Source organism: Pollicipes pollicipes, unplaced genomic scaffold (genome assembly GCF_011947565.3).
Source record: "Pollicipes pollicipes isolate AB1234 unplaced genomic scaffold, Ppol_2.1 Scaffold_4002;HRSCAF=4701_pilon_pilon_pilon, whole genome shotgun sequence".
NCBI classification, from domain to species: domain Eukaryota; kingdom Metazoa; phylum Arthropoda; class Thecostraca; order Pollicipedomorpha; family Pollicipedidae; genus Pollicipes; species Pollicipes pollicipes.
In genome coordinates this window covers 39,689,367-39,829,381 of record NW_023596420.1, presented here as the reverse complement: position 1 = coordinate 39,829,381, position 140,015 = coordinate 39,689,367, and the positions used below count along the sequence as shown (strand labels likewise).

Genomic DNA, 140,015 nt, shown 5'->3' with positions numbered 1-140,015 from the left:
GCCTGATGGAGCGGAGCTTTTTGTGGAGAATGCGGACCCTACTCAGTGGTTTGTGCGCTTACAACACAGGCGTTGCTGTTCACCTGTTGGCCGGTGCCATGCTGCAACAGCCGCTCTAATAAACCGCATGGAAAGTTCGCTGACGTGGACAATTAGGGGCGATTGACAGAAATTACACGAACAGCCATTTCAGAGATAGCTACGCATTGTAACACTACTTGATTATATCTGAACGTTCGTCTGTTGACTGGCATTGCCGGCAATCTCAGGGTGATCAGAACGTTGAAAGAAAATAGTTCGGTTTTTGCTTTGCATCAGCTCCCTTTAGACGCGCGTTCCTGAAGTTGCAAAACTGTGGCCGGCGTGATCATCAGCCTGTCTGCGTACTTGTCGGCACTCAAGGTTTGGTCACCTCCTTCGGCACAGCGGGAGATGTGGGCCACTTGTGGTCATTCCATGCCAGATGTGTTGGCGCAAAGCAAACGAGTCAGGCGGTGGCGCGGTGTGCCATCCGCAATCTTCGCCCTCGTCATTTAGATTGTTCGTAATGGGTAGGCTGTCAGGCCGGATGAAATCAGTTCATGTCTTATTTACGTACACGCGGCGCATCCATCATCTACCTGACGGGATGAAAAGATGACAAGGTAGGAGCGCCGAAGAGATTCCATGACGTTACAAGATCTTGGCCTAGGATTAGCTCGCACAAGCGACCTTCAATTACAACAATGTTCTTTGCTGGTCTATGGTGGAATAACATCATACAAATGCTAAATGCCAGCTGAGTGAATCCACCCATTCCTTGAAGCAGCAATCGGGGGAAAATAGGGGCAACTAATCCTTGATCAGATGTGTGTTTCAGTGATAGGTAAGATCGGTGGTACTAAGTTGGGTCCGCAACATATCCTTGATGGCACGCATTAGTTGCCCATGTTATTTCTTCACAGAAGGACATTTTCTCAGCTTACATCGTACATGCTTGCACTGATATTATTGCCCCCGTACTTCAGTTGCGAGCGTAGCGTAGTCCAGCGCTGTACGACGCTTGGGCTAACACGTTGCAGTCAGGTGATATTGTTTATCCGCGGTAAGCACGGAAGAGCTGGTTCCGTGGGGAGTCGACTGCAATGACGGTGAGAGCCCTTGCAATTTAATCTTTTGAAACCCGACGCGTGCGTGCTCCACTGCGGGTAGGGGTGATGTTCATTGGAGATATGTTTGTAAATGAAGAGTTGGATGCTTGCCACTGAGAGTGCACACGAGTGCAATTGTTTATCTTCGTTCTCCAGCGGGGAAGCTTCAAACGCTACCCTCTTACTTGCTTCTTGCAGCCCTTGCAACTTGTATGCAGATGATGTTGCCGTAGCGTTGTGAGCTTACGATGGCATGTTTCGGTGATCATCTTTTAAGAGGCGTGGTATGGACACAACTACAAATGCGGTTAGTATTTTGCGTGCCTCCGCTTATCCACACAGGTGTGTGGATGCGTCCTCACTCAAAAAGCCTCCTAAACGACAACACAGTGAGGGCAAAAACGAAGTCATGAAACTATTCGTCTATGTATAGTAACAGTATGTCGGGCAGGGAGTGAGCCGGTCCACTTTTTGCCTTCGGAGCTTTCACCGGCGAAACCGAAATGTTAAAAGCCAATAAATACCATCTTACCGCTATGTAGGACGCGCTAGGCGACAAATTAGTCCTAACGATAGATCTATGGTCTCTCTATCTCCCTCTCTCTCTCTCTCTCTCTCTCTCTCCTTCTCTCTCTCTCTCTCTCTCTCTCTCTCTCTCTCTCTCTCTCCTCTCTCTCTCTCTCTCCTCTCTCTCCCTCTCTCTCTCTCTCTCTCTCTCTCTCTCTCCTCTCTCTCCTCTCTCCTCTCTCTCTCCTCTCCTTCTCTCTCTCTCTCTCCTCTCTCCTCTCTCTCTATTTCGCGCGCTCCCTCCCTTCCCACAGCACAGCAATCATTCCTCTTTATCAACGATAGAAAATTAGATCGGCGGGCACCAAGCGGAATGCAGCGCCAGGGTTGAACATCCCGCGGCAAGGTCGGGTCGAGTTCCGCCGACCTGGCTTCCTGTCGGGGACGAGACCACGGGTGCCAACCGGCTCGAGCGCTCTCCGCTGACTGGCTGAACGCACGCCAACCGACGGTCGGTCTCGTGCAGATCGGTGACCCGACTTCCGGACCGAGAGGACCTTGGGGCTAGGAGGTCATGGGTCAGCTGACATTATGGTGCTCAGTGCCGGTGCAGGTCCCGAACTACGAGACCGGGGCACTGCGCACGCTGTTGTGACTGGTCCCCAGTCGGAATACAGCGTGTCCTTAAGGCACATCCCGACAGTTAAGGCCGCTGGACCCAGCCCGGCCAATCAGCTGCTGTTCGCAGACCACTGGTCTGTCTGTGCTGGACACAGCCCAGCCAATCGGCTGCTGCTCGGAGACAGCTAACCTGTCTATATTGGACACAGCCCAGCTAATCAGCTGCTGTTCGGAGACCACTGGTCTGTCCGTGCTGCTGGATACAGCCCGGCCAATCAGCTGCTGCTCGGAGACCGCTGGCCTGTCTGTGCTATTCGGAGACCGCCGGTTTGGCTGCGCTGGACCCAGCCCCTGCCCGTAGGCTGCTACTCGGAGGGCGCTGATCTGTCTACAGAGCGGGCAGTCGTCCCTGGACCCGGCCCATTTTGCTGCCTCTGCCCGGCAATGACCGGATAATTCGCGCTCGCCGGCGCATGCCTGCCACGCACCGCGCGCAGCCGCCAAGGTCGATGTGTTGAAGCGCTCCAGCGGCCTGGGAACGCGACTGACACTGATCGACGAGTTCATGGGACAATCCCACCGGGCGCTGCGCCACGGTACGCTGTTGACCACCGCCCGCTTGCCACGGGAGGGGGCTCTGGAGGCAAGGGTCAGCTCGTTTAACATCGGTTAACGTTTCGTCGGTTTACGTTTAACATTGATTAGGTGGAGATGCTTGGCAAGAATGGAGACAAAATAAACAAACTCGTGAGCCCGAGCTTCCAGCCCTTTAGAAGCGCCACTATTACCTTTTTCCCACGTTTCGGTGGGTAGGCGGACGAAGTGCTGCACCGGATGCAGGCTGCTTACAAACCATGAAATCCGGGAAGTTCGTGGTAGGAGAATAACTGTTGATAAGTGTGCGCCATTTTTTATGGGCAATATTCTCATTCAATTTGGAGACAAACTCCTGCGCTTGCCACCGTGAAATAGATAAGCACACCAGAGGCGTTTCGTTTGCGGCGATATGGTTACCCCATCGCCGATTTTCAGGGCGAGATTGTCGTACCTGACGACCGCCGCCTCTATTGTGGTGTTCACCGACCCATTCACCACGCTCACCTGCCATCGCTGCACGTAAACGCCACCGAGCCGTGCAAATCCGCCACAGATCCCCACGCTGCGCGCGCAGCGTACCGTGTCGGGGCTCTCGCGTGCCTGCCACCGCCGCCGGGCGGATGTGCGGCGTGCGCGGCGCCATCCCCCCCCCCCCCGTCCCGGCCCGGCGACCGGGCAGGATCACGCATCACGCGTCACGCCACGGCACGTCTGCTGACTCGCCACGTCTCCCTCCGCAGAGCCTGCTGACCCTGCTGTTGGCGCTGGCGGCGGCGCGCGCCAAGTCGCTGAACCTGATGGAGTGCCTGGTGGCGCGTCCGCTGCAGGACATCGAGGGGAACGCGCTGAGCGCCGACGCCCTGCAGCTGCACCAGATCAGCGCGCCGCAGACGTGCGTCGGCATCCTGTGCACGGCAGACGTGATGACCGTGCATGGCGCCGGCGGCGTGACCTACGCCTCGGTCAGCGTCGACGAGCGCACGGCCGAGGGCGCGCGCTGCCTCGATGACGTGCGCAAGTCACGCGACGCCTATCGCAAATCCAACTTCCCGGTGACGTTCTACGCGGCCGGCGACCTGCACCTGGTGTTCTACGACTCGTCGTGCTCGGCCGGTCGGCTGGCCAAGCAGCGACTGCTGCTGCTGTCGGCGCTCAAGGGCAGCTCGATCCAGCCGCTCGAGGCGTTCATCCTGTGCGACTCGGACCTGCAGGTGACGCGGCCGGCCATGCACGTGCAGCCGCACAGCCAGCGCGGCGCCGCTAAGCGCAGCGCCGTCACACACGTCACCATGTACTCGGGCCCGCAGGCACGCTCGGCCGCCGCCGGCTTCGTGCCGCAGTACGCGCGCCTCGAGCTGGCCAGAGACCTGGTTGTGTCCGTGCTGAGTTCGTGCGTCGGCGACCCGGCCAAGATGGAGCTGATCAACAAGCTGGGCGCCACCTGGCTGGGCGAGATGGACTCGTGCATGCGTCTCATCTGCCACTCCAACATGGAGGAGCTGGCGCTCGGGTACTACAACTACATCCTCTACGACGACGAGAAGATGGAGGGCGAGGCCTGCTTCAAGGCGCTGCAGAGTAACGACATCGGCACGACGGTCGACACGCCGCTGACGCAGGTGCGCGTCGTCAGCGCCGACGACGACTCCTGCACCGGCACCAAGATCATGGTGCTCAACCCCACCTACTCGGGCACCTCGAAGAAGTTGCAGCGTTTCCTTTTCTACCAGGCGTACAAGATCCACTCGTTCGACTGTCCGGAGCTGGCCGAGACGTGCCTGCGGCAGAAGCTGGCGCAGCTCGGCCAGGACGGCGGCGCGGTGCCCGCCAAGTCCGAGTTCTCCTACCAGTGCGCCAACCTGTTGTGCGACTCGCGCGTCGGCCTCACGCCATCCGCCTTCAAGAAGAACGCCTACAAGGTGACCGTCGACACGGAGAAAATGCGGCCGCTCAACAACGTCTGCTTCAAGTCGCTGGGCAGGGAGAAGGCGGCGCGCGGCGCTGATGCCGCCAGCTCGCTCGAGGTCGACGTCGCCTCGCTGGGCGTGTCGCTGCAATTCAGCCTGTTGTAGGCGCGCGCGCGTCCGCCAGCGAGCTCCGAGGCGCTCTGACGCGTCGGCGGCGACAGTGATATGCCATGAGACTGTGTTAGCGTGCCCGTGTATATATGCGGCCAGTTGCGGCGACTGAGCACCGGTGTCCGCGGAGGAGGTGGCTCCCGAGTAGCGGGGCCCGACCCCGCGGGAGACGTGCGCGGCGATTACGTAGTGGCGCCTCCGCACTCGCCGCAGTTCGCCCGCCGCGCTTCCGGCGTGGCGCCCAGCCGAACCGTGAACAATCTCCATTGTCATCCCTCATAGCGGCTTGGTTACATTGAATACACACCTCCTGTGATGTTGACCTTTGTTTGGTCACGGCACGCTGCGCAGCCAGATTGGGTTGGCCGGGCGCGCGGCCGAAGGACGACCCCATCACCGGTGGGTAATGATCATAGGCTGGACGCCGCTGGACACCGCGAGGTCACCAGGACACTGACCCGACCCGGTGGCGGCTGAGGCTCGTTTGTCAAACTGACGCTAGCGTCATGGGGATGGCCGCTAGTTCAACGCGCCACGTTCGTCGGCCGTCAGCTCAACGCGCCACGTTCGTCAGTGGCTCGAGGACCGCGCCACGTCCGTCGGCGGCTCGCGGAACCGACACTTCCGTCGGCGGCTCGCGGAACGCGCCACCTTTGTCGGCGGCTCGGGACCGCAGTCTTGCGCTGCGCTGGACGTTGCACTACGGCACAAGACGTCCGGGTCTGTTTGCACACGCAAACCTCGTAAACAGCACTAGAAACCACCAGAAATCTTGTGAAGCCAGCGCTTTTAGTAGCTGTCGTCAAGTAGCGAGATACGCTCATGATTCATATCTTCCAGATGCAGAGACTTATGCTCCAAGTCATCATTATTTGCGTCCGAAAGGGAAGAGGTGAAAGGCACGAAAAGGTAAGCTTTTAATCATATGATGATTATTACACCATGGCAAACGAATAAAGTAATGTAGAAAACATTAGCTTGGATCCACAGACTCGCAACCAGTAGATGAGCAAAGGTCCAGACCACGAATACAAGCGTTCGGAAAGAAGCGCCATGCACTCTCACGCACACACCTCACACTGCTATTTAACGTTGTGATTCGCTGAAAGCAGAATGCACTTGTGCTTGGGATTTCGCACAACAAACAACAAGAGACTGATATGATATTAACAGATGGGTGGCCGCTTTGTGCGTGGAGAAGAAACTGTGGAATTCTTTCTATGTCATTCCGCGGTGCTGTAGGACACAACAGCCACGATAGCGTTACAGGTCATGTTTTGCAAGTCTCTTTTTACGCCTGAGGACGGTAATAAAAATACCGAGCGAATCCGAAGTGAATTGTCCCAGATTGATAAACGATGCCCGGGTGGCATTCCAAGGGCTTGCCATCTGAACATGAATGTAAATTAGGATCAGCGTTCCATCTAGCGTTTTACATCGCGAGCCCGTTGGCCTGCCATGTCGGTGTCAGTTGTGCTTTGGATGGGGAGCGTCGAACTCCGGCTGCCCTGCCATATGGGCTGAGGCCGATAATTCACAGCCATGTGGATAAGACGTGAATGGAGAGGTTGAAAAAGCCGCCCGCTGAGCGTGGGGGAATAAAATCTGGTAGAAGTGAGCTTGTTGAATACGGACATAAATTCAGCGGTTTTTTATCGTCGCGATTAGGCACCGTATGAAGGTCATGCGAGCTCTATACACAATGGCAACGGCTCATGCAGCTTAAATGTAGCTCTTAAGGGAAAATGTTCCTACCAGTTCCAGTCGCCTTACACTGATTTAATGTAAAAATGTGTCCACAAAAAGCGGAAAGTCGGCCATCCACCATACACCCACACGGGCGATGTCAACTCGGGTGGCATCCGTAGAAGAGGTTGGGGGCCGATGAGTCTCCAAGCTTCATGATTCGTAGAAGATTACGATTTTGGTCATTTCAAAACGTCTATTTGTTACAACTAACAGATGCCGAGCATTGGAGACGCATCCATCGCTGCGCAATTTGTGCTTCCGTTTGCCGTCTATACACCATGACATGCACTGATCATGTAAACAGGATGCACGCAGAGGCACTAAATACCAGCCTGCCAAAGGACCCCTATCAACAGCCGAACTGTGTAGAAATACGGTATGATACAAATGAAATGAATGAAATTTCATTTGTATCATATGAAATGATATGATACAAATGAAAGACGCCACGCAAACCAGCAAAACTGTTAAAAACTTTATGCACATCAGTATGAGCCACATTTTTTGCAGGTTCAACTATTTAACGTTATTAGCAACACACAGATAACACGGTAGTAATAGTCTTATTCCTCGGAGAAAAAAACAAGGGATGGGGATGGGATGGGACGGATGGATGGGAAGGGATGCGTTGATATTTCGGCAAAATGCCTTTATCGAATCGAATAGCAGAAGTGCATGGTAATAAGTACTGCCAAAAGGACCATTTCAACACCCAAGTCATGCAAAAATGCTGTGGGACAAAAATGACATTGTTTCACTGAGCGCACCGTTGCCAAAACTAAATGAGTAAATATGTGGCAGGCAGTACAACAATTAAACTACGAAATTCCACCACGACTTAAGGCTGCGTATAAAGGGCATGCCAAGGTAAAAACTAGTTAGACAATTAGCTAACGCACCTTATGTCATTACATCTATCTATTCACTTTTACTATCGGCTTCGATGAAGGCATGTTGCCAAAATATCAGCACATCTATATCTTTATTATCCTAGTTTTTCTCCGAGGAATGAGGTAATTACTTCTGTCTAATCTATGTGCATAATGTTCATGCCAAATGCATTTAGCACCTTACGTAATTATAGCAAGACGAAAAGGTACAATCAAACATTGCAAGTTTAATTGATTTCAGAAACAACGTGGCGTAGCTGCGCCAAATTTTTCATAGTTTAGACAATGAGATAGCGGATATTTTGGTATCAAAAATTTTGATGTACTCTGCCATGTCGCTGACCTACAGTAGGTCAAAGTCAAGCGATGGATCCAGTGAAGATAATTTCTAGGGAATCGTTCAATCTGATGCAACAACGGAGTGTTAGACAAAATAATGCATCTCTGAAATAGTCCCTTAGGCATACAACAATTGAACTACCAAAGTTCATTAAACCCTAGCCCACGTGTGAAGGTGAGGCCAAGGTAAAAACTAATCGGTTTTTTACTCTAGAGCTTGCCGTGTGCAACAGCTTCTGGCGCTCATTTGTGAATTTATTGATAATATGAACCGCATCATACATATTCTATGGACTTGTTAAAGGTAAAAATAAGCCATTGACCGAAAACGACCCAAGTCAACATTTTATGCTTTTAAGAACATACCGCATAGTGTAATCATGACGCTTACTCAAATGACAAAATCACAGCAGTTTTTGAAGTATTTTGTCCACCATGACATTCTTTAAGTCACACAGGCCCCAGTAACTTTTGCTTGGAACGGATATTTAGGCTCACGGTAGTTGTGTGAGAAAGTCTGGGGTGCTTCGGACACCAAACCGGAATGACTTTTTTGCTCTAATTGAGCCGAAGATCATGACCTAGGAACCCTAAATTTTGACATAATTGTCTTCACATACAGATCAGCAGATCCTATGAATTTGGTGTCTATAGAAACTATATACTATATATATAGTTTCTGAGACCTCAAGCTGTCAAATTTACCCCCACCCGAGCGAAGTGTATTCAGTCGGCCACCCCGGCGCGTGTTCAATGCTTGCCAAGTGCAAACAAGTAATTCCATCTATCTGAACTGCTGCACTAAATGAACCCGCCAGTACTGATAATTGCCCACAGCACGGCAGTTGGGTCGCTCTAACGATTAGGGTTTTAGGGCGCGGCGACGCACTCCGTGACCATTAATTACGGCAGGAATCTAGGGCCGGCTTTCGTTCGAAGCGGGCGATCAGGCCGGCCCTGCCCGACGTGGGATCCAGGTCGGATTTCGCGGCCGCCGGGACCCCGGGACCCCATCACGTTAGTTCGAGCACCGCGAACGGCGACATCGGGCCTCATCGGCCGTCTGGAGCGGCCATTTGTACGGCGGACGTGTGGGAGGGCACCTGTCGGCGTGACAAACGTGGCGCATTGAGCATCGAGACGAGGACGGGCGCGCCGCAGCCTCACAACATCAGGCGCCGTTCTGGCTGACGAATATCAGCTGTCTCCCAGTCTACTTGATCAGCTGTTCTGCCTGCCCGCCTGATCAGCTGTTCTCCCATCGCTCTAGATCAGCTGTTCCTTCTGCTCACGAGATTAGCTGTTTGTCTGCTTCCTGATCAGCTGTCCTCCCAGCGCAGTCAGCTGTTCTCCGTAGCTGCACAAGGTCAGTCGTCTGCTAGCTGAACAGATCAGGCTGTCTTTCCCTGCTCACCAGACCACCTGGTCTCCCTCTTCACCAGATCAGTGATCTCCCTGCTTGCCAGACCAGCTGTTCTCCCTCCTCACCAGACCAGCGAATCTCCCCACCAAGCACATCAGCTGCCCTCCTCACCAGACCACCTGCTCTCCCTACTCACCAGATCACCTGTCCTCCCCCCGCTCACCAGATCACCTGTCCTCCCTGCTCACCTGATCAGTTTCTCGATGCTCACCAGATCAGTATTCTCCCTGCTCACCGGAACAGGTCCCCTCCCGAACCCAGCGGATCGGATGTCGACCTGAATGTCGGCAGACGACTTGGGACAGACGCTGTTTTGCCACAGCAGCGGACCGCTGTGCCAAACAGGAAACATTATCCCTGGACCGGTACACGTGGATTAGCTTTTGAGCTCGGTACACAGCACTTATGGGTTGGAAGGGCTTTGGTGTTTACCGGCAAGTACCGTATGGGTGGCTGGCTGATCCGCTTATGCTGATGCCTAACGCCCAGCCGCAGCTGGGAGACCGCTACGGTACACGGCCGAAAACCTGCGCGTGAGCACTGATTTGCTCAGTTCTGGCCGTATTTCTTTATTGGAATCATTCCTTCGTCAGCAGGAATAATGTGCAACTGCGTTGGAAAAGGCCTCACGCTGTAAATCAGCGGCGTTCTTCCTCGCACCCCCTCGCTTAAACGCCTCAGCGGTGGTCTATAATGAACATTAGAATGAAACGATGAGGTGGGATTGTGGTGCAATGGATAAAGGGACTGCTCGTATACATGAAAGTAGTGTGAGAATAGTAATCGCAGGTGCATTTAGATATCCAGATAACGCTTCGCGAGTCAACCGGAGTGAAACACTAGTCAGCTTAGTTGCGAGGTCATAATTCATTTCGCTGTCCGAAAGCTGAATTTGTTTGATTACTGATAAGTCTGATTTGAGGTCATTTGTTCTCCGCCCTGACATTCTGGTGCGCACCGGTGAAGCGATTTACCTACGGTGCGTTCTATGATAAAATGCGTTTTTGAAACGAAATGCGAAAAGGAAGGAAGGAATTGAGTTGAACTATATAAATTCCCATGAATTGACTACATAAGATCATTGTGTGTGACTTATGAAACCCAGCGGTCTCACGAGATCCGGTATCTGCTACGGGAAGCATCCGTTCGAATGGCAGCTGTTCACCTGCAGACGCAGTGTTGGTCACCCTAGGTCCGCGCCGGGAGCGGGTGAAAAACGTCGATTGCGGCCAGAACTAGGTGTCGCACCAGCACTCACCCTAAAACCCACCACGTGGACACATACCAGCCGTCCTTTTATGTTTATGCTCAACGACGTGAAAAGATGCTGCGATAACGACGCTGGATGGCCTAAGTTTGTGTCGTCTCCAGCATTTTTGATTGCATCGGTTGAAGGTGTCATGTAATGCATACTTGAGTGCCTGTGTGTCTCCATCCTTAACTCCATTTCATAAACACGACGTTACATCGTGCGACGAGTTCCAGGTTAATGTTTTAAGTCACTTTACTAAGTTAGCAGGCATGTTGGAGAGTTTCAACCATGCTAGGGCCAAATATTGCTGTTTTTCACGAGTCCACATGAAATCACAGTGTTAGGCCGGCGGAACCAGAGGCGAGGCAGCCCTCTCCAACTCCTTCGAGTACTGACGTTCAGGTCGACACCAGGTCAGTGACTGACCAGCTCAAGACACAACATGCACGCTTTGCAGCTGTCGGCGATGTGCGTACGGGTGGGCTAGACTCTGAAGTCGTGATAGTTATAGTCGTTGTTGTACTCGTATCAGCTGCCAAACTTTTTACTTGGCCTTTACGCGCAACGCAATGGACAAGAACACTTTTCTTCCCCTTCCGCGAGCTGGACCGGAGGGTGAGGTCGCCGACCAGGCGTGACTACCGCCGGGCGGACATCGAGGAGAGGCTGTGTGAGCAGGGGGGCAGTTCTCCGTACCGCATTATCCGCCCGCTGTTGGCGGGGAAAAATAGCAGTGTTCGCAACCTCCTATCCGCGACCCCGCACGAGATGAAGGGTTATTTTGGCAATGTCGGTCTCCGTGTTGCAGCCAGCCCGGCTAGCTTCGGACAGCCACCTGACGTCCCATGCCGCCTGCCCAGGGTGGGCGCTTGTGGTTTCCGGGTCACTGGCACGACCCTTGGCGGGAAGTCCGACGATCCGTCCCTGGTCTCCAGTTACCGGCCTGTTTCTATCGCTCCTGCCACGGCCAAAATGGTCGAGCGTGTGGTGCAGCGCCGGTTGTTTGCTACGTGTCCGGCAATCATCCTCCGTGCACATGGCAACTTGGTTGCCGTCCCCGCCATTCCACTGAGACTACTCTGCTCACCGTGACTTTTCCAACACGGATCGTGGTCATCTTTCACTCTTGTGCCTCTTGGATCTCAGAAAATGTTTCGACGTCATTCGTTATGCTCAATTGCTTTCCAAGCTCCAGCTCCATAACATTGACCTGGCTTGGTTCTCCTCCCATCTTTCTGATCAGTCCTAGTCAGCCTACATCTCTTCTTCTTCTGGTGACGGAATGATCTAAAACCCCTCCCCAACACCATGGGAGTCTTCCAGGGATCAGCCCTTGGTCCTCTTTCATTCATAATCTTCGTCAACGACATCAGCCTGCACGCGCCGGACGCTCATGTGACCCAGTACGCTGACGGCACCAAAACTCTCATATCTGATGCTAAACCCATGGAAACCACTGCATGGAAACCACCCTATCCAACGCATGGAAACCACCCTGTCCTCCCCAGCATCGTGGTTTCATGCCCACGATCTCAAGCTCGACACATCCAAAACCGAACTCCTTCTTAGCGTCCGACAGAACACCCGCGGTCTTCCCTGTCAGCGTATGGGTCGGTGGGGAAACCTTTCGGGAGAAACTGACCGTAAAAACTTGGCTCTCCTATTTGACCGCCACTTGAACTTGGACACACACGCCAGTGGTGTAGTAAAAAAGTGCGTCGGCATCCTAACCGGTCTCCGCCACCTGAGACATTTCCTCCGCATCGAGTGCTCCTGAACACAGTGCAGGGTGCCGTTATCATGCGCGTCGTGAGGTATCGCATTTCGGTTACGGCCAGAAGTCAGCTGTTAACGAGACCCGACTGCTTAAAGAAGTTAACTTCGCTACCGAGTAGTCACTGACCTCCGAAAGTATGACCACGTGTCTCGCGCGCGGGATGACCTTCGCTTTGCCACGCCTCGCCAAATGTGCGAAGTACAAACTGTTATCGCTGCGCACAAAGCCCGTGAGCGAGATGAACCTGAAGGTCTTGCCTGTTTGCTTTAAACATACGCTGACGCGCGGACCAGTGACCGCACTACCCGCATGGACCATAACCTGCGCCTCCCCCCCCCCCCCCCTCGTCGGCGCGCAAGGCGGTAGGACAGCGGTCCTTTGCATAACAAGCGGCGTCTATCATTAATAAGGTGCCCGGGGATGTTTGACGACTGAAGTCAACAAGTTTTAAGCGCGCTGCCAGGTCCCTTTTGTGCGACAAGGCTGTCTCATACTGTGTGCGTGCATGCGGTTATGTGTATTTTATCCCTTATCACTTTCCGTTCTTTTTTTGACACATTGCTAAATCTCTCAGACTAATGACACGTAACAGCCACACATCTGTATGGAGTGTCAGCTGATGCCAAATGTAAACACCGTCATACCGAAGCAATACTAACGCTTTCTCCCTCCAAAACGCCAGCATCAGGGTCAAATCTTTGCAAATTTTGATAGCGTGAGAAGAAAATGACAATTCAAAAATCAAGATGCCAGCCAAATCTGATAGGAATGATGGCACAGTGTTTTTTCCCGGCCCCAGTGCCCCACCCCGTCGTTTCATGTAGAAACCGATTATATGCCGACATAGCCGGGTGGTTCTTAGGGCTGACAGAAATAACGTCTCTGCATTTTTTCGGCTCACACACTGAGGGAGGTTTAGGGTTATGATATCTTTTGTGCACAGTTTTACACAGCAGTCTGCATCCACAGCTGGTACGGGTCTATGAGTGTACGGTGACCTTGTTTGACATTGTTTGACCACCGACTCTAGCCTGTAACCGCATTTACAGTCTGGACAGCATTCCGTAACCGTAGTTACATACTGAACAGCATCCTGTAACCGCAGTTACAGACTGAATAGCATACTGGAGCCGCAGTTACGCACTGAACAGCATCTTGTTACCGCAGTTACATACTGAACGACATCCTGTAACCGCAGTTACAGACTGAATAGCATACCGGAGCCGCAGTTGCAGACTGAACAGCATACTGTAGCTGCAGTTACAGACTGAACAGCATCCAGCGATCAAATCTCCATCCATTCTGAAAGAGGCCACGCCTCACGCTTCAAATTACAAATCTGACCATCTCACTCCCCTGACAAGGTCAGTGTGCAATATCTGACACACTGGATCTGGATTTCAGCATACACAAATGAGCTTAAGCATGAAAGGTATCAAGCCACACCACGAACTATTGTGTTGTATTATATCTGAGAAGCTCGAGTGCTGGCAATTACGAAGCATAATTACGCCTCTATCATTCAATTGGTGCGGTTACTTTGCGACGAGTTGTTATGCCATATCATTCCGCAAAGTTATAAATGAACTACGGACACCACCGGAATGTGAACACCGTCGGATGGGGCCTTCGTATGCCAGTGTTTTAGTTCACAGCACTATGGCTTAAGACCAAGTGAAAAGGTACAAGATTTCAGATGCTCAATGTCCGTCAGGATTCTAAAAATGTGCGCTGGCATTAGAGTGCGGTACTGGTTATTTGAGAAAAAAACAATTCGTGAACTGTTGGGACAAGCCCAATCACTTTTAGATATAAAAAGCGTTTCTAAGAGCGTTTCATGTACATACCTGCGGTAAAGCCAATAAGTATATGTGCCACCAATTAACAAATGTGTGACATTAATATTTTAATAGCCTTCCAGCATGTTCTGCTGCTACTAACACTGCAAACAGCACGATGCAGGTCGGTGCCATCGTTTCATTACTTTACAGACATTCTCCAATTGCCATCCTTTTCAACAGAAAGTCATGGCGTGAACAAAGAATGCATTATGTACTCATGCACCACCTGCGACGCAACAACCTCTCTAAGTATCTGGTTTCATCATTCCCGGCTCTTGCGAACCACATCTATGAACAATGCGGATACAGCGGCCACCCTTCTGGTCGTCACCGCATCAGATCGTCACAGGTCACGTCATTCAAACAAGCAGACGTCTGGCGGTATGTCGGCAATCAGATACCCACAGCCCAGTCTGCGCTGGCTGGCGATGTCCGCTGGCCCGTTCCAGGAACCGGGCACGGCCAGGTGCCAGCACAGGTGGCGGCTGCCTCGGCGCTGCCTGCCGCCGGCTCCACGTTCACGTCCACGTCCACGTCCACGTCCAGTCCCCTGACGTCATGTTCATGCTCTCGATGTCCCAGTGACTCAGCGCCAGTCGGCCTCCGGGCTGATGCACTCTCGGTTCGACCTGACCTTCTGGGCTGGTGCACCCCTCCGGTCCGACCTGACCTTCTGGGCTGGTGCACCCCTCCGGACCGACGTGACCTTCCGGGCTGATGCACCCCTCTGATCCGACATGACCTTCGGCGCCGCACCGACCGTCCCACGCCGCCGCCGGTGAGCGACACACACCAGCACCGCGCAACGGACGGCGGCGGTACTAGCGTCTGCGGGCGGCGCGCTGGTCGCGCTCGACCCGCCCGAGAACATATATGCGTTGGATCTAGTTACGCGCCATGACTGGCCTGGACCGCTGGATGAGTCTGCAGTGCGGACACACCACAGCGCCACACTTCGCTGATTCCACACCGCTTCACCGGAGAGGATTTTGCCTTCTGTCTGCAGCAGACTTGTGCTCCGCATCAGAGACAAAGCAGACTCTGGGGTCACCTGTCACTCTGAGTCAGTCACTCTGTCAGGAGTCACTCTGTAGTCAGTCATCTGGCTGTGTCGAGCCTCAACTGACCCTGTGCAAAACCGTTTGAAAATGGTTGAGTTGCGACCGCAAGACTAATCGGTATTGGGATTACCGATCGATCGATCAAATAAGGTATGGCGAGGAACAGGTCTTTCGCGGTATGGGACGAGCGAGGTGACAATGCAGATATCATCATGACGTTAGCGATGCCAAATCTGAGAGGATGGAAAAAGTCGCCTTTGGAAATCTATACCATTTGAAAATCACACGTTTGGAAACCCAAATAAGCATCATTGATTACCTGGGATGGAGTGCTATTTCAGTGATATCTTCTATAGGGTAGTCCACCGTTGATAGTGTGCATGCGAAAGGTCTCTTAAAGGCCGTGCTTACAAACTGGCTAGCTATGTGCCTGGCCAGGCCCGAAGATTCTACCGAACAAGTCAATTAATTGCAATAATTCACATTTGCCGTGACTGGGTCGAACAGTCGTGAAACACATCAAGTTCCAGGTGTTCGTGGGCCCCAATGAGCTTGTTTCAACGCTTGTGCACCTTTCAATACCACTGAGCTGGTGGCATCAAACACGCACGGCTTTACTCTTTGTGCTTCTTTCCAGAATAAGTTAAAAACGCCGTCGTGGTTTCGTCGTCACGTGCAGAGTGGCTGCCGCCTTTCAATAACACCCCGCGGGGTATTGTCAACGTCCTGCACAGAAAAGCGGCCGGACCAGATATTTGGGCACCATATGGTAGCCCCGAGCCAGCGTTGCCAAACGAGCACAGTCCTTCCCTGCGTGTTCGATTATATTTCAGGTTTATCAAGTCTATTACGTACATTGCTGACTAATTTTAGAAGAAGCAAAACGAAGCATCGGGCCCGGCAGCACCTACGTCCATTCGTTTCATTTGCCCACATGGTGAAAATGCGGCAGCATTTTAGAAATGTTCATGATTAAGCGCAGACAGTGGAGCCAAGCGCGTTACGAGGCACCATTTCAAGGCTATCGAACGACACTCACCATCGAGTGCGGCGGACAGCGCATGTTGGACTGATATGACCCCCGCACGGCATAATATGGAAAGGCAGGCAGGAACTCTGGGAATGGATCAGAAATGACGTCAACCTTTTAAAAAATATATTTTAAGGGCAAATGTATTGGATGTAAGTCACTGCCACTGAACAATGACTGTCAAACGCGAGTGGTTTTGATCTCCGTGCTTAGGTTATAAACATTTTGAAAGCGTTGCTGCAGCTCCTTTGCCAGGCGCAGAGCGGTCACCCGCATTCTAAATACGTTGCGGAGGGGCATCCCGAACAAATAGACGCCCTGCCACAGGACACAGAAGTGTGGGTGTCGTTTTATAACTCCTAACGAGTGTCATCAAACCCACCCGGATCATACGCTCCGGTCTCAATTATGAATATTTTTGAAACCCTGGGGTATATTCTTCTCCACGTTAAGAGTGGCTTCACATCCTTACATCATAAGCCGGTGCGCATTGGTTCCCATAAAACAAATGGTGCCGGTGGTTAAGCGCAATACTTCGGTGGCATTTGTTAGCCCTGAACCATCGGTATTCAAAGCGTGAGACTACAGCTTCCCCGCTCGATAATAAATGCTCTTGAAACGCTTACGTAGGTACTTTTCCAATGCAAGTGTGGCCTGTTCACTTTAAACTTTACGCCTTGCGTGGATCATGTGAGAACCATGACACAAAAACATACAAACACAAGATAAGATATAAACAAGGACCGGCGTCTGAGCCCTATGTTTAGGGGTCGTTCGGTAACTTAACACAAACGCTATCAAGCACACCTTGTCCCATTCCCTGCGTTCGAATGCAAACATTTTCGAAAATTTCATATGATTTCTTCTCCACTCTTACAACGCAGGCAGCCGCCTTTCAATAATAGGCCGTAGAAGGTCGTGTCAGACAAACAGGCGCCGACAGCTGAAACATATATTTTGGTGTCGTTCGCTATGCACTCTCGAAGCTCAAAATACGGGCATTTCTTTAAATGCTGGCGTAGCTGCCCCTCCGCGCGCTCCAGATTATGATACGCCGACGCCAGTTTGCGCACAATGCAAATATCCGTCAGGGAGCAAACGTAATGTTTGTTCATCCGATAATCATCGAAATTCGCGGCTATCAATATACTTACGCACTCGCTTTGAAACGCGCGCGGCCCCAATCCTGTGCTCGATATATAATTTAAGTTTTAAAACGCTGTCTTATTTGTTTGTGGTCAACGTGTAGGGCACGCATCCACCTTTCAATAATACGTCCTATTGAACAAACGGGCTCCGGCAGCCGGCCCTATGGCTGACTTTGAATAGCTTGATCCAATGTTATCAAATGGGCTTTCCCGCTTTCTGCATCTGATAATACACATTTTAAAACTCTCCTGTATTTTTTATCGTCACGCAGATTGGCCTGTGGCCTTTCCCCCCCCCCCCAAACATTGCATGTGAGTGACATAAAACGAAAAAGAGCCGGTGACCGGGTGCGAAGCTTGTGCGCCATTCAACGGTGACGAATACTATCAAACGCATATGGTTCTCTTTTTCGCGCTAGTAATTTGCCATTTCTTTCACGCAAAGAATTGTCGATCATCTTAAATTAATGCAATGCGCATGGGTTGCATGGACCAAAGATCCGCCAGCAGCCAGGTGTAATGCTTGGTGTCTCTTAAATAGTTTATACCATTGTTATGAATCGCCCACGACCACAGTCCATGCGCTTGGGCATCAATGATTTTATGACTCCATCGTAGTTGTGGTCGTTGCAGTAGGACCAGTAGGATCGTAGTAGTATCAGTAGGGCCAACGTATGCCTTCAATATTTTGATTTGGTTTCGACGCCTGCTCTCTTAACTATTTCGGAACGTGATCGTGTCACCGTTTTTATGTTATCCGAATGAGGGAGGCAAAATCGAGGTGATGTTAAAATATGCCTGGAAGACACCGCGTGATCAAACAGCCCGCATGCAAATGGCCCACGATTCATATAGTCTTCAAATAATTGCGCTTCTTGTCACTGAGAACAGCATGAGCCTGAGATAAATAGCTTCAGAACTAGCGGACCTTTCGGATGAACAGCTCGAGCTAAAGATTGTGCCATAGTTCGACTTAAGCTTACGCAGCCCTCGGCCCTTCTGGTAACAAAAAGTTGAAAATCCAACTCGACACTTTATTCGTTGTATATAAGTCGGGTAACAACAACTGACGCAGGTTCGCTGCACTGTTATAGAAATAAGTACTCATGGGTTGTTTGCTTGACGATGCTTTGCCTACGATCGTGAAAGCTTTTAAAGCAGACGATACAGTCAGCATACCCCAGTGCTACAAGCATGGTCTCTTTGAGCCAGTGACATTAACATCTCTCAGCTGACAATATCCAGAGCAGACTCCGTGTACAAATCTCCAACAATGCAGACACAGGCTCAAGTACACCGAAGAAGAACACCGACATTCACTGCAACAAATACCACATGCAAACGCGGCCTGCTGGCTTCCACATGAAAATAGCACACGCGTTACAGTCAAAGAAATGAAAACCCACCGGGTTTCTAACACGCACAGGTCAGCCGAAGTCGCTGCAGCTGATGCCTTGACCTAGCAACACTCTTCGACTGATCGCACCGGCATCACCAGTCAAGACATAGAAAAGCGTGCCAATGCACCTCTCACACCGACACCAGTCACCGCCGCGCCGCGTCCCGTCACACGGAGTCACGTGCGGTCCGCTGAGGTACACACCGGTACACGCTGGCGTACCGCGCCGGTACCGCGGCCGGGCGGCCGCTCACGTATCACTCTCCGGCAGTGGAGTCTGGCCTCACCGCGTCGTCTTTGTTTGGCACTGAGCGCGCGCCCTCCAGAGATCAGCCGCGCCCGCCCGCCCGCTCGTCCGCCCGCTCGGCCGAGCCGCCAGCCGGAGTCGGAGTCGGAGTCGGAGTCGCAGCGGGACGGGCGGGGCCCGGCTCGCGTGGCGCGCCATGGCCGGCGCGCGGGCGGGCGCGCCGCCTACGCGAACCGGTCGTTTCCGTTGGCGCCGTTCACGTCCAGCTCGGAGTTCTGCAGACAGGGGCGGCGGTCAGGGACGGCGGTCAGGGACGGCGATCAGGGACGGCGATCAGGGACGGCGGTCGGGGACGGCGGTCAGCGGGCTCGGCACTGCTGCTTCCGCCTGGGTGCCCGGCCTTCTGTGGCGCGCGGCAGCATTGAGGCCTTTGATCGCGATCGTCGTGGGTGAGAAAACGAGGAAGTGGTGTCAAAGTAAATGCGAATTCAGTGGCACGGCCTCTTCGAATGACATGAATCACTGGCATGAAAATGTGTTGAATCACGGCCTGTAAGCGGTGTCAAATCAAGTTCACGCTCCGTTACAACCGTTTACCACATTCCAGCCACGCAAGCCTGCATCCGAAAATTGCGAGCCGGGTAAGAAAAATAGGCAGTTCATTCCCAAGTTCGCAACACATTATTTGCCACGCTAGAGGACAAGGATAGCGCGCTGTCCAGCATATGTTTTGTAACACAGAAAGCCCAATCATTATCTCCACTTGATTAATGACATAAAATATTTCTTAGAATGCCGTGCATGATTGCAAAATACGTGACTTTCGATATCACCAATTTAGATGCGCTCATATTTGTGTAGTCTCAATAGTATCTCAACATCACCAAATAAGCGGCTGCTGGAAGCAGAGACAAGTTAGCGACATTCTCGCACCCGACATGTACAAACTCCAGCGTATACACACATATGCCTGCAAACCGTCGTGTGCAATGTCTCGTCATGCATCCGCCCGTCCTCAGCCGGTCCCTTGTCCATGTCTGCCGCGCGCCATGCACTGTTAGCCCCGGCGGACCGCAACGTCCCTGGCGACCGCTCCATGCACGCTCCGAGGCTACGTAAAGGACTCGGCCCGCGGCCACGTTCGCCTACCGCCTACAGTCGCCTCCGCGGGCGGCTCCTACGTCGCTACGGTTCGAGCGCCTCCTCTCGCGAGACCGTGTCGAGTGTCTCGGGCGGCTGCGACCGGGCACGAGATGACGTCAGAGGGCGGTCACGTGATCGGCAGCGGGATCGCCGCGACGCGAGGACATCGAGACGGGGAAGAACGGCCTCAGCATGGTGCCACGCCGGGAGGGGTGGCATGACTGGCGAGGGACACTGGCTGAAGCCACTGCGGGCGAAAGGCTCACGAGGGCTGGAACAAAACTGCCGGCCTAATAAATAACACCGTGACCTAAATGAACTACATCATCTGTTAAGGCAACAACCGCCGTCATGACGAACCTGAGCTGTCCCTACAAATCTGGCGTCTGCCCGTCAACATTACAAACTGCGAGGCACACTAGCCACTCAGGCGCTAAGACGTCGCAGCTTCACTCTCCATCGCCAACACAAACACACAGAGGCGCAGCAACACTTCTGTTCCGTCCAAACAAGTCACGCGCACGTCAATCGTCTCTCAAGAACACATGCTGAAAACGTAAGTCTGCTCCAGTCATATCTCATGTTCCTGACCGCACACAGACGCGGGCGAATTTCTTACCAGACCGTGGAGGACCAATGCCGCCATGAACCCCCTGCCCACCCCCTCGTCACTTTTGCCCGCTGACCTTGAAGGCGGGGTTGTCGTAACTGGGGCCGTTCTTCCTGGCGGCGGCCGGCTCCACGGCGGCACGGCTGGCCCTCCGCACGAGCAGGAACGCCAGGAAGAGGCACAGCAGGATGGCCATGGTGGCAATAATGGCCGCCGCAACCATGCCGCTGTAGTAGTTGTTGGGAGGGTCCCTGGTGCCCAACGCATCACCTGCCGCGAGAGGAACACGGGTAGCGTCAGTTGCGAAGACGGTTGAACAAGGGACAAAACGAGGCAAAAGCTTGCGATGAAAAGGCGTTGGCAGTATCCAAGCGTGCAGTCCTTATTCTCAACAAACGAACTCAACGTCACGACACGTCTTCCGCGATCAAACGGCCTCGCGCCGACCACTGTGGGAGCAGGAGCGGGGGAGGGGGGGGGGGGAGGCAGCAGAGGACTGAACGACGGTGCATGACGGGACGTCGGGAGCTGTTGGGAGCGGGGGGAGGGGGGGGGGGGGGGCAGCAGAGGACTGAGCGACGGTACATAACGGGACGCCGGGGGCTGGTGAGAGCGGGGGGGGGGGGGGGGGCAGCAGAGGATTGAACGACGCTGCATAACGGACGTCGGGAGCTGTGGCCATCCCGACTGCCGCTGCCCCGCTGCAGACCGACCTGCGCTCTCGTCTCGAATCTCCTCGGGCTTGCCCAGCTGGCCGGGCTTGGTGTCGAACTCCCGGACCTCCGACACGCGCTTCTTGCCGTTCTTCAGGTACGCCTCCAGCCACACCTGGTACCTGTGGCAGGTGGGAAGGTGAGGGTCACAAGGGGAGCCCGACCCTGCGGCTACTGCTACTCGAGGGGTAGCTGCGTACGAATCTGGCACAGCGGACTGAACGCTTGGCTCTCTCTCGCTCCTTGTGGCCATGGTCAAGGGTAAACACTGACAATGTTGATTGTAAAAGACAGGCTGTCACTAATCTGTAAGGATGCTTCTAAACCGTAAGGGAATTGCATTGTTTTCGACTCCTTGGGACGAGGCATCACCGCACCACCAAACCATGGGCATATAACATACAGGTGAAATGGCCATCGCATTGCTGAGCTTAGAGGGGTGTTACAAATCTGAAGCATGTTTTATGCCGCTGTAAGGCATGCACGAGTCTATTTGCATTTTGCGCAATGCAACTGTGCCATGACAATCACTGACGCGAGTCATTCTCACCGTTCAGCTTCGCCTGACGTTTGGAGCAAATACACCCACATTTGGCATCGTGATTGGCTTGTGTGATTCAGGGCATGATTCATATTCAGTTATACGCAATGCTTCCCATCAGGTATCTCAGAGCAATCAAAAAGCAACGTAGTGCGCAGAACTGTGAAGCGAGGCCATAGCAAGGGCATGATCAAATCTAATTTATGTACCGTAACTCAACGCGTGCGTTATTTCCCGAATCAACGACCAAAGCTGATTCAGCCCTGCTATGACTGCCGTTTCCCACATGTTCCACATGGATAAGACAACACTCCCAGCACTGGATGAAATCGATATGTAGCCAAAACTGAATCGCTTACAGAAAAGTTGCTGCTGTTTTCTAAGACACCGCTATATCAACCGTTGAGTAAAGGCGACGCAATCTCAATTTTTGCGCCGACCAACAAATATTTTCCTTTTGAGCACAATGCAGCGCAATTGGTATTAAACACAGCTCCTGAACTAAAACGCCGAGATCAGTACAAAAAGGAGACATGACCATCACGCACTTGCTGCTGGGCTTGAGGCCCTTGATGAGGATGGACGGCTCGTCGGACGTCTTGGCCAGCTTAAAGGTGTGCTTCTCCTCGCGCTCCTTCTCGTAAATGTACACGATGCGGTAGACGTTGACGAACTGATACTGCGGCTGCGGGATGCCCGTCCAGCTCACTCGTACGGAGTTCGGCCCCGGCTCCACCTTGCCCAGTGTGATGTTGAAGTCGTAGCGGTCTGCGGAGGGTGCTGCCGGTCATGAAGGGCAACGAGGGGAAGAGGTAGGGAGTGTGTGTGTGGGGGGGGGGGGGGGGCAGGGGGGGGGGGCGCTGATCCTTCTATCCAAGACAATCGTCTGAACAAATCAGGCTCACACAGCCGGTGGCGGGACCAGCCGGACGTTGGATAAAGAGGATGAAAGTACAGACTCCGAAGCACGAAATGTGCCTCCCAATATTTTGCCTATCAGAAGTGAAAATGTTGTCATGGTGCCCGACGGACAGACGTATCAAGAAATCAAAGAAACTATGGGAAATTCCGCCGGAAAAACAGCGCAGCTTATGCCGTCCGTAGATTCAAAGCGATAGCCAATCAAAGGGGGAATGTATGCCAGAAGCCCGAACCATTTGTTCCTGTTGAGATACGGTCGGCAAGATGTGGACAACATTATCCCATGGCTGACACGTGAGGAAACTGTGTTCAATAGGGCAGGAGCTTAACTAGTCGGTCATGGGCTCGCTGTGAGAATGGGCCAAGACACTAAGTCAGCAGCCCGCTACATGACATCATCTCATCTGCAGGGTGTAGACTGTTACGAGAATGTGCATCATAAGCGAAAACGCGAGTCATAAAGATGGGTTTCGCGGCAAAATACTTAAACATCAAAGCTTTGGCGTCGGTGTGCTTTAATTGCACCCAAGTAGTGCTTAATGCACATTCCTGTCGATAAAACAATGCTGGCTATTTTTACCTTTCTAGGCGCAAGACAAAATGCGACGTTGAGACGAGCAATTGCGGCGCACTTATCAGACGGCGCGGAAGCCAGCCCGCCAATCATGCGTGGTTCTCAAACCGCAGGAGGTGCACGGATGTTATGCCGCTCAACACACGCACTTCTCCCAATTTGACAACCACGCACGACTCATGCGCTCACTTCCTCGCTGCCTGACCATGCACACCTGGCGACCTCCAGACCCCAAACCCACACCAACGCGCCCCGCCTCGCGCTCGCCACCTCCAAAAAGACCGCCGCCACCTACGCCACGCGCAGCTGGCGGTCGAGCCCCGGCCCAGATCAGGCGCCATGAGTCTCAGCGCTCCACTGACCGAAGACGGGCAGCGTGCTGATCCGCAGCGGGTGCGAGGAGACCATCTCGGTGCGCTGCGTCTGGAAGGGCATCAGCACGATGTCCACCTCGTAAGTCGTGTCCGGCTTCAACTCCGTCAGCTTGTAGGTGGTCAGCTCGCGGTGGATGAACGGCGTCATGGTCCACACCTGGTGGATCGCGGAAGGAAGGGGGAGGGAGGGGCGGTCGTGTGAGCTGTCGTGCCACGTGGCGTGTCACGACACGTGCAGGGGCATCGCAGTAACTTTTGGTTTCTGCCTAGGGTCGTGGCGTTAAATGGTGTTGGGTTGGTGAGACGTCAACTTCATAGCAGAATTGCCTCAGAAATATGAAGACCGGTGGGGTCATATATGATGCCTAAATATGATACATGATAAGCATGATATACGCGCGTATATGCGCCGCGTGTCGCCAGCTGAGTGTATGATAGCGGCCAGCAGCGGTGGCCAGCTCTTGGCAATAGACAGCACTCCACGGCCGCGGCAGAGCCCGCCAGCGACCCCCAGTTCAGTAGTGGACGTCGACATCGACGTCCCCCAGCGATTCCTCAGTACAGTACCTGGGCGTCGACGTCGACGTCTCTGTAGCGCAGCTGGATGCCGTCGATGTAGCGTAGCTCCTCCTCGGTCAGCCGGCGCCACTGGATCAGCGCCGAGGTCGTGTCCACGTCCGAGGCCTGCAGTTCAGCATCGACCTCCACCTTGGGCGGCAGCGTCGGGGCCGCTGGAACGGGGCGGACACGTCAGCAACACGCTATGGGTGCGGTCCGGACGGGAGGGGGCGACAGTGTAGAGGTGCGTTTGGTGCATGGATTAACAGATAGTGGGACTTTGACAACTACCGTAGCATGGATGCAATTGTGGACCTGGTGCAGCGCAAGAGCATAGTCCGCGGAGCGCTGGGTAACGTCTCCCTTTCGTGGATGTCAAACGACTTTATGATAATGGACTATACATAAGAGATGAAACATACCAACTGGCACATCACAAAGCTGACACTCAAAAGATCAACAACGTTCTTGCGACACGTAATCCATACCGCTACACAAACCAGCCTCAAAAGCTTCTTTCCACGCACCTTCGGGCGCATCGCGTGTCTGGAATTCAACGACGTTGCTCTGCAGGATGGTGGAGGACTGGTCGAACAACACCTTGACCTGCATGACGTATGGTGTGGCGGGCCGGAGGTCGCCCAGCACCCAGGAGAGGTCTGTGCGGTCCAGCAGGCCCGACGGAGTCTGGAAGACGCGCCGGTCCCAGGACGACGCCTCGTCGTTCAGGCTGAGAGAGGGCACGTTTAGTAGGTCATCCTCAGCCCAGAGGAGGGAGCAGGGAGCTAAGGGAGGGCACGCGTGGCAGGTCATCTTCAGACCAGAGGGACCAGGGAGCTGAGGGAGGGCACGCGTGGCAGGTCATCTTCAGACCAGAGGGAGCAGGGAGCTGAGGGAGGGCACATTTAGCAGATCATCTTCAGACCAGAGGGACCAGGGAGCTGAGGGAGGGCACGCGTGGCAGGTCATCTTCAGGCCAGAGGAGGGAGCAGGGAGCTGAGGGAGGGCACATTTAGCAGATCATCTTCAGGCCAGAGGAGGGAGCAGGGAGCTGAGGGAGGGCACATTTAGCAGATCATCTTCAGGCCAGAGGAGGGAGCAGGGAGCTGAGGGAGGGCACGCGTGGCAGGTCATCTTCAGGCCAGTGGAGGAGACAGAGATCCAGCGGCGCAAGGATCCAACGGCATCGTTTCATCGTGGTAAGTTGGTTAGAACAAACGGGCATGGTAAGATACGATTGGTTGGTGAGAACAGCCAGCTTCAAGTGGTTACCATGTGCTCTTTTGCAACATAATTATACTGGAATATGGGTGCACAAGATGGAGCAATGTCGCCAATAGTTGCAGCCGCGCACGTAAGTGGCATTCTCAGGAGGGATCGCCACGCTACCGTCCGTAGCGATCCAAGCGTGTCGTTAGCAGCTGACAGGTGGCGGCCACTGACCCCGGGCTATCGGTGTAGAGGACCTCTGTCTTGCCGGGCAGGCCGACCAGGGCCGGCGGGATACTGAAGCTGAACTTGACAGACTCTGCGTCCACATCCCGCACGTCCAGGTCAGAGATTTCGTTTCCTGGGAACAAGCACGCGCCGGGTTTGACAACAGCGGCTGTGTTAGGGTAATCGTTGCAGAGACGATTGCACGGCCTGCTGCGGCCGTGCTACGCACCACCAACTCAAAGAAGCTTTGTGGTCAAAATAGCTGAATACCACTGCAGCACTTTCTTCTTTTCTATTTATCCTTGCCTCGCATTGCCACGGGCCAGCTGTTACATAATTTTGTCACGGAAAACGGGTGAACCCACCCTTGTCCTCAAAAGCGCAGACATGGTGCGTATGGGTTTGGCTCAGACTAGCGGGGAAACGGAAGGGGGACAACAGTGCGACTCGATTTCTTACGCACCTAGCACACAGCATTTCTCCAGCTTCTGGGCAATTCGTATATGGATATCAAAAAGCCGTTCTAGCTTCCGTGAGTTCACATTACTGATCGATTATGAAATATGTGCAGCGCACACGCGGATTGACTACCGCACACGAGAAGTAGAACGGATGTACGTGTATGTGTCATTACCAGCTGTCTTACCTATGCCCAGCCCCTCGGCGTGGATGTTGGGCGGCACAGAATGTCGCGATGTAACTGCAAATAGAGCGCGGCCGTCATTTCTGCGTTTACTGAACCCATCACGCAACACCTATGAAACTGTCATCGGCCGTAACGCCAAACTAATGGAATATATTGCAGCTGATGATTGATCACAGAATGTCGAAGTGATCACGCTGTACCCCTTAAGCTACCCCATATAAAAAGCAACACAACACCCGGGAGCTCGAGTGGGAGCCGGAACTTACCACAGGTATTGCTGAATCCCGCAACATAAAGGCACAAGATTAAGGTCAAGATTCGCGGCAACCGCGCAAACGAAACCAGCGTTCTGATGCCAATTTTCTGACAAACAGCAGAGCGCAGTAAAGCATGGAAAGCATCCCAAACACGCCAAAGGAAAACAGCGGCCCTTGTATGGTGCGCGTTTCATTCATCAGCCACTCCATGTCCATACAGCTGCTCCCCAGCTACCACCAGAGGTTAGTCACTACGGCAGATACCAGTGTATCACCCTGGGTTTTCACCTGGCTCCCGCTCACAAACAAAACTCATGCATTCATCTGCGGCCAGCGCAACTGGCGGAAATAGGATTCAAACGGTGTTTGTTACATATCTTATCCGTAGAGACAGGTCTCTTGAAAATAGCACGGTGTTTAAGGCTTCCAAACGTACGTAAATATCGGCAGATCATGTACAAAGCTCTGGAAGAGGATTTAGGATGACGCCATGTCCTTGAGTCCGCGCCCAAAAAGCTCGGGAAAAGCTCCTCTGTACACCCTACCGGCCTCCACGACCCCACGTCAGCATGCGTGGAGGTTTGTTGCTGACATTTCAGCTTTTCCAGTGGGGCTGTCACCAAGCTGTCAGTGTCCTGTCACCCAGTCGTCCCAGCTGACCTGTCGCCCAGTCATAACCCCACCAAGCCGTCACAGTGCCCTGTCACCAAGCCGCTACAGTCCAACCGTCACCCAGCTGGGCCGAGCCATCCCGGCCGGCGGTCCGTCCGACGCCGGCCGGCGGCCACTGACCTGGGTCTGCGCCGGCGCCGGCGCCCGGCGGCGGGGAGCGGGACGGGTGGGGGGTGGAGGTGGCCAGGTGCTGCAGCAGCAGCGTCGCGTCGTCCGGCTCCTGCGCGCCGTGCGGCGGCGGCGGCCCGCCTGGCCGCACGGGGAACAGCATCGTGCGCCCGTCGTCGTCGGTCAGCGGCCGTCCGTCGGCGCCGATGACGATGTCGAAGACAGGCGTGCGCACGGGACCGCCGGGGCCGAGGGGGATCGGCCGACCGCGGCCGTCAATCGGAATCCGGTCGCCCGGTCGGAAAGTGCCGAGCGCGCCGTCGCGCGTCGGCGGCCGCGGCCGCTGCGTCTGCCGCCCTCCGCCGCCGCCGCCGCCGCCGCCGCCCGCAGAGGCAGGCACCGGGATCGGACGACCGTCTGGGCCGAGCAGCGGCCGGCCGTCGGGACCGAGCGCGATCAGCTGCCGCTGCGTCGACGGCGGCGGCGACGTGAGCAGCCGCGTTGTGCCGTCGGGGAACACCTGCATGCGGCGGCCATCCGGCAGCACCAGCACCTCAGGGCTCTCCTGCGGGCGCGGCACGAAGACGGGGCGCCGCCCGGTGCCGGGCGGCCGGCGGCCGGTGCCGGGCGGCCGCAGCGGCCGGCCATCGGGTCCAATGGGGATCCTCTGTCCGTCGGGCCCGACGAGCACCGGCCTGACGCCGGGCCGCGGCCGGCCGATCGGCGGCCGCGCCCCGGGCCGCCGGCCGCCGAAGGCGGGCACGGGCGGCAGCGGGAACAGCTTGCCGTCGCTCTCGAGGAAGCGCTGGCCGTCGATCTCCACGACGGAGCTGCCGTCGCCGGCGCCGGCCGGCGCGTTGCCAACTGAAGGAGCCGAAGGGATGCGATCCCCGCCCTGCAGCCCGGACACGGGCGGCAGCGGGGACAGCTTGCCGTTGCTCTCGAGGAAGCGTTGGCCATCGATAACCACGATCGAGTTGCCCCCTGGAGGTGCCGGCGGCTGGCCAACAGGCACGCCATTGTCCTCATGCGGACCGCGGTTACCCGTCGGCTCCGGAGACGGCTGCTGCCCGGCAGGCGGGCCGCCGGCCACCGCCGGTCTACGGCCGTCTGGCTGGACAAAGCTCGGTACAGGCGGTAGCGGGAAGAGCTTGCCGTTCGATTCCAGGTAGCGCTGCCCGTCTATCACCACCACCTGGCTGGCTCCGGGCTCGGTAGATTCCTGCGCGCCGTCGTGCTCATCTGCTGGTGGCTCCGACGCTGTAGCGATGCTTTCCTCCGTGACGTTAACCGCTTGAGCTACAGCAGCGTCTTCCGTCACCGCAGATGACTCAGTAGGGGATTGGGCAGGAGACGGTTCCGTTGCCTTTCCTTCCTCGACTGACTCCGTAGCCGGACCAGATCCTTCCAGCTCTGGCTCTAAACCCTCCGTTGTTTCTCCCGTCGCCTGTGTTGAAGCAGGGCTCTCCACGCCGGCGGCCGTTTCAGGGACGACCGTCGTCGGCTCCGGCTCCGGAGTCGGCTCTTCTGCCTCAGCGGGGCTGCCGTCCGTGGACTCTCCTTCCGCCGCCGACGGCGCAGGCTCAGTGGGTTGGGGGAGGTCAGGAGAAGAGGCGGCGCCGAGGGCAACGAGCGTCGTTGGGTCAAGTTCTGTCTGGTCTCGTCCACCAGTCGTGTTAGGGGCTCCTGGAAGTAGATCGGGGTGACATGCAACGTGCAGCGTGGTGCCAGACAGCGTGATATTATAACACATAGCCGCAGTCATCCTCCACATGACGCAAAGCCGAACAGATATGTCAGGTTACTGCATCACGGGTCTGGTCGAGCTCAGTAACGTTGTCGGTCGAGATCCTTCCGGCAGGCAAAGTTGCCAATACATCGGCCTAGAACCAGTCGAGGAAATTGCTCGTGCAGATACCGAGCGTTGTCATGAAGGAGCGGGCTTCAGTGCTGGTGGTGGGAGGTGAGCAGTCCGTTGAGGTTGCGACCAGTCAAAGTGCATGTGCTTGCATGCGCGCGGAAGCGAAATGGCAAGCCCGGCACGCAGTCGTGTATAAATTACGAGAGAACGACGTGAGAACATAATATAGCGGGATCACGGATCATAATATAGCGGGATCATAATATAGCGGGATGTACAAATATATCGGCGGAGGCGGAGGACTCCCCCGCGGCGAAGAGCTGACGGGTTCACGCACAAGGCGAGGGGGGAGGAGAAGGAGAGGGAGATTGGGGTGCCTCCGTCGGAGCGACGCAGTGTCACCGCTGCAGCAGCTGATGAAGGCAGGTGCGAGCGTTGAGACACCGTCGGGACTCCCAGGTGATCGAGCGGTGCCCCCTCCCCATCCTCCCTCCGTTCTGTCCCCGTTCGGTCACCGCAGCGACAGCGCCGCGGACTCACCTCCGTCGGAGCACTGCCACAGCTTGCAGCAGCCGTTGGCGCCGGGCCCGAGCGTGACGCGGTCCGGCGGACAGGGGAGCGTGCGCGGCGGCGTCGCCGGCACCGGGTCGCACGCCGACTGACAGGTCACGTTGCCGAACTCGCAGTAGCAGCGCTGCTCGCAGCCGGTCAGCTTCTCCGGGAGCGGATGCCCGTTGCGGAACTTCTCGCCCTCGAAGGTGCAGCTGCCGTCGTCGACGCAGGTCACCTCAGGGCAGCACTCGGGCGGCGTGGGCGTGAAGTCGTCCGGCTGGCTCCACTGCATACAGTCCGGGTTGATGAGCTTGAGGCCGAAGTGATGCGGGCACTCGATGGCCGCGCAGCTGACCCCCGTCTCGGTGCACTGGCAGAACTGGCGACAGCCGTCGTGGAACTCCTCGCCCAGCTTGTACGAGGCGCCGTCGAAGTCGCAGGAGGTGCCGTCGGAGGTCGGAGCAGCATCGACGACGGAGGCGTCAGAGGTCGTCTCCTCAGGGGCTGCCGTAGTAGTCGGCAGCGGGTCCGTAGCCACGATTACTGCAATGGCGAGTCGCGTGCATTGGATGAAATGGTTCTGCGTGGCTGCGTCCTCACCAGGCGTGAGCTGTGCTGAAGTAAATTTATCTCGATGGTGCGCGTTCCAATGTACGCAATAAATGCTCAAGCGAGTGGACTTCATCATCTCACTCAAGGGAATATTCCTGTTGCTTCTACTGTTATCTACGCATCATTTTTGGGGGCGCGAGCTTTCGCCGTCTCTAATGAACTGCTCACAGCTACAACTGAGCCTGCCGAACCAGCAACACAATCGTTCAGCCACATATTTAGCACATGCACACTAGACGCAACAAAATTCCAACAGCCCCACGCTCGCCCCACATCCAACACACCTCCCTCCTGCTGCACCGCCGGCGCTGTCTCATCACCGCCGCCCATGAGCTCGGCGCCGAGGACGGGTGCGCTGGTCTCGCCGTCGTACGTGACGCGCACGGTCGCCTCGCGCGGCGCCGCCAGGCCGGGCACGAGCGCGAGCAGGCGGCCACGCCGCAGCAGCACGCTGTCGTGCGGCACGGAGCGCTCCTGCCAGGCGGCGGCGCCGTAGCGCCACTCCACCAGCAGCGGCTCGTCGCGGAGCGTCGTGAAGAAGCGCTCGGCCACGGCCGGCGGCACGCCGACCTCCACCTGCGTCGAGCTGGAGTCGACCGCCTGCAAGCCGAGGAGGCGCAGCTCGCTGGCGGCGGGCTCGAGGCGGCCGGCGCCCAGCCGAGTGCGCGCCTCGATCGCCTCCTCCGCTGCCGTGCTCGGCTCGGTGGTGGCGTCACCGTCGGCGGCGTCGGGCTCGGCGGTGGTGGCGGCGTCCGCGTCGCTGGTGTTCGCCGGCGCGACAGAGTCACAGACAGAGATGCTGCAGCAGGCGTCGGCCGGGTCGGGCCGGACCGAGCAGGACGGGTCGTCGGACGGCTGCTGTGGCGGACACCTGGCGGCCGGGTGGCGCGTGAGATCGGCGGCGGCCGGGTGGCGCGTGAGGTCGGCGGCGGCCAGGCGGCCCGCGGCCCATGGTGGGGCTGTACAGTCCGTTACTGGGACTGTGCGCTATGGCGACGCTCGCAACAATCCAGAGGTAGTTTATAAGTGCTCTGAATAACGCAACGCGATAATAAGGGTGAGATGCCGTTTCCACTGAAACCAGACTGGAGGCGAATATAACGTAATCATACTCAGTGGTTGCTAGGGGGATAACTTCGCAATGATGCTATCCTTTCCGCATTGATACTAGATAAACATTGCTTTTTAGTGTGGAAAACAAGACAATGTAAACAACATTTCAACACGCCACCATGAAACTACTACTCCTGCTTACCTGGGCTGGCATGAGACATCACCAAAGCCCATGCACTTGCACCTGCTTTTGCAGCCTTGGTAGAAAACTTCATCGATGTCGTACCTGTCTTCACCGAACACACAGCCGGCAAACGTAGGGTCTGGCACTGCCACTCCTGCAACAGTCACAATGTGTACCATCGTGTTGAAGTGTAAACTACTTGCTCTCTTTCAGATGACATATTTATAACCTTACTTGTTTCACGGACTTGAATTTTGGGTCCTTGTAGGCTTAGCCTGCACACAGCTTTGCTGCTTCCTTAGCGACGAAGGAAAAGTGCAACTGAGTAGCAACCATTATTAATAAAGTGAGCTATCTGTAAATGACGCGCATCAAAAACTGCCACGAATTTGCGGGAAAACCTTGTCGACGCTCATATGAGTTCACGTCTCACGTTTCCCACGATGAGACTGAGCTGGAGACTGAGCTCAGCGGGGCGGAATAATACACACCAACTCACACGGTCAACTCCAACGCCAACACACGCCAACTCATATTTCACACGGCCAACTCCAACATGAGCCGCCTCGCTATCCCATCTACATACCGCGTATAAGCCATCTGATCAGGGATCGCTGGTCTATTGATGGCATCCACAGGCAAACGTTAAGCAGGTTACTATAGGAAGGGGTCGCATCTGACCTGCCGTCGTGTTCTTGCACTCCAATTTCATGCAACAGAGGTGATTGGGCTCCGGTTCCTGCACCCGCACACAGCCAGGCGGCAGGTCCTGGATTGTTGACTGGTCCACCTGACATCGAGGCTGCCGGGACAGTCGTGGTGTCACGGGAGGGCGTGCATGACGGCACGAGTGCGCGCGCTACGTCATACGAACTTCAACGCCTCGAGCGTGCGTGTGACGTCTGTGAACATGTAACGCCGCATAAGTGCGTGGCGTTACGGGGGCTGGGGAGGAGCGTGATTGGCCCTGGCAGGCTGGCTCCATCGCGTTAGAAGAGGAAGTGGCAAGAATCTTCAGGTAGGGCAGAACCGGAGGAGGTCGGGGGCAGCAAGGGCATGATACACCTAACATGCACCCTAACACTCCCCACATATGCGCGGCAAGCGTCCTAGGTTGTGAAAGGAATGCAGAAGAGGTCGGGTTTTCTCCGCCTCCTGAGAGAACCCGCCGTAACTGAACAGGCGCCCATTGCGAAGACTCAAAGTATGAATGGGCAATGAAACATTCTTCAAGGATGATAAGCCAGACAGCTGAAACAACTGGACGGAGTGACCGGTCCTGGCGCCGATACCGATCATGCAAGATGTGGAGATAAACGCCGTGCAAAGCAGCGCCTGACAGGATACCGATAAAAATAAACCAAGCAATAACCGTGGACATCTCGCAGAATTTGATCAAGTTGCTTGCAACAGCCCAAGCAGAGACGAAAACTCGCGCAACCGGCATGCAGTAGGATTACTGATCGATCAGGCACCAACGATGTGTTGTTCATGCTGAGGGAATGCCAACACACATTCAGCACGCAGCGGCATACCAATAGAAGGGCGTACCTTGCACTCGATTTGTTCGCTCGCTGTGCAAACGCATCGGAGTTCACAACTCTTGAAGAACTCCTCGCCGGGCGCGTAGGTGGTCTCCTCGTGCTCACAGCCGGTGGCGTTCAGTATCACCGTGCCTGGGTCAGCGTCTGCCAGAAAGATCAGGGAGTGGCCAGATGATCAGCGACGTCAGTGCGTTGAAGTCACGCTAGCCACGCCAGCGCGCGCAAATGACCACGCACTGGCGGGATATCGTGCATGTGGGTCATGCTAAGATCAGCCGAGCACCGGCAGACCTGCGAATCACGTGCTCACCATACAATACCAGGAAAGTGTCGGAGCGAGCGACGGCGGCCAGCACCGGCAGTGACGCCGTAAAACCGTCGTTCAAGGACCCGACGGAGCATTGACGGCATTCGAATGTGGGACACGGACTTACGCTGATGACTCACAGATTCGGATTCACGCACAGCGTTGACGACAGCATGACACGGAAGTTCTCGTTTCAGCGACTTGGTTTTTTTGGGGGGGGGGGGGGGGGGCACCGCCCTCTGCATCAGCCGACCGATCAGCGCCCAGCGAGCAGCCCCTCGAGCCTCGGCCTAGCCCTCACCGGCTCGGCACTCGGTCAGCCCGCCGTCCTCCACCTCGTTGAAGCCGGGCAGGCAGACACACTTGGCGTCGGCGGCGCCCGGCTCCGTCCGGCCGGCCGCCGGGGGCGCCATCTGGCAGCGCGAGTTGGGCCCGCAGTGGACGAACTCGCAGGGGTCCATGCCGCTGGCGCCTGCGCAGAGGCGGCGACCGTCACCGTGCGGCCGGCACGCATGGGTCAGGGGCTGCACGCAAGCCGAGCGTGAAGCATTTCACCTCCCCGGTCTGTTTCTTGCATCGAGGAAAATTGGCCGCTGTGTTTTGATATCGTTTAGTTCGATCTCAAATCATCCACAGGAAGGGAACGTGCGAAGCTTGTACAACTATCACAAGAATATTGCTTTGATCCAACCATCATGATGTATAAAACTGACCTTGCTGCTCCCATCACGACCCCAATCTTGCATCCCATTTGCACATTCCTGTTGGCTTCGTAGGTATTTCGTACCTGTGACCCAATCATCTGCCGCTATCTGGGCTCCCAGATGCCATACCGTGATCCTGGGTCTCCTAGCCTGACCCTGACGCCGACTTCAATCGACCCTGTCGCACCCCGATCCCCCTCCCCACCCAAATGACCCCCACTGACCCTGATGCGCCTCGTCGTCGACGGGCGCCGTATCGCAGACTGCCGTCACGCAACATTCGTCCAGCGCCGTCTCGTGACACAGCGGATCGTCACGGAAGTGGCCCGCCTGGAACAGCGGCGGCGGACAGCGCGGCTCGCAGCGCGCGCGCCCACTCAGCTCGCAGACGCAGGTCTCGTTGCAGCCGCGGCTGAACTTCTCGCCCACGGCGAACACGGCCTCGTCGTCCTCACACCCGTCTGCGGCGGCAGGGGAGGTGGTCAGGCTCCACCGCAGACGCTTGTGGTGGCGTCAGGCGCCTTGGCCGAGATCAGATACTCCGGCAAAATAAGGATCATCTCCTGGCAGACGCTCGATTGCAAATATTTCTTTTGGCGTCTGTTGGGCTTTGCAAGCGATGGCAGCATGTTGCGGTTTTACAGCGACGCAAGGAATCCGTGAAAAGCCTGCGATCTGGGATTTCCCGCACAGCGAGAATAGCCGGTGCACTTCGGGTCGCCCGCCGAAGGTTTTATGTCTTCCTGTTAACCTTCACACGCAGTGCAAGTGCGTCGCGACTTTTTCCGACGCAACGGCAGGCATGCGTGCAAAAGACCAGCTGGCGCAGGCGATTGCCGCGTCACGTGATTAATCACCGCGGAGATTTGCTCGACGAGCAGGGCATATTTGGAGCGACTGTGAGAACAGAGCTATTCCAGCAGACCTACGGAAGAAATTCAAAAATGTACAGAGAATAGAGTTATCGCCCTGTGATAACACGCTGCCGTCACGGTGTTCGATAAGGAACCATCCCGCGGCTCCGGCTCGGTGCCGCATACGGCTGCGATCCTCGCCCGCGGCTGCCACTAAGCCCCACGTCACGCACCATACCGGATCTTAATATGGGATGGAACGACGCCGCCGCCAAAACTGCCATCATTTGCCGCTGGTGATCGGAGAGCTTAAGGGAAACAATGGGTTTCGAGGCGGTGCAAGACACCGGCGCCGCGCGCGCGCTAGTTAAAGGCGAGTCATCATTTGTACGGGCAAGGCCAGGCAGATAGGACGGTCGCAGCCTGGCAGGCAATACGATTCGTCTTCCGGTTCACAATATGGGATCAGTCTCCCAGCTCCGCCCGGAGCAGTCGCTGTGAAGACGGGGATGGGAGCGTCAGGTCTGTGTCGGCATGACGGTATGAGATGGGAACCAATTTTGCTGCCCGTGCTGTTTTCAAGAATAAACAAAATGTCTGTGAACGGTGATGGAAAGTCGTGTATGTTGTGACTAGGTCCATAGCTAAACGAGGCAAGTTTCGAGATGGGGGATTCTATAGTTTAGATTATGTGTGGGAGGAGGGGGGGGGGGGAGTACAGAAGCACCTTTACTAGCGGCGGCCGCAAAATTTTGGATATCTGTGAGCAAATCGGCTAGAAAATATAAAAAATAACCGGCTCTCACACATCACCAGGCCAGCCATCCTGATCAAAACCAAAATCATCGAGCACCAAACATGACCTTTAAGAAGATTTGTACAGAGCATATCCTGACGAGCCCCTTCACCTCCCGGTGCCCCCTCGGCTTCCTCGGCCACCTACCGTTGGTTTCGAACCGGATGGTCTCCGTCGCGTCTCCGAGCGTGTCCTGCTCCGAACCCTCGAAGATGGCCACCCTTGCCTCATACTCCGTCGCCGGCCGCAGCCCGTCGATCGTCACCAGCGGCACGCTCTTGCCCGGCTGCGGCGCCAGCACCTGGCGGCGCCACTCCTCGTCGCCGACGCGTCGGAACTGCGCCACGTAGCCGCGCGCGTACGCCGGCGGCTTGAAGTCGTCCCAGGCCAGCGTGACGGAGCTGTGCGACTTGGTGGTGACGATGAGCGTCGGACGGGGCAGGCCGCCGGCGTCGGTCAGGGCACCCCCGGCCACCGCACCCGGCTCGGAGTCGGCGCCCGGGCTGGTCTGCGGCGGCGGGGTGGTGCTGGCCTCCTCGGCGGCGTCGGTGGGGCTGACGGTGGTGGTGGGGACGGCGGTGGTGGCAGGCGGCGCGGTAGTCGTTTCCGGTTCGCGTGTTGTCTCCGGGACTATTTGACCTGAAACCATACGTCAACGTCAAATGACTGTGGAGTGAATCACTACCTAACCTCAAAAAGTTGAGAGTTGTTGAAAAAAATTGGCTTAGAAGACTCGGATTCTGAAGTGGCAGAATCAGCGGAATTCTGCTCCTGAGCTGTAACAAGGTACTTAGCTTGAGCTCTTATGAAACCACAACTTACGCCCGGTGGCGTACGGATGGCTGGAAAGCTGTCGAGACAAAACTTGACACTTTCCGTACGTGTAAACGCTGCAGAACAATCAAAAGTTGATATCATGTCAACAAATTCACCGATGTAAGTTTCCCGGACTCCCATGAAACCCAAAATTGCTTGCACCAACTTCCTGACCTCTGCCCACAGCCACCAGGTGGACTGACCTCTGGTACTGCTGACGACGCACACCAGCCGGACTGACCTCCGATACTGCTGACGATGCACACCAGCTGGACTGACCTCTGGGTACTGGGTGCGGTACTGCTGACGGTACACACCAGCTGGACTGACCTCCGGTTTGCTGACGACGCACACCTACTTGACTGACCTCCAGTACTGCTGACGGCGCACACCAGCTGGACTGGTGTTGCTGACGGCGCTCACCAGGTGGACTGACCTCCGGTACTGCCGACGACGCACACCAGCTGGACTGACCGCTGGTACTGCTGACGACGCACACCAGCTGGACTGACCTCCGGTGCTGCTGACGGCGCACACCAGCTGGACTGACCTCCGGTACTGCTGACGACGCACACCAGCTGGACTGACCTCCGGTGCTGCTGACGGCGCACACCAGCTGGACGCAGCACTCGGGGTCGTCGATGTCGGGCCGCTCCGAGCAGGCCTTGTCGGTGACCGTGCCGCGCGTGAACGAGCACCGAGGCCGGCACGAGGGCTGGTTGGGGCCGCCACACACACACGTCGACTGGCAGCCCATGTGGTACGTCTCACCGATCGCGTGTGAACTTGTGTTGGTCACGCAGCCGGCTGCGGGAGGGAGGGGGGGGGGGGGGCGTTAGCAGGTCAGGTGGTCCGGACAGGGAAGTCAGAAGGTCAGGTGGACAGTGTAAGGTCATCAGCAGGACATCTGTCTGGGAGAAACTGGGGAAGAGGACGTCAGCAGGTTGGATACCCGCTTAAGGAGTGGGTTCTGCAGGGTTGAACAGTTGGTATCACACAACTCGCTGCATATCAAGTGCTTGCTTTAATCGACCCTGACAATCGTTAAAACATGAGTACGCTGCAAACACAGAATGTTTGCACGAGCAACGAAGCAAAGCCGGCTCGCCCACACCAACGAAGTGGCTGTCATGAGAGCAGCAAACTTGCAGCACAGCAGATATTGGAGGCAATGCACTAATCTAGCATTGTTCCCGGTTTCTGTGAAGCATGGACACGTAAAAACGTCACCGCCAGAGTGGGAATTTCCTTGTGCTCATTGAGGCAGCACTGCGGCACAGGCAAATTGTGGCTGTTACACTTCGAGTTTTGTCGGACGGACACGACCCAAATGCATCTTTGAACGACGACTAGTATGCATGGTGCTATCGGTGCATGGTGCATGGCGCAAGACGCGACTCAGCGATTGTTCAGAATTGACAATTAAGAAAGCAAACCGAAACGATAAAGACGCGAAGAGTCACCAGCCTACCCCAGCAATATCCAACTTTGAGATCACAGTACTGACACGACAACATGGATGTGTCGCTTTTTACAGTGATCGCTTGCTGCTGTAGAGATACCGTTCCTCAGTGGTAACGATGGAACAGTTTGATAAAGACCAGTCGGGTGGGTCTGTTTCAGTGGGTCATGCCCCTGCTTCCTGCTGCTTATTAGATGCAGCTATTTCCGGGCTCACAACAGCCAGACCGCGAGCCGCTATCACACCGACCGATCGCATGCTCACGGGGCGTGGACGCAAGCCATCGCACCAGCAGACGGATGCTACGAGTTGTTCAAATCCAGCACGACGTCGGCATCCACGGAAGACCACACCAGACATGCCCCCACCATCGACCATGAGCCATCCCCGCCTCACAGCGAGCAGGCGCCGAGAACGAGTCGGCCCCACTCACGCCTGGTGTCCACGCGCAGACTGCGCGAGCCGTCGCGCCCCGTCCAGGTGAACCGGTAGCCGGTGCCGGGCTGGAGGCCGGTGACGGTCAGCTCCCGGCCGTCCTCGGCGCCGGCGACGACCACCGGCGGCCGGCCGTCGGTGCGGTACTCCAGCCGGCCGCCGCCGCCCGGCAGCTGCAGCCGCGTGCTGTTGTGCGTGATCGCCAGCGGCAGCAGGTCGCGCGGCGCTCCGTTGTCGTCGACGGCCCCCGCGTCGGCGCCGACGGTCGTCGCCGGCGGCGCGGCGGTGGTGCTCGGCTCGGCACCCGCCTCTGGAACAGCCGCGGCCGTCAAACGTTAGCCGCTGTCGGTGCCGCGGCTCACAGGCGGCGGCAGTGCGGGAGATGGGCGCAGGCCGAGCGCAACTCAGTCATTGACAGCAAACAAGGCAGTAGATAACGCCTTCTCTCGGAGCGGGAGAGATGCGGCCGATAGCGTTCGAGCCGTGCTCATGGTAATACAGAACCGAGGCGAGAAGGGGATGAGGGCGGTGTGAGCCGCGGACAAAGCCCAGAATGGAGATCGGATCAAGGAGGGCGTAAATCTTCTCAGAAACAAAGGGTGATCACAAGCATTAGCGGGAAGAGACCTAACAAGCGTGCAAGGATGTTTATCGTATCACGGTGGCTACGAGAATATAATGTTCGTGTCCAGATCAGTCATACAATACCTAACAATTAGCAGTTTCCAAAAATGCGTAATTAAAATGTCTAAGTTAGCAGGGACAAGTGATAACTATTCCCATAAAGCTCATAACCATATTAATTATCTGTGAAGGATATTATATGAATTTCGCTCAAGGACAGCTTGTGAGTAGCTGGTAGCAGAGTAACGGCCTTTGAGATGGCAAAGAGTGATACTTCCAACACTTGCTTGGCAGTATGTTTATAGGCTATAATAAATATGTTAGGTCGCTTGTTCGATAGAGAGCGGTTGAAACTCGTTGTTGCATTCCATCCTGCCGCGACACCGCTGCTGAGTGACGTCACGGTGAGCTGACGCGACACAAGCTGGCGGTGAGACGCCGGAGCAGTCGGAAGTCCAAACCGTGAGGGTGGGACAATGGAACGGCGCGGCAGCGCGACGAAGGAACCGTCGGGCGGTGGCGCGGCGGACCGGTGGCCGGCGGTGAGGCGGTACCACCGGTGCTGGTGGGTCGGTGCGGCGGCGGACGGTGGTCGGCGGTGAGGCGGTACCACCGGTGCCGGTGGGTCGGTGCGGCGGTGGACGGTGGTCGGCGGTGAGGCGGTACCACCGGTGCCGGTGGGTCGGTGCGGCGGTGGACGGCGGCGGGGCGGTGGGACGGCACTACCGGTGTCGGTGGGTCGGTGCGGCGAGGGACGGCGGCGCGGCGGACCGGTGGCCGGCGGTGAGGCGGTACCACCGGTGCTGGTGGGTCGGTGCGGCGGCGGACGGTGGTCGGCGGTGAGGCGGCACCACCGGTGCCGGTGGGTCGGTGCGGCGGCGGACGGTGGTCGGCGGTGAGGCGGCACCACCGGTGCCGGTGGGTCGGTGCGGCGAGGGACGGCGGCGCGGCGGACGGTGGCCGGCGGTGAGGCGGCACCACCGGTGCCGGTGGGTCAGTGCGGCGGTGGACGGCGGCGGGGCAGCCCCTGACCGCCTTGATCGAATGATTATGCGCCGCGCCGCCGCCGAAAAAGCCACCGGCCGCGCCGCGCCGGCAGGCGGCCAGCGGAGCGAAAATGGGGGCAGTGCCGGAGGTTTTTATCGCGGCACCGTCTCTTGGCGGGAGGCGGTGGAGGTTTTTGTCGTCCTGGGCGGTGGTTTCAGGGGTGCTCCGGTACTGCCAGGGCCGCGGACGACCGGGAGGAGTCGAGCGGAGTGGACAGTGGAAGGCTCCTTCTGGCCTGTGACGGGTCAGGGCAGCCCTGCCGGCGTTGCGCCCGCCGGGTTTGTGGAATCGGTGGTCTAGGCGACCTGTTTATCAGCTTTGCTTAGATGTACGTGAGTTCAGCTGTTACTGGGGGCCACACCTAGTGGCTAACGACCAACAGATTAAATAAGACTGAGCTAAACTATCATTGTACTGAAGAAATTACAACGTGTTCCACATGGCTGTTGAAATGGCTGTCATTCGCGGCTGTTGAAAAATCAGTAGTATGAATCACAACCTTTGCCAATCATCGCTACGCTGAAGAACCTCGTCGCAGCGCATGCCCACCAATGCTGTGTTTCCTCATGATACCCCGGACAGTTAATTGATCCCTGCCGTGTAGTTTCTCCTCGGCGCACTGACACTGTGCCAACAAAAGCCGCATTTTACATCGTCGGCTGCGAGCTGTACAGCTTGCTGATGGTCTGCCGGTCCGTCAGCTGGCGGATTGCCATCACCTCGGCCACTTGTCACGCCGCTGAAGCGATGACCACCTGGTGCTGGGAGCCCTCGAGCGGCACTGACGCCGGCCGAGGGGCCTCTCGGTCCGCGCGGCGCACAGCAGCTCTGAATCTTTTCTACCTACTCACGAGAGTAGCGAGGTCACGAGAGGAGCAGCTCGTTTTTTGCTACCACAGGGTGGGAGAGCCAAGCGCGAGGAGCCGAGCAGAGTCGAACTGCATGCAAGACGTCGACAACACTGCATTGGAAGCCGCGCTTGAGAGCGCCAACTAGACAGTATGCGCTGCGCCAACAGCATTTACACTTGATGACAAGGTTTCATCTGTGACATCCCCTCATCCATTCAGTACGCTGTACCAGCCATGGTGTTTGTGCGGGGAGAACTCGATGTAATCTAGATCTTGGGCGTAGTATCGCCAAGTAAACATCATGTATCAAAGTAGGATGTGATTGATGCTGTAATCCTCAGCAGAGTCCAAAGAGCTTGGCACAGTTGGCTCAGACTGGAGTGGATGTACGGATCGGCCGGGATCAAGTGGATCAGGATCAGGTAGATTGGCCAGAATCAGGTGGATCAGGATCAGGTTGGTTGGCCGTGATCAGGTGGATCAGGATCAGGTGGATTGGCCGGGATCAGGTGGATCAGGATCACATGGATTGGCCAAGGTCAAGTGGATCAGGATCAGGTGGATTGACCGGGATCAGGTGGATCAGGATTAGGTGGGTTGGTCAGGATCAGGTGTATCAGGCTCAGGTGGATCGGCCGGGATCAGGTGGATCAAGATCAGGTAGGTTAGCCAGGATCAGGCCAGTTTGCCGGGATCAGATGCATCGGGCGAAATGGATTGGTCTGAATCAGACGCATCAGGTAAAATGGATCGGGCAGGATCAAACTAAACGCTCATTGCGAAAGTTACTGGCGAGAACCGGGCAAGCATGAAACGCCAGCGACATGTTAACGATGAAACATTTTAAAGAAAATGTCACGTTTAATTCCGTAAAACATCTATAGAAAACGAGAGAAATATTTGACCAGTGACGGCAGAACAGATCACACCACGGCTGCAATATCCATTTTCTTGGGTAAGGACGGGTTTTGCTAGCTGGACTAGCTGGATAGCTAGCTTTTGCTAGCCAGCCTGAGAATCAGATTCGTCTATCTCCGAGAACGAATAGGGCACATGAAATGAAGGGTCACACGCCTTCCACGGAGCGCTGCAGTAAAACCCGACGCAATCGGTCATTGATTTTGCACCGTCCAGAAGCCACCTAAATTTTCCGCCTCTTATAACAGCATGAATAACCTTGCGTGCTGACACGGCTAACCGCGGAATTGTGGAAAGACGGTTTGCCATTCTCCCCTCCCTCTGGAATCCACGCAATGATGCTTCATTAACGTGGGCTGCAGCGAATCCACAAACAATGAGGCAAGATTCAACGGTAAGGATTGTTCCAGCTGTGCAAAAACTCATTGTATACGCTCACACGTTTTCCGGGACGTTGCAACATTTAAACTACCGTCTGTGGTCTGTGCTCTTAAACAAAGGTGAAAGGCGGGGCAATATGCCAGATGCAGCTCAAACACTATCTGCAGGCTCAACAAACCACTCCGACCTTTTGCGTGCATTTGTTCTCTTCCTAGGATGTGTGGTCTATTGCATGCTAGCAAGATACGAGAGACTTTCGGTCGGTTAGAGGGTTCCTAGTTTCCTCTCAATGTAATGCATTTAAAGGTGTGTATCTACTCTGAACGTGTTTTCTAGGCGTGTAGCAAGCTTGAAAACTCCATTTAGCCGTTTTTCACATATTTTCCCCAAATATCGTACGTCTAAAGGTTTTATTTAAGTCATAACCGCGAAAAACAATGCTGGCAAAGTTCATCATAAACGGCAAAGGTGAGCAGAGAGGCGTTAGATGTATATCCCTTGGCAAACACTGAGGGAAAGCAATTTGAGCAGCAGTTGAGCGCTAAGGGTAACGTTCTCTTCTTTAATAACACAACCGACGGCACCCATTCACTCATGATTTCCAGGCAAACAGCACACCACACGACAAACGAAGACTAAAACCTTTCTCGTCAAACGTTAAGTCTTAAGATCGCCTTCATCATCGTAAATTGGTGACCATGTTGGCTATTGACATGTGAGATGAATAATTTATGAGGTCAGAGCTGCCTGCAGACTTTTCATAACAAACCCCAAGCGCAGCACGTTCGAGACGTTCCGGCGTTCGCACGTCATCGCCAGCTCACCCGTCGTCGTCGACGCTGCCTTGGCAGAACCGGCGCCAGCCGGTGGCGACGCGGCGTCGGTGCAGACGACGTTGACGCAGCAGGCGTTGCCGGCGGCGCTACTCAGCTCCACGCAGGACGGGTCGTCGCTGAACGAGCCAGATGTGTAGGAGCCTGCGCAGTACGAAGACTGCAGCGTGACACAAGGGACGAGCCCAGACGGAGACGGCGACGCTCAGGTGGGGGCGAGCACCGGCAGGGAGCGGACGTGCAGGAAGCTGCTGCTTTTCAGGTTTTTTCCTCCTCCAATGCATGCTGATAAATGCAAACATTTAACTTCACGCTCAGGTTTTGGGGAGCTTTGCGACGTAAACGGCGCTGGGAATTTGCCGCTGGAATTTGGTAACACGCAATGACCGGTGGGCAGCGGTTGTGTCACGATATTTTCGAAGCCGGTGAGAAAGGCAGGGTGCTGAACGCGTGCTGCTGCCACAGGAGACCACACAGAGAAGTGAGTGATGCGTATCAAGAAAGGCACCAGATGAGCTCTAAACGCTGACCGGAATCCCAGTCGCGGTCGCGGACGCTCGTTGGGATACGGATTGGTGGCGCTTTAATCATCTGCCAACTGCCATTTGCATATGCTCAGAATATCGATGCATTTATTCATGGCGCCATGCGAGAAAGAACGAGGGTAACGAATGCATCTACACGCGGGTAGACCAGCAATTCCCCGTGGAGATAAAGCACAAACACAACGCATGAGCGTGCTTTAACTCATTCAGAATATCAAGATAATATTTTCCAGAATCATTCATCGTCCTACATTTTAAGATTAAGTTGACAGCGTGACGTCAGTTATTTTTGACTGACACTTGAGCACGTCAGTTAATTTCGATACACCATAACGGGTCTAACTTGACATACACCCACCATGCAAAGGCAAGAGAAGCCCCACAGGTGGGAAAGGGTAATACAACGGAGATAGGAACTGTTTCGCAACGCGCTGCAAGACAGAAGCACCATGAGCACGGTTCAGTTGCAATAGCCTAAGCTCGGCACGTACCCGGCGGACATTCTGTCTTGGTGCAGTTGAACTTGCCGGACGGTTGGCACGTGCAGGTCTCCTGGCAGTCCTTCCTGGACACCTGCTGACCAACGGCCACTCGCTGGCCGTCCAGGTCCTTGCACCCACCTGCAGACGGGGCGGTGGAGTGAAGGTCAAAATCACATGACGTGAGTGGGATGCTGTGTGTTAGGTGGTTGTTTTGCTGGGGTGTGAAGTGATATCCGGATAGCTGAAGATTTGCCTGATACCTAAATATGCCGATTTGTAAGGTGTATAACAAAGCGTTTTGTTTTAACGCTTTGTTTAGAGAAAATGTGACCAGTTTATGCTGAGTAGACTTTTTTCCATAGCAAATTTTCCATTTGCATCCAGTTATTTTCCATACATTTTAAGTCGGTCAAACTTTGTCGTGTTTGGTGACAAACATCACAAGTCTAATTTTACGACAGAAATCAGCTGATTCCATCAACACATGTCCATTGTTCCGTGAAAAAGGCCGATATCATCATGCAACCAGACCCATGCCCCGATTCGTGCAACATCGAACACACTGACCGCAGAGAATCTGTCGCCCCGCCTCCTGCGACCCCGTGCGCGGCTACAGCCACCGCCGCGGCCCGGCGCGGCACGCTCGGCGCCTCCCCTGGCACGCGACACCGGCCCGGCTTTCCTCGGGGTCACGTTGTTGCCCGGCCGGCAGGCGGCTGGCCGGCCAACAGCACGGGTGAAAACCAGTCCCACCGCCGCCGCTGCCGCCGCCGCCGCCGCCGCCACCGCCGCTGTCGCCGCCGCCGTCGCCGCCGCCGTGGCCCGTGCAGCGCGCGGCGAGCCTGCTGGGCTGTGATCGGGGTCGCGCGAAAGCCATCCGACCGGTTGCAGCCTTCCGGTCGGCCACTGCCACGGGGCAAGGCGACCGCCTGTGCCAGAAAGGAGTGGTTGGGCCGGGCCCGGTTGCGGCCTGACCCAGTAATAGGTCATGGGGCCGATGGTGGGCATGGATACGACAAGCTTGGCTTTCGGAAGATTGTATGGGAAGGGAAGTGAGCGGGACGTTTCATCGTCACGCGAGAGCGAGGTTTTACAAAATGTCAGCGATTACGAAACGCTCGGAGTTTTTGCTTGTTTCCACACGGGGAGCTGCCCTTTCGAACGAGCGGACTTCAGGACTTCGGGCGCAGCTCTGGGTTACCGCACGGAGACAAAGTATGTGACGTGGTTCGTCCAGGATTACAGTACGAGGCGAGGTGTCAGACATGCTTTGTTCCGTCTGCTGCGCGAAGATATGGTGTTTGGCTGGTTTCGTCACCTGTTCTTAACGTTAAACCGCTTAACGTCCAAAATGGGGCGTCTGTTCTACTAGGCCTTCTTGCTCCCCCTCCCCCCCCCCCCCTCAGACATCAGCCTCTCACCTATGGTCGAGCAGTTCCATCTTTGGGTGAAATTGTCTGAGCGTGGGCTAGCACGAACATATATGAAATATCTCAGTAATAACGTCACCATCCAAGGGGTTGATATGTGCCCCGGTCACACCGGTTTCCCCGGCATGTGGGTGTGCCTTCGGCAAGGTTAAAGGAAAGTTGCTTTCAATCGGGTACAATCTTATCTGATCATGAATGTTGACGTTTCCTCAAATATCCTTCCAGATCATGCCGAAAATATCCATGGCCGCACTGAGTCGAATTGCGGATAAATGAGGCACGACAGCGTGATGCGGTAATCTCTCACCTACTTCAGTGTGCTATACCATACAAGTATAACGAATGTTCTTGGCCCTAAACACATCAACCATTCCTTCACAGTGAGTAGCAAATGCTCCTCTACGGCCTTGGCTTTAAAGGAAGCGTTTCATGCACCTCATGGGCTGCCACCTGTCATTAGATCACTCTCACGCCGCGATCAAAGGTCAACAGACGATGGCGTGTAATGACAAGGACATTTGGGCAAGCATTGGCAATGGAAGCGTTCACATGTGACATGGTCCCACCCATCACATCAAGCTGATGGATTCGGTGATCAACCGTCCCTATGCAAAGCCGGCCATGAGTGCAGTTAGGTCAGTCGTTGTTACAATACAGTACAATTGTTACAATACAAAGGAGTAGACAGCTAGTAAGCGTGTGTTGAAAACGTTTGTGAGACGATGTGTTCACGACATTCCAGATAAGTTGATCAGACTACGTACGCATGACCAAGAACTGTCTTGGTCCAATTCTAGACGTGCGTGCATGATGCCTCACATGCGTGCAACAGCCCAATAGGTACCAACATATAAAGCAGTACGTCATGCACAGAGCACAAGCAGCTTGTTTCGCCCTGCATGCGAACAACCATCGCACTCTACAACATAGTGAGACTGTTTTGGCACAACTGCTCTGTTGGATCACTGTGACTCCAAAGACCATGGCTTACAGCGCCTGAAACAGAACACCAGCTTAAACCGGCACAAATGATCTGAACAAATAGCCGGCCCTTCATGTGGAATGCGGAGATGTTATGCCCCGAGCCTAATATATGGCTGGCCACTCCGCCTGCAAAGTGTTTATAAAGACCTCAAAGCCTGCACCATGCTGTCGAAAACTATAACAAAGGGAACGCTATTGAGCCGGGAATCTCGGCATAATTCATTAAAGGCGTTAGACTGACGGGAAGCCATTTTTGTACTTGTCAGCACCCCAAAATCAACTCCCGTCACCCGTACCTGAATGCTTTCGGGTGCGAGCAAGAACACACGAGGACCGCGGGCCGGGAGCACGTATTTCCCCCCGGAACCGCATTACTTCCGATGGACGCATTTTCCCACGATGACTGTGTAGCGTGACGGCATTGACGGCCTTCCCATCAGCACCAAGAACAGAAGCCGTCATTTCTACACTCCTCGGCGTCGCTTAGTGGGTTGGAGGCGACCCGGGACGGTGATGGAGCAGCTGCCTGTGCCACAGGTGTGGTGCGTCGCCACGTCACGAAGCAGCAAGAAAATTTCGATGAGATCAAACATCCTGATATTCTCAAGCACATATGTTAAAGCGCTGTCATCTCTAAGGACGGCGACATGTTTGTAAGTTTTCCGACCCCACAACGAGGTCAGATGTACTGTGGGAAGACCGTATGCAATCGTGACCGCCCATCGCGACTGGCAGATCGCAGACGTGAGACGTAAACGAGGCGTCCTTGAGAAGACGGATATCATCATTTATCTCACGTGATGAGCAGGAAATACATTTTTAACGCTGCACACTTCGTCGACCTCCCAGATTTTGCCTCAGTTTATTGCGTGCCAGTGGTGGTGGTTCCAGCAAGGCGCAAATAACCTCTGCATTTGACGCGCCTCTACAACCCGATTGCTAGCGTGGTGATTTCAAGAAGATGAAAGGCAACGGCCAAAGACCACTTTAAGAAAGGACCCGCCATCTTGCCATTTGCCCCTTTGTTACGCAGATGATGACGTCACCACGTTGCAAATGTGTCATGCGCCACCGCAAGCTGTGTAAGAAGCAAGAAACTATATAATGCTATCCAGGGGGCTTAGTGCAGCAGCGTCATTTTAATCCAGCACGTGGTCGTCCTTGGGCGGTGTGTGATAACAAACCGCTCGATTCGCTTGTTGTTGGTCTGAGACTGATCTCCTTCCCCTCCCCCTCCCCCTCCCCCTCCCCCTCCCCTGCCACCGGTCGTTTGGGTGCCCGAGCAGGGCAGAAATCTGGACACCATTGCTGTTCGACGAGACGGCGGCCCCACTGTCAAAGCTGGAGGCCCGGTTGCGCGGAGCATGTATCAATGCTCCTTGTTCAGCATGAAGCCATGGGTAATACAGGGGTTCATGTCGGCGTCGCCTCATCGAAGCAACAGTCATTCTGACAAAATATGGCGTGGGTTCGAACCCCACCGTATTCTTCCTTTTCCGGAACTACCAGTCTTCCGCAGATAGCGCTGTCATGCCTCGGGCGGCTCGCTTGTAGCCTGCAACTCCCTAAAACTCGCTCAGCGCCTATGGAGCAAATACCCGGCATTGATGGACATTACACTTGGGCGGTGAGGTCACCACAAAGCCCAGCCCACCAAGAGGTGCGCTGGGCTTTGCATGGAGGCTAAACCGAACCAACGTTCCCTACAAATATATGAAAGTAATGAGGGTACAGCACAACTTGAACAAGGTGCAAGGACATACTACAATATCGTTACATCAAGTCACGAATTATACATATGTCACGATGGGGTATGACTGCCAGCACACGACGGCTAAAGAAAGTAAATTATTCCCGTTATAGTTAATCGATTGGAAAATGACAACTCAACACTAATATTTTTTCGTCAAGTACATGTCCGAGGCAAAACGCAAAAACCATTAAATCCAATCGGAAGCACTCTCCAGCTTACGCTCGCAAAAGACAGAAGGAAGTCGCTCGTCGAAATAGTTTACTTTAACACCGACACCGACCCACTTACCCCAGGGATTCGGAAGCAAGGAGATCTAGGAGAGCCAGGAGATCTAGCAGGCCTACTCTGACCGAACTCGAGAGCAAAGTGCCGAGATGAAGCTATCGGGGTTACAGAGTGTAATTTACATTACCTCAAAGGTTGTAGGGTTCTTCTTAATAAAAGTCAGCCTTGAGGCCATGTGCATAATTCAGACGTATGGACATACATCGTACGACAACCACTTGTCCAAAGGCACAATCCATGAATTCTGATATCGATATGAGATATTCTGATAAGAGGCTTGTTTGCTCGGATTTATGCGAGACACATGTCAGAAGGGCTTCCGAGAACCGTAAATGGCCAGCGAATGTCGTCTCATTGTTTGAAAGACTGGCAGACGCTGAACGTGCTGCGATCCAAATCAATGAAACTCACAGATTATTGCTGTTGCATGTCACGACATTAAGCCGGTTACGTCATCCCGTCATCATCCGGCACGATCCAGATTTAGAGAGGAGACAAGCATAGCTGCTCTCGACATCAAGTGAAATCGGTTTGTCTGATTGTCCGCTTTGGCAGTCACTTGCCAAGTAAGGACATCTGACCGACGCCAAAGTCGATCTCATGACACGTGTAACAGATCACCGGTAGCCCAGCCTCGTCACCTGCCTGCAGCCGGCGACCGTGCGGCCGTCCAGCCGCCGACGGGACTAGCTCCGCGTGGGACAGCCCCCGCCATCGATCTCGCCGCCTCGTCGCCAGATCTCCGCCGGGCGAAACGGCCGCCCGCCAGTGGGGTAATCGGCCGCCGACTGCAGCCAATCGGAGAGTCGAGACGAGAAAGCTGCGCTTCCTGTATGCAGCAGGCGGCGTGCATTGGGCGGGAGAGAGGAAGCATAACCTCGGGCCCGATAGATGGCCGGGAGCCAACAGAGGCCCGGGAGCCGACAGAGGCCCGGGAGCCGACAGAGGCCTGGAAGCCGGCAGAGGTCCGGGAGCCGACAGAGGCCCGGGAGCCGACAGAGGCCTGGAAGCCGACGGAGGCACGGGAGCTGACGGAGTCTCGGGGACGGCAAGGGCACGGAAGGGGACAGAGGCTTGGGAGGCGACAGGGACTTGGGAGGCGACAGAGACTCAGGAGGTGACAGGGGCTTGGGAGGTGACAGAGGCTCTGGAGGTGACGGAGGCTGGGGAGGCGTCAGAGGCTCGGGAGGAGACGGAGGCTTGGGGGACTACAGAGGCCTGGGAGGCGACAGAGGCTCGGGAGGTGACAGGGGCTTACAGATAACTGGGAGCTGATAGAGACTCAGATGTCGACAGAGGCTCGGGGGCCACGGGTGGTCAGAGAGCCGGAACCATCCTGGAGCCATCATCACCCCAGAACCAACGGAGGCATTCCAGAGGCCACGGGGGCTCAGGATGCGCAGCCCTTTGTGTGGACTTCGCTCTTAATGGCGCAGCCCAGTCCGCTTATGGATGCCGCCTGCCGGCTCTTCGGTGAGATATCGCCTCCCCCCCCCCCCCCCCTGATCGCCAGCACGGCTCTGTGGTCCAGCCCACCGGCCGATCGTGAGCGGGAGGCCTGGGCGCGAGCACTGCGCGGCTCGTCCGCCTATGGGACGCCCCATCCACCACACCCGCGAATCTGTCACGGACCAAGGTCGGCCGCGCTGCGCCGCCCGCCGAGATAGGGAGGCCGCCGGCCGCCGTGGACACTCGTTAATATCCCGCCTGACCGGTGGGCAGCTGGAACGGGCAGCCGCCCGGGCTGGACAGGCGCACCGCCGGCGCTCGCCGCCGCCCACCGCGGGCCCACGCGCCGCCGCGGCGCGGAGCTCGGCTGAGCCGGCCGGCCGGACGCGCGCCGCCGTCTGCCGGTGCGGAGCGTGCGCCGCCCGTGCACGCGCCGGGAGAAAGCGGCCGGCACCTGCACGACTCGGCGCAACAGCAGGAGGTCGGGCCGCGCACGAGGGGGATGCGAGGCGCCCCGCCCCTCTCGCGCCAAAACGTCCCGCTCAGAGAAGTCCCAGTCATTCCAGTTGCGTTTGATCTCGGCCCCGAGCCAGAGCCGGCCGGCGGCCGTTGGGGTCTGCACGCGGTCCGCCCCGGCCGTTGGGACCTGCTCGCGGCCCGTGCGGCCGCGGTAGCCGGCCGGCGCTGCCTGGCGGCGAGCCTTGAACTTGTCCGCGCCGCCGCCGCCGCCTGGCACAGCGGGGGCGCGCGCCGACGTCCGGGTGGCGGGAACGCGGCGCGCGCGGGTCTGGCGCGCCAACGTGCGTTTCAAGCTCATTGGCTGGCAGCTGGGGTATTCTGAGAACTGGCTCTGGGATCGGAGAGGACGTGGGCTGTTCGAAAAAAGTTGCACGTTACTAGAAGAAGCTTAACTGACAATGAGCACGATTTAGTCACGGCATTCTAGGCGAAAAACATACTGCCGGGGCTGAACGGCTGTCGGCTGGGATATGTCCGCTTCTAGTAACCACAACCACACAACACTGTTCTTACAGTACCTGAACAAGGCCGGCTTGACAGACGTGGGAGGTTGGAAGGTATTCCTCCCCGCTTCCAAGCGCGGCGCACCTCCCACCCTGTAATTCATTTAATGCCGAGGGCCTCCAGATGCAAGGCAAGCACGGCACTGTAATGTCGACAACGGCGTATGCCGTTCATCTCCTTTCACAAGTGCCAGGGTCTTTGTCCTACTCACACTGGACCGACGTGCATCCTTTGTTCAGCGCTTCAACACGAAGCGGACCATCAGTGGACGCACGATGCGAGATGAATGGCCGGAGCCCACAAGCTCGTTCAGTGCAGCCCGCACTATCCCCACCTCACGGCGGTTGACGTGATGGCGCTGCACAACCAGCGCCGGCTTCAGTAAAGCCGACCCCAGAGCTGAACCAACTCGCGAGCGCAGGGTTGTGAATGGGTTGCCCGATGGGTTGCCAGGGCGCGCAGGGCTGCCCGCTGTGAAGACCTCGCGCGGCACGCTATCTTAGACGGATTGCGCGGTTTTCCTTCATGGAGTGAAATGCGGTCTTATGCGTTTATTTCGGCTGCAAATGCGTCAGAGCACGTAAAATCTACGTCACTCCTAACAAAATCTGTTATCTTGATAGGTATTTATCTCAAAACATAGGCAGTTGACAAACCTTGTTCTTGACTTGACTGGAATCGTTCGTTGGCGCACGCCAAGGAGGAATATAACTTCACGCCAGTGCTATAATTCATATTCATGTTTCATGCGGACATGGCTTTGCTATGGATGAATCCGAAGCATTTACGCCATTATTGACCTATCCACCTAAACCCACGCATGCTGTAAGGAAACTTACGCTCCATGTAAGGTGTGTTTGCGAAGGAACGGACGAAAAACCAAACCCGTAATACCTGCTGATCGGCGTGAAGGCTCGCGTTTGACTCCGAAAGGAGGCCGTCAGTCAAATTAGCATTGAGTCAAAGTGGAATCAATTTATTTCTTGATATGTGTTAGAGGAAATACGACGCAAGTCTTGCGTATGAAACAATGATCGGTTACCCGAACAAAATACGCATGGAGGAAATGTGTGATCGTCTCATTCTGATAGCTCTTGTATACACAGCAGCGTTAGGCATATGTTATCTTCCTAACGAGAATGCGTCTTACAAGATTTGTATGTAACTCATGAAACAATTGGTCTTATAAACAAATGACAACGGAATTGGATCCGCTGAAACTGAATCCTGAATGGAGCCTACCTCTTTGAGTCGGAATCGGGGTCGACCCAGAATCGTGTTATGCCATTAGGAGCCAGAACCGGAATTAGTAAACTCCCTGGAATTTTGCTATTCCACGACATGCTGAAGTGTCAAGCGCAGCAAGTCTAATTTTGTGTAGTACATGGGTAAATAATGGTAAGAAAATCTTCCTAGTGGCAAATCGTCACGGATCAGGTGATTCCCCTACGTAATACGACCAACTGGACACCGCACGACAGGTGGACCCACAAGCTGGTGCAAGGCTTGTTCCTGGGCGCTAAGGACCTGTTCTAGAGCGCAGCAATCGAGTTGGTTTCATGATGAAGTATCCATTCAAAAATTATTTTAGGGTAGACCAAATTCTACTTTAATTTAGAAATGCATACTTAGGTGGATGTTTGGCGGGTGAAGCATGCGCAAACGCTAACCTGCATTGAGGGTTGGGAAAATATCGGTTTAAGGGGAGAAGTCAACGTCGAAGGCTAGCGCAGGGAATGCCATGTTTTTGCTATGAGTGCAAATACTCCAGTTACAGTGCCGGGCCTCGCGCGAGCGATTTGGCCGAGTACACGGTTACAAGAAAGTGGACTTTTCTGTGGAGCGTCACCAAGTATCTCGTATTCCCTGCCCCCCTCCCCCCCCGCCCATTTTAGTGTTCTTGTACCTCGGCACAATTTCTTTTGCAACATCGACCCTTGCCACTCCGACACACCAGCGATGTGCAAGAATTGCACAGATTGCATCGACATCCCATCAGGGCGAGGTTTGACTTAGCCTTAAATTGACAATGAGTTCTTTTGGGAAAAAAGTTATGTTTTTCAAACATTGGCTGCCGATCTCGGTATCTGAGTACCCGCCGAGCCCAAATACTCATTCAAACGCATGAGCGTCCCGCATTCTAATGTCCAGCTCTAACCCGGCTCACCAGTGACGAGGCGCCTGAGTCATTGCCGGAAACACCGGCCGAACAATGAGACTCACGCCGCTGGCAGGTGTTGGGGTACCACGCTTGAAACGTTCACTCCTGCTGCCGAGCGAGTACTAATGTGTTGCAGCCCGCCCCAGTAGGTACTGCCGAGCGCAAATTCGTGCTAATACAGTGAGAGCTCCCTCTTGATGCGGGCAGCGTCTAACGCTGAAACGGACGCAGGCAACATCACTGCACAGGGTTTAATTATGGGAAATGGTAAATCGCTTATTTCGACGGTATCGAAGCCCTCAAAAGATAGCTCTGACTTGTACCTTTTGAAATTTTGAGTCACGTGCCAGATTGTTCTTCTGATGGAGGTCATATTCCATAGGCAAGGCTGGACCACAAAAAAGAGCAGAGTGCAAAGCACGTAGCTGTGGCTGGCATCGTAACAACACGGGATGCCACAAACTCACCGAAAGACATCTGGGCAACCTTCAAGATTTGTTGCAATTCAGAAGGCTTTTTGCCGTTCAAAAGCAGTGGCCGGTTCCTGGAGCCGCGCTACAATGACAAGCTCGCTCTGATTCCCATTCCCAGCAGATGCTGCAATTTGATATCCCAATCGCCTACCCATCCCAGGAGGCTGTGGGGAGGCAGATCACCGGCGCTGATCCCATCGCGCTGGCGCTTGCAGCTGGTGCTCGATGCCTCTTTCCATTGCAATCGTTGCTCGCCAGTGGCGTCAGCTCAAGTGACCTGCCTGCCTTAGGATTACCTCAAGGCTGTGGCTCTTTGCGGAAAAACCGAACTCATTGTGCTGGGATTGCACCAATTACATACATCGTCGGCTACATTAACGTGAACATGCCACCGGAATTTGCGCCGGTCATCTAACCCCAAAGGTTATGTCATTCACCTTGAACGAAGACATTACTCCAGGCTATCGACCCACCCATCTAGGTCATATTACTAACCTCTGACCTAGACATCTCCTTGGACTCCCGACCCTCCCCAGTCAGGTCACGAATCCCCTAACCCAGACCTCAACCTGGGCCCGGACCGGGCCCAGACCACATGACCGACCTCCGACGTGGGTCACCCCAAACGCCGGCCTGCGCCGCGCCACCCTCCTACACAGCCCACACAGACCTCCGACGGCGCTGGCCCGCGCCTCCGGCCGCACGCCCCGCGCCGTCGCCGGCTGCGCCGCTCACCTGGGGTGCAGGTCTTGCTCTGGGCGTCGAGTATGGCGCCCGGCGGGCACGTGCAGACGGGCCGGTGGCTGCGCACTTGGCACGCGCCGCCCTTCAGCAGGCCGCTGCAGTGGTCCAGGCTGCTGCACGGGTCCGAGCACAAGCCGCCCAGGCAGAACCGGTTGGACGCGCAGTCGCCATCCTTCTCGCACTTCTGCTGTTCTGCGGACGGCGGGGGGAGAGGGGCGTCAGACAGCGGCTGGGGCTGGCTGGGTCCGGTATGGAGTCCGGGGCGAGCTGGGGGTAACAGGCGGAGTTTGGGTTCAAAATGGGACGTTATGCCTAACATGGCTTACAAGTAGAAAAAGGTTGCCAAGCAACACGTACTCTCGTAAGTGTGCCACAACCTTGCTTTACGCCATATACGAAGGCTTGTGTTCGATTCTGCTTAATGGAAGCGATTTCATTTCAGACGCACAGCAGAGTGAGACGTTCCGGCTATCATCGATTCCGATTCAGACATGAGGCGATGCGGCTCGTTTTCAGGATTAACTGGGATGGGGCTGATTCCAACAAACAGCGTTTAGGAGTTGAGCCTGCCTACGGCGTATATCTGATTATAAGAGTGCCGTTTAAGATACCTAGCGTGTCATTTGTCGTACGTAAAGCGGCTATCAGAATGTTGTTGCTCGTGTTTTAACTTGAAGTGATGCATCAGCGATTGAAAAATGATTGTGATTGATTGATTGATTGATTGTGGTTGACCAAATTCCGACTCAGAGCAACGCCTGTCTTGAAAGACATCGATTCTACTTTGGCCCATCACAAATTTGGATGATTCCGGAGTCGACTCTGACTTCGCCCGTCGTGAAGCATAACACTTCGCATACGCGATATATGCTGTTTGTTATAGCGTCCATTTAACGCGGAAAATGAGCGCGAGGACATGTTCGTCAACGGCACTCCACCCTGCTAAGCAGCAGAGCAGCCCACTCCACTAACGAGGGCAACCAGTCGTCTGTTAAATATATCTTAGCAGGGTGCAAACAGCATTCTCATGAAGGCTGCAAACAACAAGAAGAGGCCGTTGCACCGTACTTGATCTGAGATGATCAGTAAAATAGTATAGGTCGCTCGAACCACACCGGCACATCAGCTGGGCGAGGTCTCGACGAGTCACAGCCGCGGCTGAAACCACAATCTTTTCAATGAGGAAAGAGGCAAGCGAAAATAATGACCCTGAAGTAGGCCATCGTTAAAAGTCTGTGCCGTCAGCTGGATAAATATGCGTGGTGACGTGTGCCTCAGCACACCTTAGCCCTACTGGCTGCGCACCTGCAGCTTTCTTCCGCCGGCATCGGCAAATGCCTCTTGCTCACTGCCATTTCGACCAACATCAGCCCCTCCCCAAACACACTCTCCCCGAACACCCCTCCCAAACACACTCTCCCCGAACACCCCTCCCCAAACACACTCTCCCCGAACACCCCTCCCCAAACACCCATTTCTCCCACATATTTCAACAGCCCCATCCCGACGCGTGCCAGGTCGCTGCCGTGCCTCTCGCCACACTGCCAGCGCCACCAGCACGCGAGGCGGGCTGGAGCGCGCTCTTCCGGCCGCCTCCCGCAGCCCCGTTCCCACCGTGAGCGGGCGCAGTACGCGGCCAAACGGCCGTCCGGCAGCGCGCGGTGGTGAGCGCGGGTCACGGGTCACGCCGCCCGCGGCGGTACACGGCACGGGTGCTCCGCGGTCATCACGGCACGGGAGCTGAGGTCATCGGGGAAGATGGGGTGGGGTCACCAGCGTTTGACCTGGTTGAGAGGTCGCGAGGTATCAAGTCATGTGGAGTGTGACGGGAGGTGACGTTCGTTTGGTCGAGTTTTGACAGCTGGGGAGGTTTGTGCTCGCAGGCTACGGAGCTTGCTGGTGTCAGACGGTGCATGCTCCGCCGCGTCATGGGGACCAGGAGCTCAAGTCATCGGGACGCGGGGTGCGGGGTGACACACCCTTGACGAGATCATCAGATCCGGGAGCCCGCGGGTCACGAGCCTGTGCATCGTGAGGTCACCGGGACTCGCCAGGTCACAAGGTGAAACCGAATACCGGTGTCGGACACAGACGAACATCCTTCCTGCCCACACAGACACGCGTGGCCCAGTGCGAGCCGGAGAGGGGGGGGGGGAGGGGGGCGCCATGATGCGGCTAAGACTGCCAGGAGCAGCGGAGCGGCCGGCGACGTTTACGCCAGCCGTGACCGGCGTGACCCCGGACATCGGGGCCAGCGCGGTCGGTCGTGCTGCTGCGGCATCCCGCGCACCGCGGGAGCCGTCAGACGCAAGCGATCGGTTCTCAGATCGTGCGCGGGGAACCGCGTGTCAAGGCCAGCACAGACGGAAGCGCATGCTCTAGAGACATAGCAAAACAACTGCGGCGTTCGTGAGGCTTTCTAATTACTGACACCCCCTGTGGGAAGGCTGTTTCCAGAGCAATTATACGGCGGCGTTTAACACCGGCGGGCGGTTGCACGCCCTTTGAAAAACACTTGACGGTGACCATCGTTGTATCGTGTGGCTGATTGGCACGTCGGCACTGGCTGGCTTCGCCAAGGCAGCTGATCAGCAAGACAGCTCGCACGCCGCGTCTGAAGGCTGGTACACTGAACACCTGACAGTGCTACGGTAAACAATTTTGTCTACATGGAAACACAGCTGTAGCCAGAAATCCCGACAAGAGAGAAAATCACGCTGAATATAACTGCGGTCAATGGGTATTTGTGCCTTAAAATGATTGCACAGGCGACATTAGAATTGCAAGGCCATGGTTTCGTCGTTCTCGACAACAGCTTCGTGGCACGTTTACCATATTGTCCAGAGACCTCTCGAGTGGAATATTTTTCCGGCGAATAGGCGAAAATTTCACCACTTGCCGCCTCGCCATGTCCTTACATAACACGTTAAAAACATCAATGCCTACTTTTTGGCGAGCAAGAAGGGGGACAGCTATCTCACTGTTGATCCAGGTGGAGCACGCAGAAAGGAATACAGTTTTATATGTTGTTCTGGTAGGGGTCACAGAGACAGAAAGCTAGTCAAATTTTATTAAAGGGAGTGTTCCACATTTATGTGGGGTTTTGAACTGATATAGCCATCGTGAAGACCTTTCAGCCCTGTTCACAATCCCGCGCTTCTTGAAACCTGAGTCCCTCTAAGTTTCTGAGCTATACGCCCGTGAAGATTGGGAAAGGTGTATAAGGGAAAGTATTTCAAAGACACCTTAACATTAATGTCATAATAACGTCATTGAAATCCTACTATTCCATAAGCCATGCGGCAGTCAACGTCAAGAAAAATATAATTGTCGAGACGTTCATTTCTGGCGTTCGTAGGCGAGATTTCCAGGTACAACGGCGGTCAATTGGCTCTCATCATCTCATCTCACCACCAATATTGTGCAAGGCGCAATAACGTAATCAAATCATGCCGCATCGAACAGCATATTCACTAAACAGAGAATTGTGCTGTTTAGAACAGTATTTTCCACTTAAAAAGCACACCAATAGTCAGAAGTGGGCTTATTTCATAATATCTGAGCTGGCATCAATAGCTTCAGATGTGAGACGTTCCCCTTAAGGTCCGGTTTACGTCTGCCGAGGTGGGAAACACCATTTTAATTGCATCAATTGCACCCCAAAGCTGGCTGTGTCGGCTCCACCTCACAGCACCTCAAACACCAAACTAAATGCGTTAATTTGATGCGGAATGACGTTAGATGCGGATGTGCTGCCGAGCTCAACACCAGGTGTGAATGGGGCATGTCTCCGAATTACTCATTTCAATAGCAGCCGCGTTAAACTCGTCCTGAATGTGAACGTGAGCGTTTGTCCTAAATGTCTGCTGCGAAAATGGTCGTGATATTTGTTCAATCTCTCAAGCAGGCACATGCAAAATGTCTCATAGGGCTTGCTCCATTCAAACCTGGAAAATACAGCGTCGTAGTAAGTATATCTGTGGGCGTTGGACCCCACGCTACAACGTACATACTTGAAAGAATGGTCCGCTCAAAACAAGCTGGCTTATGCGTGGCACAGGTGCCAGGCTTTAAAACAAGTCCAGCTGTGTCCCCTGGTGAGCGGACAGCCGCCTGGCCTCAACTGGCAAGCCCATTCTGCTAGCTTCAGTCTCATAGCAATGCGCTGACCTTAACAACCACACAGATAAGCCAACAGCTGCGCGGTCCTCGGTCCGAGCGGGCACCCCTTCCTGGCGCCGCCCCGCGCGCCATGCCGGCACCGGCTCTGCGCCGTCCTCGGTCCGAGCCGGCACCCCTTCCTGGCGCCTCCCCGCGCGCCATTTCGGCACCGACTCTGCGCCGTCCTCGGTCCGAGCGGGCACCCCTTCCTGGCGCCGCCCCCGCACACCATGCCGGGACCGACTCCACGGCCTCCGCCGCACAGGGCGGCCCGTTTGCATACGTGCACGGCTATCAGTGTTCGCCGGCGCTGGCGGTCACCCTCAGCCTTGGAGCCGCCCCGAGGAGAAGCGGCGCGTCTACCCCACACCTGGTCTGACTGCCCCCGCGGTGGTGGGGTGCGGGGGGGGGGGGGGAGAGTGGCAGCATTGAGCGACGCTTGGCAGCAGGCTGGGCGCCCGTGTATGATGAGTGCCTGCAGCGTAGGGGCACGGAACTTGTCGTGGCGAGTTACGGGGTCCGTGCAGCTGCTTTGTTGTGGATGCCAAAGGAGGTCATGGTAATGTGCGACAGTATATGGTTCTGATGCATCATGCATGTATGCTTGGAGGAAGCTCATGATGATAGCGGATCTAAATCGAAAACATTTCTTTAAATTGACGAGGTAAGCATTCGCCAAGCAGTACTTTGAAATTCTCGCATCCCAACGTTTTTTAAAGACCTCTACCAAAAACGAAACATTTCAGGGACGAACTGCAGCTAATGCATCTATCTCCAAGAGCAACAATGGCATCTCCAATGCGGCCGCCAGGTACGGCAGCTTAGCCCACTTTCCTCGGGCAGGCTCATCAAGAATACGCCAGTCATCCGTGCGACAAAAGGCCTACGTATCTCTGAATAAAAACAACACAGCCAGACTCGACCAGAACATGCTGAAAGACAACGCGCCCGCGAGGCCCATCTCGGAGCACGCTCCACCTTCCACTTCGCAAGCCCTTCAATCTCGCTAGCTTCCTCGGCACACATCGTTCCGCTGGTCAAAACGGTCCGCGACCAGCAACCAGAGCGTGACAACGGTTACAAGCCTCTGACCTGCTGGCAGGCCGGCCGGGGCCGATCGGAGGGTCAAAGCCCGCCCCGCCACCTCGCCAGCCCGCTATGTTTGTCATTCACAAGAGCGCGCCGAGTGGGAAGCGGAGACCGCCGGGGACCGAGCGGCATGCGCCGGACAGCTCACGTCCGCCGGCGCGGCGGCGTCACCGTATCTGGCCCGGCGTCAACACGCCATCCGCCGCCGCACGGAAATGACGGTTTCCGGGACAGGAGTCGCCGCGGATCGCGACGACAGCAAACCGAGGGCCGGGCGGCGTCTGGTCCGTGTTGCCGGACGCTCGGGGTCGAGTGGCGCTGTGGATTGAGGGCTGAGCTTCCCGGCCGGAGGTGCCCGCCCGCCCTACGTCGCGTGTTGGAATTTGACGTGGGCGAGCATTTCGCCGATTCGAGTCGTAACTCCACTGGGCGCGGGTGGCGGCCATTCAATGTAGCTGCACGCTCGTAACTCAGAAGTCATTCGTATAGCGCAGCAATGATGTCACCAGCTCAAAGTTGTCGCGAAGCCCAGCTAGGTCGAAAACAAATTGCATGCCACTGAGTCCTACGTAAACTGGGCTAACTGATGGACGCCGGCAATTGAATGACGCCAAACATGGCGACGAGAGGAAACCGTGCCTGTGGATCGGTGGTGTCATCATATTTAGAGGACTTCTCACTAAATCAGCCGCAATGTTTTGTATTATTTTCCCTGCCCCTCCTGGCGCCTTGCTATGACACCTTCAATGCACTTCGGCACCCATCTATGTTCGCGACGCTCAAGATCTAAGTGTGTCGTGGCGGCGCTGACGTCCTTCGTATCCGTCGGAAAAGTTGCGCCCGCCATCAGCTCAGCCGTCTGCACCGCCAGGCGTTTATCCCGAGCCTAACTCCCCACGTACCGGACACGGCTCCCCAGCCGTGCGCCGCGTGCGGGGTCGACGTAACAACAGAGATTACATGAACGGTAATTGAAGGGTAAATCACTGCCATGCCAACATCAGGCTATTCGGTCCGGAGCAGCTTCCCACTATTAGGCGTCGGCGCTTCAGCAGGCAGCGCGTTATGGCACCTTTCCCATGCCGGTGCCTGCAGGAGGCGGAAGCAAACATTCCTGAGTCGAACTTACGGGAAGGAGGGCCCCCATTAACTCCCATCCCATCCTGCGCACGCTGGTCATTGGGAACTAATGACAGGGAACTTAAAAAACGGCATGCAAGATCATCGTTTCCTCGTGAAAAATTGTTATCAGATGCTAAGCCCTCACCAGTTTTTATGCTTCACGCAGTTTAATCGTTGCGTTCCATTGAAAGATCTCGCAGAGAAACATTAATGACTTAAGATAAAATTGGCTTGCCAACAATGTAACATGCAGAGGTACATGTTTCATGAAGACGAATGCGCTGGTCGGCAGCGGTGCTCCCAACTGTCGTCTGCATTCGTCCGCAGGATGCAACCACCGTGTGCAGCGAAACTCTTGGTTGTCAAACTTGGGAAACATGGAATGTATCATGCGGCCGGAGCCATCGGCTGGCACCGGATTCGAGAACACACGCGTCATGAGATGTTCCATAAATTGTCATTAGTCACGCATATGTAGGCACCACATGAATGCATCATCAACGAAGTGGGAGAACAACGGTGTGCAATACATGCTTTCAAATGTGAAATATCACGCATAATGTGCACATCACGGGTGTTCCACATTGCTTTTTAACTATGTTCTGACTTGCAATGCATTCTACCATCCATTCTAACAGACCAGTGAGGACTCTTCCCATCCAGCTCGTCTAATCAAGCTATTTATCCTCCTCAGCCTATGATCTTTTCCAGTCCTATTTATAAGCGGACAGGCTCGGAAAAACTTCTCCACAGCCTTTTTCTGGCTCGACCTTGAGTCAACACCGCTCCGCCACCGCCGGAGGGTTTGTGATGTCACCGCTGGGCGACACCGCCCCCAACTGTCCGCCTCCCGGGTCACGAGGGTCACGGTCAGATCACCGCAAATGAGCAGGGACGGACCGTCGGCGCATGATGGGGCTCAGGAGCGCGCCTGGTCATCACCATGCTTGGGGGGGGGGGGGGGTAGCGAAGGGAGGGGGAAGGAGTTGTTTCCCTGAGCGTACGATCAGCTTTGGGTTCGTATTTCATGTTCGGAATGTCGGGAACTGATCGCAAGACGCGGCATGGGTTTGTGCTCGAAGTCGGGGACCAAAACGACATTACATTCGATAGACGCCTCTGCGGATGAGGCAGCGCCATCAAATCTACTAGACGCCAGCGTGCAACGAGGCTGAGTGGCATAACGCGTACTGCTATCGATTTATTCGGCGTCCCATCGCTATAAGGAACCAAGCTGCCCGCGCTGTTGCAATAACTGCGCTGCGCAGTTATTGCCATTGCAGGTCTGCTTACACTGCGATTCTGCACGACATCCGCGAGCAGACTTACCACAGTGAATCTTACACCCAGCCCCCAACGGCCCGCAGCGTGGTCTGCATCCCACGCCAAGTGACCAAGTGGCGAGTGAAACCCACGTTGTGCCTTGAGCGATGTTTTTTGCGTGCCGTCTCAGGTCTCTGACCATCCCCGACGTCTCTGTGTGAGACACTGCTCCGCTCTGACGGGACCGCACCGTTGGCCACTCTCTCGCGCAGCCTCCACGTCCGCGCGGCCAGAAGTGGGGCGCAGTCGAGCTCTCCCGCCCTCAGATCGTCCTCTTTTCCGGGCTCGCGAGCCACATCGCTCTTTTGAATAGCACCGGGCGGACAGCTGGATGGAATGCGTTGTGCGCGCCACCCGGCCGTGAAAGATGCCCACGTGTGTAATTTTTCACGACGGAGACAGAGTGATTTTTCGTTTGGGTTTGGTTCTCTGCATGTAAGACGGTGGAGGTTTGCGGTTTTTATTCGGTATGTTTGTTGTGGATTAGTGAATTTGTATTGTAGTTCTGTTCTGGTCCATAGCGACCATTTATTCGTGAAAGGAGACGGCTCCGTTGCCCTTGCACAGTTCACATGAAGAGATCCGCGCGCTCCTCACGACGCCCCTCTAGTGGCCCTGATGGGAAGCGCCCCCTGAGGATGCGAATGGAAAGTCCCCAGTGTACTGGAGGAACAGCACGCTCCGATCACCCCTCTTTGCCCTCGTGGTGTACGTGACACCGACTGCGCCGCACCAAGCGCCGACCGTTCCCTCACGCGAGACTTCTCCCGAGACTCGCCTCCACCCATGCAGGGCCCCGCGGATCACGATGTTCGCTCTATCCATCACCGGCGGGACAGCGAGCAGGGCCGAAAAACGGCCGCGCACGCGTCCAGCTGGCCGCCCGCCCGCGCCCCGGCACGTGACGGGGCGGCTAAGACGGCCATCACTGTCGGTCCGAATCAGGCGCTGTTACTGGCCGGGCGGACGAGCGGGACGCCGTCTCAATTCGGTTCAATCGGGCGGCTGCCGGCCAACAAACCGTCTCTGGACGCCGTAAAGGAGCCGCTGCACCGGCCCGGCCGACGCCGGCAGCGTCCGTGCTGCTGGAGCACGCGGTGTCTTCGGCCCGCGGCAGGGACGGCCCGCGGCAGCTGCAGTCCACTGAGGGTACGGCAGGTATGGCCTGCTGCAGTTTCATGCAGCGTGCGGTTGTAGCCTGGATTGGAGTGAGTAAGCTGTGGGGCTTATCGGTCACATCTGCATGCGTGTGGCTGGGCTGGGCTGGGCTGCAGTGCAGACTCTGGCCTTGGTCATGCGCAGCAAGCCGTGCTGTGCACGCGGAGAGCACGGCACGGCACGGCACGGCACGGCCAGCTCGGCAACGAAGGTCTTACGGGGCTTCCGCCGAGGGCGCAGAGATTTGTAAGCAGGCAACGTTTGGGAGGGGAGACATGTAACGCGACCGGTTATTTCGAAAGCTGAGGTGGTTAAAACCTTCACCGCGTGCGATTTCGCCATGTTCCTCTCCCAGAAATGTTTACCGTGTCAGCGGTCAGTGAATATTCCGGGCAACACTTCATCCTCCGATCAATTTCGTCTTTCATCCTTGTGGACGAAGTCACGGTGAAACAGTTCGTATTTCTCTGAAGGCAAATGCTTCTCCTGAACGCCCGGCCACGTCAAACTATAGGGAGCTCTTAAGGACAAAGCAACTTATAAAAAGTCACCATGAATCGCGGGAGTGGTAAAACAACTGCGGAATAAAACAAGTTATGATAGCTCACACAGCCGATTGTCTCCAAACACGCAACACTTGTTGACTTTTTCCGCAACTGCCCACGCCACACGGTTACACGGCACCCATTCCTGTAGAATTATACGCCAACACGGCACTTAACATTTCCGATCTCCAGTAGCGGCGGCAACATGTCACAACTTCCCTGAACTCTAGCTCCTCATTCACTTTCCCAGAACGGAGTACGCGGTTTCATAACGGCTCCAATGACCCACATATCTGGAGGCCGTCTCCGCTGTGGTAACCGGAAACGTTGGGAGACGGCGCCGCATCCGGCCAGACCTTGGCCCGCCCCCGACACGACAACCCATCTGCGCACCCGATGACTCGCCGACGCTCGAGACGGACCCGAGCCCGTGTCACGTGACTCCCGGCGGAATCAAGGTCACCATGCCCAAATATGGAGCGGCGCCCGACGCGGCGTGGGGCCGGCGGCGGTGGCCGCAGCGGGGAGAGACAGCTCCAGCTGGCGAGAGGACCCGAGCTCCAAGGGGAGTCTGAAGAGTTTGAGCTAAGTCTGTGGGCGGACGATAATCGTCCACCGTCCCGCCGCCGGCGGATGATTGTCAAGCGCGGGTCGGTGGCAGCACATTGGTCCAACCCGAGGGATTTGCGACGTCATCCAAGGCCAACTGAGTAGTGCCATTCAGGACGAGAGATACCCATTGTCGAGTGAAACGCCTTCCAACGACAGCGGGACCTCGACGTCCACGAAGGCTCGCGCGGACGCGGCTGCCTGGAAAGGCCTCTGGTCTCGCAGGGAAACACTGAGAGTGCGGTTTCGCCCCGCTGGATCTCAGACAAGACTGCCGTAAATGGTAGGATTTATTGATACTGAACAGTGGCCACTCAGCGTCAAAGGATTCTAGGAATGGTTGTTGCGGGCAGGGAACGTTTCGATCCGGTTTTCCACATTGGAGAGCATGCATGTCAGCATCTTCGTAAAGGCAAATTCACGACCAAGCAAGTGAATGAAGTCATCGTTTCTTAATGCAGAAGACTCACTGGTTCAACTTGGATTCGTTCATATGTAGCTGCCCTAGGGGCGGTTCTCCTTCAGCTGCGATCCCGCAAGCGACGGGGTAGCCACATACAAGCCGTGCCCCATAGTCACCTGACAATGGGGCCGATATTTCCGGCAGGGAGTGCGGTGAGGCCCCGTTCCCGAGCACAACCAAAAATACTGAAATATGACGCATAACTTAAGGAAACAGCCAAGACACAGATAACATGTGGCGGATTTTCCACAAGCGGCGAACATTTACTTCCAACCATAGCAGGCAACAGAGCGACCATCCCCAACGAAGCACAGCGGACCACACTGCCGTCTCAACGAGGTCTGTCGTCTGCATACAGCGGCCGCGTGACACGCTGCTGACCCGCCGCCAGGTGGCAGCAGTGAGCCCCGCCGGCGCGGCGCGGCCGGCGCAAAACCGGGACGGGTGACCCGGCCGGGCCAAGTTGCCGCGCGGGAGCCCGTCTCGGCCGGCCCCCGCCGACCTTTGACACATTTACCGCGCCGACCGGGCGCGCGTGCCGCCGACCGGAGGAGGTCGCCCTGGCCGGCTCCGGTCGGCTGCGGGGCAAGCTGTTGGGGATTCAGGCTCAGCACGGCGACGCGGCGTCATGCCAGCAGATACAGGGGGTGGGGGACTTATGCACAGCACGAGCTAGGCTGCGGGGTCCGACACCAGGAACATGTATCATGAGTTTGTCAAGTGCGTGTGACAGCAGCAACACCGTTGGTCGCCACCCATGCACCCTCACAGACGGATATGACCGCCGGCAACCGCTATGCCAGATCTTCAGTCGTTCGGTTCGCTGTTCCACCCGGACACCCAAATGTGACACGTGCAGATGCGCGGTGGGATACCACGAAGGGCTACAATACGAGTGTAATTGACGCATATCCAAACCTCCTGCGTAGTCCTCGTATCCACATACAGCTGCTGAGCAATGCCTCCTTTCAAAGTACGACTCAAGTGGCTGCCAATCGCTCCCGTAACCGGCCTTTACCGGGCGGCCATGACTCGTCAGAGGATGGCCACCCAGAGGTCGTGCGGAGGTTACCAGCTGGCCCGTGTCGGGACGCGTTGCCATAAAACCTCGCCTATGACTCAGGCGAGCCCGTGGGCGCGGCTGAGGACTCGACGCCGCGGCGGTACGCCGACCAAGCGGAGGAGTCCAGGAACGGCCGATGACTAGGCAAGAGCGGCCTCGGCCAGGGCGTGGGAGTCAGCAGACAGATTCATACGGAGTCCGTGCGGGCGAGGCTGGGTCGGCCCACACAGGGGCGTACGCAAGCTCAAATGAGAGGTGATTCTGAACCCAGCGTCAATAAGAGGTCCCTACCCACGCCGATCTCAAGGACAGTTTCAAAATGACGGGCATCCGTGGATTTTAACGCTGGGCACGCACACATACGTTGTCTCTTATTCCAAACACGATAGAATCACCGCATTAAGCAGTTCTCCCATTCGGCCGATGGACGTGATGATTCCGGGTTTTCTGGCCAATCAACTGCGCCCTGCCATGCAGCGCCCATCTCCCGCAGGTGGTCAGCACATTCTCCAAAACATATCGATGAGCACCAGCCACCACGCCTGAAGAGCACACAGTGAAGCTGCACACAGTCAACACTCACACGCCCATGGTCTTCGCTGGGGCCGAGAAGGCGAGTCACAGCACGACCCCTCCTCTCCACCCGTGACAGGCGGAACACGACCCAATCGGCAGCTAATCTGGCGATTGTTCTGCCCCGAGCCGCCACGGATGAATATTGATGGGCTGGTCACCCACGAACGGTCCTGGCCGGGGCCACCCGGTAAGTGTCGCTCTTTAGTTCCGATCTGATGATCGGCTCGGGGGCAATGATAGTTTCGTAAGGGCATGCGTAATGCGCTTCGAAGTGGTGGTCGCGGATCAGAGAGCCCATGCCTGCAGATATGTAGTATAAGGGCGCTTCGATTATTTTCAGGGTTAGGACAGTAATAATCGATGGTTTCGCATTCTTGGCACAGCGACGGAGTTTGATTCTGTGCCATTTGACTTTGGTCGACTGATTGCTACCACAAGTGTCCGAAAAGGCGGCCAGGTCGCGACTAAGAAGAACGGGGGGGGGGGGGGTCTCGGTGTTCAAGCGTGCGTAGGTCACGGCTGACTTGGTTCCGAGGCTACCATTTGAGTCGGCATCATAGTTAGCATGACATACTTCTCCATGTGTTCGTGTTTGACACCAGTGTCGTGTTTGTCCGCGGTCACCCATCATCAAGGTCATACACCATCACTGCCTCGGCCGCCGGCCCGCCGGACCAGATGGTCGGCCCCCCCCCCCCCCCCGACCAGTGCCGAGAGTTTGCACTGCCACCGGCCCTGACAGCCGAGCGCCTGATCATGTTCGACTGAGACATGACTTCGTCAGTGGTGCAGGACGTAACATCGAGCATCTGGGCGAGCATACTACGCCCCTACGAGCATGTAATGGGTCGAAGTTACGGCCGCGCGCGTGCGCGGCCACTCGCGCCGTAAACGGACGGCCTTGGCTGTCATGTGGCTGCGGCGTTCCAATCAGTCGCATTAACCAAGTGACAGACCGCGAACTCAGCCCGCGCGCTGTCTCGTAAACCGGTTAAAAAGGCGACTAAGTACTGAAGCAAGCCGACGTATGCTCAGCACTGTGGACAGCGCACCTGAGTGCTCGTGCGCGTTAGGACAATAGCTTTGGTTAGGTGATCCACGAGCTGCGCAGTAGCCAGCTGCGAGTCTCAGGGGCCGTGCGTCAGAGCTCACCCGTGTCTCTGACCTCCCGTCCCTGGTACCAGCCACCGCCAAGTCGGCCTAGCGGGCGGGACAGGGCTGAGGGGAGACTCTATTGTGAGAGTTGTTCGCCCGTCTCATCCCCCGTCGCGCCGGCGGTTTCTATGACGTCAGCCGAGTCTTGACGGACTCTGTGACGTCAGCCGAGTCTTGACGGGAGCAAAGGCGTAGTCGACATTCCAGCACGTCGCGCCCCGCACCGACGGCGTGACGTCAATCCTCTCGGACTCACTTCACGGCCGAACTGCAGCTGCCATTTACGTGGCGGCCGCCCGGGCGGCCCCACGGCGGCCGAGCTCGTTTGCTGGAGACGGCGGTTAGGGCTGTGGGGGATGAGCTGGGACTGCGACCGAGGGGCTCCGAACGGGCGCCGTGTCGGAGCTTGGGGTAGTGCAAACTGCAGGCTAATAGCCAACTTACGGTGAAAAAGCCTGACTTCCGAAGCTCCCCTGTCTTCTGTCAAACACCAAGAGGCTGCATGGGCGCGAAATACAATTTATAAGGCGGTTAACTAATGTCCTACTCTTATCCACCCCTGCTATTCAGGATTTTTTTAAAAAAGAGAGGGAGGCCCGGCGAAGCTCGGTGAATACGCTTCACGCCAATTTTTAGCTTTCTGTCGGGAGTTATTTATCGCAAAAATACGGGTCTAGGGGGAGGGGAGGGGCAAGAACGGGCCCGGAATCCCTCGACGACGCCCCTGCTGCTTCCTCAGGAACACGGTAGAAGCACCAGGTCAGGGGAGTGACAGGACGCCTCCAGTACGCCGTGTCAGCCGGGTGCTCACCTATGCAGACACCGGCGATGCCGCAGTCCAGCGTCTCGGCGCACGGCCGGTCGCCGTCGTTGCACGGCTCGCCCAGCTGCCGGCCGCAGGCAAGGCAACACTTGCAGTCGGGCCTCGCCCGAAGCAGCGCCCCCTCCGCGCACTCGGTCTGGGTAGCGTTCCTCTCGCAGCACTCGCAGGCGAGGGTCGCGGGCAGCACGGCGGCCAGCGCGGCCAGCAGCGCCCACCACCGCATCGTGTCACAGGCTCAGGTCACGGGTGCGCACACACGGTCAGCGGCCTCACCGCATCGCAGAGCGCGCTCGCCAAGACTGAGCGCCGCGAGCAGGCCGGACTGCGACGGCCGCACAAGCGGCTAGCCCTATTGACCGGCGCGGCCGCGCGGTGGCAGCACCGGGCGCCGGTGGGGCATCGTAAGTACCAAAATAAAAGTGAAAACGGCGGCGAGTGACCTCTATCGACTGAAATAGAAGAGCGCTGCTCACCTGGGGCCGTTAGAGTCGAAACTTCGCTGTGATCATGGCTTTATATAGCCCCAGAGCAGGATGCAGAGTCCTTCGCACGGAATATACTGCAGATCGGAATGTGCGAGCATAATAGGCCCTCGTGCGCCCCGTGCAGTCGTTAACGGGCATTCAGGCATGCGCAGATGGGCTCAAAGCTGCGATGGAGGCGTTATGGAGTCTAATATACAGAAGACCTACCCTTTACGTCAGAACATCCTGGACATCCGCCCAACTGCACTCTTTCTCGCTTCATGCTGCATGCTTGCGACGCCCCGTATGTCCAAGACAGGCTGCATGTGCCGGCTGCGAGCGTGCCCAAGTACCCCCTGGTGGGGGCCTCGTCCGAGCACCGAGCGCAAACCTCGAACAGGGGTCCCTCTGTGGGTTAACACGTGCTCGGGTGGGGTGGTGGGTCAAATTGACCCCCCCCCCCCCCACCCGAGCGAAGGGCACCTAGTCGGCCACCCGTGCGCGTGTTAAGCCTCGACGAATGGACCTCAGTTGCGTGACATTATGCCCACCATTATCCATTCCCCTCATCCCATAACCATGAAATGGTCATGACTGGCTGAAAGGGTTCTAATCCAAGCATCGAAATAACCCAAACAACTTGGAACTTCAGCTTCTGACAGACTTTGACTGAGTGCTGTAGGCAACACCCAACCTCAACCGGCATTTGAGCACCGCGCTGTGGTTATGTTGTCAAACCGACCCTCTTGCTTTTCATCTGTCCTTCTTTTCTCGTTTACCGTTTCATTCCGAATCCTCGCAGCATCCCGTTTCTCCGAGATGAGCTGCGTACATCAGCCGTGAACGGGCTGAAGAGCCCCACGAGGAGAGCCTCGCTGGAGCGCCCGTGCAAACCCCCAAAACAACTTCCCGATGGCCAGTCTTACCCATTCACTCACCTCTCTCCCTCCCCCATACCTCAGTCCTGAAATGGTCATTGTTTGTCGAAGAAACTCTGATCCTAGCCAAACCAAACCAGCGAGGCCTGCTGGGTGGGCGCGCTGCGCTCGTCGTCAGCTATAAAGTGGCCTTCAACTGCCCTGACGGGAATCACGCCCCAACACCAACACCAACCACGAAGTCGGGTCTCTGCGGCTGGTGGGATTCGGTAGCAGACAACCAACAATGACTGATATTTCTTCCTCGCACTTACTTTTCTCCGCAGTCCCGTGCATCCAGAATGGTTAGTACTGACGGAAATCCTCTAACCTAACAAAGCCAAAAGGCCTCTCCGATGCACTGACCCTCCTGTATCCCGCATCCCATCGCCCTGCCGGAATATGAAGCGACCTTCAGTAACGAGTCGACGTAGATGTCGCCCCCGGGCTAGGATTAATCAAACGATTCCCGATTCCTTGGCCAGCGCAAGCTAACCTTTTGTTCTTCGATCAGATTTGGGTACGCAGCAAAAGTGCTTTCAGTTATACGGTAAAGTTAGCGGACAAAACTGTCGTTTTTGGTCCAGCGATGCTCCTGGTGTGATCCGCGAAGCAACACTGTACAGTGAGAAGTGCGCCATCTGATGCGCCCTCAACAGTCGAGGCGTCAATGTTCCCGCCTGGTCTCAGAACATCCGACGGGCTGCAGTGACGTTAACGGCTGGCCGGTGCAAGGCGGCCCCAAAACCACCATGAACCTAGCAAAACAGCACAATTATGGCTGCAAAAGCCTTGAACTCAGAGACACGCCGCGTCGTCACTTCAGCAGGGAAGGATCATGCGGTACAGTGCCTGGAGCGAGATGAGGCCACATGAAGCACGTGCCGCTCTGTTCAAGCTAGGAGGGTACTGCGATCCAAGCGGCCAGACACAAAATAGCATCGAATGCTCTTTTTGATTGATGTACCATTCACGTTGCAATGGAAATAATTGTCTGAAATCTGAATCATTTACACCCGTCCACTTTTCCTGGAACGCCGTCTTTTCCAGGAAAGAGTCGTCTGCATGCGTCCTCGTAGAATGTTAGACAGTCTATGTGTTCAAGTCAGTCGGAGCGAGGACTGTCGGAGCAGAGAAAAACATGGTCTAACTTTCCTCGTAAAAGATTCTTGGAAACTGAAGGTCGTACCGTACCCGTCTGGGAGCCAAAACGGGAGTTTCGGAGCGTTCCACGAGATCATGATGTGAGAAAGAAGGCGCCAGACCAGACAACGTATGATTCAGCGGTCAGATAAGTAATGTGTGCTGGGCTTGATTAACGCACACCATATGGGAATCAGCCGCATCCGACCAGGCCTCCCTGCAGCGCTCTAAAACAGATGGCATGCTGACGAGATGAATCGCCACAAGCGTCCACAATACGAGATAGACTGGCCACGGCTGACTTGAAAGGACCTCGGCGGGACAAATGCTCGTATAGCGAGGCAACAAGTGATGCTCAGCAAGTGATGTGCAAATGCGGGTTTTGGACCGGGGTCACAATCAAATCGCTTGTTTTCTGGACGCTTGCTGGTGGAGATAATTTTACATGATCCGGACGGACGTGTACCCGAGAGTCATAGAGAGCAAGTTGTACTTCATTATGTTGAAAGCCATTTCCTATCGGGTGGACCACACCATAGGCAAAGGAACATTTTAAAAAGTAGGGGTAAACTCTGAGTATACTTTAGAAGCTTTTTCTGGGGAGCGCAAGCCCTCCCCCCAAAAAAAGACCCAGGAGGGGAATAGAGATGGAGGTTATTATCCACCATTAACTCACAGAAAATATTTGAAAATAGCTAAATGTCATGGCTGCTATGCTGGATACACATTTACAACTACTTCTCACTAGTGCTCCGTCTTGACTCTTTGACTCTATGCCATTTGGCAGGTAAGGCTATCCAGCTTCCCAGGATCATTAGACCATTGCAACATTGCTTTCCCAAGGGAAGCGAAATTTCGCGATCGGGTAGGTATCTTGGGCCATGGACGAGGCATCTGCCTCCACAGAGTAGGTGCCAAAATACGACCTGGACATAGGCTGGTCAGATTATTGAATGCGAACCGATGAACCATAGTGTGCCCATAGTAAGTTTCCATACGCCTAAATCTCACGAGCTACTTTTGTAGAGATAAGATTTGTTGCAGCATTTTAGGCGGAAAAAAATCGAGAATCTTCAAATACTAACTGCCAAAAACAACGTGGCAAAGAGTCATAAAACTGGAGCTTTTCCTGTAAAAACCAAGCTACAGAATGAAGGCTCTTGTCTGAGCCCTGAATACCGTGTCTGAGCCCTGCTCCCGTCCGTCGTCGGAAGCCACTGCCTTGGCCCGGCCGTCACGAGCTACTTTTGTAGAGATAAGATTTGTTGCAGGATTTTAGGCGGAAACAAATTGAGAATCTTCAAATACTAACTGCCAAAAACAACGTGGCAAAGAGTCATAAAACTAGAGCTTTTCCTGTAAAAACCAAGCTACAGAATGAAAGCTCCTGTCTGAGCCCTGAATACCGTGTCTGATCCCTGCTCCCATCCGTCGTCGGAAGCCACTGCCTTGGCCCGGCCGTCTCCCCCTCCCCCCCCCCCCCCCCCCCCCAGGACACACCAAACTGGTCGTATGGCTACTTTGCTGCATATTTATGGGTCAGCACCACTACTAATTGGTATGTAAGGTATATATTTGACACCTGTACCAGTACCCTTTTCCGAAGTATGTTCACTCACACACCGACGCAGAAAGAAAATCGGGAAACAGCTTTCATTTGACGCGAATTGGTCCAACCGACATTCAATTGTTCTTCATTTAACTCAGCCGATTGATATGCTTTTACATGTACGCGGTGGCGAAGCCAGAGCCTTGCCAACGGCGGGGGCATAGGGCTGACGAAAGCCGGTCTGACAGTGCCCCCCCCCCCCGCCGCTCAAAGCAAAAGTCACCGGATATAGTTTACTTGTTAACAGGAACACAGTTTTCTTTGTTTATCGTAGTCAATACCTTGTTCCCAGAGCAGAAACAGAAACCGGAAGCTACCGCGAGATCAATCCTGTTTGTATTTTGAGGTCAATAAACTGCAGACATCAAGCGTTGAACGACCGCATAGAACAAACCACCGGCCCTCTCAATTTACAATTTTTCAGTGAACTCTTTCGGAACCGATGAAATTTAGAAGCTTTGTCAGAATTTATCTCGATTTCACAGACATATTAGGGACGCCGCGAATATGGAGTGCAGATCAAAATAAGTAAACAATGTGTATTAACATGGCCAAAACATGTTTGGCTGAGTTTGTTTAACATTCAGGCAGAGACGATTAGCCATACAAGTCATGCAACGCAGTTTTAAACTTGCGCGCTCGCAAATCTTAACAAAAAACCTCGACGACAGGTGCTGCAGTCTCCATAGGCCACGCAGTTTCGAGCCAGCGGCTAACACTAGGCCGTGACCAACGGGTGGACAAAAATATTGACGCTTCTGAAGGAAGTACCTTGGAGCACTCCAATCGATCAGTGATACAAATAATGTAACATATTTTTGAAGACGCGCGCTCGCAAATCTATGTAACAAAAATTTCGACGCCAGACGTTGCAGTCTCCAGAGACAGCACAGTTTCGGTCCAGCGCTTAACACCGAGCCGTGGCCAACAAGTGGACGAAAATGATGTCGCTTCTGGAAGAAATGCCTTTGAACGCTTTAGGACATGGAATCTTACATTCAGAAGGAAGTCTAGGCGTAGATTTCACCCGTGCGATTTTTAGATTGATGCTAAGAAATGAGTGCCCTTACAGCACTGCGAAGTGGTGCTGGAATGTGGTGGAGGAATTGGAAGTCTAAGGTTAGAATCACCATTTTTCTTGTTGCTGTAACTGCGGATTTGTCCTCTGAACAGATTGACATGGCGCCCGCCGCCTGGTATCACTCGCATTGGCCAACGCCATTCGGTTTTACGGAAGCTGGAACCCATGCCATCGCTGTCATTGCTCTCGATATTGCGGGCGCGCAAGCTTAAATATTTTTTACGTAAGTTGTTTCACTAGTCGGCTCTGCAAAATAATTGACGTTCTCAGGCAAACTTGGGATGGCCTGGCTCGTTTCTTTAACTTACTTCGACCCACTCTTTTTGACAATGATGAGACCCTATTTCCCTTCGGGCAAGGGGCCCCTTACGTGGAACACCAGAGACCTCAGCTCCCGGTGGAGGGCTAAAGGGCCATTCGGTCGCATCGCAAGGTGTTTCACGCCTGCTATTCTGGTAACACGGGACAGGATCCTCCGGTGGATCCGGAGGCCCTTAGAGGGATACATCATGTCACATATTGTTTCCCTCTCTGATGCGGGAGGCTTTCTGACCCACGCAGCTGGCCCCGGATCAATGCAGGACCTCTCATTGGAGCAGCGACATCCCTGATCGCCGCATATCGTTCAATAACTGTCACATATATTCCAGCTTCAGGTGCATTTTTGTCTTCTTAAGAGGTATTGGGGACCCCCTGAACGTAGATTGTAGATCTAAATGGAATCCCAAATTTGTATTGACATGACAAACCTATGCTCGTCTTAAGCCGTTACGCATTTAGCCTCAATTGATTAATGAGAACAATTATGTAACATCGTTTTGAGCATACACGCTCACAAATCTTGGAAAAAACAGACTCGACTCCCAGCGTTGCAGTTTCCAAAGGTCCCACGGCGTCGGTCACACGGCTGTGACATCAAACGACGACCAATGGGCAAACGAAAAAGATGACGCATCTTGAGGAAGATGGCTGGTGAACTAAGTCATTCGGCATGTAAGTTTGTGGTAGTAGAAAAATAAACTAAACGCAATTTAAATCTGGAAAAGTGGGGGAAGTTAACATTGCAGCCCCGCACCTTTCAGAGTGGGGGGGGGGGGGGCATGGTCCCCGGGCTCCCCTGTTTCTACACCCATGGATCATGCAGTTACGTAACCAAAGTACTTTGTGTACATGCGTGGTATGACGAATGTATAAATTTTGTTTTTGTATTCTATGCACAATATTTTACGGGCGAATGTTTGTGCTTACCCAACTTTCAATGTAATGTGTGAATTTTTTTTATCTGGACAAAGCTGAGACCAGTGCACATTCTTGCAAAATGCAGCATAGTGTTTCAAAGTGGAAGAAATGCTAGGATGGTGTTGACTGCTTTTTGTACTGAAAATGTGACCGTTGCAACGCAGGGGTCAGTTTCGTCTTACACCATGTTTCGCTAGACAATATGAGAGATAGTGCATGCAGGCTATCACTAGCGATGGTACACAGAGGTCGCCAATCACCATGCCTTCGATTGGTATATAAGCCGAGAACCCGGAGCGCATTAGGCTTTTCTTTAAGAGAATGTTTCACATCTGAAGATATTGAAGCAAGCACCAGATATGATGAAGCAGGCTCACTGATGGCTATCGATGGAAAAAACTTGTGTTTTTCAGCGGGAAAAGACTGTTCTACACAAAACAAGTTGCTTCTTGGTAAATGGTAGGCTTATTATCCGTTAATTATATTGTTACGAATTTTATTACTTACATAAAAGTCAATTATCATCAATCTTAAAAATGGTGTTTTAATCTTGCTAAATCAAGCTACAACACGTCATGGCTTGATTACGTCATCGTACCTTACATAATTTTAATTGAGAGCCAATTGACAGTCGTTATATCTGAAAATCGCGTTCATGAACACCACATATGAGCACATCGACAATTATATTGTTCTTTGCCTTGATCACCACACAGGTTACGGAATGACAAGATTTGTATGACGTTATTATCACGTCATGCAGACCAAGGTGACATGGATATACTCTTCCCTACATAGATTTTCCTATTTTCCCGGACGTGTGGCTCAGAAATTAGATAGGCTTAGGCCTTAAGTAGGGCAGGATCGTGAACAGCACCGAAAGGTCTCCAAAATGTTTTTCAGTTTGAACTCCCATATAAATGTGGAACACTCCCTTAACACGCGCCGGGTAGCCGGTACGATGCCCTTCGCTCGGCCTCGGGGTCAATTCAGCTCCCCTTGAGATCTCAGGAACTAAGAGAGCTGGGAACACCAAATTTACAGGGTATATTGACCTGAACCCGAGCTCACTTAGGGCAAAGTTTGAGGTTCCTAGATCATGACCTTCGGTTCAAATAAGGTAAAACAAGGTCAATCTCCAGGTTGGTGTCCAAAGTGCCCCCCCCGAACCCAGATGCTAGGTCACATGATCATTTAAAATCAGTGACCTTGTTTGACCTTTCAAAGGTCATGGTGACCAAAATCATGCAAGACTGCTTTGAGTTTTGTGTTTGAATAAGCGACAACGATTACGCTTGGCAGTATGTTCCTAAAAAAAATATTGACCTGGGTTATTTTAAGCCAGTGACCTATTCTGACTTTTGAAAAAAGCATAGAAGATGTATCATGCGGTGCCTGCCTTCAATAAATTCGAAATGAGCACCAAAAACTAGCCAAAAAAGTAAACACTACAGCAATAAAACAGATTGACTTTGACGTTGGTCTAACCTTTAAAACTGACGTTAGGTCAGTTTTAGGAATTTGTTCATTCAATTATTGCATTGCCTAAAAAAGTATCTCAGAGATGTATGGTCTGATCTAGCACTCCGCCGTTGCATCAGGTTAAACGATTCCCTAGATATTGACTTCACAGAATCCATGGCCTTACTTTGACCTGTCGTAGGTCAGTTAACTTACAAGGTTGATCTAAATTTTTAATGCCAAACAATCTGCTATTCAACTGTATACAGATAAGCAAAATTCAGCGAGGCTGTGCCGCGCAGTTCAAAAACTTTTCTGTAAAACCTTTGGGAGAAGGGTCAATTTGACCCCCATCCAAGCGCGTGTTAAGATATGTGAGTTAGTACATTCTATCCCGATTTTCCTCAATTAGACCCAGAACAAAGTCTGTCTTCCTTCTTTGCCTCAATATCCCTGGATCCCTGCTTAAAGAGCGTAAAGAATTATAACCATAACCTTCGTCCGAGACTGAATACATCAACGTAATCGCGGGACCCGGTTTAGGCAACATTGCATAAGTCACGCACGACTAGAAATGGCTAGATATCCGTTACGATGAACGGCGATGCATACTTGCAATTTTTATTCATCTGATGCTAAGTGCGAGTCATGAAAATGGTTTGGCTTAGTAGCCTTTATTTCAGGTATCCCTTAGCAATGTGGTGTACTGGGTGCTAGGACGTGAAAACCTGAATTCCCAGAACGTTCGTGGGCTTCGGGCAATTCTCGTGATGTCTGATGATTATGGCATGTAGTTTTCTAGCTCAACGCTCGGCATGATTTATCGTGAGCTTCCAACTTAATCGCTCGTTTTTCGCGCAGCCCTTAGCGTAGAACTGTGTGTGGGGTGTTGGGACGTGGGAACTTGGATGACGTGTGATTTTGGGCATCTTTTGGCATAGTGTCTACGCATATTTGGGTCATTGTCTGAATTCACGTATCTTGGTTTCTAAGAGTCAAACTGTTTGCTTAAATTTGCTCAACCTTTTTCGCTCGAGATGATAACTGCAGATTGAAACGTCAATTACTGCCCATATGCCCAATGCTTGTTCTGTAACGTCATTTAACCAGTATCTTCTGGTATATTAAAGGTAAAAAACTCAGCAAAAGAACTTGAGTTCGTAATGCCGAAAAACCAGAGATCGTAGGCGTTTCTTGCTAATATACTTTTGTTTTACAACGTGCGCAACACTGTCTTTCAATCCCAATGGTCAGGAAAATCACTGTCTCATCACAAAACATTCTAAAGCTATGAAACCCCAAAGTTTGCCCAGATTTGTAATCACCTGTTTCAGTATCCGCCACTTAAATAGTCTTGAGATGGAAACGCCAAACAATGCAGGAAAATAAAAAGCCGTTTTAAAATGAAGAAGCCAGCTCCAATGTACTGCGCACTGTTGGGCCCGTACGGGCGCCACTGATGTTTGCCATGTTTTTTCAGTCAAAAAGGTAGCTCTGACTGCAGCCCCCGTGTAGGACCAACTTCGTGCAAGCCAGTATAAACGATTTCCTCATCGCAGGAGCCGATTCCAACTGCACACCCAAGACTTGATATGTAATTCACATCGATTTCCCCAATGTGCATTATCGAAATAAATTCTGGAGAACAGTAATAGCTTCTGCATAATACTATTACGCATACTGAACTGAAAAGACATTACTTCTAGTTTAATATATTGACAGCAGTGTACAAATTAAGCTCGCTGACATAAGTGTCACTGTTTCGCTGCAAACTGTGATGCATCATGCCGTGTCAATATCGCTTAATGTACGCGTCAGATGCTTGAAGTTCTCGGCAAATCTACCCTAAATCGAGCCTGCCTCTAAAACGACGTCTAACAACGTCCACGATGAAAGTGCCACATGTATATACGTTCTCGCTGCCCAGCAGTGCTTAGCGTCTACTGGCCCTTCTTGCGCCACTGGGCTAGCCGAGGAACGGCGTGGTAATTACATTAGAAAGCGCTACTATGTTAGAAACACACAGGGGAATCAGTGGAAATAGGGCGTATACAATTACCAGCAACTAAGGAAATACTGCTATAACAATGTATTATTCTTTGCTCTTTGAATATTGTTACCAATCACCAAAATGCATATACGGGGTAACAGACGGGTACGAAAAATCATCGCTTTTGTTTGCTAGTAATGTTTCGACATTACTAGGGCGTAATGTCGAAACGCATCACTTTTCATACGCAACAGGAACAGATTAAACGGCGTCTTCCTCGACTTCTTCTTTCAGCTGAGACTTGACAGGGTCGTTCGGCTGCGTCTTGGCAAACGGCTGGATGTCCGACTTCCAGAACAAGCTCAGGTAGATGCTGCTGAAGAGGTGGAGCGCCACAGATATGGATACGAACCGCAACCATTCGTTGCGAGTGTCCTGTAAAAGGTAGTGTCTGTGATGACGGGAGGCGTACTCATGTGGTGTTCAAAATCGGTGTCAATTTATGATGGTAGCGGAGATGTTCCTGTGTATCTAAGCTTGGCCTTGTGCATAACTGGACGAATGAGGTGATAATTGAGGTTTTCTTGAATGTCTGCTTAGTCTTGAGCAATAGGCAATTCACACTGCACGATGCTAACGTGCCGGTTGCAATTCTTACTTAATGTTATGTTTGGATCCGGAATACATTTGTGAGACAAAAACTATATCGCAGTTCAATTCCAAGATGTTTTCGTTTTTGCAATCTTAATCTAAATTGCAACCATTTATCACAGCTAGTTTTTTTATTCATATTGGAAATTTTTAACCTCGAAACCATTGGTTAAGCATGCATTGTGCTACTGGCTCGATTTCTCGACCAGATGTTTAATCCTTCTTGTCATTCTGAGAACACACAACTGCTTGATTGCTGCGTTTCCGGTTTCCGGTTCCGGTAGCAAGGGCCTCCAATTAAAATGCATTCTTTTTCCATCTGGACACCCGACAAAGGAAAAATCACTCGATCGATTTTCGGTCCCGTTTTGAAATTCATCGAATACCAAAGAGTATATTTGATTTCGGTAGTAAGGACTTGGAGCACATGGAAGTTCTGAAACGGGCCAAGAAGAACAACACCCCAAGCTTGAAAGGCTCGCCCACCATAAGTGTGTACCGGCAGGTGGAGGTAGGGCTCACGGGGCTGAGAAACCGCTCTCACAACTACGCTTTTTGTGAGAACAGAAAAGACCATATGAGCACCAGGAATCAGTCGCAACATCTGTCAGATGTGACCAAGGGAACACAGCTGAGTCAACTTATTCAACAAGTTACGCTTCGTCGCTTTTAGAAATGATTGTGTGCAGAACATTTCACAACGTAGTAAAGCATCGCAAAAAGAATGGATAACTGGACAGCAAGTTTCTTTTTCAATCCCGTTGCTGGCCATCAAGTGATTTGTCATGCAGCCTCTCACGAAGCCAAACTGATTTTCGGCGTCAATTTAAAGCGGCGGTGATCGTCACATAACCAGTAACAATCCAGGAATAGATATCCCCAAGTATTCTGCTAGTTATTTTGAAAGCGCGTTTTAACCAATTTCACCCTTACGGCTTCTTCATTATGTCACAATCTGGCTTTAAGTTTAACAATATAATGAGGCTTTTCATTGTTTCCTTTTAGAATCTTACCTTATTAAAAAAACATTTTGGGGGGAGTTTCACGAGGTGGTCTACCACGTGCCAAATTATACAACCTTTGGAAGGACATAAAGTGCTAGAACGTGCGCACAGGACACCGGCACACCCACGCACATCGTCATCAAATACGCACATAACAGTTCTGAGTTTCGCTCCATGCTACACAGGGCATGCCATCCATTGACGCAAGGCGGGTGAGAGAAGTAATGACTTTCTAGCTATTTCTTTTTATGGAGTGCAGCACGTGCGTTTTAACTTACGCGAAGGACGGGGGGGGGGGGGGCAGTTGCCCCTCCGTCTGACATAGTGACGGAGCCCGCGCTCGCACCGTGGTTTCCACCGCTCGTGACGCGACAAATCACATGAGCGATGGGCGACGACAGCTCACAGAACTATCACAGGACGTGATGAGCACCGCCGGGCAAACGGGGCGGCAGCAGAATCACACCTGGCAGGCTTACCTCTGGCGTCATGGCGGCCAGCAACGGCGGGATGGCGAAGCCGGGCACGTTGCCGACGCAGGCCGCCATGGAGAAGATGGTGCCCGTGTACTGGGGCCCGATGTCGGCAGCCCCACTGAACGGTCCTGGCGGCGGAGGGCGCAGTGGCGTGACGCCGGAGGGCGCAGTGACGTGACGCTGGAGGGTGCACCGTGACGTGACGCTGGAGGGCACACCGTCACGTGACGCTGGAGGCGCGGTGCGGCGACGCGCGCCATGCCGAAACGTGGGCGCAACCACACGCCAGCTGCTACTGGGGCCTCAAACGAAATCCACTGAAACACGAGGGTCTTCAAAGCTATTTTGAATGGGAAAACAGCGACGGCATGAACCTCGCCATACGTGGCTGGGTTAGGGAGGTCGCGCGTAACCTTGTGGTAGTTACACCCATGCGCAGATGGGATAACCTGGGGGTCGCATCTGAATTGAAACTGGGTGTTTATCTGTGACATCTCCGAAGCCTCCATCCACCTGAAGTTTCAACACGTAGCGTTCGTGACTTTTGTTAACCGTTAAATTGATCTTTGACATGCTATGCAGTTGGAGCGCTGCGAGCAGAAGAACACTTGTTACACAGTCGTCACGTCACGGTCACGGTAACCAGCTGGTTCCCGCCATGTGAGAATGCGAGGTGAGTGAATGGAGAGGAGTCAGAATGAGAAGTTATCGTTACCGCGACTTGCTGACGACCGGCACGCGTTGTGACGGTCTGCCATAGTTTTTTTTTTTTGCTGACCAGTTTTTCAACGACGGCATAGAAATCTATGGATATAGTGAGAACAAAACAAACGCACCATCAAACCGGCTGGGCAAGCGTGCGACTACGTGCATCATTTATGCTGCGGCACCTCCCATGTCAAAGGTCACGGGCGAACGTGAAAGGCAAGCTCGAACGCATTGGCCCCAGCCTCGAGTCGTTGAAAACATGCATTGATATCTCTCAGAGCTCCGGCCCGTCGACCTCAGGGGTCAAGGTCGGCAGGCGCGGGGCGATCGGTCCCAATCAATTTCACGGAGGGCCTCTCATCCTCTCGCGCCCGAATCTCCCTGTTCACAGATGGCGCTAGGCGTCGGTCGCTGCCTCGGCCGACAGGTGTCGCTGCGAGCGGGTCGGGCGTGTGGTCGGCGTTACCTCCCGTGAAGACGCAGGCGGTGAGGCCGATGCCGAGCACCAGACACACGACGGCGGCCGTCCGCTGCTCGAACGGGATCAGTACCGACGCCAGCAGCAGGAACGCCGGCACGAAATTACCTGGAGAGAGGCCAGGACGGGCCGTCGGGGTCCGTTGCTCGGCGGGAACACAACTTGTCACATCCTTAATGTGAAAAGAGCTTGCACCGCTTTCCAACGGCTTTGTAAGCAGCAATTCATCAGTGCACTTTTTTATCTATATCACCTAAGGGAAATGTCAATTTGTGTTCTCGCTGATGCGTCGGTTATCGTGTATTAACGTTTACCAATCACCTATTTACACAGCTGTGCTGTCCGGTCAAAACCGGGTCACTAACGGTAAAACCACATGGAATGCATTAGCGATACACGATCTTCCATCCTTACAGTGCAAATTGAACTTGATGCTCGTGCGATATATTATCGTTTGTGGCAATTAACTGAAAAACACGTACTGAAGAAGTTAAACGATTTCCGCAGGCGTGTTTTGGATATTTTCTTCTCTACATGGAGGAAGGTGAAGAGTCTGCCGGTGAAGATGGACAGAGCAGCCAGCAGAAGGGAGGGAGCGGCTGATATAGCCCCATTCTGAAAAAAACGATTGTCTCATGCTCCACATTCCACTGACAGAATAACAGTCAACACGAATATTGCATGCATATAGAGCAACATGCATTTCCGGTGAGAAAAACCCCACGTAACTACACGACCTTCGCTCCAGCTTGAAGTCGGCATAAAACTGACGCCGTGTTAAACCCGTTAAGGGACACTGAAATTTTATGTCATTTTCAATGCTTGTTTACATATTCAAGTTTGTATTTAACAGGGATCAACATTTTGTGGACACTTACATATTGCGACAATCAAAGGTACCTTTTACAAAAAGAACAAGCAAACAGCATGCGAGATGGCTATGCCGAATACACAAAGGCGCTATATATATATATATATATATATATATATATATATATATATATATATATATACATATATATATATACATATATGCATATGTATAATGATATTGAAGTTGGCGGCTCATTCGCAAGGGTAGCATACATACAGCGCAGATACGTATATTTTGGGAGCATAGATATATCACAAAAAATGTGCACAGACGATTGGTGGACTGAGTGCTGTAAAACGGCATGTCTTACGCTGGAGAGGTCAAATTTCATGAAGGTCTCCATGAAGCGAGGGCATGGCGATTGTCGAGGCATAGTAGTTCCACAAGCCGATAAAGAACGCTATGGCCACATTCCACACTTGGAAGTTTGTGAAGATCTTGACAAACGGGACGGCGGTGACCTGGAAAAATGAACATCAGCGGTTATTCAGTCCCCAAGAGTGGCTTGCCTCATTTTAACTGTGCTCTTCGATGAAAACATCTGCGTATCAGTTTCTGGCATCTTGCAAAGCTAACTGACCCGACATTGCAAAATGGATCGAAGAGGCTGCGACACCCATGGCCACCAAGCGCTGAAGAAAAATAAAGCCGATCATTACAAAACTGTTCATCACAAAAGTTCTAACTGGGCCATTTCATGCGCTTCCAGGAGGAATGATGTGCCAGCATTACCCACTCCACCCATTTACAATAAGGTCACTATGAGACAATCGTTTGAATCGTTGATGTGAAAGTCCCGGGCACGCACGAGTAGCAAACGCGCTCGTGCTATTTTTGCATTGCATACCCTAACGGACGTGTAAAGTTAGCTGCTTAACTGTTACATCATCCAGGTTTCCACGAGATGCTTCTTTGCTTTGTAAGGCATTGCGAGCCCATCATGGTCGTCATTCACAACCCATCGCAACTTTGAGATGATCATTAACATTTCATTAATGCAGCCATGATCACTGCATTCAAAAGAACATGCCCATGCTCATGAGAAATGACACACCTCATCGACCGTGAACAAAACGTGGTCGTAACCAACTTTCGCTCCCACCCGTGAAGATGGCGAGCATCCAGAGTGAGCTACTTTACCTTTTTGGTCTCCCCTGCGGCTGCCTGACAGCGCTGGAAGCTCTCCTTCTCCTCTCCGCGGAGCCACCGCTCTTCCAGGGGATCGTTTTGATCAGGAACGCCGATAACACCATCCACGCCATTGATATGATGCCTGTGGGATGCATGATTGGAACAGTGGAAAATCTGTTCGACGTACTATGCTGGCCCAGTGTCTCTCACTGTGCAGCATTTGAGATGTCGGTGGAAAAATGCAACATGAGGATGTGTACGAATACCGACAAAAATATCCTAAAGACGCACGGGGAATAATCGCTGACCTACGTAGACGACGTAGACGTACGTGTTAATAATAGCCCTCTTGAAGATCAAGATCATGGAACTGAGGATTGAGGGCGTGGAACCTGATTCGAGATAAAACTATGAATAGTTTCTGACACATGACTAGCACATGATATGCAGATTCGCGCTGTCTCCATGCGCGTCTGGCCTGATGCGTGAAAAAAAAAACGTTATCTGGTTCCTAATTGTGGTGTCGCTTTTCGCGTCTGGGTCGCTGGGAGGCTGCTTCGATCAGCGGGAATCGCCCGTATGGTTGAGGCCCTCCTTAAACGGCGGGCGGCTGGGCAACGGAAGTCACGTGATCCCGAAGTGGGGTCGGCTGAAGGTTCCAGAATAATAGGTCACGTCGGGGTCGGGCAACTACCACGCGGTCATTCTGACCTGGGGGCGGGGCGGGTGGTTGGTGCCTGTGTGGCTGGTGCCTGTGTGGCTAAAGCCCGTGTGGCTGGTGCCTGTGTGGCTAAAGCCTGTGGTGCCTGTGTGGCTAAAGCCTGTGTGGCTGGTGCCTGTGCGGCGTTTAACTTGCATTGATAGACTCAGGCGGGGACGATTATTTGGAGACTATACTTTAATACAGGTATTGAGCAGACGAAACTGCAGCTGAACTATAGAAGACGCCACACTGACGAGCTGGATTACCCTTTCTTTATGTGGGGGCGTGGATTTGCCTTCCAAACCGCGAGAGCTGGCCCTATGGAACTTAACGAGGATTCCTAGAAATGACTTCACATAACCTGCCGGGTTTTCAGCTCCTTGTGCTGTCCAGAGGCGACTGCACAAACGATTTTGAAGGCATGTCGGGAGTTGCACCGGGTGAGGATGCGACTTTTGGCAGATATATCGGGAGAACTGAACAAGCATTGGTTTTGTGCTTGGTTGCTAAGGAAATATGATTTCAGTGTGCATATATATATATATATATATATATATATATATATATATATATATACACAAACATATATATATATATATATGTATATATATATATGCATATGTATTTACATATATACACATCTAAATGTATACATACATATATATATATATATATATATATATATATATATATATATATATATATATATACATATATATATATATATATATATATATATAGATCTCACGCGAGGGTTTGATCCGATCCCATGTTCTACCTCGATCATCAATGCTCTTCAAAAATGACACCGGGGCCGACTTAGCTTCATAATGGCCATGTGAGCCCAGGATATTTTGAAAAATCAGAGGGCTTTACTGACCCCGCATATAATTCAAGCCGATTTTACCGCATGACAACGCATACATTCATCCATGGCCCATAAACCAAGCTGTCCACCGGGTGGAGACCTGTCTGCGCCCGGTACCTGGAAAAGTTGCATACAGCGCCACTGTGACACCTGAAATTCTTAACTCAAGGCCTCGGGCATTGCGTTCATTTGTCACCAGTCTGTGCCCTCTCTAACCTGACACTGATCATCTAACCTGACACTGACCATGCTCTGAGACGCCTGTAACATTACCATGGCGCCGGCCGTCTGACCTGACACGTAGAAGACGCCGGGCCAGCTCCAGCTGGACTGGCAGAGGGCGCTGCCCAGTGGGAAGCTGACCGCCGTGCCGAGGTAGAAGCCGGACCACGCGATGGCGAACACGCTGGTGTACTCGCCGGGCAGCGACCAGAGCCGTGACAGCGCCGGCACCGACGGGATGATCAGACACTGGCGGGGAGGCGGCCGGCCGGCGGAGCAACGGGCGGGTCAAGCTCACGGAGAGATCAGTGGGGAGGGGTAGAGCGCAAGGCGTGCGGGCAAGAGAGCTGGTCCTGACCCCAGCAGGACTCTGACTCGGGCTTTCACGTTTAAGTACTCACACTCGGATCAAGCGATGCATGCAGCAGATTAATCTTGCAACGGTAGTGTGAGGGCCCAGTGCATCGATTCTAACAACTTCGCACGCATTCAACAAAACGGTAAACTCAACTTCGGATTTTAAGTGGAAGCGCCAGGACTCGGGCTCGAGCCCTAACCAAAACGTTTCAGGAGCCCGCGATTCAGACTAGGTTGAGAAGCTCATTTCGATGTCAACTGTAATGGAATGATGCCTTTTAACGGAAAGAACGGGATACAAGTAAGTTCGGCACCGAGGATACCGTGGGCCATACGCGCAGCCAATAGGCTGCGCTGGTTTGTGCTAGCCAGGGTTAATAAGGTTAGTTTCAGTTGGGTTTGGTTAGGTTTGCCTGAAATGAGCCACTTTTGGGTCAAGTGGCGCGACGCTTCAGGTGGGTTGAGCCCATCAAAGATATTTGTTGAGTAAAACTTGAAGAAAGCTGGTGCATCCTCTTCGCGTCTTTGTTTTAGCAATGGTTAAGGACATTTTTTAGCAAAAGGTGCAGAAAGCTAATTCGCCCTTTTCGCATCCTTGTTTTCAGAAATGGGCTTTCATTGTATCATTTAGTACTTATGCACGTCACTGGAACTCCCATCCGGAATAGAAGCGAGCACCAAGTGATACCTCCATGTTAGGAGCATTTCGATATGGTTATGCCTAAAACGCCATCGTAGCAGACAAAACAGAACCAAGCTTTTTGGCATCCCGTTGACATGGACCGCTAAGTTTTAAAAAGTCTATGGGTATCACCTACAATTTGATAACTTCGGGTTCGGTTACGGTAAAGTTCAAGTGAAGTTAGGTCACATGTACATTCACAATGTCAAATCGTTCAAGCTTGGTGGTCTCCACGAAGGCTATAAAAACACGAAGGTAGAACCAAGGTTACAGAAACAATATATATATATATATATATATATATATATCCAGCCATATAGTTTCTGTAGCCATATATATGGTATACGAAGAACGCTCCTGCCTCCACAAATGTAGAGACCATGGTTTTGGGAGCAGCCGCGAATTCGGGCATTATAGGCGTGCTGAAAATAGTCAGAAGTCATGCCGGCACAAAATTAAACCCAGTTCAAATGGCAGTGCACCCCAGAATATACATCGTAGTAGTGTGATGTCGGCTCTGGTCTGTGTTGCGCCATATTCTACAATCCTAAAATGCAAAAGAGATAATTGTAAGCGTGTTCACGCGTACATTTTGGGAGGCCGTATCGGCAAGCACATTTTACGCATAAATGTTGCTATCCAAAACGAATGGTTTTCATGTAATGGCTCATCATTTGTTTACAGCCAATGTGATGTGCGGCAATGCAAATTACCGTTTTGTCAACAAGATCTGCACATGGGGAAAAGGAGCGTGGCATGAAGAATATTCAGGAAACAAGAATGCAGGAATGCGCATGCTTCCAGTGTCGGTCAACCTGTGCTGATGCATGTTGCAAATAAAGCGCCGAGGCGAACAAAAATTAGGAGTTGCAATATCGACGCCAAGTGCGTGGGCTCAGAACGGGAGGGTGGGCGTGTAATTGCACGACATGTCGGCATATAAATCCAATCAAGCTCGTATGTACGTTCACAAAGTTGCTGGTGCACGCAAACCGTAACAAATTTCCAATGCTGCATTTAGCATGCCAAGTGGTCTCTTGAAATACAGCTGAAGTAAGAGCATTCAGTGTCTGAAAAAATAATCGCCACACATGTAGGTGAAATATAGCACGATCTGTTCATCTTCTCTTGGCGTCGTTCTTTTGCCAGCGGTGTGCCGATTTTCTCTTCCAAATTTTGAAAGCTTCTAGCGCATGCGGACTGTTAAAGGCGGAAATCTACCTAATGCTGTGCTAGCATTACGATGTTTTCACAATGTTCCAGCGCAAGACAAATCGGAACAGTTGTATTGTTTGGAATGCTGGTGATTTTTTAGGGTAAATCATTTATCTTTTAAATCAGCACCCACGAGCAAGGACTATTCAAGTCGATATCGACCAATAATAGATCGGCTTAACATTGTGAAGAATGCGATGGCTTATGATGGCATAATACGGCCAAGGAATACTAGGCCGTAAGAAGTCACTTGTTTCAGAAGTACCTGATCATGGTTTGTAGTCTGAATCATTGCCTCCTTTGGCTCACTTGAAATATGAAATGCAACGTTTGATATTGCTGCTAAATGTGTACTCGGATTTATCCTTACATATTCATTCTGGTTTCTGATTCCCACCGAGACTGAATTAGTTCAAGACTGAGTCATTCGGAGCATGCTCTTGCCACTTTGTTGTTGCGGGCTGCAATAGGTAAGCATATTCAGTTAAAACCACTCAACTTTAAGCAGCTTGACCTTACTTACAGGTCTTAGGTCACCGTGGATGCAGCATATATGTATCTGTTGCATGGCTTGATACGGAGTCGGAGACATGTTGGCGCCCAGCTCAAAACGTGACGCCTCAGGCAACTTGTCCATCGCGTTCGTGGTGGTGCACTGCGCAGGTGCTCTCACGCGGGGGGGGGGGCGGGGGGGGGCTCGCACCAACATCAGTGAGAAGACAGCAGCTCTGTCAAAGGGTTGGCGGGCAGAAAGGGTAGCTGGCCAGTGGTAGCTCTTGCTAGCGTCGATACCAATAGGCTTCCACTTCGGGATCGAAGAGCAGCTCCTGCAGGCCATCGGCGGTCGGAAGCGACAGAAACGGAGCCGCGTCCCAGGGCTAGGGGCTCTCGCCACGTGGGGTGAGCCGGACGGCCACGTCGTCCGACGCCATGTAACTAGCGCCAGGAACATGAAACCAGGTGGGCGACGTCCCATGGCGCATGGACACCCGCAGCAGCTGCGCGGACACGGGCACCCGCAGCAGCTGCGGGTGTCCATGTCCGCGGCTACGGGCCGAGCTGCTTGGCCCGAAGCCGCGGACATGCTTGGCGGCTCCGGGATTACGACGCCGTTGACGAGCGGGACGACGCCCATTTGTGGGTGCAAATCCAGGTAGGTCTGGAGCCAGCAGCAACCCACCCCGGGCCACACATGGCCGTTACTGAAAAAGTAACGGCCACACATGACCGTTACTTTTTCGTTATGCTGAAGACACCTACCGGAGCGCAGCCCCTGGAAACAGCTCTGCACCTGACAATCTATAATAAAACTAACTCTTTCTTGTTTCATCTCGTGGGAAACTGAAATTCCTTCCCGAGAGCAGAGGTTTTGGGCTGCAAATTCTTGAGAAGGGAGAAGAGAATTCTTCCGAATAGCCGATTTCTTAGGACTCCACCTAGAGGCAAACTCACGATCGGAGAACGTTTTCACTCAAAAGGGCAAACTCAGGACTCCGACATAAACTCAAGACACCACAACGCAGATTAGAACCCAGGTTATTGGACTCGGACTCGTAAATGACAACGAGACAGAGCCATTCCTACCGGCGGCCGGCTTTGCTTGGCATTTAGTTCTCGGACTGTACCTCTTCTAGCGTTTCCAAGAAAATAACAAGCTCAAGCCTTGAACTTTGTGTCGCCCTATTCTTTGCACGCCCTGGCGACCCGAAATTTTACGCCGAACAGTATATCGCAGCTACCATGATATACGCAACTTGACAATGGCATTCCAACGACGTACGGAAAGGTCACCGGCTGAGTTAATTCCAACACGCTTCTTCGTGACGCCGCTTCCAAGTACAGGACGGGTGGGTGTGCCGGAAAAGCCGCGGTCGCCCCAGCTGCTTACATTTGTGGCGCCGAGCACGGCCCGAGCGGCGATCAGCAGGCCGCCGTGCAGCCGGGTGAGGACGGGTATCACAAGGCAGGTTACTCCCGCCACCAGCATTCCAATCTGCAGCATGTACTGCGCGCCGAACCTGAAAACGTGCCCGAGTCTGTGTTACCTGGAGCTGTGCGGTTCGTGACGTCGTCGCGCTGCTGCACACGTGCTTCACTGACAGGGGTATTAGCAAGGTGCAGCGTAGTTTCTCAGTTTATTTTTAGCTAACGTAATGTAATGAGAAGATAAATAGCACAAAAACATGAGCTCAAAGTGAGTTTAGGCAGGGGCGGCAGGGGCACAGCCATAATTTTTGTTAGGGGGGGGGGGGCAAGGGGAGGGACTCACTGAGAACATACTACACTGACTTCTTACTTCCTGTCAGGAATCTAGCTCTGAAGCCGCCCGGCCGCCTTCCTCCCTTCCCCCTAGACTGCGTCTCTCAGCTTTTGTGCCGCCATTTCGCAAACCAAGCCTGCTATACCTATCTCCTTGTCTGAGCGAAGCTGACGTTTCCACACTGAGGCCATGTTTAAGGCAAAGTATTCCGGACTTGGGCCGTTTGAAGGCAACAGGCACCAGGATTAATATCGTCCCTCGCGGTGGCGTATCTGGACAGCATAACCGCAGATATTGGTGTCTAGTTCGAATGCCCTCTGAGACAAGGCCATCGGGTGAAAGTACTCTCACTACCAGGGCGATGCGGCTGATAGGGCTCACCTGTCCACCAGCCAGCCACCGGGCACAAGAAAAACGACGAACGCGTAGAAATAGGCGGACACGATCCAGCCCTGATACGATATGCTCCAGTCAAACTCGCCCTGTAAGGCATGGTAAACGTGACGTCAGACGTTCAACGACAACCGCTGTTCTCTATGATGCCAATCAACATCAATCAAGCATTGTTTCGCTCCACTGGAAATGAAGTGAGACGTTCATAGATGTCATAAAATGCCAACGTGCCGAAGCCAAAAACTAAATTGAACGATTCGGTAGAATGATCATGTTGTATTGCAGCATGATCATGGCCATAGCCCATTCGTGCATGGCCCAAAACCATTCTGTACCGGCTCTCCCAAGTGTTGGCAGAGCACGCCTGCGCGGCCTGGATCTGCATATCTAGCAGCTCAGGAAATGCCTCGCGCCGAGGCCACGCAATGCGCATAGGTAATTAACGCGCAGATCAGCGCCTGTCTCGAGGTCGCCGCACAGTGAACTCTCACGCACCGAGCCTCGTCCTTCTGTCGATGCAGTACGGACCGAAATCCTAACCCATTGGCAGGGTATGATTTCCAGTAGTGCACTCTTGGGGTTGATTCGACATGGTGACAGAGCTGTTCACCGACAAAGTCAGGAGGTAGTGTAAATACTCATGTGGCGTGGTGCCCCAATGGGATTTCCAGGTGAGCAACATGCAACTCTTGCAAAATGCTCAAACAGCTATTGCAAAGATGATTTTATCAACTACTCAGCACTCTCGTCAGTTATTGCAACACGTCGGCATTCGTGCACCAAACGTGTCTGGTACGCGACAGAACAGAAGGACGAAATGATACTCGAAAATCAGACCGTCAAGCATCGCATTGAAATGTTTTCAGTTAAAAGCATTTGCTCTAGTGCGAGAAAGGCTTTTGCCAGGAAACAATTCAGACAGTCAGGCCGTCCCCCAACAGAATGCGTCTCCTGCGACGAACAGATAAAATAAATCAGTTCAGGAATGATAATTCCACACGTCTAAACTAAATACAACCATGCGGTGACAATAAACGTGAGGCGTTTTGCCCATGCTCCTCTTTGTTTTATACATCACGTCCTAACAATCCAACTCGCACCGCTTTGCATGTGCCCCTGTTCGTTATCGGGAGCTCAGTCATTAGTGTTTATACTGAATCATTAGCTAAAATGCAGACCAAAGTGCGGGTGAAGTAACGGTGGGATTAGCTGCGAAGCCGAATCTCGTCTGCCCATGGTCTACCTACAGGCTTTGACTTCACATCTGTGCCGGTCAAGTTGCTGGTGTTGGTGCTGTCCGTTGGATCGCCCACCATACAGAGGAAGGCGGTACCAATGTTGAAGCGGATCATCAGCGAGATCAGCATGGCCAGCTGCAACATCACAGCAGTGACGAAGCGGAGCGATGGAAAGAAGCGAGCTGTGAATAGAAAGAAAAGACAAAGGCAGCTGGTTAATGGCACATTTGTGTTTTATCCCTTACATGCTAGAAAATCACGGTAGCGTTGCTTTCATTACGACGATGCTATTGTCTATGTCGTCGTGACCGAGGAATGAAAACATATATTTCTGCTGCTTTGGATTTGTTGCGAAAGAATATTCTGGAATTTTGGGGATTAATTATTCTGCTCATTCCAGAAATGATAGGAAAACAAATTATTTTATACAGACAAGGTTTTCCCATAAGCCTGACTCTTTCGGACTGGCACATTCAATGAAACATTTTTAGCTGAGAAACGGCGTTGGTTTGCAACAGAATCACAAAATTATTGCTGAAATGCGCTTCCAGCCTGTCCCCGACAGGCATACTGGGCAACCCATTCACCAGTAAGTTATTGCGAATAACTCTAACGGGAAGTGTTTGGACACGGTCTATGTAACACATACAACAACAGCAACAACAACATAGGGTGTGTATGAGCAACGGTGGGCCCAGACGGGGTTGCAGCGCCCTGAGACGAGCATTGAGAAGTTGGAATGCACATCCTGCAGCACATCCATGCACTATGATGTGCATAGAATTCACACCGCGTTGCCAGGGTTGATGCAGGGTCGACCTGCCCTTATCGGGGTGGTAAGCGGTAACCCCCAGGAGGCGTGAGTGCAGCGCACGCCATTTCAGGTCAAGACAGTGTTTTTCTGTAAGAATGGGCGATTTCTGGCATGTTTTGCAACTTCTGACAGTCAAAGAATTGTGGTCCATATCTCTGCCTGGAAATAGTCTTGGGGGATACAATAGGGTAGTCAGGGCATTATTTCCTGCACACCTTTTTCATCTAGCCCACCAAACATTATGAATCTGCCAGTTAACCAACGCCTAGAAAGATGATGGCCCAGCAACAGTGAAATCATTGCACCTGTCTTCCTCACATAACCTTATTTTCAAATTTCACTCAATGTAGATACTGCAGTACGAAAGATAAATGGCAATCATTGCCCACTTATAAATTTGATGCACACATAACGCATACAATTATTTATTTACATAGAAATATTTATTTCACAAAAGGCATTCCTATGAAATATTCAAGCCGTAGACTACATCGGATATGGCCGGGTGATGAGGCTAGAAAACGTGGTTTATTAGGCACATATAGATATATTATAGCACGATCTTGACCACCCTTACTTCGTATTCATCTTTTGCCAGCGGTGGGCCAATTTCCTTGTCCAAGTTTTGAAAAGTTCTGGCCTATTCAGACTACTATGAGGTTAAATCACCTAATGCAGCACTACCATTTTGATATATTCATTGTACTACAGCGGAAGACAAATTGCAAGAGGTATGATATTTGATACATACGATATAAAGGGTTCTAGCCAGTTATTGGGGTCAAACTATTTTATTTGGAATCAGCACCCAGAATCAGGGAATATTCAATCTGAAGTCAACCAATAATAAACCAGCTGAACATTCTTGTAAAGACGATGGGTTATGATGGTCTAGTGTTGTCAATGCATACTAGGCATAATAAGCCACACTTATTTGGAAACTAACTCATCCCGCTTCGCAATCTTAATCATAACCTCACTTCGCTCACTCGAAATACGAAATATAATGTTTAACATCGCCGCTAAATTTGCATTCGGATTTGTCCTGACAGATCTGCTATCAGCAGAAACGTGCTCTCATCCTTGCTTTCTGGTTCCCACTTTCCCTCATCAAAACAATGCCCTAAGACCCTGGATTTGGCTGGTTCTTTCATAATCACTGCTCTCTGGCTCCTGGACTCCATTGATTATTTTGTTAACTCGGGTCCCTGGCTCCGGGTTCTCAATATTTTTTTTTCTTAACTCAGCTTGCAGCTTCTCAGCTGCAATTGGTTTCTTACAAACACCACATCCTCGTTGATAATTTCCATCAATTTACTAAAAATCCGTTTGATCCCGACTCCTGTTTGTCATGGGCTCATTCGTAAAAAAACAGCCCGGGTTACCGTTGACAACGTTCTGCCATTTCAGTTACGTATGAAATCAAGGATGTCTTGCATATGTTATTCAACATTTAGATGTGCACAGTGTAAAAACATGGGCACATCAAGTGCGTACGTTCTGGTTTCTAACAGCACTTCCAGATGAGATCACCGTTCTAAAGTTGCTTTTGACTTAAGGTCACACCTTGGTTGTTGCAGGATCGCCTTTATATTTCCAGGCTGACTCTGGGTTCTTACAGGATCTCTGGCCATATTCTTGGCTAAGCATTTGCTTTTGCCGCATTCGTCGGCAAAATTCCAGCTGGGCCTTGTTTTTTGTTGTACCACTCTGCATACTTAACGCCGGGTCTTGGTTCTTAACGGCTCTGTGGGCTTAGTTTTGAGCTTTATTCTTTGTTTTTTGGTCCGCAAACTCAAATCAGTCGTGGACACTTGTTCTTGCTGGATCTCCGAATTGATTCCAAACTGGTTCCGTTTTTCTCGTTCCGGTGCCAGGAACTAGAAACGTCCTAAGCATGTATTTTTGCCAATATGCGTGATAATCAAGAAAAACATAAATGTTGTTCCGTTCACATCTGGCGTTCGTACACGCGATTTCCAGATACACCTAGCGATTGTCAGTTGGCTCACTTAACGTTGTGCAAGGTAAGATAACGCTTCCAAACAATGACGCATTCAGGAGCATATTAACTAAATATAGAAACTGTGTTATTTAGAGCAACCCTTTTTATTTAAAAAAAAACATACCAGTAGCTATAAGTGAGCTTATTTCATCATATCTGATGCTTGCTTGAGTATCTTCCAATGCGGAACATTTCTTTTGCTAAAGACAGCAACCCGGGCGGACCGAGCTTGCGAGCACGGGCGTTCAGCAATGCTGGCAAACATAAGGTGCTCCTTTAAAGGCAGTGCTCCACATTGTGTGGTGTTTTGAACAGAAATAGTCATCTTCAAGATCGTTCGGTGCAGTTCACAGCCCCGCATTTCTTATAATCTAAAACCCTCTAGCTTCTAAGCATACGTGCATGGAGATGCGCAGACTTTTTCGTGCAGACTATTTCAAAGTTTCCCATCCATACATGACGGCGCTGGTATGTAGGATTTCCAGATATAAAGGCCGCCAATTGGCATCCAACCAATGTTGCGCAAGCGCGCAAGATTTTAACACAAAAAATAAATTCGTCCTAATTGACACCAAAACACGACTTGGAATGTAATTGCTTAAGAATAGCGATAGTCCGACCACGTGAATATCAGTAAGCGCCTTAAACTCACGCATGAATATGCAAGAGCGCCACGAGAAATGGCCCAAAACACAAGCGTCTGACGCGTTTTGGTTCAGCACACAACCAACACTGCCGCGGATGACCTTTCAGAGAATTGAAAAACTACAAGCGGGTGCCGTCACACAAACGTTCGATGACACAGTCAAACAAAGACGTATTAAGGAGCATATTTGCTAAGTACAGAAGTGTTGTCGCGTAGAGTGGTCTTTTCCTATACCTAGATGCCTTTTATACTTATACCTTTACCGTTTCCTGGAGTTTTTTCCTATACCATTGGTAAATAGTTATAAGTGAGCTAATCCCATGTCTTCGAACCTCAGTTAGCCGGAACAGGCTCTTGCCACTTAAACGTTGTTGATTGCAATAGGAAATAGCATTCAGTTAAGCTTATTTCATTTTATAGGGCTTAAACCAACTTACTACCCTCGGATCACTATGAGTGCAATATTTGTATTGTACTGTATTGTACCGCATTGAACCTAACCGGTCGATGCAGTATGGCCTTTCAGGATAAGCGTCATCATGTACGAAGTGTAAAAACAACAGACCAGGATAAAAGACGAATGCATCAAGGATAAAATAGTAACAATAGCCGTGGAAACGATCCACAGGCACCTATGCACATGGAAAGTAAAATTGTTGGTAGAGTTTCTCAAAATCCCATGCAGTCAAGCTCACAGCGAACGGCTTTCAGGCCCTCAGTGCCCTCATCGACGCACAAACGCGGACAGTGTCGGACGCTCAGTGACGGTCGGAGGCATCTGGTACCACGAGGCGGCACCACGATAGCGGAACCCCTGCTCTGTGGTCGAGAGTTTGCACCTCGGCAGCTCCAGAGCTCCCTCCGGGCACCGTACTAAGAAGTTTTGTTTAGCCGCCATATTCTCATTTTCCTTTTCATTCCCCACCCAAAGGCGTCATATTTGCCCACGATGTCGACCAATCCACAAACAGTACGAAGACTGCTTGGATACGCAAGAAACATATTTCATTGGATTCTTGTTACTTTGGCCCCGTACATTTTTATGGCTCTTGATGCGCAGTAATGTTATGATCACGCGTAGCAACGGCGCCGGGGTCGCGGTTGCTGCGTGTTTGAGGCGCCCGGTTGTTCGCTATCGTAGATATTTAAGTTCCAAGGTAAGAGTTTAGATGACCTGTTTAGCGATTAATTACAATACGTTCTGCCTTAAAAGCGGCGATTGGTGTACAATGGTCTTCTTTAACAAGAGTAACAGCATACAACAATGTTTACCGTGACTAGTACATTATATTGTAGTATTCAGCAGTGCTCCTTTTTCTTGAAGTACTGCCGTTTTGACAGAAGCTGGCTATTTTAATCAGTCTGCTTGTGAATTTATCAAAGAAGTGTACAAATATCAGTGATAGGAAGTGATGCGTAGGCTTACTAACTGAAGCCATCATAACACAAAATTTCTGCATCCAGTCAGAAAAAATATTGTTTCGCTGGATACTTACAAGACATCTGTGCTTGGATCTCTCACATTGGAATGTGAAACCCTGGCCAGTCGTAATCACACTGAATTTTCAAATTATTGGTGTGTAAATAGATTTTCGGCATATATTTACCTGAAACTACCTTGGTGATATCATGATTCCTTGACACATTGGCTCTCTTACCACTGGAGTTGATGGCACCTGTGTGCTGAACTATGAGCTCTTGGATTTAGAGGGAATGTGCTGAAATTGTTCCCATGATGTCACTGCTTTGCTGTACATAATCTACTTTTACCCCAGACATGTCAAATGTCATGTGCGTTTTGTGCAATCTGGGTTTATATTGATGTCATCTGTTACATTTAAATAGTTTTCTCTCACAAATAACTAGCTGAATACATGTGCAACAAGATAGAACATGACATGACTACTCTCCAACATTATGGCTACAAGGTTACGGCTACAGGGGATACAGATGGCTTTGCCAAAAAATCTTGATGACCACAACCGAGCATGGAGTTAGAAATACATGTCCCAGAAGCATCAGTGTAGTAGTACATCTCGCTACTACATCCTAGCACCGGATGCCCCGTGTATGGAAAGGGTTGCAAAAATATGACAGTTAGGATGAAAGGTTTTGAAGTTCTGGGTCGTGTGTAAGGTTTCAAGGCGATTTGCTACAGGACATCAGCACTCTGGTCATTGTTCCACCGTCCGTGTGCCTCACATAAGCTGCACTACGTTTTGCAAAGAATGCTTGCAGCAGGTGTTTATGACAAGTCAAAGCATGTTGACAAACCATGGGAGACTTAAATGTTTCCAGGACACTAAAATTAGAAGAATGGCATAGCTTACAAACGGATCACGCTGAAATAGTTGGTCAGACACCAAGTCAGCCATGATAAAGTCAGTTGCCTCTGTAGATTGCACATAATTTTGGGAGGACACACATTACATTCTTCCAATGAAATTAGCCGATTTTCAGGGGATAATTGAACTGTTCTTTCTTGGCAGGACGACGTGATACACCATCTGGATGGTTTGCCAGCCTGAGGGCGGAGGCCAGTCTCGCCATAGAGCCGACGCCGGGACCGTCCAGGAAGGCCGCCGAGACGCCAGCCCTTCAGCCCTTCACGGAGAACCCAAGGGACCGAGTCGTCGACGACAGCGATGGCGATGACTGTGGATCCCCCGTCACGTTAGACAGTTTGACCTGTCCGCGCCTGCGGTGGTCCGCAGCGTCATGAACGGCAAGTTGAGGTCATGGAACGGCAAGTTGGGTAGTTAAACATGTAAGACACCATAACAATGTTCTCACGCGGACTGTTTTCTCTCACTTCAGTGTTATGGTCTTTGCATGTTCATCAGACGCCTTGTCGTGGAAATATCCCGGCCACTCGGTAAATGCCTATAGCTACAAGCTTAGGCTTAGTGGGGCTTTACTATCTGAGGCCTTTCCAGTCGTTCCAAATACAGAGCTTGAGGTGATGGCACGCATTTAAGTCTAAATGTGCTTTGGGAAGTGTGCAAGATATCTGGTGTGTGCATGTATTGAAGAATAGAGGTGGTGCGCACTGCAACCTATAATGTGTGCCTTGAGGCACCTGGCCGCCCCCTGCATGCCTGTACTGGGTGCCGGTCCGGCTCGGGCTGCCGCTGTGCGTAGGGCTGGAATGGAATCCGATTTAACGTTGCGTAGTCTTCGTCTTCGTTGTGGCTATGGAAGCGGGGGTGGCTTGATACGATGATGTGTGACGATGGTGTGTTGTATTTGATGGTATTACGATGACCACTGTGTTCGCCTGCGGACGAGAAACTGCACGCTGTGCTTGGTGCAGTCTCCTTTTTGGCTGCACAAATCACTTGGACAGCTTGTGGATGTTGTTTTATTGTGTCTGTGAGAAGTCCTTTGGACGGAATGTGCTATGTCTGGTTTAGGCGGAATGCGTCTAAACTGTCGTCGCTTCATGTCTGCTAAGGTGTGTCCTGTCCGATCTGAGTACACTTGCATGGCATGCTGAAGCTGATGATCTCGTTCATATCACCGTCCACGATTTGTAGGTCTTCGAGTGTTTAGCGGGGATTATTGTACGAGAAGCATTGTACCATTGTCATGAGAAGTCAATGACGTCCGGTACAGTGAACCATCTCATTTAAAGGCTACGCCATTAAAAGAGTACAGCAGACGGGGTTCCAAGAAATGATAGGAGGTGTCAGTTGACGTAGAGCGAGACCTGTCTGCCCCAATCCGGATTCCTGTGCTTTTCTCGTGGGATCATCCGGGGTTCCGGTTCTACGTTGTTCTTTTTACAAGTTACGACGTAGAATAAAATAGCAATGTAGGCATCTGTATAATTAACATGCTTAAGTCCCGTTGCTTTCAGAACGGATATTCAGGAACGTGCGCAATGACTAATAATTTTTAATGGTTCTAGATTCCCATCAGAGCTCTAGCTTTGCCAAATTTGCTGAGGGGAGCATTGAGCATAGGATTGACCAGCCTGGGGTACGGTAAACATGAGGTTTGAATATACTAAATGAACGCGACTGAGTCTGGGTCTGGGTATAAATGCCCGTTCCCTCCATTGTTACATGCCCATCCTCTCCTTATGTGGGCACCTTAGGTACATTTATAGGAGTAAATTTCGGTTCCTATGCCTTTATGCTTTCCTTTGGTATCTGAGGACTGAGTGGCAAAGGAGTTCAGAGATCGGAAACTGAGATCAAAGATATTGCATCGTCCAACATTCTCCAAGGAGGACTGCATTTCGCGGGATTTTCATCAGCATGACGTGCTATTTTGAAGGGATCCACGTCTTTACGGCAAACTAAGGTGGAAGTGGGAGAAACAGAAGGGGGCGGGGCGTAAGATCGTTCGCTCAGCTGCGATTTGTCCGCGGCCCGAGAAGTCGAGGCCTTCAACGAAATGCAATCTTAAGCCCCTGGACCACGTGGCGATCTTCTGACCACTGGACGGCTCTGTTGGCGTCCAAATTACTTACAAAAGAGGATGCATAGAAATGCAAGAAAGAAGCAAACGCAAAATCTTTGGGGAAGTTTCGTTGCATTTCCATCGCTTTCTTTCAATGTATGCTCGACAATGTAGGTTTTAATGGCCTCAGCTTTCCTGCTCCAAAACCTTGTTTCTCGTTGTTCTTGAAAGCTAGTTGTTGAGCCACAGCGAATACAAACGTATATATAAAATGGCGATAAGGAATATATTTCTCTTCACCTCTGATGTTTGGTAAAATAAAACATTTTGCCAGAACATCAATAGCTGGGCCATTTCGGTCAGCACTATTTCTAACACCGCTGACAACGGTTTCTAAGATGTGCACGTACGAAAAAATATATGCGGCCCGCTCAGCGCCAACACCAGTCCAGAGATGCCTCCACCCAGTCCCGAGCACCGTGGCCGACCCAGACGCGAGGGGCGTCACGAGCGAGAGGTTAGCGCCTTCGGCTCCCACGTGCGGGCCCGGGCTCGAACCTCGGTTGCACCACAGCCCCTGAGCGGCAATATGGCCCACGCGGTGGTTGGCGCTCCGTAAAAGGTTGCGCGACAACGTGCGAAAGGGTTTCTCCAAAACAGGTGCGGTCGCGGCCATTGAACACCGTATGGTGCTGCAGTTGCGCACCGTAAGGTGCAGCGTATGCCCATTCCATGGCTTCGGCATTGTTTGTTGAAAGGGACAAGTGTGCAAATGCTGAACTTCGCTATAGCTATACCGATGTTGTACTATGCAGCGCTCTCATGCGGAGAGAGGAGACGCGGAGAGAATAGTGGTTACAAAGCACTGATAACTGCCCTCAGCGCTCGGATAATGAGAGGCGTTACCAGCTCGAATGACTTCGCAAAAACTCAGAAGGCTTAGGGAAGAATTGCAGGTATACCGGAGCACAAGGTAATGTCATCAGCCAAAGGTTGATCAGATACGGCATTGCAGACAATAATGGCCTAGTTGCATCAGCCAGCATGACGTAGGATGGTATGCGAATACAGGAAATAAACCATGACATTTGCGGGCGTCTCGTGTAAGGCTTGGGATGACTTGCACTCTGCACTCGCCAAAAACAGTCCAACGTCAGCATCCGTCCCTGTTCCGAGAATGATACCGCTTCGGCTCCAAGCTGTCATCAGTCGTTGGATGGGGGAGGGCTGTATCAGCACTGCTCAGCCGTGTTCCAAACATATCAGCAGTCATGAACTGCTCAGGGTGAAGTTTATTTATACAATTAGCGTGAAGATGTTCTGTCTCGTTTGATCCATCTGAGCTTTACTGGAAGCACCAATCGGCGTTGGCAACAAAATGTGGAATGCATCTCGCAAAACAGTTTCTGAATCGTAACAAAATATATTTTTTAACGGGCGAATCACCAGACACCTACCGATTTAACGTTTTGCAACATGAAACTAAATACAATGTGCTTTGTGTTGCAACACTTTTGGAGAAAGCCCATTTAGAAATCACGGGATCTGCATCATCTTAGCGCTCTTCAAATCCATATCGATCAGAGCCAGTGGTTTAGGAACACGATGGAACAGGGAAGCGGCACGGCAACCCGCCTTTGCGAAATTAAACACCAGTAGTCTTTCTCACAAAGGCAGTTTTTTTGTACATTTGTATTGTAGTTTGTAAATTTGTGTGTGTAGTTGTAAAAATGTGTTTCATAAAGCAGAAACCTACGAACAGCAACTACAACTTACAAAGCCACAAAACCACACACAAAAAGTGACGAATCTCTCGAGAATTTCTACAACCTTACCTTGGTATGTTTGATAAATGCCAGCTAGCTGATTTTCCAGCCGCGGTGCATTTGTAAGATTACAAGCACAAAGTACAACTACAAATCAACGATGGCCTGCCCCGTTGTAGAATGGGTGATCGTAAGCTTAAGGCAATGCCAGTAGGGAAAATGGATTGTGGACGCAAAGCTCGCAGAAGGCTTGCAAGAATCCTCCGGGGCAAAATAAACAAGTAATCAGAGGAAGCCGAATGACAAACACGCTCGCAGAACACAACGCTCAGCGGAAACAACCCAGTTATGGTGTTGATGGATTTAATCATCTGTAACTCCGCGTATGGCCCGTGCAACCAAGCGTGCAGCAAATTGATTCCTTTGCGCTATTACCCATCACCATAAGTGACCTTGGCAGCCGCACCGATCCGATCGAAATCCTGCGTTGTCATGTACTCGCGCGTTGACGGGGTGGGGGAGGGGGGGGGGAGGAGTGAGGTACTGATCGAAGGTGATCATTTTCCGTGAGCAGGCCTACTGGCATCTAATGTCACTGCCAGGATGAAATAGCTGTACTAATAGATTATGAAATGCCTCAATTTGAAGTGTAGTTTCTACTCATGCAAGCGACGGCAGGTACACTCATCCTATCAAACTGCGGGCAAGCGACGACATTCACGTTGACGCCAAACAGGGACAGCTATCGCCGGGTGTGAACGATGCATGAATCCCATGCCCGTGAGTAGAATATAAGTGTCTATCATGGTAACAGAACACTGTATTATGCTGCTTCACTAAGTCACCGTTTCGCTGGTTGCCATGACAGCTGCCATTATTATGTGTGTTTACTTCTGCTTAAGACTGTGAGACGCACGGTGAATACAGTGACAAATATACTTGATTGCTGACATTGGGGAACCTAATGTTCTGTTCCTTGACACTTCCGATACATTTGTTTTCAAACCGCGGTATTTATGATGATCCATAGCATAATTATTTTTTTTGCGCTCGTCGGACATTGGCAATGTCAGCTGGCGGGTGAAACACTGGAGGGGGGGGGGGCATCATTGGATTTACTATTGGTGGAATCCCGTGCGACTCAGCACAGGAAATGACGTCACTGGTGCCCTGTGTCATTGGCCCCCGCACGCTGCTCTCTCCATCGCCGTGGCGTAGCGGAAACGTAGGGTAGATGCAACATTGAAAGTGGATAGGAGGCAAGGCAATTAATAGCCCTTCAAACTTGGATTAGAAGTATCAGGTAAAGTCGTGCTGGTTCGTTAGTGTCTCTATTATCCCTGCAAGCAGGGCGTCACTTTTTCTAAGTGATCGGGAATAAACTCAGGACCCAGATGAAATGCATATTTTGTGATAGGGTAAGCCATTTTCCGCATCTCCCCCAAAAAACAACAAATTATCCAGCGACATTATGCCCTTGTGAGGAATTGTGAGCCTAACTTCGCCCTAAATAATTTTTACCGGCTCTTAGGCCACTATTTTAATGTACGGTAGTTTTTTCAGGTTAGTGACACGGAATAGTCCTTTGTTTTAGTAGAACGGTCATCAGCCGCAGGTCATGTCTGAAGAATGTCTCTGTGGTACTTATATTTCCCGGATATTTTGTAGCATTGGGGTCAAGATATTTGTGAAGGGGGAGGGGCAACCAAATGTGGTAGACGGGTGTCAAACGAGGGCCCTCACAAACTCACCAAGGGAACGAATCGACTCTGGCCTACAAGATCGTAGTCTTCAAACCCTGCCGTCGCTGCTGTTGGATTGTTTGGGAGGAGCACAGACAAGGGGCGTTCCATTCTGCCACAGGTCTTCATCTTTACCTCAGCGCTCTCATATAATCAAAATTGGCGTGATGCGTTCTCACTGAGGCATGCTCGCACCCTCTTAAGAAAATATCGATTGCACCCCTGCTGTTGGTACGAATTAATGGCAAGTGGGTGCGGAGGCTAGCTAAGCACAGGTGAAAAAGAGCCCACTTTATCTTATCATGTTGCCACAGCGCCTGACAAGGGATCCTGTATCAGCAAGGGAATCCGAGTCGGCAGTGGGCCCGCTTGCTAGAAAGGAGCAGTGACGGGACCTGGAATGTCAGCAGGCCTCTTACATTGTTGGGGCCCCCGACAATAAAGGGAGATGGGAAATAGGGCAATAATAGGGCCCGCATTGATTGACACCATGGAATGGTTATGTGGCGGACAGTAGTAACCCCATAACCTACAAATGGCCTTGCTCCGTTTTGCCCAGAGGCCTGATTTTGTTAACAGCGATCCCTGTGTCACTCAGTAGATCCCCTGTACCTGCAAGAAATTATTGTGCGTCACTGAAAGCCTCTACCGCGAGTCGCACTAACTGCTCCCGTCAGAGGATGGCCGGCGTCATAGACCAGTGTTTCTTCAGAGGGCCTCTGAATCGATCATGAGGCCCGGCGACCGTGTCACCAGAATGTCGCACCATAAGTATTCTGTGGCCCCCCGTGCTTCACTGACGACGCCGCCTGAACGGAACAAGCATGTGTTGTCAGTGTTCATTTCATGGACCATTCGTTAACACGCCCGTCGGAATAAGTGGATAAAAACAGACACGGAAGAAAAGGAAACTTTGGTGCCCGCTGAAAACTTAGGAGCACCAGGGGCCTTCCATAAAGCACTGTGTCACTCCTGCTCCACCAGGATTCTGGGTGCGACCTTGGGCACGTGCACATGGGTGACACAGAAATCGGCGCCGGAAGGAGCGGTGACAGCGAGAACGGCGAGCCCGACTGCGTGAGCCTGACTGCATGCATTGGCAACAGAGTCTCGCTCAATATGGGCGATGTAATTTAGGTTAGGTTTACCGAATTCGCACCGAACTAATCGTTTGCTAGCGCAACGTGTTTTTAGGGACGGAAGGAAGAAAGGGTGGCTTTTCCCAGCAAATTTGGCTTACAATGCAGCTGTGACCAACGGAAATGCAAATATCCAGATCGTAATCTGCATCGTGCGGGGCTGCGCGCTGCTCTCGCTGTGTCAAGACTCCAGTGACGTCACGTCAACGTTGGGCGTATGGGGTGCTAAAAAGCTGGTCAGGCGTACTTCTTATGCGTCCTTGGCAAGGCCGGTGATTGGCAGCGACAAATTACACACAGCGCAGAGTTTTGCATTTGCAATTCTACAACCCGCGCTAATTTTATGAAACAGTTGTAAGTTGTAGTTCGCAAATTCTAAATTACAACTTACAAACACAAACTATTTGTGACAACTCTTCGTGAGAAAGGCTACAGCTGTATGGCTATGCCCAGCAAAATAGAAAACGGCCCTACATTGAGAACATGCTTTTAATAACTTTCTTTTAAAGGAACACGTTTTTATGTCACACCCTAAAATTCGACAATCGCTGTTTGTCAGCACAAGGGGCGCGGCGAAGGGAGTGACCGGGCTAGGGAGAGGCGCCCCCCCCCCCCCCCTAGGGCCAGGATATTCCATTTTTTACCATAGAGGGCAACCGACATGAAGTTGAAAATCAATGTGGTGCGTACTCATCGAGGTCTGGGGCTTTGCTTTAAAGGGAGTGTTCCACATTTTGTGCGGGTTTTGAACTGAAAGAGCCATCTTAAAGATCACTCGGTTCAGTTTACAGCCGTGCCCTCCTTAAAACGTAACATCTTCTAGGTTCTGAGATGCACGTCCGCGACGATGTGCGGACTTTTTTTCGGGGAGACTATTTTAAAGTCACTCAGGCATCCCTGACGCCACAATAACACCATTCAAACCTTACCATGCTATGACCACGCGGCAATCAAGGCCAATACAGATAAAATTGTCACGTCGTTCATACCTGGCGTTCCTGTGCACGGTTTCCAGATATAACGACCGCCACCTGGCTGTAAATCAATGTTGTGCAAGGTGTGATGACGTAATCAAGCAATGACGTATTGAGAAGCATATTTGCTAAACAGAGATATTGTGTTGTCTCGAAGAGCCCCTTTCGCTCAAAAAGTATACCAGTAGTCAAAGTGAGTGTATTTTATTATATCTCATGCTTGCGTCAACATCATAAAATGTGGAGCATTCCCTTTCAAGGAAACCTTGGCCGCCAGCCGTATCTTTTGGCCACGTTGGTTCTCCTTGTTTGCCAACTACTTCATCCAACCACCAATACCACAAGCCACTGACATTTTGGCTGCACGCAAACTCACCTGCTTTTTGTTCCGTGCTTTCCATTTTCGCGAACAGAGAGCGGCTCCGTGCCCTGCGCCGGCAATCCCGCACACTTCGGAACGCGCCAACACGCGACCACCACTGCCGGCAGACACTGCGACACTCTGCCACGCGACCACCACTGCCGGCAGACACTGCGACACTGCCACGCGACCACCACTTCCGGCAGACACCGCGACACACCGCCGCGCCACCGCAGAAACACGGACACACCTGCTGTCCGCGCCGTTCCGCTCAGACCCTATGCCGGCCCCCGCTAAGCTGTCGTCTGTCTGTCTGTGTGGTGCGCACGCCCCGCGCCGCTCGAGGCGCCTGGAAGGCCCCGCCCACCGCACCTCATGTCTTACAAGGTCCCGGAGCCGGACCTCGACCCGCGGTGTCAGAGACCGGCCCTGGCGGGAAGTGTTCTATATGGGATGGTTATCGGAGAGCGCTATCGCTCGCCGGGTTTCCCAGATTACAGACTACAGCTTGGAGATCATCCGGATTTGTTCAATTTTTGCGCCAACACCGAATTTGCGTCAACTGCCATTCTGCGAACCTCAGAAAAAGTGTTGGATCCAGGCGTCTGGTGCCGTGTTACTGCTCTTGCCTCTGATTGGCAAGCTAGCCAATGTGGAGTTGCTGGCTGTATCAGTGACGTCAATGGTCGTTTTAATTATGTTGCGCACGTGTCATTTATTTACCACAAAATCTGCGACTGATTTAGAACGCGTAGTCAGTGGCATGCAGTACAATTATCAGGATTTTGCAGGATGCGCGGTTAACACGCGCTCGGGTGTGAACTTTGACCCCCTCTTAAAGTTTTTGCAAAACAACTTCCAAATGGCGCAGCGTAGCCACATCAAACTTCGCTTCGCGCACAGTAGTTTATGAAATTAAAAGATTAAAAGGTTAACCTCCTTAGGCCAACGACCTGGAGCAGGTCGAAATGAGGACGAGGCTGTCAGGGAAGGCAATCCTGCAAAATATTTCTAGCTGGTGCGGCAGCGGAGTGCCATGCATTACTCTACAATTTTGAGATGGTTTATCATGCATTATCTCAATATTCATTATCATTATGACTCATTCCATTGACCCTGGGTCAGATATGGAGATCAGATCAGGGTCAAAACTAAACTACTGTTTACTGGAATTTTGTTTTACGGGGTAGTTTATGGCGTTCATTTCGATTTTCTACATTGCAAGTAGGTCAGCGGATTCCTTATTTCGATTCCTCTACTTTCCTCTTTCTTTTCAAGCTTTCTCAGTTCTTGTGGACAATTATGAATAGTCTGACGCATCAGGAAATGATATAACCTTCCAATGTTCCAATATCACGAGAGATATTACTTGCGTAGCGTTACCAAACGCTCACAGTTGATGCGTTGAAAATGCGAGGACGAATTCGGATTAGTCTGCACCGGCCCTGCCACATGTCGTTCTGAACTCACCCATTCTCACTGACAACTCACCGAGTCCGCCCACCAATTCCGTCAGCACCTCCGTTACTAGTTCCGGAGCTCTGGGAGTGGCCACGAGTCACACTCTTTGCCAACTGTCACGAGCAGCCTCAACGAGGTCACGCCGGCCACGACCCGCTGTCATCGGTACGATGCGGGGCGGGGCGAGCGAGTGGTCTACGAGGCCAGGGAGACCTCGACACTCGGCATGATACACGATGCGGTGGTGCAGGTTCATGATCACGTGGTGAGCGTGGGCCACAATGTGCGGCGATGTACGCTATGCAGTCAGAAGCATCAGGAAGAGGGCTAAAAGATGCGAATGTGAAATCACACAGGGAGATCCAGAACAAGTAACGATTCTCTTCAACAAACAGACCTGCTCTAGGCATTACATGGGTAGTAGAATCAGGATACAAGCAACAAGCTGTGTGCACTCTCTAAGCTCGCGACTACCCATTCAAAGCATGTGTAATAATTAAAATACAACATTAGGCTTTGACAAAAATCTGAAGTTTGGCGTTTATGTGAAGTTTAGTGTACCAACTAAATATGGAATAGCATGCTGTCTTTCTTATTGTTTTCAAGATCTTAGTGTGTGACTATTCTGGAGTCCCATAAGCAAGGCTCATCGATTATGCAATCATGCGGATAATCCGCAAACCGCATAACTGTTATTTCCGCGCGGGCGACCGTCACTGTGGTTCTCCGCGCTATCAACAACTATGACTGGCGTTTTGTGTTTTTTGTTTCTTTTTTTACTGGTGGGGGCGGTGGCGCCGGTGACACCACAGGCACCAGGTCCATGATGGGCGCGATGTCAGACGCAACGCACATCTGGTCGCCGGCCAGGCTGTGCGGTGAGGCGGCGGCGACGTCTGGAGACCCAGTCGTGCTCGACACCGGGTCTAACCACCTGACAGACAGCCGCCCAGTGGGTCGAGGAGATCGGAGCTGAGGTGGCGGTGACAAAAAAAGGCGCCGGCGCGGTGTTGGCGGGCGTGTCAGCCGCGGGTCGTAGCAGGTCGCCGGTAAAGCTGGGCGGTGCGCTGTCATTGGCGACCTCTGGCTCGGCGGTGCTCGGCGCTGAGCGGCCTCGTCTTCGGCGTTATCGGGGCACGTCAGGTGCTCACTGGGCACGCGCGCCGGCGGCGCCATCATCTGGTCAATCCACTCCATGATTCTGACTGTCGCTGGTCGCCACGCTGTCCTCCTGATTGCCGGCGCTGGCGATCAGGAGTTGAAGCGGGCGGAGGAACCGACGATCCTGTCAGAAGGGCAGGTGCAGTTGATATTTGCTGCAGGCGCCGATGAAGTTCGTGATGCCCTGGTCCACCTGGGGCCAGTACACCGCCTGCCGTGCACGCCTCTTGTTCCGCTCGACGCCCTGGTGGCTGGCGTGAAGTTTCTGGAGATTGGCGCGACGGAGGTACTACGGTATCACCAACCGCCGGCCGCACACCACCAGGCCGTCATCCACTGCCAGACAGTTTCGGAGGCCCAAGTAGGGGTCCAGCAGCGGGTCCAGCTGCGTCCGATGCTCTGGAAAACCGGCCAAGACGGCATCTTTCAGCGCGATCATCTCCGGGTCCTTCTCAGCGACGGCGCGGAGTTCTGGCAGCGCGACGTCCCGGAGCGGGCTGGCGCCACCGTCGGTGTTGGTGACGTCACTGACGAGCCTGGCGACCATACTGGCGATCTGGTGACTGACGTCTTGTTCCGCTTCCTCGTCGTCAGGCGTTGGGTCATCCATGGGTGCCCGAGGCAGCGCGTCTGGGATGGCATACGACTTTCCCTGCCGCCGGGTGGCGACTAGGCTGAACTGGCCGAGTCGCTCCCGGAGACGCCGTAGACGAGGGTTCTCGATGTTCGCCATGCTTTTCGAGTTGAGAATGGGGGTCAACGGCCGATGATCCGTCATCACCTCGAACTGCTGCATACCGCTGATATATATGCTGCATGTTTGGCACGCCCACGCCAGGGCCAGCAGCTCGAGTTCAATCACTGCGTAGCGTGACTCCGTCTCCGACAGGAACCGAGATCCGCACTGGATCAGGAGCCACCGGCCAGCCCTGTCCAGCTGACGGAGACAGAAGCCGAGACCCCCGGCGTGGGCTGCGTCAGCAATCCGCAGCGGATTGAAAAAGTCCAGCACGGCAGGCGACAGCAGCGCCATCTTCACGGCGGCGAACGCCTGATCGTGGGCCGGCGTCCATAGCCAGGCGTTCCGTGGCCGCAGCAGCTGACGGAGCGGCTCAGCGGCCGCGGCGACGTCAGAGGAGAAGGACCTCAGCTGGTTGACTAGGCCGAGGAATGATCTCAGGTCGGTGATGTTGCTGGGCTTCGGGAACGACTTAATGGCTCGAATCGTCTCATCGTCAGCGGTGTAGCCAGTCGAGCTGATGTTGTAGCCGCATAATTCTACTTCCGCCTCCGCGAAGCAACACTTTTCCGGGTTCAGGGTGATCCCATGCTTTTCACACCGCTGAAGTATTTGGTGCATGTCCACCACGTGGGCTTCGTACTCAGAGTCATAGGTGAGCACATCGTCCACCACTTTGCAGGTGTTCGGGATGTCTCCCAGGGCGGCATCGCCGCGCTGGTTGCACACATCGCCTGAGCTGACGATGTCCATCGGGGTCCTCTTGTTCCTGAACCTGCCCCACGGCGTGATGAAGCACGTCAGATCTTGATCCTCCTCTCCGATTGGGACCTGGCGGTAGCCGGCCTTGCTGTCCAGCTTGGTGAAGACGGTCGCGCCAGGCGTGATTGCCGCCACCGCGTCCTGCGGCGGGCGGACTGGGTGGGCCGGCCTCTTCATGAATCAATTCAGCTTCGTAAAATCGACCGTGAGGCGGCAGCCTGACACTGCACCACCTGGCGACCGCTTCGCCACTGGGACGATGAGATGACACCACGGCGTGGGGTGCTCGACGGGCTCTAAGATGTCCTTGCTGAGGAGGTCGTACAGCTGCTCTCTGACATCCTGTCTCCAGCAGAACGGAATGTTCCTCGCTGTCGATAGCGCATGGGGGACGGCGTCATCTGTCAGTTCGATTCGCATCGGCTCTCCCACCATCTTGCGCAGAGGTGATTGGACGTCGAAGACGCGGGGAAACGCAGCCTTCAGTGCCTCAAACTGATGTTTCCGTTACTGTGCCGAGGGGGCGCCACCGGTGCTTTGCTGTGCCGGGGCGTCGCCACTGGTTCCCTGCCGCGTCGGGGCGGCGCCGCCGATCCCAGCGAGGCGCTCCGGCTGTGTTACGGGCGGTTCCATTTCTCTGTCTGAGGACGAGCCGGCTTCTCGCTGCTTCGACATAGCCTCTTGCGCGGCGCCGCGCTCCGCCGCCACTGACACCGTTGGCCCTGCCCCGGCACCAGTAGCGCTGAAGCTGGCCGCGCCGCTGTCCGGGACAGACGTGGTTCCGGGGCGTCGGTACCCTGCGGCCGGCGGAGAGCGCGCCGCGGGCGGTGACGCAGCGGTGACATGCCGATCCGGCGTCGGCCGGCGCGGCGGGCCCCTGCTGACCTGTCGAATCTGCACCGGGAAGCTCGGAGGGAGTATGCCGAGCACCATGCAGTCGTGCCAGGACAGCAGAGGGCTGTGCAGACCGAGCTCCATGCGGTCGTGCCAGGACAGCAGAGGGCTGTGCAGACCGAGCTCCATGCAGTCGTGTCAGGACAGCAGGGGGCTGTGCAGACCGAGCTCCATGCAGTCGTGTCAGAACAGCAGAGGGCTGTGCAGACCGAGCTCCATACAGTCGTGCCAGGACAGCAGAGAGCTGTGCAGACCGAGCTCCATGCAGTCGTGTCAGGACAGCAGAGGGCTGTGCAGACCGAGCTCCATGCAGTCGTGTCAGAACAGCAGAGGGCTGTGCAGACCGAGCTCCATGCAGTCGTGCCAGGACAGCAGAGGGCTGTGCAGACCGAGCTCCATGCAGTCGTGTCAGGACAGCAGAGGGCTGTGCAGACCGCGAATCACGGACACATCCACTGTCCTGACGACGTCACCCAGCTGCAGTGTGACGCTGCCGGTGCCGACGCACTCCATTTCCCGGTTGTCGGCGTTCAGCAGACGGGTGACTGGCGGCTGAAGGTCCTCACCACGCAGGCCCATCTCTTCCGCGCTGCGAAGCGACAGGGCTGAAGGCTCAGCTCCTGTGTACGGTGTCCAGTCCGTCTCCGAAACGCCGCCGTTCGCACGACGCAGCTGCAGGCGAACGCGCGGGGTCCGACGGGTCATGTGTCCTCGTTGCAGCACGTCAGCTACGTGTTCCGTGCGTCCGAGTGACAGCTCGCGCTCCGAGCTCACTTGAGCGTGCGCCACCAGCGACATCCGCCCGTTGACCTTGCACGGCCACAGGCTGGCGTCGGTGTCGACAGACCGCCGTCACGGCCGGCCCCGGTGAAAACTCGGGGAGTCGTTTGCGCCGCCGTGGAGTCCTGGATCGATAAGGGCCTACATGCCGATCTGGCACCACCAGTGCAGTACAGTCTGCTCCGTGTTTGGGATGGGCCTCAGGGCTCACTTTCAGATCAGCGACCAAGCTGGGCACAACTGGCCAGGAGCTCCCCGAAACCGACGATCAAGAACCTGATTTGAGGGTAACAGGGCCGGAAGAGCTGGCTGTGGGTCACGCATAACATCACGACCCTAGGGTTGTGACCTGAAATATCGGACAGAAGGCCTCCTATACTGATTGAGGACCCCCTGAGAAGTGACAAAACGTATGTTAGCCAGAGACCACGAACACCGAACAGTCGGCTCCGCGTCGATCTGAACCCTGGGGTCTCATTGCCAAACGAGGACAGGGCCGGGACCCACGATTTGCATTGGTCTTGGTCCCCGGTGGTTGGGCTCCTGTGTCTCGGTCATGGGTCCACGATGCCTTACAGGGGTCCATGCGTTGGTCGTCCCGAATCCGTCACGGGTTTTGTTTGGGGAGGCTCGAAGAAGGGCCGAGGGTTCCTCCGGGCCTAAGGTCGATAGCCCGATTGGGAGGCTAAGGAGGCCGAAGGGCGACCCCCTCCAGCTCATCACAAAGGTAGAAAATTAAATGGATCTGCCCCCCACTAATGAACAGGAATTAATTCTTCTCATTGACGGGCTAAACAACGTCGGAGCTGGAGTCGACAATATTAATTCAAAAATATTTAAGTTATCTTATAAGGTTTTACTCAAAGCAATTCTCCATCTTTTCAACAGCTGTTTGTCCTCGGGGATATTTCCAGGCATTTCCGAAACGCCGCGATTAAACCCATCTTTAAAAGTGGGGACTCGCAACTTGTAAATAACTACAGACCTGTCAATATTTTGCCGTTTATGTCCAAAATTCTCGAAAAACTTATATATAATAGACTCGTCCTTAATCTAAACCAAAACCACCCAATCCACCAAAATCGGTTCGAATTTCAGAAGAACACACGTAGTTACTTGCCAATTCTTCTTCTGCAAGAAACTATCACCAAGGCTTTTGAAAACGGGGAATATGTGTTAGGTTTGTATTTATATTTGAAAAAAGCCTTTGACACTGTAAACATGAACCTTCTTCTACGCAAACTTACTAAATATGGTATTCGACGAAAATCTCATGAAATAATTTCTTCATATTTGTCTGGCAGAACTCAATGTGTAAAAATCAGGAATTATCTATCAACAATAAAAAACGTAACAATTGGGTATCCCAAGGATTCATTCTCGGCCTAATTCTCTTTTTAATATACATAAATGACTTACCTAAATTAAGCAGTAACATGATTTGTCTGTCTTACGCTGATGATACTGCGATTGTTTTCAAAAATAAGAGTATTGTTGAACTTCAAAACAATGTCCATGCGCTTTTGCTTCTAATGGTTTCTTGGTTTGCTGCTAATTTTCTTTCCTTGAACGTATCAAAAACATTCACACAGCATTGCACAACCCTTTCTTCGCATTTCCAACTAAATGTACATATTAATCATTCACCTACTGAAGAGATAAAGATATTAAATACCTTGGTGTAATCATTGGCAAATCTTTTAAATTTACAAGCCACACTAATTTTGTCGCAAGCACAGTAAGTAGAAATATTGGAATAATAAGTAGGGTTAGGTACTTAATTGATAAAACAACGTCACATCTACTCTATAACACTTTGATTCTTCCTCATTTAAATTATTGCTGCTTCATTTGGGGTATATATTATGCTTCTCGACTAGATCAGTAAGTACTTTTGCAACAAAGGGCAGTGCGTCCTATAGAAAATGTGTATCCTCCACAAAACTCAGAGCCAATTTTTAAATGATATAAAATTTTGAAAGTATCGGATATTGCTAAATCCTAAATGTTAACTGTGATGCACAAATTTTTAACTTCACAACTCCCTGCATCATTTGATTTAATTTACAATCTCTACGAATCCATTGACATGGATATGAGGCGAGCAAAACATTTAGAACAACCTTTCTCTAATCGTAATTATAGGCTATTTACAACATCTTGCCTTGGCCCTAAGCTGTGGAACGACATTTTGGTTTCATATTTTCCAAGAATGGCTGATATCCCTGCATCAAAAACCATCGTTAAGAACACCATCCGGAAGCATTTCGTGAATAAATATTAACGTAACCAACATATTTGAAGACATTGTCATCCTTTGTGCTGTACATATCCAACGCACTTCATATTTGACCTCCTTCTTGTTTCATAATAAATTTCTGATATAAAGTCATGCACATATACCCAAATTCACGGCGCTGGCTCCGGGAGTTCTCCCAGCAACAAGCTTTGCTTAGCTGGGTGGACTCCATGGACATCCAGCTCAAAACCCAGCACAAAAATGACCAGGTAATTGCCCCCTCCGACTTGTGTGACCGTATAGCCCTTACTAACGCGGTGAATTGAGTGGTTGTAGATTATTGGGCGGCTATAGCGGGCTGTCATTAGCTGACTTTGGCTAATGACTACTTTAAGCCTTCTCATCTATGATTTTTCCCTACCTATCACCTAACACAATTCCTTCGGGTCTGCTCCATCCCTTCGCCCGCTTTTTTACGTTTGTTTCATCTTCCTAGCTGGGAGTGCCGCGACTTGATTTTATGTTTTCTGGTGTTAACATGCGGTTTACTGCGTCGCTGGGATCGAGGGAGGAGCACTCCTGGTTACCTGTTCTTGGGTAACGGCGTAGAAAAAAAAGAAGGGCCTGAAGGATTCGCCGTGGGTCACAATAAGGACGCCCCCGCCCGTTGGGCCGTGACTGCAAAGGCCAGGCAGAGGGCCTCAGCATCGATTGGGGATTACTGGGACAAAGTGGGCCTCTTTTTAGACCGAGACCACCAACACTGACCGTTGGCTCCAAAGTTGTTCTTGGCTCTGATGGTCCATTTTCCAAGCACGAGCAAGGCCGAGACCACGATTTTCATTGGTCGGGGTCCCTGAAATAATGAGGGTGTCTGTCAGGGCCCCGGAGTGCCGAGCAGGCGTCCTGTGTCGACAAGCGACCCCGAATCGGTCAGGGGAACACTTGCTGAACAGGGAAAGTGACGACACCCCCAATGACGGAGGGCTTTTTGGGTTGGTTGACGTAAAAACACAACATGTCGTCAGGTGGCGCTTGGCCCCATTTTGTGTCAGCTCAGTTCATCTAGAAGCTCTTAAAATTTCACTCAGAGTCACCCTCGATAGCTTAGTTTACAGTTGATCATACTGACTTTCGAGCACTTGGCGTCGTTCTGTGCCCTCTGTGTTCTGAAACGAGCATCTGTGCCCGTTCAAGTCTAAAATGAATGGCGTGGTCGGATGAGTCTGCATTGAAATGGAGAGGGCTTGGCTACAACTCTGGTGCATGTGCTGGGCATTTAACAAACCATAAATGTGGCGAGTGGAAGAAGATGCGTTCTTTTCGGGTCATCACCAGCCAAGCACCCCACGCTGCGCGTTTTTCACTGTTGGAGCTTTTGTCATCCTCGGGCCTGAATTTTCTCCCGGGACGCTAGCAAGCCCGGCTGACTTTCGGGAGATGAAGTCGCACGCCCAGCACCGAAGTAGCCACCTGAACTGGCCCCGATGATTGCTTGCCCGCTATGCGTGCCAGCTCCTACAGAATACTCGGGACCTGCAGCACGTCCAGACCAAGGGCTATTCAGCCAGCAGCAACTCGGTAACTAAACTAAGCAATTCAGCCAGCATCGACTGGCCAAGGGTAGATGAGGGATTGGATGTCGCCAATGCTGTCGTACCACGCTCCATCCGTCCAGCATGTCAAGAACGTCCCCAACCTTCAAACAGCACGCTATCAAGGTGGATATGTAGCTTCCAAGTCCCAGTTCTACCCTACGCATCATTCATGCAGCACTCCGGTTGCTGAAGCCGGCGGTGGAGACCACGCCGCTAGAGTGCATCTCATCCTGCGTCTGCGTTAGCGAGATGGCGTAGCACAATTGGTAGTCGTATAACTAAAGCCTGTTGTCAAACGAAGAATATCGTTGTTAATTCATTCCCTGCATTCAATATGAATAGCCAAAAGCTTATGAACGTGGACTGTGATGCGCTCTTAGACTACAGCAGACTCTTAGCTCGCAGACTTCAGGTTCCGCCGGGTGATCTGCCAAAGCGGGACCTGATCCAAATGCGAAAAGGCGGCCAGAAGTTCCATGGATTGGCTTGCGGTTAGTTCCCTGGACGGCGGCGGGGTGTGTTTCGTCATGTGCAAAATAATCTGGTAGCCGGAGGATGTAGTGTTGAGTCCATCTCATGCTTCCGATCTCATAAATAAGTTGTTACGCCGTGCGCTTCTTTGGCATACAACGCTACGAATCGTTCCCCAATAGCTTGCTCACCAAACCCCATATTACCGCCTCGGTTCTTGAATTATGTTAAAAATTAGGCTGACATGCAAATTTTTATCATTCATTCGTAGTTACTTTGATCTTACAAATCATTCCACCCACCAAGCGTGCTGCAATGCATGCAATTCGTCACGCCCGCTACCACACGTGCGGCCGTCTCGGCGTAAAAGGTGTGCCTCCATTGACATCACGTGGCAATATTTGCTGGGAAGTGCGTTATCAGGGCGGTTCCACCCGGTGTATATCGCCTTGATTGAATATGAACTTTCCCCGATTCCACGTGGTAAATCGCCATGGAAACCAATGTTTGAGAAGCGTAAAATTGTGATGACACCACTTTCTTTGACCAATCACAGGATTTAACTGGCGTCCGAATCGCAGAAGGTGTTTAGGAACAGGAATGCCTTTTCCTAATGCTAAAGACATCGGAGCGCACCCCCATACGTATGACTTACATAAAGCTGATGGAGGTAAACATTAACGCCAGGGTTGCACATGGGCAACCCTGGCAGCCCAAGCAGGGCAACAGATGATGCTACCTGATGTCACTTTTTTACCTCCCATCATCTTGGATTGCTCTACACTTGCGATCGTCACGTCACACATCAGCCATATAGCCATACAAGCCTGGTCCAGTGCTCGTTGTAGCCAGGTTCTAGCCAGCACTCCGTTGCAACTAGGTTCTAACCAGAGCCCGATACATACTCGGCCTCATCCGGCTTCCGTGAATCTTAAGTTCCAGAGGTAATGTCCATGTTCATTTCGTATCCTCAGGACGCCTGAGCGGACGTAATCCTACATCAGGCGGAGAAAGCGGCACATGTCCTAGTAGCCACTAATGGCGAGATCGTGCAGACTTATTGCGCAGTTCAGGTTGTGTAAATTACTTCGTCGTCGGGCGTCAAACAACACGTCTTGGTCTTCTGTTCCGCCACTTTTGAAGCCGCCGCGGGTGAGAACGGAGCGTGCGCACCACTCCTTGAAGTATAGAGCCCTGCGCAACTGAAACGCGCACAATCCAACCTATGGACGCTAGTTAAGATGTTCCGACCCAGTGTTTTCTATGTGAGTACGTTTTTGTTTAATGAGCATTTTACTGGCGGTGCTTTGGAATGGTACTTTGTTTTTACCTGTGCTGGCATGCATTTCACCGAATATGGAAGGATGACGGAACACTGAAAACGGGGGCATTTCCAGCGGAAGTATTTTTTAATGCTCTTGTACCTGTACCTGTGCGCAAGTATCTGGTACACAATCGAATAAATCCCTTTCGCCTGCAGGTGGCTGCGGGATAGGCGAGAATTTGGACGCGCCTTCCGCGTGCGCACGACCTTGGTGGTCTGAGGGCTCTAATGAGAGCGCAAATAAACATCACGCCATGCCTGTTATGCTTGACAGAGGACTAGAGTCCGAACGCTGAGAGCGCCTAATCTCGAGCGGCCTGCGAAACGGTCGTCTGATAGCGCTTAGGAAGCTAAGAAAGATATGACAGGAGTGGCCGGCTAACGGGTCCGTTAGTTTCTTTAAGTGTTTGGAGCACCGGTCAAATACCTCGTCCGGTGAGGGTTAAGCGAAACGGTAAAACAATGTGGGCGTAGTCTGTTACTGCAAACACATACAATCTCTTGCCAACAGGTTTCAACAACACGTAAGAAAGTGCACTTTTCATGGAAATTTCAAAGGCCGTGGGCTCAGATAATGTGGCATTTATAATGCAGACTCGTCTGTGGTAATGTGGCGCAGTAATTCCTAAATAATGTTGCCTGAAAAATTGCCAACGATGTGTCTGGTAAGACTTGTTAGCTTTATTCGTAAACGTTATTCTCAATGAAATCGATTAAGGTTATCATTTAATTGTACTTCAAAAAGTGTGATCTTGGCATTGCAGGCATAATGCCATCATGTTGACCGCGTATTTCCCACCATAGTCAAGGCTCGACGTTTGTGCTTTTCTAGGGACATTCGCTTCCTGGTTTTAGGCCAGAGATTCTCACATTGGAGACGGTTTGGACGAGTGTCAGCAGCCGTTTTCACAAAGGATTACGTAGCAAAACTTTCCAAAACTTACCAAGACTTTTAATGTTTATTTATTAACCACACACCTTTTATCAGCCATTTTCGGATGGAATGTTTCGCAGAGATTTTAAAGCATGTTTGCACAGACGCACAGATTGATAAGATTGCGATTCGCTGGCTATAATCAGGATCATGATTTTATGGACAAGTATGGCAGGTAACAGACCATTCAGGTATGATAACAGACCTATATGTACCGAAATTTTTTCTAAAAACTTAACAATACAAACTTGGTGGCATCTCTGACGCTGGCGCAGCAACACTAACTCCTATATTTTTGCAGCGGCCTTGTTCATTGGCACACAGCACTTATTGAGTTTGCTATGGTACTTACAGAGCTTACCTACTTCGACGTGATCCAATATGAATGCTCATTGAATGAAATAATCCTCAAAGCCCGCACTGCTCAACACAGTATCGATGTAAACAATGATCGTGCAGACAGCATTCGGCGCCCTCTACCGATTCATATTGTTGATCGCTAGGCCCAGTATTTTTCTAGAATTTGGGTGAACTAGGCGAAGGCTGGGTCAATAACAATAAAAGGTCTTGTTTTGTACAACAAACGTTCTTACTTGGTTACGTGTGGTTTACCTCTGCATGCTAGCGTAACTGAAGTTTCATAGAAGCTTTAATGCAACTTTAGAGAAACTTTTCCGTGCAAAAATCAATCCTGAAAACGTCTATTGACGGCCGCCGTGTGATGACCGAAAAGTTGCCGGTTTCACACAAACGTACACGTGTCGTAATTTTTGTTTGTCTGTTTTTTGTCTGATAAATGCTTTGTTTGGATAAATGAAGGATGTCAACTAACCTTATTCATGTTTTCATGTCACAGACCTGTGCAAAATCTCATCGTGCTCGTAGGTTTAAGATAATGGTCACTGCAATGTTAAAACTTCCCAGCTCTACTCTCCTGAACTCATGCTTGCAGACTCAAGTAGTTGCATTCCCTTGGCCCCTCGCGTGGTTTGAACGCATCAGCAGGCATCTGACACGCACGCCAATGTTCACACGAAGATAATATCGTTTTATAGCACTTTTCTTTGAGACTAAACACGACAGAACTTTGACGAAAGTTTCTGAACAAAGCTAACAAAACCCACGCCCTCGGTGGTCAAAACTGACACGCGAATCACCCACCAAACGAAATGTGTTATACCTATCGCGATGGTTTGAAGTCTGAAGTTGACGAGCTTGTGGTTTCAAATTTTCGCCACCCGTGCCATTTTTGTATTCAGATAAAATAAACCAGAAAACGGCCTTACATTGAGAATATGCTTTTGATAACTTCTTTTTAAACGAAACACGATTTTATATCACACCCTAAAATATGACAATCACTGTTTGTCAGCACAAGGAGCGCAGCGAAGGGAATGGCCAGGCCGCGGAGCGAACGCTTCCTGAGGCCCGGATATTCCATTTTTTGCCATAGAGGGCAACCGAAATGAACCCGACAATCAATGTGATACGCACTCATCGAGCTTTGGGGCTTTACTTTAAATGGAGTGTTCCACATTTTGTAGGAGGTTTGAACTGAAACAGCTATCTTAAAAATCACTAGGTTCAGTTTATAGGTGTGCCTGTTGACTTTTTTCGGACTCTTTTCGGGGAGACTATTTTAAGGTCACTTAGGCATCCCTGACGCCACAATAACACAATTCAAACCTTACCATGCTATGGCCATGCGGCAATCAAGGCCAATACAGATAAAATTGTCACGTCGTTCATATCTGGCGTTCCTGTGCACGGTTTCCAGATATAACGACCGTCACCTGGCTGTACATCGATGTTGTGCAAGGTGCGAGAACATAATCAAGCAATGGCGTATTAAGGAGCGTGTTTACTAAACGACAGTATTGTGTTGTCTCGAGGAGCCTCTTCCGCTCAAAAAGTATACCAGTAGTCAAAATGAGCGTATTTTATTATATCTCATGCTTGCGTCAATTGTCATAAAATGTGGAACATTCCGTTTAAAGAAGCTCTGGCTACCAGCTGCAACTTTTGCCTGCGCTGGTTCTCCTTGTTTGCCAACTACTTCATCCAACCACCAATACCGCAAGCCACTGACATTTTGGCTGCACGCAAGCTCACCTGCTTTTTGTTCCGAGCTTTCCATTTTCGTAAACAGTCAGCAGCTCTGTGCCCTGTGCCGGCAATCCCGCACACTTCGGAACGCGCCAACACGTGACCACCACTGCCGGCAGACACTGCGACACTCTGCCACGTGACCACCACTGCCGGCCGACACCGCGACACACCGCCGCGCCACCGCAGAAATACAGACACACTTGCTGTCCGCGCCGTTCCGCTCAGACCCTATACCGGCCCCCGCTAAGCTGTCGTCTGTCTGTCTGTGTGGTGCGCACGCCCCATGCCGCTCGAGGCGCCTGGAAGGCCCCGCCCACCGCACCTCATGTCTTACAAGGTCCCGGAGCCGGACCTCGACCCGCGGTGTCGGAGACCGGCCTCGACGGGAGGTGTTCTATATGGGACTGGTTATCGGAGAGCGCTAACGCTCGCCGGCTTTCTCAGATTACAGACTTCAGCTTGGAGATGATCCGGATTTGTTCAATGTTCGCGCCGACACGGAATCTGGGTCACCCGCCACTCTGCGAACCACAGAAAAAGTGTTGAAAAAAGAAAAAGTGTTGGATCCAGGCGTCTGGTGCCATGTTACTGCTCACGCCTCTGATTGGCAAGCTAACCAATATGGTGCTGCTGGCTGTATCAGTAACATCAGTGATCGTTTTAATTATGTTGCGCACGTGTCAGTTATTTGCCAAAAAATCTGCGACTGATTTAGGGCGCATTGTCAGTGGTATGCAATAAGATTTTCAGGATTTTGCAGGATACATATTTAACACGCGCTTGGGTGTGGAATGTGACCTCTCTTAAAGTTTTTGCAAAATAACTTCCAAACGGCGCGGCGTAGCCATAACAAATTTCGTCTAGCGCACAGTGCATGAAACAAAGATCATTCTCCTTAGGTCGACGACCTGGAGTAGATCAAAACCGGGCCGAGGCTGTCACCGAAGGCAATCCTATAAAATATTTCAAGTTAATGCGACAAAAGAGTGCTACACGATGCTCTACAGTTTTGGGATGGTTTATTATGCATTACCTCACTATTCATTATGATTATGCTTAGTTCCATTGACCTTGGGTAAGATATGAAGATAAGATCAAGGCCAAAACCAACTTACTTGTTACTGGAAGCTTGTTTTACGTGATAGTTAATCAAGTTCACTTCTATTTTTTTTTATCACAGTTACGTCAAGGGATTCCTTATTTTGATTCTCCCACTTACCACTTTCTTTTCAAGCTCTCCCAGTTGTTGTCGACAATTATGAATGGTTTACCGCGTTAGAAATGGCGTAACCTTCCAAGGTCCCAATATCATGAGAGATAATACTTGTGTAGCGCTATCAAAACGCTCACAGCTGATGCATTGACGATGCGAGTACGATTTCGAATTAACTTGCACTGGCCCTGCTCACCTCTCGTTCACAGCTCACCGCCAGTCACGCCCACTACTTCCGTCAGATCATAGTTCCGGAGCGCTGGGAGGGGCCGCGCCCTTTGCTAACTGTCGCGAGCTGCCTCAACGAGGTCACGCCGGCCACGACCCGCTGCCATTGGTACGATGCGGGGCGAGGGAGGGATCCACGAGGCTAGAGAGACCTCGACGCCCGGCGTGATACATGATGCGGTGGTGCAGGTTCATGATCACGCGGTGAGCGTGGACCACAATGTGTGGCGATGTGCTCTATGCGGTCAGAGATATCAGGAAGAGGGCTAAAAGAAGCGGATGTGAAGTCGCACGTGGAGATCCGGAACAAGTAGCGATTTTCTTCAACAAACAGGCCTCCTCTAGGCACTACGTGGGTAGTAGAATCCGGATACAAGCAACAAGCTGTGTACACTCTCTAAGCTCGTGACTACCCATTCAAGGCATGTGTAATGATTAAAATACATTAGATGCAACCATTGATCCGAAGTTAAGTGTACCAGCTAAATATGAAACATCACGTTGTCTTTCTGAGTGTTTTCAAGATCTTAGTGAGTGACTATTCCGGAATCCCATAAGCAAAGCCCACCGATTATGCAATCATGCGAATAATCCGCAAACTGCATAACTATGGGGTCTTTTATGAAATCACATATTAGATGTAGTTTGCCCTCACTGGAATTAGTAGTTTTTCATAACATGGACTGATAGGGGGGTCGATGCGATCCCGCCCTGCCGTTTCCAAACTAAAAGAGATACGGCCTAGAGGAAAACACCAGTGTATTTCCTTGATTAGATATCCTGACTATTAATTTTTGTGCTATTAGTTTAATAATCCACCCTTCCCTCTCTCATCATGCCAGTTTAGAGAACAAATTTTCCTCAAAATCAAACATTTTTAGCCTTGCATGTTCATATATACGAAAACATGCCTTGCAGCGTTGCGAAATCTAAACAGGCGTGTACTTTGTGCGATTAATTTTACGATGACATATATTTGTGTGTGATTTTAGCATATTTTCATGCTGTATGGTTCAGGAAGGCCGCCACGCGCGGCCCGCGGCATCTTTGGTTGCGTCCCGCCCTCACGTGCCAGCCGTCGATGGCCGCGCAGTATTCCCCCAAAACCGCCGCTCCTCCAAAACTGAGAAAGGTGAGGACACCTTTTTATTATTGAAACATGCGCGTTGAAAGCCCCATGGGATCCTGAAAATTTGGGCGCAGTGGTAGAACCATCTGAAGAGCTATTCTCACAACGCCTGAACGGGAAAGGATTGAGGGAAAGAGCGCAAAGGGAGTGTTCCACATTTGTATGGGGTTTTGAACTGAGATAACCAGCTTCAAGATCATTCGGTGCAGTTCACAGTCCTGCACTTCCTAAGGCCTAAGCCCCAGTAGTTTCAGAGCTACATGTCTGCAAAAATGTGCAGACTTTTTGAGGGTACTATTTCAAGGTCTCTAAGGCATCCATGACGCCATCACAGCGTCATTCAAATCCTGCCATTACATTGACTACGCGGCGATCGAGGCCAAAACAAATATGACTGTCGAGTCTTCATATCTGACGTTCTCGAGCACGATTTCCAAATATAACGGCCGTTTATTGGCTCTCGCCCATTGTTGTGATAATGACGTGATGAGGACCATATCCACTAAACAGGGAAATTGTGTTGTCTAAAGCAGCCTTTTTCCCTTAAAGGCATACCAGTAGTTATAGGTGAGCTTATCTCATCATATCTGATACTTGCTTCAATATCTTCAAATCTGGAACATACCCTTACAAACCTTTACGGGGGTGGGGGAGGGGGGCTTACGAGGGCGCACTGACCCACCCCGATCAGGGGATGGTAATTCGTGGAATATCACCTCATAATCTCGACGATCTACATGAGGTCATTCGATTGCGATCTTATCTGATGCGCTTGGAAGACACACAGTTTGGTTTGGTGTTATCTTTTACCACCCGAAATTTGCATGATTCCTGATCATTTCGAACCGCTTATCTGGTACGTGCGATGAGGTAGCAGCGTTTGTCCACCTGGATGTGGCTGGACTATGCCCCCGTCGTTGTCTTGGTAAAATAAACATGATCCGACAGAAAAATGCAACAATGGTTTTGTTTTCAGGAAGATGATCATGACACCTAGAATAAAAGATCAGGAGTGAAACTTTGTATCTTTTTGTGGCGGGGGGTAATGGCCCAACCTGTTTGGCTGGGCCACTCAATGCTGGGCTAACCTCCCCCCCTAACGTCGGACTGGGCCCCCCTATATTTGGCTAGGTCTTCATAATGTGAAACATGGCTATTGGAACCTCCTATCCTCCTATCTGGAACTTCCTATCGAATTTTTGGAGTAAAGATAATTTAGGATTTTGTGAGAAATCCCGATTGGGTAATACAAGATTCTTGTATAACAACACACGATCACATACGTAAAACGAAACCCAAAAAGTTGCACTCTGTAAGTCCCTAACTTAATAACGTATGTGCGTGCTTGGGAAATTACGGCTCTTTTAAGACTATATGGTGGTGCCTGCCTCTGATCGTGACGGAAAGGAATCAATCACCGCGGGGAATCAAACTCTACGATGAATGGTTAAACGTGAAAGCATGCACTCTGTCTAAGACGTTGTCTCAACACGATGTCTAACTTGTAATGCCACTACAGTGATATGTCATGACGTAAACATTGAAGTGCTGGTGGTGCTAGCAGAAAAAAGCAGAACAATTAAACCTCGTACACGTTTGACGCCATATTCTTTTTTAAAGTAATGCATGCGGCCAGGCTCCTGGAATAGGCAAAATGTATTGCGTCATTGGCGTGAAAATATTCTTATATTGTGCTCCGAAGGAGCACGAAAATTTCCTCCGCTCTTACTGAAGAAGGTGACACGAGCGAAGCATGAACAAAATGAGCGCTAGATATTAAGAACAATGATACTAGGTTTACTGCCCCCCCCCCCCGCCCGCCTTCCCCACCCGGCATGTGAAGTCGTCTCGCATTCGAAGTAAAAGATAGTTGAAGTACTCCTGACTTAATAGTAGCGTGTCAAAGAGGCATACTTATTATTCGTAGTGTACATTATACACAATTTGCAATACGCATATATTTTTTACATAATTGCCTGCACATTTTCTTATTGTTTTAGCGTGTGCAGCACCATGGAATCATAACGCAATGATGCAATCTCGATCGTTCGTGATGCTGTAACTGCTAATTCCGTTCAGAGAATCTATCTCGAAATTGTACAGGCGTATTATTACTGTAGTAGTTTCTCGGATATAGGGTGGACAAGGCTCATATGTTTGGTGCCCCAATGCAAAACGCTAAGTTCACCCACTGAAAAATATTAGTAGTATCAACATTTGAGGTGAAGAGACAACAGCATGTTGTTGCATCCATAATCATTCCATGAAGAAAAAGTGACACAACATCGTGAAAGATTAAGGTATGACCGATTAGGTCATACCTGGCTGGGAATGGCTGTCATCTGGCAAAATCATCTGAGCATGGCTGGGAAATCACTCATTCTTTCATTCCCCAGTATGTAGCAGCAAACGGTTATCGCAGCCTGCTATTGTTGCAAAATTAATGCAACGTCAGAGATGTGTCCTAACATGGACGAAACCTTTTTTGGCAAGGAAAAGTTTCGTTTGTCAGTAAATATAAGTAAGTTTTGTTCGTCTCGGTGGCTCAGTTGGTTAGAGCGTCTGCCTTCCGATTCACCCACCCGTGGCGGGGTGGGTTCGAGTCGCTTTAGGCGCCCGCTATTTGGTCTTGACAGGTATGGCCTGCCTGCGGCCGGTGGCAGCGGTCGCGATAATGGTCAGTTGACGTCAGAGGTCAGGACGGACCGTGCGGAGCATTGCGGCACGTTAAGCTTTTGACACTAGGTTCTGCCGTTGCTTGGAATTGCTCGTTCGGATGGTAGGAGTCAGCGCTCGCACAACAAGCACTGCGTGACGTGAGCGCTGATCCCAGAAATCCATCCATTCAAAGGGTTCGGATCAAATTTCTAAAAAATAAAAATAAAAGGCTCAAACGAACAAGTTGGAAGTGAGAAACATTCTGCGATGCGGCGCCAAACCGTGTTCAAACTCGAAGATTTAGCGGTCTCGTTGGCGTACAATCTGGCACATTTATAGCAGATTTGTGGCACAAATCTGCTAATATAATGAGAATGGGCAAATAAAGGTGTGAGCTAAGATGTAAGCATTTCTATTTGAAATGTGAACACTTCTTTTTAAGGTTATTAAGTCCGTCCAAGCTTTTTGTTAATTTGATACTATTCATTCTCCACTGGTGACTGAACGATAATTCAAGGTTCCGGTCAGTGACCACTTTAAGGTTATCATACACAATCAGAGCACCGATCTTAAGCTACATGATTAAACAAAAAAATCGGTTTGTTTCAAAGTGATGTTCACATACTCAATTCACAATATCCTGGTTTTCGTTCAGCACTATCCATCATCTGAATTTACGCATGCAACAGAGCACGACCTGGTGGAGAAAACAGCCGATGCGCCAGCGGACGTGACATCCACAAGTGCAACCTCAGTTATGTTGTCCGCTTATTGTGTGGTGAAAATGTGGCAATGGAAACGTGCTGTCACATGATACCTTTCCTGGATTTCCAGTGGACAATGCCTCACATTGCAATTCATGAAGATGCATTAAAGGTAATGAGATTTAACACGCGCCCGGGTGGCCGGGCTAGATGCACTTCGCTCGGGCGGGGATGGGGTGGGGGGGACAATTTGACCCCCTGAGATCTCGGGAACTAAGAAAGATAGGGACACCAAATTTACAGGGTATGTTGACCTGTGCGTAAACTCACTTAAGTCAAAGTTTCGGTTTCCCAGGTCATGACCTTCGGGTAAAAATCAAACAAAGTCAAATTCCAGGTTGGTCTCCAAAGCACCCCAAAACCTGGATAACCGTTTCTAAGCAAAATGCCACATGCTCATTCAAGGTCCATGACCTTGTTTGACCCTTTGAAGATCAAGGTGACCAAAATCATGCAAGATTGCTTTGAGTTTTGCATTTGACTAAGCGACAAAGATCACGCTAGGCAGTATGTTCCTAAAACAACGTGTTGACCCGGGTCATTTTAGGTCAATGACCTATTCTGACTTCTAAGAAGTCCATGGAGGATATATAATGCGGTTCCTGCTATCAATTAATTTGAAATGAGCACCAGAAACTCTCCGATACAGCAAGCCCCAGAGTAACAAAACAGGTTGCTTTTGACCTTGTTGTGACCCTTACACTGACCTTAGGTCAATGTAATTTGCTCATTCAACTGTTGTGTGGCCTAAGAAAGCATCTCAGAGATGCATGGCTTCGTCTAACACTCCGTTATTAGATCAGATTAAAGGATTCCCTGGAAATTGCCTTCGCTGAAACCATGGGCTGACTTTGACCTGCCATAAGTCAGTGACCTTACAAGGTACACCTAAACTGCTGATGCTAAACAATCCGCTATTCAATTTCTACAGCTATGCAAATTTGGTGCGGCTACGCCGCACCGTTCGGAAACCATCTTGGAAAAGCCTTTGGGGGTCAGTTTGACCCCCCACCCTAGCGCGTGTTAGCCCTCGCCCTGACAGTGGAGTCGATGCGCCTGCCACCCTCCCCCACCCAAGTATTTCTGAGCATATCTCTCCAACCGATCGTGTAATCGCGTCCACATTTTCTGTAGCCTATGGAGTGTTCACTACGCTTTTTTAACAACGCAGACGTGCATTTCTAGTCTCCGAGAAGCGACCGATTATAAAAAAAACACTGCACGGCGAACGCCGACCGGTGCGTGCAGCCGTGGGGAGCGGACAGCGCAGTGGAGCTACAGAAGTTCAAGTACAGCTTCAACTTACTTTCATGCCACTGTTTACAGTTGCGAATCCAGCCCATGCAGGCGGTAGGAGCAACGCAACGGAGCAGCCCCGTCATGCGTCGCAAGAGTGCACGCGTGAAGAGGACGTGTCCAGCCTCAATAGAAAAGCTGACGCTCTCATGAACATACAAGACTAACAGAACAGTCAACGAGCAGCAACCCTCGAAGTCCTGGAACAGGTGAATAGGTCGGAGACAGCAGTAACTATGACCGAAGGAGAGAAATGTTAACATGATGCTAGTGATGTGCTGTTCCGATCTGGTCGCGGCGTGGTGCATTTAGAACTGGCATCTTCCTATGGTCTGTTGTCATCACCTGAAGAAGGTCTTCTGTACTGCGGCGTGTGCATGCCTACCCTCTATGTATGTCAATAGAACAAAACAAAAGTATGTGACTTCTTGAGATGCCATTTCTCGCCTGGAGCTTCTTTCTGAAAAGGATAAAGCTCTGCCTGTGATGTTCAAAAGTCTATAACAGAATGTGCAAATCCATTTCAACAGTGTGAGGCACAAGGAAGCCGCCGCAGAAGATTCAAGAAAGCAGGCCTCACCCCTGGAACGTTCGGCAAGGCCACGGGCATTGCTCGTCGTGCGCTACGCACCGGCTACCACATGCTCAAAAAGAGCTTGCCTCGTGCAATTTATGAAGGCCTTGCTGTCATGCAGGTGCGAAACGGCGTGAGTCTGGGTAATATAGATCACTCCGGCTCGTGCATCACAACGTCGCGGAATCAAGTTCACACCGTCATGTTGGATCGCACAGCCCGATTTGTCAGCCAGCAGCCACGCGCATCGGTCGTTGTCGATAAGGCCACTCACTGCAAGAGGCCTCTCGACATCACGGCTACCGTGGTGACTGCACCACAAACACCAGAAGGGCACACCGTGCAATCTTGTTAGTCAGTCAGCCAGTCGTTGCTCCAGTCGTGACGGACGGACGCAGCGGCTCTCTTGTGAAAGAGATCGCGGGACCGCTGGCACTCGTCGGCGTTCATCGGCCAGACCAGCTGGCGAGCATCTGCACGGATGACCAATACCTGCGTGGCAGTTTCCCTGCTAAATTAGCGTAGAACATGAAGACCTCTGACACGAACACACAGAGCCGGCCAGCTGTACCAGCGCCTGGGATGGTGCACACCTGCTCAATGTAGCGGGAGAGTATGTAAGGAGGAGCTGCAAGTCGGTACACGATACCATCCGGCCAATCACATTCGTTACCAGGCGGCCACACTCATGGAAAGGGGCTCGAAGCCCTCCTAGCGTGCGAGGAAACGGCTCTCCTCCCAAAACTGTGGTCAGACCCGGTTCGCTCCGCACGCCTCCCGCGTGGTGCGGACATTTTTTGCTAGCGAGGCGGCGTTGACCAGGCTCGTAAGCCAGGAGACGGAGGCAGATCCTGCACATGCTTCGGTCCATCGCGTTTTACACATGCTGCGAGGTAGAGTTCGTTGTATGGGCGCGTGCTTGGGCTGCAGTGCATGTTCTCCAAGATGTTTCTGGATTTGTGCTGGAAATGTTGATTGCACAACTCTTAGACTTGTTATAACTTTCAATGAACGAGGCTTGAATATTGACGCCCGTTATTGAACTTCATCGATAGGATATTTGGTTAGGGATGGTAACGCGCGATTCATTGTTCATGTCGTGCGCAGATGACTGATTGTGTGGTACCAGGATCCATGTTTGATGTGATTCTCAAGGAAGCGAAACGTCCTTTGGAACCGCGCCTCACGTTTTACGTTAACGGATAAGTTAAGTGCGCTAATCAGCGACATCGTCTCTAAGTAATTTTGAATAACATTTCCGCATACAACCGTACTGACAAGTCACTTCAGACAGATGACTTCCGATCATGGCGGTTGCGCCTCATGACGTGTACGACGTCGTGGACAAGTGCACCGTCAAGCTACAAGACATGCAAGCGTTCCCATGCGAGCGGAAGCAGGCAATCAAGGACCTGTGCATCAGGCTGGAGGCTATGGAGGCCGAACTGAACGAGCCGAATTCATCAGAATCCAGAACGAAACTCTGGCAATCGCTGGGCGCCAAGTCTCACACCGCTTTGCATGTGAGAAATGTTGGCCTTCAAAGTGCGGCAATCGCTAATTTGATACTGTGTACTAAATATATATATATATATATATATATATATATATATATATATATATATATATATATAATTCAAATGTATTTATTCAGAAACCGTCCCACTGAAACGGCTCTTGAGCCCGCTTTGCCCATTGTAGCCATGTTTTATGGAGGCTCTCCGCATGCTTAGCTTTTTGATGTTACGGACGGCGCCAGGTATTACCGAGAGGCGTGACAATATACATGGAACGGTCGAGCGCGGATGGCTGTAAGAAGTTTGCCATAGATCTAACGGTCATTTTATGAGGTAGGTAGAGAGAGCTTAAATTGGTAACAGTGATGAGTAGCTGCCGCATAGGCTAGTGCAACCGAATCCTTAGACCATACTGCAATCCGTTGTGCTATCTAACTGTAGAGGGTGTCTCCTGTCTGTTAGCAAAAGCGTGCGTTACTATGAGATGTGTGTTTAGATATAAATGACGCCCATAAATATGGCACAACTCTTTAAATTGTGGTTATCGACAGGCTACATTGCTCCGCTCCCTGCATTCCTAGTGTTCCATGTATGGTCCAGGATCACTACGCTCCCAAGCTGATTTTAACCATTGCTCATCTCTTTTGCCATCCGCAGGGGAAAGCAATGCGAGATTTTATCAGCTGTCTGACCGACCAGGCTTTTCTGAGGTCTCGCGGAGCAGATGTCAGAGAGCGTGCTGTGGGCTAGGCCAAAGGACTTCAGGACAACAGGGGCCTACTCCGAAAAGTAGGTGGCCGAGGGGGGACAATTACTTCGGCTTAAAGGCGAGAAAGAATCACGGTAAGCCGGTCTATGCTGCCCTGTGCAAATCGAGGTAGTTTATCGTTATTTATTTAGTATTTTGAGTTATTAGTCATGTATGTATAACTCTTGTTATATAAATATACATATATGCATATTCTATTTAGGAATTATCTTCAAGCTCCGTTACGTTAATCTGGCTCCTTTTGGTCCAGAGAGGTAAGGAGCAAGTAAAGAACACCGCAGCGACAGATTGATGTACTTCGTCACGACACAACGCGAATTCCATACGCTTGAGCGACAAATGAGCCTTCTCGCCGACCCTTCCGCCAGACTCATCGGGTGTAGTGATTACTGTGTGTGGTGTCCGCGGCAGCGGTGGTCTTGACTCAGCTGACTTGTCGGCGACCTGTGCTATGGATGGATGCCCGCCCTTTCATTCAAGGGTCTGAAACATTTGCGTCGATTTGGAACACTTTTGATAAAATGTCGCATGCTACCAAATCTCCCCATTTTACTCAAACTGGAAAAATACGAAGGCGTTTTCTATTTGTAATTAGCATGCACAGCTGCATGTCACACTTAAGCACTCAAAAACAACTTGCCAGGCATATTGACAATTTACGTAACTTTGTATCCGTTGTTATGTTTTCAACGCGGTAAGAGAGTTACCACGCATTCTTTATTAGACAGCGCTGTGTGTAAGTCAAGGTGCTTAACGTAACTCGTGCGCCGTGAGCGCCCTACACACAAATATAGAATTATCACATACTCACCAAACGTGGTGAGAGTTAAGCACGTGCCACCCATCATCCACATCTCTAATAACCTCTAGCGCGTTTGGCGTCTCCTATACCTACTAGCCATTTGCTAAGAGCTCTGATGATCACACAAGCTAATACAAATCTCACCAAATCTTCATTTAAGGTACGAATGGACGGCCTTGGGTGGTATGTTCACTCATGTTAACTCCTGACTCCGTGTAGAGTGAGTTAGATCTTCTAAATAATTACAGGAGAACCACAGGCATGCAAATGCATTTTCTTGCGTTCAATTTGTGCGTAGTGTTTGCCAGTTGGAGTAGAATAGGTAGGAGACAAATCAATGAATATCTACCCAATGCCAAAGTTGTTGCTGTATGTAAAGAGGACCTTGCTCACTTTTGGTGAAAAAAGCTATTTTTTTGTTCACAGTTGTAGAGGACGGCAGTGCTCTATCTTTGAGATACATTAATTGGGTAGGGGAGTGAGTAAAAAAATACTTGTTAGGGTGCTTGTTCTGGCAGACACCTAGTAGTAGATCAGTGGAAGCCGCCTTCCTAATTTGAAGCTGAAGCTAAACTCATAAATTCGGCTGACTGACAAGGTCAACGGAAACTCAAGAGTAGCCTTTCTTATTTTCTCAGACAGGAACTCGCATTTCAAAACTCTGTGACGTACGTTGTACCAACAAAACATGTTCCTGCCCTGTTTTCAACCTGAAATGCAGTGTCACCCACTGGGGTTAAATAGAATTGCGTACAAGATCAGGAGGAATGGTAGCCATCTCATGATAAGACAAATTATTACGTCATTAGATATTTTAGTCACTTGGAGAGAGTAGGAGCTCTGGTGTTCCGGAGCAGCATGTCTGAGTGTCACTTTGTCATATGGCTTTGTACATGTCATCTGTTCATCAGAAAATGTGTTTGCGGAATATGTGGTTGTGTTCGATGTAGACTCGTTCTGTATTGCTTACAATTAATAATGCTGTATTTTATAGCCTTAAAAATCCTTCCTTGTTTGATGCCTTTATTGAGCCATATGACCGACGTAATTGACGCGCCCCTTAATCACCTGTTTTCGCTGAGCGTTTGAGGAAATATTTACTGATAATTGCCATTTGATTGGTTTTCAGTCAGTTCAATCCGTATGACCTGGCGAATATGATAATCGGGTCTGGTCCCAATCTATTTTTGGTGAAAAATTATAATCCGGCCCAGTCCAGCTCGCGGATTTATCCACAAAACGTGAATTGATCCAATCTCAGATAATTTCATCTAATCAGCGTGAATTAAACTGCAAAGCGTCGACCAACGTGCCGGCTACATTTCAGTTAAACAACACGAGTTAGTGTGACGCACGGTTGCGTCACAAACCGTTTGGCAAGCCGGTAATGTCGACGCTTGGAAACGTGTTACCGAATGCAACACGCTGTCATCGAAAGTGTTACAAGGATTGCGGCGAAAATTCCACCAGCGCATGCGTCGATCTATTTCCTGTATTTGCTATCCATTTATTTGAGATTCAGTGCAATATCCCGTTCGAAGATAAACTTTACCCGAAGAGTTGCAATTTCGCGTTTTTGCGCTCGACCGCCCCGTCGCTACCACTGCTTTTTTTAAAGCAAAACGTCGAAAATCGCGGGGCCGTGTGTGAACCGGCGTCCTGCGGTGTTTCATTCAGTTTTTATTCATTCGTAGCAAGCAAAGCAGATGTGCCACGGTGACAACAGAGTGCATCATTCCGCTCCTTTGCAAGCATAAATGTTAAAGGAGATATTCAAATAAGTGAAGAAAACGTGGCAATGGATTCGGCAGGAAAACTTATTGCAGATATTTTTGAACGGAGAACGCTGCTAAGGAACAACAGCCCCTTAATATCTGTCACGGAGTGTGTTCTTCAATCACTGCGCAGAGTGCGATATAGGAATCATAGCAAAGGTGATAAGCATTGCCCTACATGGCATGCATATGAAATTCAAAAACTTCTTAGATGGTCTGCTTTCAGAGGGCAAATGCTTAAGTATACTTCGAAAACAAATGCTGAGCGAAAATGTTCGTTTTTATTGAGGTCACTAGGCGACTGAGGCACCATTAGCCTGATTTACTGTTAGATGCGAGTGCCGGCCGCCGAACGCATATATGTGTCGCCATGAATCAACATATATCATTATCTCACTGCATACACCCTGCAAAAAAATGCTAAAAAGGTAATAGAAAGATAAAAGAGGATAGGTGACAAAAAGCACTACCCGAATTGTGCGACAAAGAACGTTTACTGTCTCGACGCGTCAAAGCCAGTCGGATATCTCCAGTTAATGCTGACAATACATCGCGACTGGGCGGCCAAGCTGACAAACAAAGCAGACTGGCAGGTATGCAAGGATAATACCATGCAATTCGACGACTGGATAGCCATTAAACGAAACAGGGTCGCTTCGGGGCGGACGTAGAGCTAGCGCTGTTGAAAAATCTCGATTGTTTTACTGCCATTTGAGTGGCTGCTGTTGGTTAGGCACGCAATCGGGTACCCGAAAAATCTAGGCTCCGGAAAAATCCACGCGTCTTTTCAGACGACAAAACGCACATACGTGGCGATAACGGCAGCAGACACTGATGCGATGCGCTGTAAGAAGGAATTGCTCGACAGCCTTCGTTTGACTGCTGAAAGAGAGCAAGAAGTGGAACGTGGAGAATACCCCTGCATCCCCCGCATCCAGAAAAAGTCATCGTATTGAGAACTGAATATAAACTGACAGAGCGGTCAGCTACCCCCAGCTTAAGAAAATAACATCCACATCTGTCGATATTATAGAAGATAGACATGCTTTCAAAATCCGCTAGCAGTGATTTAGAAACAGAATGCCACTTACCGAAAAACTTGGAATAGGAAGGGTTTGGAATGCGTAAAACTATTATGTTGCTCTGCGCAAATAGCAATTATTGCAAGGAGCAGGGACGTACCCACGCGGTGGGAATGCATGCCATGCCGCCCTGATCTACGAAGCTTACATCTAATGGTGGATGATTTCGCAGGCACTTCCTCTAAATTGGCTGGAGCTTGGAGGATGTTTCACACACCCCTCCCGTCACCCAGCACACCGGGAAACTTATGGCTTTGTTTCTCGCGTAATACGCCTTGAAGTGCGCCATAAATTTGGAGCCGTCGCAAGAAAAAAATCACAGCGGCATGCTGCAATAATGTATGCCGCCATTAGGTACGCGTGTGAGGAAAGATAACGGCAATGTTTTTTACATGCACAGGCATGCTAAAAAAACTCATCGCTAGACAAGGCATACTTAGTGAGGTTATGTAAATAAACCTGAATTGATGGCCATGCTGTAAATCGACACAATGCTGTGCGCTCCAATAAACAGCTGTTTACATGTTGTAATCTCATATCGCGTGGGGATGACCCCAGCTCTCAGCTTTGAGAAAGTATCCGAATTCTTGGGTTTTCTCATTGTGAGATCTATTTTGCGTTAGGTTTCGCCATTTTTATTTTCCCCTCCACGTAGACAGAAGCTATTTCATGCAACTACGAGTCTGCACTGTTCGACGGCACGTCGCATAAATATCAAAATGAAAAAGTGCATCGCTTTCTCGCTAGTCTGAGCTCATATTGCGCACTGGGTTCACAAATACTCAAAGCTCACATGCCACTCCAGTATCCAAGAACAACACACCCGTCTCATGACTTGCCACACTCTGCCGACGCCGTCCCTCGCGCGGGCCGACCTCGCCACAGGTCATCCCGCGCTGAGCTCACCCGGCTCCACCAATCATCACGCTGCACGTACTCTCGTGACAGCGGGGTTCCGACCAATCAGAGGCCTGCTCCAGTCAAGCCGGAGTCATCTTGCAGGACAAGGCAGCGGCGGGCGTTGGTTGACTTAATCCTATAAAATCACAATATCAACATCCAGCAGCTTTATCATGCGATGATCATGCCATGTAGTTCGGCAGGTTATCTACCATTTGTAAAGTTTGAACGTCCAGGCCAGTAACATCCAGTCTTGTTTCGACTTCCCTTGTCACCTTTATTTAGACCGGTCGTTAGCCAAAGGCCGACGGGGCCCGTTTGTCTTTTTACGACTTGGTTGAGGTGCGTGTGTCTTACTACCTCGTTCTGCGTTGCGTCGTCCACGGGCCGAACGGAGGGTCGCTGAACTGAAACTCTGACACGACTCGCGGGCGTACGGGGCGGTTTTCTACGGATAGATCGCGAGCCGTTCCGGTCGGGGTTTCGGGCTTTTCACTTGCCGCAAGGGTCGTTTGAGGCCCATTGTTTGGCACTGGGGGCCGAAAATGTGACCGGCGACAAAACCGACGAGCAGCCGCTCGAAACTGCGGCCGCATCTCGGCAAGCAGAGGTCGAAGCGACAAAAAAATTAACACGCTTGGTTAATTAGATAATTAGATAATTGAGCGGGAAATCGATTGGTGGCGGGTGTTGAGGAACACGTCCAAGATGTGACGTGGACAGGGGCGTCCAAAATGGATCTGGCCGTGCTATAGGGTTTCCACGATTTATACCATAGCTCGGCAACCAGAGCGGGTGGAAATGCATATCTAATTTTAAAGCGTCGACCAAAATCGCCAACGCGATTTTGAGTGACCCACTGTTGCGTTGGTAATCTTCGGGCAAACCGGAAATGTCGGCATTTTTTAAACGGCGCCGGATGCAACACGCTTTTGTCAAAACTAGCCTGGATTGTGGGAGAATTCACATCGCCACGTGCACCAAAGCATTGCCTGTATTTACGACCCATTTACTTGACATGCTGCGCATTGCCCGGTCCTCACATGAATCTCACCTAAAGTGTCGTTACTCCACATTTTCGCGTCGTCAATATGTTCAAAGTATCCACTGGTCGGTCGCTCAGTCGCCGCCGGTGAGAATTTCAAGCGAAACGACGAAACGCGCACGCGCCGAATGTTGCCGGCGTCCTGCAGCCGTCAGTCACTCATTCATCGACCCGTTCGTTGCGCCGAAAAAGGTGGGGCGTAGTGGCGATCGAGTGCATTACCCGAAATCCTTGCTTGGAGGAATGTCAGAGAAACCATGTATATCAAAAGGGTATCGAGTGAGAAATCATTTATGACGGGTGCGGTGGGAGGGCCCAAGAAATGCAGTAATTTTGAGCGAAGCTCACTGCTCCGGCACAATAGCACTCGTACTGGCTTCGCGGGGTGTATTTTAGAGTCGTTCAGGAGCCCGACAGCACAGAAACATTGCGGCAGGCTTGACACGTAGCAGTGGCAAAATTAGGGTGATCTGGTATTTGTAGTGGTAACAAGTGAGGCTTTCTTGAACTTTTCGAACGCAACGTTCCAAACGGAGTGTAGCACGATTTAAAAGGTCGACAATCGCTGGTTTTGTCTTCGTGAGCGGATTGTCAGCTTAGTGCAGAGGAAACCCTCAAATTATGCTTGAATATTATCTATTTTTACTGCTTTACTGTGTCTCATCAGCTCCGACACATGACTCGGTGGGACGAATGAGCAAGCGCTATTGCAACGTTTATCCCAGATTCAGATCAGATCTTCGTCGGTTTGTGATTGCTTCTTGAACATATAAAGTGGTGTTCTTCCGGCATTTGGAGCACCCACATCCTAGCACGCAAACGCGCAGTAAGAGGGTAAGGGAGGGATGGGTTGCCACTCGCCGGTTTCCGTCAAGGTTACAAGCGATTCAAACCAAGATGCTGTACGAAAAACTGGCGTACCAATGAAGTGTGTTTCCCATGGCCCACCTACGTCTTAGAGGGTAGTCAGCACATCACACCCAGTTTCCGTCAGCCGGGGGTCGGGTCGGCTTCGAATGGAGGCCAATTTGACCATCCTGAGATCTCAGAAACTAAGACAGCTAGAAGCATCCAATTCACAGAATGCATCGATCTTTCCGTTAACTCACTTGCGTCAAAATTTGGGGTTCCTGAGTCATGACCTTCCGGTCAAACAAAGTCAAACAAGGTCAAACTCTAGATTGGTGTCAAGGGTGCCTCAGAACCTGGACACCCGTTATAAGCAAAATTTCGCTGGTGCTCATTTGAGGTCAGTGGCCTTGTTTGACCTTTCTGAGGTCATGGTTACAAAAATCATGCAAAACTGCTTGGAGTTTTGCATTTGAATAGGCGTCAGAGATTGCGCCACGCAATACATTGCCGAAAACAACATGTTTACGTGGGTCATTTGATGTCAGTGACTTATCCTGACCCTTCAGAAGCCTATGGAAGACACACAATGCGGCTCCTGTTACGAATCATTTGAAATGAGTACAAGAAACTGCCGCATACAGCAAGTTCTAGCGTGATAAAACAGGTTGGTTTGGCCTAGGTCTGATCTTCTTCCCTGACCATAGGTTAGCTGAACTTAGTCATTCAGTTGTGTCGCCTAAAAAGTTATTTAAGAAATTATTTAAGAGTATGACTATATCGTATACGTATATAAAAGTATACGTCTAATATCCCATTGTTGCATCAGATTGAACGTTTCCCTAGAAATTGTCTTCGCTTAACTCATGACCTGACTTTGACCTGCCGTAGGTCGGTGACCTGGCAAGTTATATCTAAATTGTTGATACTAAACGACTCGTTATCTAATTGTCTGCATGTACACACAATTTGGCATGGCTTCACCGCACCTGTCGGAAGCCATTCCGAAAAAACCTTTGAGAGGGGTGGCCAACTTGATCTCCAACCGAGCGCGTGCTACGGGATCCCATGAATGGTGTTAAATGCAACTCGAAATAACGCAAGCACGAATCATGCATTGAACGCCACAGGTTCTTTCCGATTCGTGTTCGAAGAGTTGTTTATTAAAGCAAACTCGCAAGCACTTGTTTGCCTCTGAGATTCCATGCTTCGAAAGATTTTTATCTCTCACGTACATCAGGTGCTAAAGCCTCAGTTTTTGCCTTAGTGAGTCATGACCATAAGCACCCCCTTGCCACCTATATTATTTTAAAATACATGCATACCACTGACTGCTTGGTATCTTCTGGTATACTGATGGTCTGCTTTTTTAGCATGAGATCTCATAATTGCGTAAAACAATGAGTTTTTGTTTTTTATTACATCACTAAAAATTGATGTGCACATCCTTATAGGAAGGGAGGCTTATAACCCATAACCCATAACATTGTACCATGAAATATCCTACGACTTTTTTTAGCAATTCTTTACATGATTCAATCCGTTGTTACACTTTCACTCCATATATAGAAGCAAAAAATGTGGAGACTGGAAATTTTGGTAAAATGTGAATTCTTGAAATCTTGCATGACGGCTCCAGACACAGCTGGAACGGCACAGGAGACGTGACAGATCTCAACAGCTCAGCTGGTCAGAGCGCCTGGCGCCCAGCTCGCCGAACCGTGGCTGGGTGGGCTTCAGACGGTTAAATGCGTTTCCTATTTGGCTGTTCATGGAATAGTCTGTGGCTGGTGGTAGCGGCCGCGCTAAAGGGCAGATGACGTCAAAGGACAGGCCGCGGCTTGTTAATATTCAACGCAAAAAACAAACACTGCTGGGAGTGAACGCTGATGCCAGAGAGCGTCAGTCCGGGTGTAAGGCCCACGAATCATATCGCAGTGCCCGTAAATATTTCTTTAGCGTACCGCAAATCAAGGGTGGAGGAATTTCCAAAATGCTTACGGAGATACAAATTACCTCTGGTTCTGTTTTTGCTGTGCGGTGCCTTAGGACAGATATGGAATTCCATAGTTAGAATAGTCGGAGTTCTGCTCTTTCCTCTGGCTCTTACGTCACTGTCGACAATGCTGCTATCTGCAAGGTTAGTCATTTTCATGGCATCTTGGCCGTCGGTCTTTGAGCATCGGGTGACAACAATCGACGAAAGGCTTTTTCACCAAGTCCCCGCCAGCTCAATCGACGAGGATAACAAGCAAGAAAAAACGCGACCATACTTCATTTTTAAGTCGAAATAATTTTGCCGTAATGCTGTGGTTAAGTCGCAAAGATATGAAGCTGTTTTATCACAAACAATAACACATTGAACGATGTACACGCACGAAAGCAAAGCAATATTTTGTCTAGCCTGTTCACATACGTCTCGTAGGATGCGTCTCGGTACCTTTCCACTTTCGTGATCTTGGCTTTGTCGTACCTTGTTTCATATCACTCGCTGTTATTGGAGTTAGGAAAATACCGAGCTGGCCGTGGGGTTACTCCACGCGCAAAGCATAACATACCAGAAAATAAATGCTGCGTAATTTAACACAGTGGAGGCAAAGAAAGACAAGCGGGCCCGACGCCACCGGTGCGCCGACGACCGCCACCGGCGCGCCACCGACCGCCACCGACAGCTGGGACGGCACGGCCGGGCGTAGCGGGGGGTCGCGCGGGCAGTAAAGCGATACAGCAGGGCGGCGGCGCTTGTGATGGAGGTACAAAGATGGACATAAGTGCGATAGGGGGGGGGGGTATGTGGAGTACCACATGACGCGCAGTGCAGATGTATAGTCGCTGTTGTTTGGAACACCATTTTCATCCCCGTCAGTTCAATGCGAGGATGACTTTAAAATTATTCCATTTTCAATACGCCACGTATATTATCGGAAAGAGGTACGCCTATCACAGAATGTCAGTGAAAGTTGATTACATTTAGCCGCCATTGTTGATAGAGCATTGCAGGTGCGACGCCCACCGGCAATTATGTTCAGCT

The 140,015-nt window shown here is 51.8% G+C and overlaps 4 protein-coding genes across 5 annotated transcripts in view; all 4 read right to left on the bottom strand.

Moving 5' to 3' along the window:
• Positions 1–18,463: 18,463 nt before the first annotated feature.
• Positions 18,464–69,172, bottom strand: LOC119094487 (uncharacterized). Its single transcript, XM_037217545.1, has 24 exons — positions 68,882–69,172; positions 54,798–54,998; positions 44,514–44,642; positions 43,469–43,621; positions 38,822–39,133; positions 37,515–37,733; positions 36,258–36,749; positions 34,685–34,921; positions 34,058–34,228; positions 33,457–33,593; positions 32,587–32,707; positions 31,924–32,059; positions 30,953–31,539; positions 30,045–30,599; positions 28,407–29,329; positions 28,091–28,208; positions 25,967–26,093; positions 25,051–25,253; positions 24,533–24,696; positions 23,954–24,122; positions 22,645–22,864; positions 21,556–21,677; positions 20,919–21,112; positions 18,464–19,364 (listed from the first exon to the last, which is right to left on the bottom strand). The coding sequence occupies exons 1-24, from the start codon at positions 69,114–69,116 to the stop codon at positions 19,314–19,316; spliced, it is 5,976 nt and encodes a 1,991-aa protein (XP_037073440.1). The 5' UTR covers positions 69,117–69,172; the 3' UTR covers positions 18,464–19,313.
• A 9,841-nt stretch (positions 69,173–79,013) lies between these two features.
• Positions 79,014–84,175, bottom strand: LOC119094079 (sialin-like). The gene is made up of 6 exons (XM_037217156.1): positions 84,129–84,175; positions 83,299–83,449; positions 82,597–82,729; positions 82,103–82,222; positions 80,932–81,056; positions 79,014–79,232 (listed from the first exon to the last, which is right to left on the bottom strand). The coding sequence occupies exons 2-6, from the start codon at positions 83,359–83,361 to the stop codon at positions 79,059–79,061; spliced, it is 615 nt and encodes a 204-aa protein (XP_037073051.1). The 5' UTR covers positions 83,362–83,449; positions 84,129–84,175; the 3' UTR covers positions 79,014–79,058.
• LOC119094486 (putative inorganic phosphate cotransporter) lies at positions 84,125–106,006 on the bottom strand. The gene is made up of 6 exons (XM_037217544.1): positions 105,927–106,006; positions 92,067–92,239; positions 90,808–90,908; positions 90,055–90,184; positions 85,984–86,161; positions 84,125–84,261 (listed from the first exon to the last, which is right to left on the bottom strand). The coding sequence occupies exons 1-6, from the start codon at positions 105,949–105,951 to the stop codon at positions 84,125–84,127; spliced, it is 744 nt and encodes a 247-aa protein (XP_037073439.1). The 5' UTR covers positions 105,952–106,006.
• A 33,896-nt stretch (positions 106,007–139,902) lies between these two features.
• LOC119093631 (protein phosphatase 1 regulatory subunit 27) overlaps positions 139,903–140,015 on the bottom strand; it is a 59,402-nt gene continuing 59,289 nt past the window's right edge. For both annotated transcript variants that reach the window (XM_037216621.1, XM_037216622.1), the window contains exon 4: positions 139,903–140,015. This exon is cut by the window's right edge and continues 668 nt beyond it. The gene's annotated coding sequence lies outside the window, so the exon portion shown is untranslated.

Coding starts and splice junctions, on each gene's coding strand:
- LOC119094487 (XM_037217545.1), bottom strand. CDS start 69,116: ATGCGGTGGTGGGCGCTGCTGGCCGCGCTGGCCGCCGTGCTGCCCGCG. Junction 36,750..37,514: donor CGCCGTCAGCAGCACCGGAG/GTCAGTCCAGCT, acceptor GTATGGTTTCAG/GTCAAATAGTCCCGGAGACA. Junction 22,865..23,953: donor CAGCACGCTGCCCGTCTTCG/GTCAGTGGAGCG, acceptor CACCCTCCGCAG/ACCGCTACGACTTCAACATC.
- LOC119094079 (XM_037217156.1), bottom strand. CDS start 83,361: ATGCCTCGACAATCGCCATGCCCTCGCTTCATGGAGACCTTCATGAAA. Junction 82,730..83,298: donor TGAAATTTGACCTCTCCAGC/GTAAGACATGCC, acceptor CGTTTTTTTCAG/AATGGGGCTATATCAGCCGC. Junction 82,223..82,596: donor GAAATCGTTTAACTTCTTCA/GTACGTGTTTTT, acceptor GCCTCTCTCCAG/GTAATTTCGTGCCGGCGTTC.
- LOC119094486 (XM_037217544.1), bottom strand. CDS start 105,951: ATGGAAAGCACGGAACAAAAAGCAG. Junction 92,240..105,926: donor AAGCACGGAACAAAAAGCAG/GTGAGTTTGCGT, acceptor TTCTATTCACAG/CTCGCTTCTTTCCATCGCTC. Junction 86,162..90,054: donor CCGTGCTCGGCGCCACAAAT/GTAAGCAGCTGG, acceptor CCTCCCCGCCAG/TGTCTGATCATCCCGTCGGT.